The sequence below is a fragment of the Periplaneta americana genome, chromosome 5 (assembly GCF_040183065.1).
Source record: "Periplaneta americana isolate PAMFEO1 chromosome 5, P.americana_PAMFEO1_priV1, whole genome shotgun sequence".
NCBI classification, from domain to species: domain Eukaryota; kingdom Metazoa; phylum Arthropoda; class Insecta; order Blattodea; family Blattidae; genus Periplaneta; species Periplaneta americana.
In genome coordinates, this window is record NC_091121.1 from 86626211 (window position 1) to 86747748 (window position 121538).

Below are 121538 nucleotides of genomic sequence, written 5' to 3' on the forward strand. Positions count from 1 at the left end.
TTGGTCAATGGCTGTTGTCCAGCATATAAATAAATAAATGAATAAATAAATAAATAAATGAATATTGTTATTATTATTATTATTATTATTATTATTATTATTATTATTATTATACAGTAGCTATTGATGCAATACTATCAGTAATGATTTACGTAAAATGGTATTCATGCAAGGAAAAATAATAGTTTATATTTCAAAAGAAACTATAATATATATTATCAATAAGTATACCCATAATAAAATAAATATGTCAGCATGTTTACATACGTAATCAGTGGAATGCGTAACCCTTGAGACAACTCCGCTTACCATAGATTGAATACCAAAAGATGATGCTTGCCGATTGCAGGGGACTTGCTCCTCGTGTTATCTTATCTAAGTAGGTGAGCATTGACTTTCTATTAAATCGATGGAGCAGTGTACCTTTGAAATCGTATTACGAAATTTTAGGCCAGAATCACTGAATATTTTATGTACAGGTAAATAGCGTGATTAATTAAATATATTGGAGATTTCTGTGGGAAAACCACACGTGATATCGAATAAGATTAATAGAACATGACATGTATTTATTTAGTGACGATTATTATGAAGCAAGTTTCTGATTATTTTCAAGTAATAACAGAATTAAACTAACTAAGCTTATAGGCCTAACTGTTTCAATGGAAACATTGTGCTTTCTTCAAGTCGCTATAGTCGTTATCAGACGAGGAATATCTATCAATTTGAATTTAATTCTTACTATTTTTAGTTCAATAGAATTCTGAAAACTTCTCTCAGTATTTCGTAACATAATTGTAGGCCTATATCAATGTGCGTGTTTTCGAAGTTTAGTACTCCTAGACGTCTGGAAACAGTTAAACACAAATAAAATGTCGTGAAAAATTTCACACATTTAAGTGCTGTAAATGACAACAATGCTGGTCATTGACGATAATATGTTGATCTTCTTTCTAATCATATGTTACTTCATAAAAACACATGCTTCATTAGAATGCAACTATAAGCGTCTTGAAGAGCGGTGCAAAATGTTGCTAGGGCGTGTCTTTATTTATTTTGAATCAAACTTTTTCTGTTTTATGTTTAATTTGTTTCTAATGAAAGCGCATGTTGAAACACGATCAACCTGCATTGCGGGTAGGATTTGTAAGTAGCGATAATTACTTCATCTCTTGTTCTGGTCGGAACAGAATAATATTCTTTTAAATTGCGTATTGTAGGCCTAATTCTTCATTGTTTAGTAAATGATTTTTAAAAGAAAGTATATACTTAGGTCTACAATTTGAAAACTTAAGAGGAATAAGCTCAGATTTACTCATTTAAACTGTATAATTTACAGTGCAGCTCATGTATGTAATTTTATAACGTTTCACCGACTGTAAACACTGTTTTGCTCAATTCTTCACAACTTTAAATATACAAATTCAGCTGTATAGGTCTAGTTGAATCACACATAAGCTCAGATTCAGGTTCCAGTCAGTTAAAATTCGTTTTGTTCGGAACAAAAAAATTGTGGGTAAATTTTGTAGGAGTGCTGTCATTTTCTGTCTCATCGTTTCGTTCATAACTAATTCATCCCAGTCATTGCGCTAGGTTTCTTCGGAGTAAGTAGCAGGGAGAATTCCCACAATTCGTGCTAACGCCTTAGTCTTCGAAATTTTATATACAACATATCACAAAACCTTATCCAGTGGTTCAAAAACGGACAAGCAGACAGACGGCATGGAGAAAATTACTCTTTTTGTGTCAGTATGCTGATAACAAGCATCTCCACGACAATCTCGGAATATATTGTATTTTGATTCACAAGTTTTCATTGTTAATATAGGCCTATCACGACTGTCTGTTGGGAATGGTACTTGTGATTTCAATTTTACTGGAACCTACCGGCCAGTCCGCAGGTATGTGTTACCATCTAGTGATCATATCTGAACAGTCTGTAGACATATCCATCACCAGAAATTAGTCAATGAGGGAGAAATGAGGAAAAAGAAGCTAAATGGTGCATGAATGCGCATCCTTGCAATGGCTCTTAGAACTCATCTTAACCTTTATGTGGGCTCCTAGCCACTTATCTCACTTCATTCTCACTGTCCCACTAAGTGACTTGAATAAATTTTGCAGGGGGAAAAGCAGGGAAATAAACCGTAAATTAGAAGAATGTTAAATGACAGGGCAATTAAGCGAGCCGCTAACAGTCATCCGCGACAGCACAGGCAGCAATTATCGCCGCATCTCACAACAGCGCCCTTTCAGTCGAGCTGAGGGAGGAAAGAAGCACCGCCAAAGTCAAATGTTCTATGCCAGCCGAAGATATAAGATGCACAGCCAATGGCAAGACTCAATTGTCAACCGAAGATGAGTTAGCGCTATAATTTGGAAATGCGAAATGTATAGGCTGCTGGTGGGTGATAAATCCATGGCTCATTTATTTCAGGTCTCAACTTAGAAGACCGAGCCAATCGGCTCATCAATATACTCTGATAAAATGAGCACTACGCTGATAGAGAAAGTATTATTAATTAAATGGAAGATATCTGTAACAGTGGTCGCGAAGAAAATTTCGAATTCTGGAGTCCCTATAAACACGTGGAACGTACAGGTCCAGAGTACGACGTCACAAAAACAACATTCCTCCCTTCTCTCACTCACGAAGGCAGACCGTCAGCTGGAGGGCGGGCGGGTGGATGGGCAGGTAGATTACAACGGAACGGAAGTTAGGGAATGTTTGTATGTGACAGTGTCGTGTTCACTTCTTGTGTGACACCAGAAAGGCGAGTGACATATCCACTTCCCATTGACTGAGTAATCCTGGGAGTGGATGGGAGGTAAAAGGTATTAGCTACGGAGCTGTCAAAAGTTGCTTCTTTGCTCGCGGTATCTTCAACATAACCAGGCTTACGATAGGTTTGTAAAGAATGACTATGGGAGAGATGGGGAATGGATATGATTGCTACTCTCGTGCTGACGATTAGTTGCATCAGTCACTGATAGCATAATCCTTAATTTTTTATGTCGGGCGAGCCATGCGCCGAGTTCAGTCTCGTCAATCCCTTCAGTGGGATAACGAGGAAAGAGTCCTTCACCATCAGATCTTGCAAAACAGTATCTGTGTCTATCTTTGTGATGTAAGAGCGAAACAGTCCGACATTTGCCCTTTAGTTTTATAGTTGTTTTATAATCGAGGAAACCATTAAAACCGCGATGAGATTGGTGGGCTCCGAGACTTGAACATGGGATCCCCCGATTGCGAGTCTACTGTCTTACAACTGAACCACCTCGTCTGAAATTGAATTTTTATTAGGTCTAATGGTAATAACTAAGGTTCGGATAAAGTAGCTGTATCAGAATAGGCTGTATAACTGTATAAGACAGGGCCTTGACTTGCTTCAGACTAAGTAAACATTACCCCCTTCCAATAGCTAAAACTCTCTCTTTTGGGAAGAGCGCTTTCCAATCTGTAGCTAAAATATCAGTGAATGGACAGTGCAGTCAATAGGAATTGAATATTCCTCGTCACTACTGTCGGCTGGGGGACACGCGACAAAACAAAACGCACAAACCAAGGATGCCTATATTGATAGAGCTACTTTACCCGAACTTTAGCAATAACATAGGAAGCAAGAAGGTTTCAGAAATGGGAATGTTACATGAAACTGAAAAAATTGGGAGCGTTTTTCAGGTGTACTGTACTAAAAGAAAACGCCTCGGTGCCGAAGCCGATCCTCCACTGAAAAAAGACAAATTAATCATGATCAATTAATACAGAGTACTTATGCTTCGATTTTACGTCCGAGACTTCGCCTTTCTTCTCACGGAATCTGGTTGTAGCTGTCAGACAATTGAAATAAGATAATTGCAGTCCTTTCTAGCGGCCATGAATTCATTTTATGAGATCCGTTCTTCCACATTCTACATTCCAAATTAAGCACTTACTATCAAAGACTAATAACGATGTGCTACAGGGTTGTAAAGAGCAAAGTTGTTACTAGAAATTTTAAAATTAATAAAATAATAGTGATTTACTTAACAAATCTAATGAAATTTCGGCCAGTTTATGATGAATTTGGGAAGCTACGATAGGGCGAAATCCGGTTTCGCGAGCCAGCTATAACGACTGGGGGGATCATCGTGCTAACCATATGATACCTTCATTTTGGTTGCATAATCGTTCACCTTTGCTGAGGCCAGCAGCCAGTTGGTCGGCCAGGGCCCTTCGTAGGCTGTCATGCCTCGAATTCTTTTTATACATCATTTCGCATTAAAGTCTTGTCTGGGATGATAGAATAATTTTTCTCTTGTGACTTTGAACTGTCGTGCCATAGGCTGTATTAAACTGTGGGAACATATTGTTTGGCCTTGCCTTGTCGTTGACATCTGAATTATAATTATTGTTACTCTTAAAATGCATAACTATAAAATTCTTGCCTTCCATATTGCACTGTTTATTTAATTATAATACCTGTGTAGCCTACTTTCTTTGAGTTCTTTGAGATAAAGATTAAAGTTAGTTATGGGAATATGCTGGCAGTTTCCCGAACTGCAGTGCGTATACTAACTGGCTCCGCAGTGAAGCAAGCGGCAGTATTCGACCCGACAGCGATGTAAAGTTGGTACTGTGTAGAGCCTGGTTGGAACACGTAAGAATATTACATCTCCTCTCTCGCTCTCTCCCACCCTCCACCATTCAATGCGGCCAAGGTCATTGACTCTACCTGCACGATACCAACACAACTCCTCGAGTCTCCGCGTTCTGCTTGCCGCTTCTCCTGCGGAGCCAGTTAGTATACGCACTGTATTTCTTATTATGTGTGTGTTCATATAGTATATGAACGTGTACAGAGTAAACCGTAAGCAATATTCTTTGAGATATTTCAAACAAAAATGTTTAATTCAATTTTGCTCGTTTTTGCTTCCTTTTCGAGGTAAACACTCTTTTATATGAACAATTTCGTAGCGTGTTCTGGGAAAGCCATTCATTTAGTTTCCAATATGCTCAGTCAATTTAAGATAGCAGTTTAGGACTATTATGATAATAAATGATTGAAAGAATTTTAGTTTTGTCCTTTAAATATGCAGAAATTTGATCCGAACAAATGTAACATTGTAAAATTCCTTGCAGAGCGGAAAGTTACATTTGTTCGAATCAAATTTCTGCACATTTAAAGGACAAAACTATAATTCTTTCATCAATTTATTGTCAAAATACACTGCTCTCTTAAACTGTCTGAGCGTACTGGAAATTCAATTAATGGCTATCCCAAAACACGCTACGAAATGTTTCATACAAAACAATCTTTATCTCGAAAAGGAAACTAAAACGAACAAAACCATATTAAACAAGTTTTAGTTTGAAATATCTCAAAGACTAACCCCCTGAAATTAATTACATTACTTACATTTCAGCCTGCATACTATAACTATAAATATAACGTATCTAGACTGAAATCTGGAATTGTAATTTTATTGACATGGTATTGGGAGTGATGAAACTGGGTAAGATAACCCTCAAGAGATCCGTGTCCGAAACCCTGCAGCTTTCATTACAGTGTAGATATATTGGCTAACGAAAATCAGTGGGGAAATGCAATGCTCACGTGTATTTCGTGCCAAGACGTAGCTGCAGTGTCATTGAACAAGTCTGGAATGCGCTACAAACCATGTCAGTTCGTTAGTTATGAATATTTCCGACTTCGCTGCAACTTCAGCAGTCGTATAACCTCATAGACCTTTTCACTGTTTCGTTGTATTCACGGAGAAGACATTGTTATTCTTCCAGTAATGGGCACTGCAGATTTTTCACACTTTTACTTTTCTAGATATGGAGAAGGCATTGTTGTACTTCAAGTTATGGTATGGACATTGCAGATTTTTCGCAGTTTTACTTTTTTAGGTACGGAGAAGACATTATCGCCCTTCAAATGATGGGTTCTGTAGAATTTTTTAGTTTTACTTTTTAGGTACGCTTAAGACATTGTTGTCTTTACAATTACGGACACTGAAAAATTTTTGTATGTTTACTTTTTAAGTACGGGTGGGACATTTTTGTCCTTTGAGTCATAAACACTGCAGAATTTTCATACGTTTGCTATCTTAGGCACGGGGAAGACATTGTCCCTCCAGTTATGCATACTGCAGAATTTGTTCATTTTTGCTGTTAGGTACGGAGAAGGCATTATATTTTTTCCGTTACCGGCACTGCAGAATTTTCGCTGCTTTAGGAACCAAGAAGGCATTACCTATCCAGTTATGGGTAGTGCAGAATTTCCGCATTTTTTTCCGTTTTAGGAACGGAAAGGGTATTGTTGTCTTTCCAGTTATGGACACTGTATGATTTTAGCACTTATACTTTTTTTAGGTACCGTAAGAACTAGTTCCAGTTGCAGGCACTGCAGAATTCTCACACTTTTACTCTTCTAGGTAAGAAGAAGACGTTATTGATTGTTGTTTTTCCAGTTAGGATCACTGCAGAATTTCCTGACCTGTACTGTTTTAGATTCGGATAATTCATTAATATCCTCCTAGTTATAGACTCTGCAGGATTTTCGCACTTTTACTTTCTTTTCATACAGAGAAGGAATTGTTGTATTTGCAGTTATAGACACTGGAGAGTTTTCGTACGTCTGCTTAAGTAGGAGAAGTAATTGTCCTTCAAGATATGAGCACAGCAGAATTTTCCACCTTTACTTTTTAAGTACGGAGATTGCATTGTTTTCGCACTTTTTCAGGTACAATAAAAAAGAATGTTTCAGAAAAGGGTTTTAATAATGCAAATCTAGCTTTCAGGTATAGGTCCCTGTAAAGCTGATTTGAATAATTTCAAAGGAAAAATTGTTCCGAGGCCGGGTATATCGAACCCGGGATCTTTGGCTAAACGCACCAACGCTCTTATCAATTGAGCTACCCAGGAACTCTCCCAGACACCGACTCAATTTTTCCCTTTATATCCACTGACCTCAAAGTGGGCTGACAACCGTCAAGCAACCAACATTGAGTGCACACAAACTCTGTGTGACTTGAATTGTGATTTTCTGTTGACGAACAATGACGTGTATTATGAAAATCAAGCTTCAAGGTCGCAGGTTGGTTTTCCTCGGGGTTTTTCCGTTTTCCCATATTAGCATCTACATCATTCTGTCAACATTTCTCAATTTCGCCATGACTCCGTAGCATTTCCCGGATGCCGGCTGGCGACGCACGGAGAGGGCTGGCCTAGGGACGAGTGGGGTAGTTTGCTCGAAACCTGGTACGCAGCGAACCTTAATAGTGTAGTCAGCCGATGTGGTTTGGGAATGCGCCTAGCTTGAGGGTTAATGCAATAGATCGTAAAAGATCGCAATGCTGGATCATATTGCTTCCGAAAATTCCGTTCCTTTCAACGATAGCCACGAAACCAGGTGGCCCGGATTCGATTCCCGGTCGAGGCAAGTTACCTGGTTGAGATTTTTCCGGGGTTTTCTCTCAACCCAATATGCTGGGTAACTTTCGGTGCTTGACCCCGGACTCATTTCACCGGCATTATCACCTTCATCACATTCAGACGCTAAATAACCTTAGATGTTGATAAAGCGTCGCAAAATAACCTACTAAAATAAACTAAAATAAATAAATTCAACGATATGCCATACCGAATTGTTTCCCAGATATACCCATAATATGCATCCCAGCCTCATATCGGCCTACTTTAAGCACTTTTGCTTTAGAATCGCTAAAATAAATAGGTTTGTGCAGGAGAGTCATGTATACTCGACCTAACAGGGGAAGTTACTTGACGGAGATACGCTGGGACTGGCTTCTGACTGGCTGTGTAGTGGGGGGGGAGGGGAGGGGAGGGGAAGACAAACAGACAGCTAGCTGCCCTCCTTCGAAGTTCATCGACGAGCGAATAAGTACCGATTGTAGATACTCTGGCCGAGTAACTAGAATTTCGCAGTCAATTAACATTCAGTGCAGCGATATGTAAAAATAAGGAAGAGCAAGGAAGGTGTTGTGAAGAAGATAAAGGTAGTTACAAAGTGTTATGTGATGTTTGGACCAAATTTGATTTAATCGTGACAGGAGACGAAAACAAACAAGTGAGGTATGTACAATGTACTACATGTTCCACCCTGTTATCCATTTACTTCAGATACAGCTCGTTTAAAGCAGCACCTATGCAAAGTGCCAATCGATCATCCATCCCAATTCGTAGTTTTTGAGACTGATCTGAAACTGTGACTGTGAATATGTAAAGATTAACGTAACTTAGAACATTTTATTTTAGGAATTTCATTTTAATTGTGATACTGTTTAAATTTAATTTTCAGTCGAATATTTGTGTCATATTAAAACTTTGCGAATTATAATACAAACTGTGGGTAAGTTATAGTTTAACAGTGTCCCAAGTTCCTAGAATTCATACTGATAAATTTTAACTACAAAACTGAATAATTTATTGTTGTTTAGTCAACTGTCCGAAGACAGGCCTGAACCTCACAAGTGATACCAAGAAGACACCACTCCACTTATGAGGCAACTATGCTAGGAGATAATGGGATAGGGTGGCCAGTTCCATCCTCCCACTAGCTACATATTAGTATACTAGTCAGACTTCAGATGCAAACAAACAATTATTGTTCTTCCTCTGACACATATCGTCAAGTGAGATGTACTGCCTGATAATAGATGTACATATCAGCCAGAACCTCAATCAGAGGATTTTTATATGCTTATACATATCATACGTAGTCTATTATATCTAAAGTTATTTCAGTATTTGACGTACTGCCTACTTAAGTCTAAAGAAGAGTTTATTGTATTTATTATAAAAGGTCAGTTTATATGCTAGCAACAATTCAGTATTATTTCTGGATTTTCTATAGTACGCGTCACTGAAACTTCCAACTTGAATTTTTTTTTTTTAATTCTCCGATGCGGAAATCTGTGATAGGTTAGATTATTTTAGGCTTTTCGTATGTCTTGTATATATGAATCTGTGATAGGTTAGGTTAGGTTAGGTTAATTTTGGTTTTTTGTATATACGAATCTGTGACAGGTTAGGTTAGTTTAGGCTTTTTGTCTGCCTTTCATATACTAAGTGAAGTGAAATGTGCGCTTCGCGTTATATTTTGAAGTGTTCTACCTCTTTGTTTCTCGTGTTAAATAATCACTTTTAGGTTATCTACACCGATAAATTCTTTCCAATTTTTAACTATTTTCTAATATGTTTTCAAGTCAACTGACGTCTTAAGTGAATTTTTCACATTCCAAACTATCTTTCATCTGAAAATTATGCCATGTTTCCAATTGTTTCGTTAAGAAAGTCTTTAGTGTCTCGTGCTATAGAAAATCTCATTTCCTTTCGATGCGTAATGGGATGTCCTGTTAATCTCCGCATTTGGCGAGGCTGCACCAGGGATTTTTACTCGTTTCAGCTGAGTGCTGAGTGCAGGATATTCGATCGACCTGTCTGAGTATTAACTAGAAAAAAAAATCTACCGAATAACGAACGGTAATCTTATTATTTTTGTACGTCTCTGAAATACAGATTCTCTCTCCTTATTCTTCCTTAATGTTTGTTTAATTGTTACTAAGAATATCTGAAGTTGTTCGGCGATCGTAAAATGGTAGGTCTATTGTTCTACAAAGGAATTTTACAGTGTTACATTTATTCCGAACTAATTTCTGCACATTTAAAGGGCAAAACTAAAATTCCTTCAATAATTTATTATCATAATAGGCTACATTGCTCTCTTAAATTGACTCAGTATATTGGGAATTCAATCAATGGCGTTTCCAAAACACGTTATGAAATGTTTAACATAAAACAACTTTATCTCGAAAAGGAAACAAAAAGGAGAACAATTTTATTAAACGTTTCTGTTTGAAATATCTCAAAGAACAACCCCCTGGAATTAATGACATTACTTAAGGTTCATCCTGTATAACTGCTCAACTATTAATTTATATAAATTAAATAAAAATTTCACTTTGTTAAAATTAAATTATGGTGTTATTTTAGCTCATTGACTAGTTACGATATAATTTCCATCATTCTCTTTATTCGTCATCATCTGAACTTGAATTATAGAATTCAGAGGATGTTGGAAATTTAAACCCCATGTACCCTGGCATTCAAAGATATTTCATCTCAAATTTTGTGATCGTGTAAGCGAACTTTCTAACCGCGAGATAAATCAGAACCAAAGATAGACCTATAAGTCCATACCTGTGGAGTAACGGTTTGCGCGTCTGGTCGCGAAACCAGGTGGTCCGGGTTCAATTCCCGGTCGGGGCAAGTTACCTGGTTGAGATTTTTCCGGGTTTTTCCCTCAACCCAATATGAGCAAATGCTGGGTAACTTTCGGTGCTGGACCCCGGAATCATTTCACCGGAATTATCACCATCTCATTCAGACGCTAAATAACCTGAGATCTTGATAAAGCGTCGTAAAATAAATCACTAAAATAAAAAAAAATAGACTATAAGAAATTGACAAACTTTGAAACTAGGTGACACCATTATTGAGCGATTAAATATGTATTGGGGAAAATGATTTAGATTAAGCATATTCTCATACTTTACAATATAAGCGGTTTCTAACTAAACTCAGTGTTGTTTTACAATGAGCAGAGGGGTATGAAATATTGAATTCTACAATGCAGTGTTTATTTTTGTACTATTGGCAACACTGACTATTAAATTCGCCGTATATTCACAGAAGTAATAACTAAAGAAGCCACACTTACATGAACAAATTATCGATCGCTATCAATTAGTAGGGGTCAGATATCTGAGCGTTTAAGCGAACTTTTTAACCACGGGATACGTCAGAACCAAAGATATAACAAATCGACAAACTTTGAAACAGTTCCGCTTGTTGTCAATAGGTGAAAAAGTGTCTGGGAAAATATTGATGCAGATTAAGTATAAATTATTCTCATAATTCACACAATTCTCATAATTGCCGCTAAATTTAGTGTTTTTTTACAATCATTAGAGGGGGATGAAATTTTTAAATTTTGAATGCGGGTATATTTATGTACTATCGGCGACAGACACTGTTATCTTTGCCATCTACTCTTAGAAATGATAACTAAAGAAGCCACACTTACACGATCAAATAATCAGTCATTATCGATTGTAGAGGCCAGGTAACTATGAATGCCAGTGTACCTATTTGCAGTATCACCGAGAGAGATTCGTATCAAGTTGGCCGACATAGGGAATTGAACCAAATATTCCATTGTAAGACTAAGTACTGTATAATTATTTTATTTTCTCCTGCAGCGGTTAATTTTTATAGGTGATATGTTTACATGGCTATTGTTTTGTAAAACTAAGGGATTTAGAGGAAATGACTCGTTTTAATGTACTTTCCAGGTGTTTGCGTGTTAAGACTGTGTAAAAAAATAAGCGGAAAGCAACAGGCTCGATATCAAATGTAGGATACTGAAATCTAAGCCTTTCGATTACGAAGTCGATCACTGATATGATTAGGACTATTGATATACTTGTGGATATCAAAATCGTTGTTCGTTACTTATATTTGTTCATGCCATATATGTTATATGTCGGTTTTATTTACATGAAAGATTTAAGTAAAATGTGGGCATTTTCTGTTTTTATTTCTCATGCAATATGTCTGCCCCATAACTGCTTTTTATAGTGTTATCGAATCTTACTTAAGTCGGTTATACAATAAACATGAATGTTTGAGCAAGGGAGAAAAATATCATGATTTTAGTGAAAGTAAAATTAAAACATTGAGTAGATTGAATACAATACCTGCTTTTTTTAAAGATGGGACATGACAGGAGCGTTGCGATCGGAAAAACAACTGAATATCACATAGCGTGGTAGGCCTGCTGCTATGGTAACAACGGTTGAGTTGCCAAACACACAGTTCCCACGTGGCGTGTGCTTAATAGTTCTCTTGGCGACACTTATTGTGCACACAATGTTAACATTGGTACGTTTCGTCTTTGATTCTTTGTCGATTGTATCATTTTTTTCCCCTTCACGTCAATTGTTAATGAATGTTTTAACGTCAGCCATCTTAACGTCAACAACTAGCTTCCATCAGTTGGCAGCGTGGTAGTCCATATTGGCAACATAGAGCTGTAGTTCCAGGCTCGGCCGCTTAACTGTCATGTTCCATCTTAAAAAAAAAAAAAAAAAAAAACAGGCATAGGAAGCCAGCAAAAAAAAAAATAGCGCCGATGAGATTATAGTGAAATTAACTCTCAAACAGTGGCGTCTCGTGATAAAATATTACGCGTGTTCACAATTTTGTGTTCCAAAACCGAAGAGAATTTGAAATCATACGTTTAATATGAAATTCCATGAGTCCAATGTTTCACTATCGAAAAAATCATGTATAAGTCCAAAATATATAATAATAATAATAATAATAATAATAATAATAATAATAATAATAATAATAATAATGAAACCCAGTCTTTTTATTTCCAATTTTTCGTAGTAAGTCAGTTTACCCAGTTCTTTATGTTCAAAATTGCTTGAACAGGTTCATTGTTTATGTTTATTAAAAATTAATACATAGCCTACCACAATACCGTTATTTAGAAAAACGTATATACATACATACATACATACATACAGTGGCGGCTCGTGATAAAATATTACGCGTGTTCACAATTTTGTGTTCCAAAACCGAAGAGAATTTGAAATCATACGTTTAATATGAAATGTCATGATTCCAATGTTTCACTATCGAAAAAATCATGTATAAGTTCAAAATATATAATAATAATAATAATAATAATAATAATAATAATAATAATAATAATAATAATGAAACCCAATCTTTTTATTTACAATTTTTCGTAGTATGTCAGTTTACCCAGTTTTTTATGTTCAAAATTGCTTGAACAGGTTCATTGTTTATGTTTGTTAAAAAGTAATACATAGCCTACCACAATACCGTTATTTAGAAAAACGTGTGTTATGTAATATATTTTGGTTCACAACACACTGATACAGTATAGCCTATACCACTACTGTAATCCCATTGTCATAGATTGATTACTATAAATACATGTCAGTAAATATTATATTCTTAATATTATACACCAACATACAGATACTTAAATTCATATTACTATCGCAGTCTGCCAGCACGTGTTTGAAAGCTACACTATGCTGTTATGCTAACACTAAACTATAGTAATTCACAAACTAAACTCTCGTAGCAGCACTGTACACAGACCCACACAAAGTAAACGTTCCAACAGTGAGAAATGCTGACACCTACAGGGCTAAAATACAGACTATTAAATTCCCTGCCTCGAAATATAGCAAGTGAAAGATAGGCATCGATGCACCTGACATCTGTAGGGTAGATTGGATGTTCACTTAACGCTTGTGCTCTTGACGAGTCATAAGCAGCGAGCTAAAGACAAGTTTGTCCCGCGCATGCGTGTAATTCCTGTAACCTTCTTGCAAAGAGCACGGCTTAAAGGTGAACGCACGTTGCCAAGTTTACACAAGTTCATGCAAGATGCGGGAAGTTTAAAATACTCGATTCTGATATTATACATCCCCCCTACGTCAATACGGTATTTAAATAATAAAACTAGTCGTGCTTCAATGGAAACAAGGTGTTCACGTGCTCTTGTGCTCTTATTGACGCACCGCCACTGCTCTCAAATACTTGTAGTGATAGAAGTCAAGGTTGTGAATTCTCCTGTTTTCCGTCTTTCATTTCACTAACGCTATCTACAATACCCCTGTCATTATTAACTCAATTTTAAATAATAGGACACCACTTTTATTTGCGCATGCCGAATCGGTCGTCCTCCGTGGTGAGATTTCCTGCAGTTTTTCGAAAGATTGGTAGATAGAAATGGTAGTACGTTGTAGACGAGTCATAGATCAGTACAATCGGCACGGAATTGATTACGTAACTGATAAATAGAGCTCGGAAGTTGATAACCTAAAAATCACAGAAATATAACCTGTAAAATGATATTAAATTTCTGAAATTACGACATTAAAATTAAAAAGGACCAAGGTTTTAATAATAATAATAATAATAATAATAATAATAATAATAATAATAATAATAATAATAATATATTATTTATTATTATTATTATTATTATTATTATTATTATTATTATTATTATTATTATTATTATTATTATTATTATTATTATTGGATGTCTCCGAAATCAGTCCAATGCACATTTAAATAACAGGAGGAACTGCAATTACCGGACATAGACCTGCCTCTTATTCAGCATTGTAGTAAAGAGAGAGCCATCGTCATTCGTAGAGTCTCGGGTTTGAAGGATCGCCCGTTACTTCACTTTGGACATTTTTACGTCTTCACTTGTGAGATAAAATATGCTGACTGCGGGCACTGTGGCTGCAGTATTTGTTCTTTTGCATGGAATTTTGGGAAGCACGTAACACAAGTGATCAGGTGCTAAGCATAAGGAAAATTCCTGTATGACTCAATAGAATTGCGTAAACAATCTGCAGTACGTTCTCAAATATAAACTACGACTACACCGAAAAGAAATGAGTCCGTTCAAAAGCAGAAAAGAGCAAAAATGCAACAAAAATTATTACATTTCCTTTAAAAAATTACCAATAGATAATAAGAGTTGAAATAATGCAAAATAAAAGTAGGCTGTATTAGTTCGTGCTGAGGAGAAACGAGTTTATATTGCATCCTGCATTGTCTGTGATGTCTCAGAAAAAAGATATTTCATCAACTTCCGTGCCGTACTGATAAACAATAGCATATTTCGGCTGAAGTTCTTAGAAATACACCTTGTCCCTCCCGTTAATAACCATTACTAATACCAATTAACTCTTATTTACTTACTTATGGCTTTTAAGGAACCCGGAGGTTCATTGCCGTCCTCACATAAGTCCGCCATCGGTCCCTATCCTGAGCAAGATTAATCCAGTCCCTACCATCATATCCCACCTCTCTCAAATTTTAATATTATCCTCTCATCTACGTCTCGGCCTCCCCAAAGGTCTTTTTTCCTTCGGCCTCCCAACTAACACTCTATATGCATTTCTTGATTTGCCCATACGTGCTACATGCCCTGCCCATCTCAAACGTCTGGATTTAATGTCCCTAATTTTGTCAGGTGAAGAATAAAATCCACAAGTATGTGTGTGCGTCTTTGTGTGTGTTGAAGGGAACTGACTGGGTAACTAACAAGAAACTGCCTACTGAAGGATGCACTGGAAGGAATGGTGAACGGGACAAGAGTTCGGTGCAGAAGAAGATATCAGATGATAGACACTATTAAGTTACATAGAACGTATTCGAAGATTAAAAGGGAGGCGGAATGTAGTTAAGATTGGAGAATGCTGGGTTTGCAGTGAAAGACCTGTTCGTGGGTAGGAAACTGTGAATGAATGAAAATGTATGTGTTTGGTAATGTGATAAATTTCGAATTTCTTTATTATTATGATAAATAAGTCTCATAACGTAAAAAAGAGGGAAAATTTTGGTATTGCTTTTAATGGAACAAGGTTTTTTATATTGTTTTTCGCTACGACTCGCATATGAGGAAGTGCAGGGGGTGGACTTGTAGAGATAACTCACAATTTTTTTTCATGTGAGGTGAATTTATGTAAATCCTGGTGTGTGTGTGTGTTTCTTTCTTTCATATTCTTCAGGTACTATACATAGTGTTCTAGAATAAAATAACTGCGAAGTATGGAAACACGTGCTGAACGGAATATAAATAAAGGACCTTGGACAGGAGATTTATATCCCTTTAAGAGATTTACTTCTTATCACCTAACCCGACTCTGAACCCCAGGCCAATAGTAACTGTCTGTACCATCTGTCTCAATGAGTAACAACCCCAGGGCGAATTTATAGATTCAAATAGGATTTCCTTCCAGTCGTCGTTCGAGCGATTAAAGCCTCCGCGAGTACGCGCATTTAGATGTTTACTTACTACGCTGTATGGATAACATAACAATCTGTCAAGGCGTCTCTTCATTGCTAGAAAGATGTCTGAATTTAGAAGACACAAATCATTTATCTTCCACAGCGCACAGGTACGAATATAATTATGAACCATGAGATCTCACCCTTGCATAGCACTAAAGAAACTTATAAACATCTTTTCTCTCCCGTACTTCTTTCATGGACGCTTTTCAACCCGTTAATAATAAAGAAATATATAGTTATAAAATAAAAACATAAATTGAAAATTAAAATAAACAGGTTTAGTAAAAAAGAAAAACCTCTTATCTGCTCAATGGTAGCCCTCAGCTTATAACCACCCTATTTATTTTTCTAAGGCCTGGAGAGGACAATTAAATCTCTAATACAGGTCACACACGCAATGGACTTATATTGTGACTTTTCTAGTGAAGCACGTGGAAGATACAAGATCAGAGCGCGACGTTGCAGCTACCGGCATTTCCTTTCCCTTCACTACGGAGGCAGACAACAGACAGACAGAGATGTTGTATTTGTTGCTGTTTTTTTTAGTTATTTAACAACAATATACCAACTACTAGGTTTTTAGTGTTGATGTAATATTTGATAGCGAGATTGTATTTGAAGAGATGAGGCCGAAAATCATCCAGAAATTATCTGACATTCGCCTACAACTCGGGAAAAACCTTTAAAAAACCCAACCAGATAATCATCCTAATCAGGAATCGAACCCACGCCCGAGCGCAGTTCCGGAACATCAGGAAAATTAGCTAATGCCTAAGCTACTCCAGTAGTTTTCATTATTGATAATCTCAAAAGTGTTTACAAAATGATGACAGCTGAGCTAAGGAACTATTAGGCAAAGCTGTGTTAAATTGTCTTATGTAACACCGGAAAAGCGAGTAAGGAATTCAGTTTCTATTGGCTGGGCCAGTAGCGAATAGAAAGAAATTAAAAGAGTAGACGGTATGGAACTGTCAAAAGTCGGTTCTTTCCTAGCGAGAGCTTCAGCTAGTTAACTGTGTTACGTTGTCGTCGTCGTCGTCGCACTGTAAATTGGATACTTAATAGCAGAAAGGTGCAAAGTGCCAAATTTATAAACAGTAACTTTTTCTCCTAAACAATTTTGAGGTTTCATTTTTCAGAAATAAATTAGAGGCACATATAACAACTTTTCAACAATTGTTTGATGATACTATTAAAATTAACACACTGAGATAAAGACAAACTTCACAGTTTGTGAAAGGTGCTAACTCCCGTAAACATTTCGTAGGTCCTGTTTCCTATTTATTACCCACAGATCTGCAAATAGTATTCCTTATTTTCTTACTTGGCATAATATTGAATCATGGCCTTCAAATCTGCGTTTTTTCATCTGACATAGAACTCAGTGAGGAACTAACCTCAAACATTGCCGATCGTATATAATAATAATTTATTTGAACGATTATAATAATGGTACACTTTTGGTTCGCACTCCCGATGAAGCAAAAGCTTGTGGCCGGGAGTGGAGTTTACATCGAATAATGAAAAAGTAATATTACTAGTTTAACCCTACACTAAAATGGTTATTTAATTGTTTAATTTATATAATCAAATATATGTAAGCAAAAGTAAAGTGATGAATATAAAAATAATAATACAAGTAAGAATAATATAAGAAATACAATGAAATTATATCAAATATATGTAAGCAAAAGAAAGTGACTAATATCAAAATAATAATACAATAAATACAATGAAATTATATCAGGTAAAACATAGAAGATTCGGTTAACTAGAAAGTACAAATAATAAAGTGAAATGAAAAATATTAAATAATACAATTGTAAAATAAATGCAAAATATTATGCAATAATATAATGGAGTAATAATTATTATATACATAAATGATACTTTAGTTTTAATTGATTTATTGAATTTTGAAAGATTGAAAGATCCCTAACTTTGAAAAAATATTTCCCCCCCCCCAAAATGTCATGTAAAGAAAAAATGAAAAATAATAAAAGTATATCTTTTAGATGTTTCCTTTTTTTCAGACCTTCATAATGATTATCATACGTTCCATGTCGACGACACTGTAGTGGTATGACAGTAAAGAGACACATCAGAAATGTTGTTATATTGGCAGAGTTAAGGCCACAGGGTATTTTCTTACACTCTATCAGGTCACAAAGTACATGTAGTGTGGCCTGCAAGATCACCTGATACATTTTATGGAGATATCTGAAATTGAGTGTCCTTGCTACGAGACTTGGAGTTTGTACTGGATCTTAGCAAGTTCCATGTTGTAAATGGGGAACATTTGGAATATCTAACTAAATTAATTGAATTTAATGTTTAAACTTAAAGAAAACGATTTATTTTGTAAAATATTCAATTTTATAGAAGTCAGTAAAGTTATACTGAATTTTGTTTGTACTAAATTGTGAAATATCTTGTTCATAAATTCAAGAAATTCTAAGAAATGTCAAATTCAATTAAAAGAGTGAGATGTTCCGTGAAAGTAAATTTAAGAACATGCTCTTTCATGTAATATTAAAAAAAACTATAGTGTGCCATTTAATAATGTTCTCGATGACGTCATACTTTGCACAACAATAGTCGCAAAAATGTTTGTTTCCATACAAATATTCCTTTTTAAATATAAGATTTGACATGTCTGATCTTTTTTTTTTTTTTCGAAATTCCCTCATTCAAATTTAATTTCAATATGTGTTACTTTTAAAGCACTTTGCATGTCTACATAATATAAACGTTTTCAACATTTCGAATGTGAAGATAGTCGTTTTCGGCATGCCGTCTGTCTGTACAGTGATTTCCTCACCTAACTATTGGATTTTGTTCGCCTTTAGTAGAGATGGGACCTCGATACTCGCGATACCTCGATACCTACGTTACTCAGTAGTATCGAAGCATGTCTAATACATCGAGATAAGTCCTCGATATTTTTTCGATACTTTCAATTTCTGCATTTTAAATAATATTCAATCCTAAATACAAGTGATCATGTTAAGATCCTCTCTCCACAAGGCAAAAATCATTTACCTGGCACCCTAGATCATATTAGAAGTGATTACAAAATACGGTTAAGTATATTACTCAGCTCTGTCTGAGTCCCACAAAGTCTTATATCTTAATTTTGGATTGTAATAAATCACATACCGGTACTTGCAATAGAAAAAAAGTTATCTTTTAATTACGTGTAGGCTATAGTGAACGATTTTTTGTACGGTTTTAGTGATATTTCAAGAAAATAAACGATAAGTAAAAACCCTTCACAATATGATAAGAGAACTGAATTGTCCGACACGTGTAAATTTTATAACGAGGTGTAAGCCATCTTTACGATGTCGATCTTTCTTGCAAGTAATGCGGGAATCAACTCGTCTAATAGTATTGAGTGTTATGTGTGGAAATACTGCATATGTTTAATTTATATTATGTAGATTCTCTTAGCACAACAGCAATGACTACTTTGGTTGAACTGGAAAGAAACTTCCCCTAAAACCGTTTCTCTCGCCTATTTCTTAAACAACGATTTCGTGTAGAACTTCATGAGTTCCTTTTCCCCGACATGCAACGTGATATCTGTACAAAATGACGTTGGCTGTCTTTTCCTAGCATTTCAGTGCCTAAAAGTTAGAATTAAAAAAATTACGTCAGAATAATATAATTTTATTTTATTTTTTATTTTTGTCCTGCCAAGTATATTATACAATTTTATATTTCAAATAGTCTAAACTGGAAGTAACGTTTTTTTCAATCTATCCTTAGAAGAATCTGTCTGAAAATGTCATATTATTCCCTACCAATTCAGAAATAGTAGAAGTTATTTATTTTACTTGTTTGAAAATTTGATCTAGCTGAAATACCTGTTCACACTTTGAAATTTATACTTTGTAATAATTTTGAAAGTATTATTTATTTTCATATATAAAAATTCATTGATTCTTTACGGTTCCGAAAGTATAGGTAGTACTTCAAGTCAATACTGTCAAATAAAATTTTAAAAAAGTAGTACCATCAAGTTTAACTTACGAAAAAATTCAAACAATTTCAACACTTCATTTCACTACACCTATCACAAGAAGCACTTGAAAATGTTTTAAATTTACTTTAGAGTCTAGAATGGCCTATGAAATTGAACTTGTTTCAGGAATTACAATCAAATAAAATCTAAATTAACACATTAAATTCGCCCTACTTATTCACGAGTCTACACAGATGAACAAATTTCCAAGTGTATAGTAAGGATTCAAGTATTTTAACGAGATAGCGGTGAAGTTTTTTCAAGGAGGTGTTACAGACTAACAGCACAGAACACACAATAGAATCACTAGCACAGTCACACTCGCGAACACTTGAGAGGCGCTTTGCTTTCTTGATCTGAACACAGAACTCACGTGGCATTCCGCCCCGCGCGCCGGTCCGTCGCGTGACCACGGAAGGGGTGGGCGCGAGAGAAATGACATCTGAGGAAAAGAAAAGCGAATTACTTTTCTTATAATTAAAACGCGATTTCTATTAGTTAATCCTGGAGTGGCAGCTCTCCGTGTTTGAAGTTCTTATGAAAGATGTTCAATACCTTCGCTTCACGCGTCTACATAGAGACCATATGGGCTATTCCATATGAAATCTATCAGTAAAAAACCTCGCATTTTTATACCCTAATTTTTTCCCCTATTTATACAAGGTGCTGAGGAGAGTGCATTTGCAAAAATATACTATCGAAAGTCAAATGGTTTTCGTATTGTTCAGCGACAAATTTAGCGTATTTTAGAAAAACAAGCCTCTTTCAGCGCTCAGAACTCTGGAACCATTTATTGTAGAATATTGAACGAGAGCTCATTTTGAAGCTGACATTTAGTAGGTTATGATAAGAAGTAATCCTTATTTTTATTATGTACTGAGAGAGATAATCTGAATTTACTTACTTTTAGGCTTTTTGCCCATTTGTAAAAATGTAAAAAAATATAGAGGAAAAACCTTGCATTATTAAGAGGGATTCGGCATTGTTTGCTTAGTGTCACGGCAATAAGTTTCGAGGGTATTAAATAAATTATTTTCATACGCCTGGACTTGAACGGCGCAGTACCGCTCGCACTAGCCGAGAGATGAAGATAAGCGAGTGCTGGGCGTCATTTTACTCCCGTGTTTATGAAAACCTGTGATAAAGCTAGCCCGGCTATGCGCTACTAGACGAAACATCACGTGTTTGTCTCCTGGCCTTGCTTTCCTCGGCTGGATCCCGCCTCACAGTCAGCTGGTTAGCTCACGCGCGTACTATTTATTTTCTTTATTTGATATTTTCAATACTTTCTTATCAAAATATGTGTTTATTTGTACTTTCAATGCGGAATTTCAATATTTTTTCGTGGGCAAAGGCTTCTTAATTAAGAAAAATCTAAATTTCTCCATTTCCATAAAAAGTAAGAAAAACTGTTTACATGTCAATATAAACTTTAACTTTTCAGCATCAAAATAAATCATGATTTTGATCATTGGGTGAAAGGGTTTCGGAGCCACAACAGTTTAAAGTTGCTAATTTTAAGAAAATACGATAAATTTAAATATTTTTAATTTAAACATTATGAACTTCTGATACCTCAAACTTTGCACAAAGCATTGTATCACAGTAGTTGTCTACGGACAGAAAAAGTTTCATTGTATTTAAAAATTGCAAGGTAAATTTTCTCTATATTTCGGTCGATTTGAGATGGAATAGCCCATATTCATATCAACTAACAAGGGAACCGTCCAGATCGTGTAGCTTGAATTGAATAAAAATACATATTTAAGCTAATTTTCGTTCATTAAGAAACGTGGTGGTAGTCGTTCGTTTCGCTTTTTCCCCGTTTACGAAATATACTGACTTGAAAATCGTTGCTATTTATATCGCTTCTTCCGTGCACTCGGATCCTCATAGCTCCGCGACACCGTATCACAGCTTTGTTTCTTCCACAACTCCATAACAGTGAGCAAGGAAATGGAAGAGGTTAGGAAGAGAAACAGAAGCTCAAATTTTTTTCTGAAATATAAAAATCTTTGCTAATTTAATTAACAACTAAACATAAAGACATCGTATCATTCCTGTTCCTTCTTCACTCTGTGACATATTGACACACTGTTAAGTCATTTGGGAGAAGTTCATCATTGGTTTCCACAGCAACGTTATGCAAAATAGCTATAACTACAGTTACTGTCAACGTAGTTTGTAGTTCTTTCCGTAATCCCAAGCTAAGAACTGGGAAACGTCTTTTCCAAACTCCGATCATTTTTTTCCCCACACAATTTCGTGTCCTTATGTGAGCTGCATTGTTGTTGTGTTGTGCTCTTGTTTGGGGATGTAAGTATGGTTCAATAAGTATTTCCTTAACGAAAAACCACCATCACCAAGCAAAATTCCTACATGTATTGTGCCTATTTCGAAGTGTGCTCTAATGTGAGAATTTGTGAAGATAGTACTGTCGTGTACAGCTCATGCATTTTGTCAAGACACTCACGATGTGCAGTACGAGAACAATTTTGTCCACACCTGTGGAGTAACGGCTAGCACGTCTGGCCGCGAATCCAGGTGGCCCGGGTTCGATTCCTGGTCGGGACAAGTTACCTGGTTGAGGTTTTTCCGGGGTTTTCCCTCAACCCAATATGAGCACATGCTGGGTAACTTTCGGTGCTGGACCCCGGACTCATTTCACCGCCATTATCACCTTCATCTCATTCAGACGCTAAATAATCTAAGCTGTTGATAAAGCGTCGTAAAATAACCTAGTAAAAAAAAAGAACAATTTTCCGTGCAGGGGGTAGGAGTAGAGGAGAAGGTCGGGCGTGTGTCTACCGAGTGCAAGACAAAAACTAACCCATTCCCCTATAATTCGTTAGTAGACTCATCCGATCTCGTGCGCAGCTCTGTAGGAAGAGCGGGGGAGTGTCTGGACAAAATGCATGAGCTGTACCTTTCCGGTTACGATATATTTCCGCTCTGTTGCCTACAGAGGATTGGATTTTTACATGCATACAACATAGTATACCAAAAACACTAAGAAAATGGTACATTTGTTAGAAGTCAAGAATAGCATGCGGACGTTCTTAAATGGAAGGAAACTTTACATATTATGTTTGTCCCATTGATGCTATAGCTGCAGATACCTTAGAGACAACTCTACTAACATACTCCAATATTGTCTCCAATCGTTATAATATGAAAAGACTCTGTAGCATAATATCTTAATGTTACTAGTGCCTGCAACATAGGAGAGAGAGTTCTGTTTCTCTCCGTTGTTTATTCTAACTTCTCGTGAATTTCGTCGACAATCTTACTGACCACGGCTTTCGACAATCTATACCTCCTTAGAAATTGTTCCTGAGATAGGTTTTTAAAATAATTTATCAAAGGTCTCTCTATGTTAAGTCACAATTTAACACATCTAGCTAGAACAATTCTACATCAAAAAACATTATTTATGGCAGCCATATTGTTTTAGCCCCGAGTTAAACATTTAACCCAACTGAATGTAGGTGTTAACTTAACCCCAAGTTTAACACCGTGTTAAAAGTAACTTATGTTGATGAAACAGAATTTTATCCAAATGTAGAGTTAAAACTGTATAACATGAGGTTAAGTTTTAATCCTTTTTGATGAAACCGGACATAAGTAAACTCCTCTAGGGTGCATAAATGTCTGGAAAGAGAATGAAATTATTCGAATAATGTACGCGTTCCGCTGCCGTCTTCCTCCTGAAGAGGCTGTCAGAACTGACTTTTCCTTCTCGTCATCCTCTGATATTATTTATGATGTATTTCTTAATGTAAACGAAATCATCAGCTCGGTATCATCTACCACCATCTCTCGGCGTGTCAAAAAACAAACAATCCATCAGAAGCAATGACGGCCATGACATGGGTATGACGTGACGTGACGTGGCTTGAATTCAATAGGAAGCCCCGCACTGCTTGCGTCAAAATGTACACATTAAATCTGAATGTGTGGGTGCCTCGCACCTGCTGAGCCTAGCACACACACACTGTCTGCATAGGAATGAAATTTACAGCTATACAGAGCAGTTTTACCGACGCTATAATCGATTTTTCGTTTTATTTTTAAGTAACTGCTAAGTTAAATATCAGGTCTTGGTAGCTCAGTTGGCAGAACACTAGCTTACGATGACTACAGACCCGGGTTCGAATCTCCGATGGAAGAGTCGCATTTTGTGGTGAACAAAGCTAAGATTCGTGACAGTTTTTTTTTAGAGTTCTCCCGTTTCCCTTCATCATTTCATCACGTATCACTCTCCATTTCAATATTAATTATCGCCATTGCAATAGCAGTATCCAAAAGAGCTCTAACGCAATGTAGTAGCTACTATGACGTACAGATGACATTAGCCTGAGGAGGTCGTAGTCCGCTTTCGGCGTGATGGAGTGCATAGCATTGGAACTCTAACGAAATCGTAAAGACGAGCGAGCTGAATCGACAGATGGTACAACACAGTTGAGATACAATTTCTACAAATGCGCGATCGTTCGGACTTCAAACATAATTCATATGATAGGAAAAGTATGACACAATAAATCCATTGCTGTGCTAGCCTTCGGGGCCCTCTTTCGTAACAGAAAATAGTACTGAAATAAGCAGAGAAAAGCTTTAATTTTCAACTTGAAACCGGAAGAAATAATAATAATAATAATAATAATAATAATAATAATAATAATAACAATAATAATAATAACAATAATAATATAACCCGCACTATTTAATTTTTACACTGACGAAATTATTTTAAAATGGAAAGAAAACTTATTCTTAAAATATAATAAACACCAATTATATTAATCTACTTTTTTTCCGACGATCAGGTTATGATTACAGAGACAGAAGATGATCTACAGAGACAAATTCATGAATTCTACTCGTATTTAATAACAAACAAATTACAACCTTCAAAATATCAGTAGATAAGACTAAAAAACAAGCATTCACATCTCTATCATGACAACAAGAAAATAAAATCACATACGATTTGTTATGCACAATAATCTCAGTCAATAACAGTCAGAACCCAAAATATTCTACAAAACAGAATAAATTCATATAATTATTAACATAACATATTTCGTGAGCCAGATCTCTGAACATGTGGATCAAAGCAATCATATCAAGATTCCTCTCAAAGAAATGAAAGTTTTTCAGTAAGAAAACATTACGTTTCAGCTTCAAATGATTATGATTTTGGACACACAGGAATTTAATGAATCGGAATAATGCTCTTATTGTTTTACATGAAGTTAATATCTCCCTGAAAAATTGAGAATGGGATGATGATGATGTTAATAATAATAATAATAATAATAATAATAATAATAATACATTATTTCTCCATTTTAATTGTAGGCTATTACTTATTATACGCTGATTGTCTATTTCTTGAGCCTCCTAAATTCTTATAATTTCTTATAATTTTACTTGTACAAAAATGAATAAAATTACTCAGACACACGAAATAAACTACTACAAAATATATTCCATTATAAAACAAATTACTGCAATACCAAACTGAGTGAGAAGATCAATTCAATGAAATACTTTATAAAAGAATACCATAAGTCTTCTCATATAGTCGCCCTGAGTGGCTCTGGCCTTCTGTGCCCGAGGTTGTGGGTTCGATCCCGGATCAGGTCGATGGCATTTAAGTGTGCTTAAATGCGCACAGGCTCCTGCGGGACAAAATTCCGGCATACCGACGACGCTGATATAACCTCGGTAGTTGCGAGCGTCGTTACATAAACCATGATTTCGATTTTCTTCTCATATAAACAGAGAGAGGAGAGGGGGGGGGGAGCGCGCGCGATGTTCGTTCACGTCAGAAACAGTGAGAACAATATTAGAGAGTTTTTTAATCGTGAAATTATTAATAATAATAACAACAACAACAACGAAGTTTTGACGTATATTATGTCTAGTCTTACAAAATATTTTGTCTAAAAATAGGCCTATAGCAGAACAACATCTATAAAATATATGCTTGAAGCACGCGTTCTGTTCGTGTTCTGTGCCGGTAGGCAATACAAAAAATAAGTTTAAATGTTAGACATCTAAACACACCGAAATTATGAAATGTTGAAACTTCATAAGCATATAGCCTAGTTAGGGTTGGGACAGAGAGAGCTATGCTATAAAAGCATGCAGCTGAAACATCTGACTAACTACAAATATAAGTCTAGGTATGGGTAACTAAAATTATATTGCCTAGCCAACTCATTTTCAGTGCATCTCATCTTACTAAGCAGGTTTTTTTTCAATATCTCTAGATAACGTCTTGAGTATACAATGGAAATATGTCGTACATAAAAAGCAACAATTTTTTTTATCGGAGTCTAATATTTTATTACTGACCAATTTCTGAAGCGCAAAAGTTCTGATATATCGCGAGCTCAGAATGACAATGTTCTATCTGACATTTTTAGTAAAATTGAGATTTTTGTTGCATTGAATTCTGCTACTTTACAGCTATCTACCATATAAATTATATGTTGATATCTCAAATATTGTTCGTGATAAAGTTAGTTAGAAAAGGTTCTTATCTGTATTGATTTTATTAACAACCAAACTTTTAAAACGCTCTCCTGTAAAATTTACTAAACACTAGACAGAACCTTATCATTCTGAACCCTCGATATACCTACTATCGAATGACACTTAACACTTCATTACAGAGTAGTAGTTTGTGAATGGGGTTTTTCTCGATGTGACGCTATAGCGGTTTCAGAATATACGGCCTAAGCGCGGGCGTAATGAAGTTCCTGTCTTATTTCGTTGACAGTTCAGCTCGTGTGACGTCACACGAGGCGTGCTTTTGGTAAACATAGAAGCATGGGAGTATGTATTACGGATCCCGGCCACTTAGTCACTCGTAATGAGTGCACGTCTGCACATTAGTGTGTTGGACATTGTGCCACTGTCACACATCTGTGACACAGTGCATGAGGGTTGGCCACTAAAGGGAAACTAAGAGGTGGAGTTAAACTGAGAGGATTCAATCCGGCATCGGAATTGGAATCCGGTGTGGCTTAGTGGCTAGATTGCCAGCACGTAGAGCTGAAAATCCGGGTTCGAATCCCGGTGCCGGAGAGAATTTTTCTCCGCTCCACCGAACCTTCATATGATAACGCAGAATTCCTGCATGGAAATATCATATGTACTTCGGTACATCGCAATAATAGTAATCAAAAAAATACATTTTAGGTTAGGTCTCATGAATCATAACCTGTTTAATCAAAGCAATGAATTTCATGTTGTCATACAAAATACATATTTTTAAAGTCAAATCATACTAATATACTAATTACGAACATAATATGCGAGAGGTCCAGGAGGAAAATTTACTGCTTCACAAACTATTGAACCATTAAGAAAACTCCTTCCAACATCGAGATGAGATGTGGTAAATACATAAATAAGCAAGACATTGTTATTGTTAATACTATATTATTATTATTATTATTATTATTATTATTATTATTATTTTATTATTTTATTTCAATACATTGCATTGTGATTTTACTCTCTTTGGTGTTATCTGATATTAGTTGGCAACACTGAAGAGATGGTCAAATTGGCGTTTTAGGAACTACTATAAGGTATGTGATCCTCACTATAGGCAACACCGTTTCACTGTCATTGGCTAGTCGACATAGCCCTGTTTCAACTAGGTGCGACATATATGCCTTCTACGCAACACAATTATAAAAGAGCTCTAGACAGGCACACGGTGGGATATTTTAAAAATGGATTCTGCACTGTATGCCGGTTCTGCGCTCAGAATAACGCAGGTCACCACCACATTGATTGTGTACATCCATATCCTACGCAAGGTTTTAGCCGTTGAGTGTCCGCGTTGGGTATATTAGTCTATTTTATGATTTCATTTGAAGTCACAGAGTTTCGTTAAAAATTATTCGTCTAAAAATGGTAAAAGTTTATTATTTAATTGTGTATTCACAGAATGTCAGATGAAAGATTAGTGATTATTTAAATGAAAACCAATAGGAACAAGAACACAAGGAAGACGAAAAATCAGATGGGAGAATAATATATAACAAGCGACATGAAAGAAGTGAAGATTAAAAATTGAAGGGTAAATATACAAGATAGAAAAAATGCCAGAAAATTGTAGAGAAGGCCAAAACGTTCAGCAAATGAAGTTGTAGAGCCGAAGAAGAAGAAGAAGAAGAAGAAGAAGAAGAAGAAGAAGAAGAGAAGAACAAGGCTTTCACGGTGACTGTGATCAAAATTAGGCTCTTGGGTATTCCCGGATTGACTGGGCGAAACGAGCCCAACAGAATAGGCAACCCCTCTGGTCTTACCTATCTGCTCTGTTAATGATGGAACCTGTAAGTAGTTCCGAAACGTTGGAAATGTCAAGTTTCAGGTCACGGTGGAATACCCAAACCCTAATTCTGGTTATTTCTTATTATTTAAAATATTACTGTAGTTACGATGCTTGGCTTTATTTCTATATAAAAACATTCACATTTTCTAAATGCTTATTTTATTTTGTCTTCTCTTCAGGGGTGAACCTTTTTGGCTCGTCAGTCTTCACGGTTGTGGTTATTGTAAACGAACTCTAGAAGTTGAAAATAGCAAAATTTCTCGGCCATGTGGTTAGCATGGTGTAAGATCAGGAAGAACAAATAAAGAATAAAATAAAATAGGTATATACCCATTCATTTGAAAGATAGATTCATTTCCGCAAAGAAAATTTTGAGTTTTTCGACCGTGTATTAGGACTTAATACTCCATACGTTTCAGAATTATTTACACATTTCATCGCCATCATCAGGTTCATCTCACTTAACTTCGGGTCGTCTATACTTTGCTTCATTATACTTTAAAAAAAACGATCACAGTAAACAAAATTGAATAGACGATCCTGATGACACTGCAATGTGCTACGAAACGCCAGAGATATTATACATCGTAACATTTGAGTGAAAACCTAAAATTATTCCTATCTACAAAATCACAATGAAAGTTTTAAATTTCAATCATCTGAACCTGTAGACGGATAAACTACCACTTAATCCACAATTTTTTCAATCCGCGGCCATCTGAAGTTATTTTTGTGGCCTTTCCGAATATGTAACATTGCATGCACATAGACATCGTTCCGAGATAGTTCACAGACTTCTCCATAACTTGCTCAAATGATTCATAAAACACAAAATAAATATTTTCAGTCATTTACTATCTTTCTTTATTTTTCAAACAACGTTCAAGTTGCATTCCACAATAATTATGGTGCCTGCTTGCATATGATTTGATTTTCCCCTAATGGTCTATAAAAAATGATATGTAATTTCTGAAAATACGGTTCACAGATTATAACATAATCACTTGAAAACAATTTTCCCCTGGTAATTAGGGAGTGTGGTCCCTAGACTCGCTCAGTCCATTATGATTTACACTTTATATGATTATGTTTGAGACCTCTAGCATCATATTTTAAGCTTCTTTTCTTCCAAAACAAAGCCAATCCTTATCTAAAAGGTTGTGTTATTGTGCATGTCACTTAAAAACTCGCTCAGTCCGTAGACCGGTGGACAAAAAACTTGCAAAGTCCTTTCATAAAAATGGACTACACGCGTTTTTGGATCACACTCTTCAATTGAAGGGTTCAGAGCCATAGTGGGCCAAGCGCCATTTATTAAAAACAGAGAAAACGAGGGTTAAAGTTAAGTGAATACCAGAATTTAATGACGATTGACATATAATTTACTTTTAATGTGCGCACTTTATATTATTTGCTATATGTTTAATTGAATTATGGTATGTACTTAATTTTAAACCTTGTTTTCTCCGTTCTTAATGTATGGCGCTTGGCCCACTATGGCTCTGACCTCTTCAATTGTATTAATGAAAGAAGAAAAATGTTACACTTATTTATAAATAACTCAGATGAAACATTAAATACCAAATAGCAGACTTAACATAGCTCGGTATTAGCCATGAATGTTAAATTGGCCTGCCTCACGCCAAGAGAAAAGCGTCACAGTCCTTGAGTCGTCCTGCTTAATTACTTACGCGAGCTAGCGAGCGACACAGCAACAAGTCCTCGAGGTCCTCTGTCCGGATGGTGCAGGCTTGGGGCTCTCCCGACCTGCGGTCGGCCTCACCTCCGAGTAATGGCCAGGGCTGCGCGATAACAGAAACGCCAATATCTGGGTCGGCGGTACCGCGTGCTGCTTGAATGACGGGCAATTACGAGGCTTGGCGGCGACGACCCCGGCACTTTGGTCGCCGGAGAGTGTTTACCAACAGCGGGGGGGCGGGGGTGGGCCGCGCCGTCCCTCTGCTCTCTGTTCTAGCCTCTTGATTTTTCTTAAATTGAATCATTACAGCGCAACGTGCATCGACTTTCTGCGTCAAAATTCCGGGTTCTTACTCTAATAAAACCAAAACAGGTTATTAGTCTCCAAGATGCTTGACTTTAATTGCCGAAAAATCACGCAGACTTTATGGTAGAGAAACTGGTTTTAAAACAGGTCTTTTCGGAGTATTTTGGTTCACACAGTTCAAAATAGTCGTACTATTTATAGTGGCATTATAAATAGAACTACAATTTGTATATTGTTTGAAAAATTCTTCTCCAAGTTCAGTTCAGATTCATTGTAAAATTTTCGTTTTTTTTTTTTTTTTTTTTAATTTGTACGGTATTTACATTTTTTGCAGTAGTCAATCAAGGATTAAGACAAGGGTGTATTATACACCAATTTTGTTTAATTTTTATATTGACGAAGCCACTAGAGCGTGGTTGAAAAGCTTTTCTGGTGATGAGATACGGTATATCTTCCCTTGAATTTTCACAAATATTTTTATTGAACACAATGTGTACAACTTTCAGCATTTTTTATTTGTTCTGGAGGCCCGGCCCAGGACCTCGCAGAGTGAAGGTAACTGTGGAGTATTGGTGGAATGGTACTGATAATGGTGAGGGAAGACGAGAGAACCATGAGGAAAACCCTTTGTGTCCACTTTGTCTACAACAGATTTCTTAAAGACCCAGACAGGGTTGGAACCCGTGTCCCTGGTTGGAAGATAGAGAGGCGCGTCGCTCGGCCACGGGACAGTATATTATATTATGTGTATATGTATATACTATATGATATGTATTATTTAATTCAAAAAACTTAATTTTTGGCACTCCAGTGGTAAAGGTTCATTCAGAGCAGAATTTTGTTGGACTTGCAATAAAACAAACTTTAGCAATTAGGCTGTTATTTTGATTCTCGAAACAGGCCTACTAAGATCTCGAGCAGAAGATTAACAAAATTTAGAGAAACTGTGCAACTTAAAGGGACGATCTTATACAAAACCTGCAGAGTAATTGTCAAAATTCCATGAGATACTGGTCGTTGCAACTTTGTTGACGAAGCAGCTGTGTCCAGGAACTGAATGGACTGAGATTAGATTTTTATAAGCTGTATTGGAAAGAAAAGTCTGCAAAATCAAATTTCTAAATGAGTGATAACTAAGATTCGGATAAAGTACCTGTATCAGGATAGGCATCCTTGATCTGTGCGTTTTGTTTACAAACGTTAAATAGTTGTTGTGTGTCCCCCAGTCAATAGTAGTGACGACGTATATTCAGTTCCTATCGGCTGTACTGTCCATTCACTGATGTTTTAGCTAGGGGGTGGGGAGCGCCCTTCCCAGTATGTAGAGTTTTAGTTAGTGGAAGGGGGTAATATTTACTTAGTCTGAACTAAGTCGCCCTATCCTATACAGCTATACAGTCTATCCTGACACAGCTACTTTATCCGAACCTTAGTGATAACAATCCAACAACAATTGTTAGTTTTGTCGAGATATTATGTAACTACAAACGTCACCATTTTTAACGCATAGCCTGCACTTCGGGGGACAGACACCATGCACATTTTCTAGTAGCTATATTCAAAGGATTGCCGTAACCGTGGACGTCTAGATCTGCAATGGAAATTACAGTGAATGAATTTGAAGTCGGATTACAAGTTCATTTATTTCTAATAATTGTATATTTGTATGAATGCGAGCGTGTTAGCGAGCGTGCCGGGTTATTTAATAACCAGTCGTCAAATAAAAAGCAATGTGTCAGGACTGTCACTGAACAGAAACCTGAACACACGTTTCAGCTTCACATTGTTGATGAAGTAAAGATGTTTGTGAGCTCAGTCGGAAAGGACTAACGTAAGAGATGTTAGACTGATAACAATAAATTTAAATATATAATTGTAATTACATATATGTATGTAAGGGGCAATTAATTTCATTTGTATTAGTCGTCATCATCATTAACAATTTCTCCATGGATTATACCGGTTGCCTCGTTCAGTCTTCAGGAATTCGTAACATAGGTTGGTCCTTCCAACGCAATTTGTATAATACTGATTAAGATTTATCTTTTTTTTTTTTCACATTTCTGAGTGACCAGAACTTCGGCAAATTTTCTATCGGCAGGTACACCAACATAAGAAGTGTGAAATCTTACGTCTTCTTCGTGCTCTCGGAGCACACTGTTCCATGACATTGAATATAGAAGTGTTTGCCTTTACGAGCATGCCAGACACAGCAGTGGGGACACGTAAAGGTACAGCAGAGATTTGCTTATCCCGTATTTTGGATTTTGATTACATTTTTTGTTTAAGTGTAGTTGAATAATCAATTTTATTTATTTATTTTTGTTAATCGTTTTAACATATTAAGACGATTTTAATTTGTCACAAATAGTGTAACTTCTATCGAAACTTTTCCATACCCCTGTCAGCGTTTGCTTTTGATCAAAGTAATAACATACAAAGAAACTCCGAAACTCCTGTACTACGACGTCAGCAAGGCGCCTATATACACATAGAACAGCAGAAAATACCACTTTGACAAAAAAATATGTTTTAGGCGAAATTCTAACTTATGGACCATAGTACAACGAATTGCACACCTTAGCTGTTGCTTATCCCTCGGCCGACCTCTTTTATGTTACTATTCTACAGAGTGTCACAAATTGATGTATGCTCATTTTGAAACATTATTTCTCAGGAACGAGATGAGACAGAAATACGATTTTTGCGGTTTTGTATTCCTGAAGCCCGAAATGTTCAAAATGGCCCCCGTCCGTCACAGTACATTCCCAACAACGACGTACCAACTGGAGTGTTGCTAATGGAATATCATTACAGGCATGTTCAATCTGAACTCTCAGTTCCTCCAATGTTTGTGGTTTTGTGGCGTACACTGTATCCTTTAGAGCTCCCCATAGGTAAAAGTCTGGAGGGGTTAAATCCAGAGATCGAGGCGGGAACTCCGCAGCTCATCCTCTTCGACCTATCCATCTTTGGGTCGTCCTCATTTAGTGCGTGGACAAGTCTCGGAAGGTAAGGCTTCCATTTTTGAGCTCACAAATTCGATGAATACTGGATTTGCTGATACCAATCTCACGAGAACATTGCCTCATTGACATCTTTGGGGATTGTGCAAAAGCCTGCATGACTGCATCAACACTCTCGTTATCGGTGGAACTTCTCTTTCTTCCGCACCGCCCTTTCAACACATCTTGCACAGTTCCGTCGACTTCAAACTTGTCTCGAATTCTTGTGATAATTAACCTTGTTGATGGCTGTGTTCCAAATTCAACCCTCCAACGTCGTTGAACCTCAACAACATTCTCCACTTTCCAATAACATTTCAGTATCCACTTATGTTCTTCTTCTTCTTCTCTTCATGGAGTAGGAGAGTCTCCTGTTCCGTCCTCAACTTTCCACCTTGTTCTTGGCCGACCAATATCTCTTCTCCCTTGTGGTTTATAATCCAACACTTATGTTCATCGAACGATAATTGCACGGCCATGTTTGTTTATAAACACATGAACATGTTTTCATGCTTCCCACTGCCTTCTGAATCATAAACCGCAAAAATCGTATTTCTATCTCATTTCTTTGCTGTGAAATAGTACTTCAAAGTGTGTATACATCAATTTGGGACACTTTATATAGTATATCTGTAGCCAAGCCGTAGCATCGTGTTGCCTGTAAGGTATCATACCTGGACTCCGTCACGGAATGAGAAGTTTCGCCCAGTGTATGGGACCGGTGTCCACCTAACATCTCGGTGATTTCTTATAACTACGGTAGGTAGCGAATTCCGATTTCGCGAACCAACTGGGGGGATCAATGTACTAACTATACGATACCTCCTTACTGGTTGGATGGTCGTTCAGCTCTGCTGAGGCATGTGGACTTTAAACCAGCAGTCGGCTGGTTGGACCTCTTCCTCTATGGACTGCCGCGCTTAGAATTATTATTATTATTATTATTATTATTATTATTATTATTATTATTATTATTATTATAGCATCTCACATCTCACAGACTGAATGATCTCACCAGTTTGTTGTTAAAAAAGAACCAGCTAAGCTCGTTTCTTTCGTAAATAGCAACAGACGAGAGCGCTCAGTCCTCTCCATTGATTCTATTCGCTTGGATTCTTTTGGAATCAGTTGCAGTGAAGTCCAAGCTCTATTAATTGTCTAGTGCATCACTACCGAGTTCAGATTTTAGTGTATCCATGATGAATTTGATGTCATCTGAGAATTCTCACAAAGAAAACTGGGTTCAATCTATGAAACTTCATCTAAAATTATGGCCAATTGGAACGTTGTGCTTATTTTCTCTGAGCACTTCTGTTTTCCAGTACTTTTATGCCGAAGATTTTTAATCTTTTGCTAATCTTGATGGAAGTATTATTTATCTGTCTAAAATTTTAATAAAAGCCAGTAATTAAAACAACCTGGTTCAATTTTCCTTATATCGGGAGAAATTTATCCGCTTTAATAAACGTGTTCATTACACCAACCAAAGCGATTTACGATCCACTGGATTCCAGATGCGAAAGTCGTGATAAAGTTCCATGTGGAGGGGGCGGAGGAGTCCTCACGCGAACACACACGCAGGACGGTGACAAGAGCGTTCCCACGCAGCTGTGTCCGCCTTCAGAGTAATGCCTAGACTACATGCACACACAAGTGCTGGAGAAGTTGCCGCATAATCACGGCGCCAAATTATTAAACAATCACTCTTGAAAGAATATTATAGATAATACAAATCCATTTTTTCTCATGAAAGAGAATCACGTCCCATTTCCAGCAACAAATCTTCACTTCAGAGACTGAGCGATTGTTCCTTACGTTGAGATTGTCCTGTGTTTTCTGAAAGGTTGTCTTGTGCCATATTGATACATAACGAGAGAATATCACTACTTCTGAATGTCTTATTGCACTACTGCGCATGATTTGTTATCAGTGGCGGTTCCTCGGGGGAGGGAAGGGAGGAACGTCCTCCTCACATTTTCTTCTTTTGAAAGTAAATACCAAATAAAATATATGCCTTGAAATTCGAGGAAGATTCCATAATTTTTAAGTTCACAGCTATAAGAAAACCTCGGTTGATCGAGTTTTAAACGACGCGCGCTCATGTGCTGCTAGAAAACTGTGAGAAAGTTGCCAGATTTTCTGTGTGGAGGAAAGGCACTCCATTCCTCCTCTACTGCAGTTAACACACATAGACAACAGCGCACTAGCGGCCAGAGAAAGAACCAGAGTTTTAAAGCAAGTAAATGAACGGAGAGGGAGGAGATCCTCCTCTGAATCGGTCATGGGCGGGAAATAGAAACCGACTGGTCGTGCAGCAAGCTCGCTACCGCTGCCATCTAACGATGTTGCATTCAACCAGACTATAACACATCTAGGAGGAGATACAACAAAAACAGTTTTAACGAAACGCTATGAAAGACACCATGTAAACTTTTTTTAAATTATAAATCAAAAATATTATTCATTGCACTTTATATAGACTACTATTCATGGTTTGAAACTTTCGTGGATATTTGAAAGTTAAAGTCGGGTTTATGTAAAACAAGAGGAAGTAGTTCTGCGTAATTGGCCCCTGAAATTCGCTTCTATTCATTGTTTACTAGACAGGGCAAGAGCCAAGTTGCCAGTTTTGTACAAATATATTTGAAACTGAAAGTAGGTACTCCAAACTACATCATTTTTAACATAAAAAATTAATCAGCCACCGGCAGCTTTGAACAATAATGGTAGTATGACTTTACAAGAACTGACATTCTTCAAAAGCATGTGATACTGAACTTGTAAAATGTACATGTGGCAACACAGACCACGTGGGTGGGTGCAGTGTTCTCGCTTTCCTCAGATTATTTCCTATTCCCATTTCCGTAAAACGGTTCCGGTTACGAGTTAGTAGCTAGTCTCTTCCAACACGTGTGATGCTGTAGTGTGCGCGAGAAATGCTACGAGGTTGTGAATTTCCTTGTAATTGTTAATTTGTGCAATTATTCAACAATGAATGGAAGTGAAAACATAATATATTCTGGACAATTTAGGAAACTCAGTTTATAAAAACGGATTATTGCTATACAAAAGAGGAAGCCAACTCCAACACTACCTGGTCTTACATGTGTGCATGTAGGCTAATTTGTAGCATGTTTCATTCAAGAGGGGTTTTCCTCAATCCAATACGAGCAAATGCTGGGTAACTTTCGGTGCTGGACCCCGGACTCATTTCACGGGCATTATCATCTTCATTTCATTCAGACGCTAAATAACCTAGATGTTGATACAGCGTTGTAAAATAACCCAATAAAATAAATTCATTCTAGAAAGTGTCATTTCATGCTGTTATCTTCTTTCCCCCTCTTCAGAAATATGCAGGAGCCGCCACTGTTTGTTATTATTGAAAACTATAATCTTTTCGCTGTAAGAAAAATCCTAATGTAAACAATAGCATGTGACTGAAGTGAGGCTTCATTGGCCGCTGTTTGGCGCCATAGATTCTCAGTATATGTTCCCGCCTACTGTTGTACATTCTGTTTCATGTTAAACATTTCCCGTTACTCGTCAAGTACACCTAACCTCACTACTGTGCTTAGGAAACATTTACTTTATAATTATTGTAATTAAAACTCATTTAACTTATTATATACATTTAGGACTATTTGTTTTTCTCCGCTTTTGAGAGGGTTTCCACACTTATGTTTAATAACCACACACACACCGAAGATGCAGAAGCCATACTTCAGTACCATGTGCTTACGTGAACTACGAGCTCAAGTAACGCCAGCTTGTTACAAGAACAGACTATCTCGGTATTACTGTTGGTATTCATCCGCGTTCATAGTACATAACAAAATATAAAAGTAGCTTTTCTTTTACATAGAGTTATACATATGAGTGAAGTTATATGTTTCATCGTATTTAACAACTAGAATTCAATTTTTTATTTTCAAATAATACAAGATTATGGTTTCCAAATACGAACTATATTTTCCTGCGTCATGTCAGTGTTTCGTCTGGGAGCCAATTACGGGTATGACAGCAACGTGCTTGTGTTTACATTAGGATTTTTCTTACAGCGAAAACAGTATAGTATGTGTCCTTAGTCACTCTTATATACTGATTTCAGAACTATTCTTAGTTACTTTTGTCACGTTCATTTTTTCATGTCAGTTACTTCACAAGACTGGTTGCCGAGAACATTATATTGTCGGCCTGGGTGGCGCAGTCGGTAGGGTGCTGGCTTTCTGTGTTCGAGGTTGCGGGTTCGATCCCGAGATGCTTGAATGCGACAGGCTCATGTCAGTAGATTTACTTGCGTGTATACTTGCCTCGGAAACATGACGGCCTCTCTTCTTGGAATTGGTAATCCCTCATAAACCCCCATCCTCTACTCAACTCATAGCCGCGTGGCAGAAATACAATGGATCCCAGCATTGCCAAATCTAGTAGTCATTGCCTCTACCTGTTGGGTTTCACCCATTCTCAGTGTCTTTGTCGACGTGTTGTTTTATACCGTTGTGCGCTTCAATATGTCTAATTTATTCCGGAATGTTAAAATTGTATCTAACGTTAGAAATTCTATCCATAGAGTAATCGAAAGTTGAGGCAGTTTGATAAGTACAAATCTTAATCACTTAACATCAGACGCAACCGGCGGAGTTAGTAAAAAATATATATATGGGACATAGAAATTAAGAATTACGGTTCACCAACTAAAGAGAAAATAAACTAAAACAGAATTCTTCGAACAGTATGTGAACAGTACGCGAGAGAGATATCGCCAACATCAAATAAAGTTGCGGAAATATTCTGGCCTGATTTGAACATTATGTTTAAGAATGCAGAAAAAATTTCATTCGATTCTATCCAGCACTTTCAGAATTACCAGGAAAAGGGTTTTTAAGGAATATAGTTTGCGAAGAAAAAAAAAGCTCATGCCGTTTTCCACTTAACAGCTATTATAGCCAATGCCGCACTTTACATTAAAAATCATAACTTCAGAACTAATACAGAGCCACTGGCGTAGCTCTGATTGGGGTTTTTCCGAGGTTTTTCTCAACAGTAAGGCGAATGTCAGGTAATCTATAGCGAATCCTCGGCCTCATCTCGCAAAATACCATTTTGCTATTACCAATCCCATCGACACTAAATAACCTAGTAATTGATACAGTGTCGTTAAATAACTAAAAAACTAATATAGGTTCTTTTACCTGAATGAACTTCAATAGTTGGTGTAGAAATTTAAATTTTATATTAGGCCTATATTTCACATAACAGAATTTTAAGGTATAAGAAGTGTACATGCCCCCTTAATTAATTAAATCATATTTCGTATCTTATAATGTTCCTTAGGCCTACAGAAAATTTGCATCGAATCAGCAACTAAACTGGCAGAGAAACAAATATTATATTCTTTTGTGCTTTAATATGATTTTCTTGTTATGAAAAAAATGATGTACTGCCCGTGTCTCACGTCCTGAACCGAGAGCTCCCTAGTGCTTATAACCACGCCTCTTAGGTCTGCTCGGACCGGCACGGCAGTTGCAGCGTGTGGTACGGCAGTATATTACATGTTCTGAAAACATTATCCTATGCCATTGCAGGGGTCTTTACTGTTTATAATACTGGATACTCTTATCGTGGTTACCACTATCACTGTTATCTCTGATGGCGATGGCAATGTAAGTACACACTAGGCCACTCTTCGTTCAGTCTGGACAACTGCTGAATTGCCATAGAGCAGCATTTCTCAAAGTATGTTCCGGGGTTCCGTGAGCCCTATATGATTTTAATTTTATTTTATACTTTTTTTACTTGGTTATTTAACGACATTGTATCAACTACTAGGTTATTTTGCATCAATGGGATTGATGATAGCGAAATGGTATTTGGCGAGATGAGGCCGGGGATTCGCCAAAGATTATATGACATTCGCCTTACGGTTGTAGAAAACCTCGGGGAAAAAATCGAACCAGGTAATCAGCCCAAGAGGGAATCGAACCCGCGTCCGGTGGCTATTTTATACTTAGTGGATACTATAAAAATATATAAATGTTACGAAAATATGAATCAATAATAACATGAAACCACCGATGATGATGATGATGATGATGATGATGATGATGATGATGATGATGATATTCCAAGAATATGAGTAATAATAATATTCTAATAATACGCGTAGTAACAATATGTTTAGGCCTAATAAGCATCTAAAACGAAAAATACCCATAATACTTATCACTTTCATCACTGGATTCTCTGCGTATGTGTCCACTAAAACAAAATACCGAAAAGACAAAATGCAGAAGTATAGCATAAATGAGACTACAACTTTCCGCCATAAAAACAGATTTCAGGCTTAAAAAGCAAATACTTTCGACCCACTGAACAGAATTATTGAGATACTAGCTTTCACTTGTCTGTTAACTATTAAATACTAATAAAATATTACAAGGATTCCGCAGTTACACTTTAGATTAAAAGGGATTTCGCGGTGGAAAAACTTTTGAGGAACACTGCCATAGAGGAAAGAGTTTACGGATGTGTAATCGCCATTAGGTGGATAATATCCAATAGAGACTGTAGTCTACCACTGGTATTAGTGTTTAGTTACAGGAATTGATAAGTAGGACATAATTTATTTTGTGAGGGGACAGCCTATACATTCGCTTGTCCATGGCTGATCTTGCTCCATAGCTAACGAAAGGAATCCTGAAAAGGCCTATGTGTTGAACGTAGGTAGTAGGCACATACGGTACCCAGGACCTCCCACTCACCCCCTCTGCCTCTCATCCCGCAAAGAAACAACTCAGGAAGTGAGGCACGGGCAGTAAAAGGAATACATTTATCCATGACTGGTATCTAAACTGGTCTTTATTTCACCGTCCTTAGCAACCTAAATAATGACATTGTTCACAGCAGTGCTTAAAAGTTTTCTAACTTACAGCAGTGAATTAAATGTTTTTAAATCACTCTCAACATGACAACCAACATATTAGCATTAATTAAAATAAATATATATATGAACTTCTTCGCCAACAACACATTACAAAGAAAAGACCTACAATTTAAAATTAAATTTACATATCAGTAATGAATAAAATATTGTACAGCACACTAGAGTAAACAGATTTTATGCGTTCGTGGAAATTATCACCCAAGGCGAAGCGGATAAAATCTAATTTTACTCTCTTGTACTATAGGCCTAAATTGGTATTCAATGATCACAGTTTCAGAAAATTTTGTCAGCGCAACATCCTTAATTATGTATAAAATTCTGGAACTTCAATAACATGAGAATTTAACACTTATTATAGAAGTCTGCATTTTTTTGTTTATTTAGGCAAAACATGTTAGTGAAAATATAAATATAAAGTGTTTTTAAAATAAGTTTGCTCATTTTTATACCAATTTTGTTTTAGTAATTATAAATTAACGTATATTTACAAAGATAATATAGTCTCGCTGAAAATCGCGGTTTCACGGAATACAGTTTGAAAAACGTTCGCAAATCACAATGACTTCAAGAATTGGCAACTCGGCTAAGGGTTTATCCCTTGCTCGTGCCTGCAGTTAACTGGTGAAGGGGATGAGGGAAGGTCGTCATGTTTTCGTGCGAAGTATAGAAGAACTCCTGCGGGACAAATTACCGACACACCGGCGACGCTGATATAACCTCGGCAGTTGCGAGCGTCGTTAAATAAAATATATATTTTTAACATAATATTGCAGTAGGAATTTTTGCACTATAGGGATTTATACTTTTATCATCATCATCGTCATCGTCATCATCATCATCATCATCATCGTCCTTGCAGATATTAGGCCTAGTGGCCTATTACGGTCTCCGTCCATCTCTTCAGGAGGCGTCCCAAAGATCGTCTTCCATGTGGTATATAGCGGAGAATTTGTCTTGGGAGTCTGGAACGGTCCATCCTATTGACATGGTTAAGCCATTTTTGTCTATAGTGGTTGAGATGTTCATAAATAGGTGTAATTTTCAATTCTTTTGTAATTAATTCATTCCTTTTGTGGTCAAGCAAGCTGTAGCCGGCAGTCCTCCTTAGAAATCTCATTTCCGCAGTTGTTAGGCGTTGAACATCTGAGTTTCGGACAGTCCAGGCCTCTCTACCATACATGAGGACAGGTCTTGCTAGAACTTTATATGCTTTTAACCTGGTATGTTCTTGGGTTTTCGTGGTTGTGAAAACCTGGTTCTTCAGGCTCCATTAAAATGTTGAATATTTTCAGATATATCAATAACAGGTAAATATGTCAAATTATAACCTAAATATTTAAATGAGTTTACCTGTTCTAACGTATGGGTTCCAATGCAGATTTTACTCCTAACTGTCTGTGTACCTTGGAACGCCATAATTTTTGTTTTGTTTGGGGAAATTTTCATATTGAAATTTTGTGCTAATATATTCAGATGATATATTGAGTATTGCAGCTCGTCTTCATTTGTAGCAAAAAGAACCTCATCGTCTGCATATAATAATGTATCTAGAGTACAATTTCGGAAGAGCGGGATGTTTCCATGAATTGTTAGTCGCCAATGTCTGATGATGGAGTTGATGTATATATTGAATAAAAGTGGTAAGAGGGGGCATCCTCGACGAACTCCACAGTTTATCGGTCTCCGTTCGGTATGTTCTGATCCGATAGTAATTTTGATTTTGCTTTTAGGTTGGCATAAATGCTGTTTTTTTTGTGTTATTGTCTGACCTTGGAATTCTTGTGCATCTCAGATATACCGTAGTGTGTTGCGTAGCTGATGTGTGCTTTTTTTATAATGTCATTACAGTTTTAGTTGGCGTGCTACAAAGTCTGTTTGGTTCAATCTTAATGCATTTTGTTACATTTGAAGAAATGATATAGTGCTGAAGAGACATGACAGATTTTGTGAGAAAAGTGCACTATGTTCATTTTGAAGTGAAACTTGGGGACCAAGACAAACCATGAGCACTACATACAGTTTGCCACTCCTATGATGAAGAATTTTGTTGCGGACGAAAAGGATGAAAATGTGCATGTTATTTGGAGTTCCATGATGTGTAGGGGGCCAGCTAACCACCACAATGACTGTTATTTTTGTTTAGTTAATGTTCAGGACACAATACATAGAGTAATAAAGGAATTGTGTATACTAGTATTCCATCAGGTATTAGACCTCGTATTCTGGCTATCAGTTTAGCTTTAGAAAGTCGCCACTCTAGCCGTTTGGCTAACGGTGCACCGTGCTTGTTAATGTTACAAATTCTATTCAGAATGGATGCGAGATGGTAATAATAACGAAATGGTGAGAAAATTCGTAGTCTGAAGGAAACTTGTTCTTACAGCTACTTGCATACCGGTATTATAGTGAGGGTCACTTAAGAACAGTTCCTAAACAGCAAATATTGCCGTCTTGTCAGTGTTGCCAACTGTTACAAGATATCACACGATCCTTCATACTAAATGACTTATTTACTTACCGTACTTTATGTTGGAAAGTTATTCTAAATAATTCAATAATTTGTAACATATTTTCGTAGGTAAACTATAGGAGAAAGGGATCAACATGTCAAATAGTTTGTCTGGCAATACAAAATTCATTGGTTAGACTAAACAATTGACTCACGAGACCTAACCTAAAAAGGTATTTTGTTTGACCACATGAAATTATTAGTACTATCTCCGAAAACTTGCCTGACTATAGTCTTGAATTATAACCACAACGCAACACATAAAATAACTATTATGTATTAATATTAAGTTAATAATGATATTGATTAATTATTAGTATGTTCAAATTTCACTAGTTTCCAGTAATAGGCTCAGAAATCTAGTAAAATTTCAATTTCATGGAACTCCAGTACCGACAAATATTGTCGTTATTTGTCTCAGCTGTCAACATACTAATTACAAAATCACTACCATTTGTAGTATTTGTCAGTATCGAAATTCGAAACGAAGTTTGCAAAAGAAAATTCAACTGCAAACTAGAAAATCACCACAATCCACTAGCATATGTAGTAATGGGGGGGAAAATGGTTAGGTTTCACCCTTAGGATATGAAGTAAGCTGACCTGGACTATACAAGTCTCAACAGGACCTGCAGGGGATCGAAATACGTCCCATTTTCTAAGAAGGCGGCAACTGCATAACTACAAGTAGAATACAGGCAATATAGCTTCTGAGTCTTTGAAGTGGTGGTGTTTATTTCTCATTGTGTACATTTTTACGAACTTTTCTCTTGGACTGTACAAGTGATGTGACCTGCTTTTCATTGTTCTTGAGTGTCATAAACTTGGACTACACAAGAGTGGGCTACAGGTTGTAATCTGTTTTCTTCCGAATGATTTATCACCTAGTCCAACCCCTTTAAAAATCCCCCATCTCCACAGTTAAGCTCAGGGAACTGAAGTCACATCAGTGCTCCTTGTTTTCGTAAGGATCATAATTAAAAGTTACAAGGCTAGTATAGTGAAATATTTTTCATGACAGTTGGTTCTTACTTTGTTCCTTCTAATTTCCTGTTTGAGCATGAATATTTTAATTTGTGATGTTAAAAATACACAACAAAACAGTTGCTAATTGTGCCTGTGTCAAACTTCGATGTCTGTTTTCGCTGTGTTCATGTCATTCTATTGCATGAGATTTCTCCCTTTTCTTTTAGTTTGTGCAAGCTGCAATGCAGAATGGCTTATGTGCTAGTGTTCTTTATCACAAATTTAGCGGATTCGGGTTGCATTCCCGACAGAAGCTTTTACATTTATTTCCAGTTTGTAAGAATTGAAAGTGTGTCCCGAATAGTCTTCCAGTACCTATGCAAACCATATGACCAAGAACTTCGGTTATTTGTCAGTGACTGGTGGTAGTTAATAATAATAATAATAATAATAATAATAATAATAATAATAATAATAATAATAATAATAATAATATCTGACAAAATTGCTCGCAATTACAGTCTTTGCTATTTGAGGTAACACCACAAAACGGTTAATGAAGTATAGAATTTCTTCAAAACAATCAATTAAGATGCACCTTTAAAAGCCCGCCTCTACATAATACATTGAAGAAGTTATTACTACTCGTCGACCGTGGTAGCGTGTTCGTTCCCGAATTCAGCGGGCCGGAGTTCGATTCCCCGCTTGGGACGAGCTGGGTGAGGTTTTTCGGGTTTTTTCCCTCACTCCTATGGATGAATATCAGGTAACTTTATCAGGCGTATGGAACCCCACTCATTCTCGCCACTTCCTTTCCCCCCTCATCATCCTTTCCTTATCATTCCGGTTGTCTTCCTTGGTTTTCAGATCGCATCTGCGGCGGCCCTCCGAAGCTCCTGACGCTCTCGGCCGGCCTCCATGGATATGTCAAAGCATGGTAGCTGGTGACCCAGCAGCGGAACCCACTCCCCTCCCGACGGTAGAGGGGGTCTACACCTCAGATCGTTGAGGAGACGCGAGGAGTGGTTTATACCTCAGACCGTTTGAGGGGGGAATGTGGGGGGTTGCTGGGGTGGAATGGTACGTGGACTTGGAGGGATGACGGGACTGGTCGTTACGGTGTTAGCGTTTAGATCGGTTCGGCGTGGGTGCGGTCGGTGGGCTTGCAACTCATTCCAGGTGCGCACAATAGACCTCAGGCCGCGGTGGAGAGGGATGTTCTCCTCCCGACTCTCACAGAGAGAAATAATAATAGTAATAATAATAATAATAATAATAATAATAATAATAATAATAATAATAATAATAATACTATTCGCATTTCTTGTGTTTGCAAAAGCTAAAGTGCGAATATATAAGATCGAGTGGAGCTCATCGTCGTGGATGAGAATCTCGCGTGGATCGTTGTCAATAAGTACGATTTATAGTGTTTTATTAGATCCAGGTCCTACGTCGTTTTGTCTCCATATCACCGAATTTTCATCGTTAATTCATCTACTTTTCTAGACCGCAAGGATTTAGAATTGACAAGCAAACATTCTGATGAGGGTATATAAAAAAAGTTAATTTTTTCCTTCCACAATGTTAATAATGTCAAAACAAGTGTTTATACAAATTTTGGCCACTCGATCACAATTACAAGGCCGTCCAGAAAGTGATTTTCCCTGTGATCTTTTACAGACAAAAAAGAACAATTGCATGGAAAGATTTATTGAAACAGATATAGCAATTGTTGTGCTATTTGTCAACATATCCCCAACTGGAATAAAGCCATTTTTCATACCATGGGATCGATTTTTGTATCCTTATTTCGTAGAAATTAGCCGTCTAGGACCGGAACCAGCGTTTCATAGCCGTCTGCACCTCTCTGTCGATCCCACGATATGACATAATGTCTCAATTCCGGTGGGGAATATGTTAAAAAATAGCTCAATACTTGCTGTGTCTGTTCCAATCAATTTTCCAATGAAATTGTGTTTTCTTACTGTTAACGGCCAATGGCGAACTTATTTTTTTACTCCCCTCGTAATTGCGGTCGAGTAGCCAAAATTTGTATAAGCACTTCTTTTGACATTGTTCACTTGGTGAAAGAAAAAAATTAACTTTTTTTATCTGCTCCTATCAGAACGTTTGCTTGTGAGAGAGAAACAATATTAAAAACATGGTTATAACATTCGTTCCTCATCGTCCTCCACCGGCTTCATTTATAATCAAGTATGAAACACGCTGCAACCTTGTCTTCTCCTCGTGATCTCTTACCTCTGCTTCCTGAAGTCATGCTTCTGGACTGCAATTCACTACTACATTCTGCAGGTAAAATGTACGCGTGTAATATTTGTAAAGTATTCACAGAAGTTCTTACTTTTATTATTTACCTTTATTATAAATTTATTTTGGTAACACGTACTCGAGAAAAATAAGAATTCTCCTCTTTTTCTGCAAGAATGCAAGATTGTGACAAGAGTTTGACTTTATACGTCATTTAATAGTGCTGTCTATGTTGTGTAATTATTTTAGCCTTGGACATGATTGGCAACCAAAGGAGAAGTGGAAGGAAGTGGTACAGGTTGTATCAGAATATTGTAGAGCGGCGATTCGCAATATGTGGTCCGCGGAACCAAGGTGAATTTTCAAACTGTGTTTTAACTGAGCTTAATGTTATCACTTTCTCTGATTTTTATCAGCGTGCTAGAATTGTTGTTTATTTCAGACTTTCGATAGACAGAATTTAATAGGAATGAGTTCGTCTTCCGTGCCTATCCAATATTTTTAGTTGTTTAAATTCTAATCTTCATGACCCAGCTTTAACTGTGTTCACCGACAGGATAAAACTGAAGCAAAGATAAAGAAGTTCTTGTGCTATCGCTGAATTGTCAATCGAGAATTAAATTCATTTCCCTTTCTCAGTGACTTTCTAACAACACACAATGATCGACTCTCGTCCGATATACGAGTATTTAGGAAGTACTAGTATTGAAAAATGTCTCTAACGGAAAGAGAGCGGGACATGCTGAGAAAGTGTCAACGGAAAATGGAGACGAAGATGCTGAACATCACACTCAGACACAGACTACGTAACGAAGACATAAGGAGCCAAACACATCTCCAAGACGCAGCAGAAACGGCCTACAAACTGAAGAAAAAATGGGCAGGACACGTGATACGACTTAACGCGAATCTGTGGACTTACATCCTTACGACATGGGACCCAAGGATTGGTAAACGCAACGCTGGAAGACAGAAGACAAGGTGGGCGGACGAACTTAGATCAAGATTCGGCCATCTATGGTCAAGAACAGAGAAAGACCGACAGCAATGGAAATTAATTACAAAGTGACTTGCAACCTAAACAGTGACTAGTGAACAGTGGACCCTTCAGATATGACATCACAAAAGTGACCATCATTCCCGAAGTGGCTAACCGGGAACTGTTTGACAAGCCACCCTGCATAGTCAGGAGGCCCTTGCCCTTCATGGGATTTCGTGGCTAATTCGAATTCTAAAAGTATTGAAAAACATATTCATTGATTGGCATTAAAATTAAAATTCTTTCCTGAATTTGGAAAAAACAATTGTATGAAAAAATCTCTTCTTCGTGATCTCTTGTCCGTCAAAAAAGAATTGATTCGAGCTGAAAATTGTTTCATGCAACGTCCCGATGTTTCCCGAATTGCAATATAATATTTAATTCCATTTGCATCAACATACTTTGTGCGAGAGTGCATTTTCTGCTCTAAAAATTCTTGAAGAACAAATCGACGAGCCAGTTTAAATTCTATATTGCAATGAAAAATTCAATTAACATAATTCTAGTTGGAACTTATAGTATGTAAAAAAAACATGTCCACCGCTGTGGAATAATGTTTAGCGCATCTGACCATGAAACGAATTAAGTAGCCTATAGGCTTATTATTTTATTTATTTTACATGATTCTGTAAAATTATTCTTCCCTGTAAATAATATGTTTTCATTATGTGCCTATTAATGTCTGTAAATTTTATGGTTTTAACCACGGTTATAATAATACTAGTATCTACTAAATAATTAGTTTTAATAATTAATGCTGAACTGCTCCCAAATACGAGTTTCGCTTATTTGTGTGGCGCTAGAATACATGTGTTTATATGTAAGTTTTATGTGTTTGTTTGTAAATCTATCTCTATAATATTCCATAATTTCAAATAATCTTCAAATTTATTAAAATTAACGTTAGCCATGTCCGTTGATTAACTGTCACATTCGTCAATAGAAGTGATGTCCAGGACGTGATGAATTTACTTAAAGCATTCCGTGAATCAAGCAATTTTGAGGTCATAAAGTTTTTCTTTTCAACTAACGTCTAAACCCACTTACCCTGTTTATTATTTAAGTAAAATTAACTATTTATGTAATATTTAGAAAACGGCATATCCACAGACGTGATAGAATGATCTTACCAATATCAAAATCTAGTACTTCAATATAAATTACCTCGCAAGTATATTATACACTAACGAAAGCAATATGTTTCCAATACAATACGGCTGGCCGGTAGTAACTCGTCTGTATTATAGCGTTTTTTTATATAAAGTAAATAGATTTGTCCACCGACATGAATGAAATTCTTGTGACAAGCATTTCGTCTGTTTAAAACTCATTATTTTGATATCAGCTATTTACTTCAAGTTTTCAGCCTTTCCTTGATGTTTTTAAATCCCTAATAATGCAGTTTTGGTTTATAACTTAGTTCCGTTTTGATTTATAAACTTTTGTATTAATTTCTTTGAGGATTGTGACTTTGACAACGTTGAATTATAGAAAATAAAATCAATTCATAATCTCAACTGTATTTGTATTTTCACCTAGTTAAATTTTTAATTTTAGTATAAATACTGAGTGCTTAGAGTTATTATTTGCGGAGAAACGTAGTTGTGACAGTAAAATGTACTCTTTCTGGAGAATGCTCTTATGAAATCGAATTTCTACCGCTGGTTTTCTTTTTCTCGAACAATATTCTATTGTGAACATTTACTCGGAAAAGTTACTACATTAATACTCGTTTTCAATAACCTCTTAAAATAAAGAATCCATACTAACATATTACTAACATAAGTATGATTAAATTTAAACTGAAAAATAAAGAAATTATTAAGTGAACTTAGATAATTAATTGGTAAATATTAGTCTTATATTATTATACTTGTGAATATTGGTTATAAATATTTGCAATTGTGATTGTTCTTTATCATACAGGCTCTTGTTTTTGTAAACTGTGCTATTTTATTGCTTATATTAATTTCAGTGGCGTATACTGGTTTAAGGGCCTGGGCTACCACTGACACTATTATTACACAAAATATATTTTAAAGTCCCTATAATAAAATTCCTTACCTATTTATATATGAATTTCAGACGTCTTGATTGGGACGAAAATGCTTTGATGACTCCGTCATTGAAATTACAGTTGGGCCGCTTGCGAAGTTTCTGTAGAAATGACTTTTCAATGGACATCAGTGCCAAGCCGGATAAACGTTCTTGTGTATGAGTTGATCTACTGTAGGATTTTATTCTCTTCAACGCAGAAAATGTTCTTTCTACTGATGCTGAAGTAGCTGGTATTGTCACAATTAATGTTGCCAATTTAAGGACTTCAGGAATAACTTGGTTCAGCTGGTTTTCATATATGGCAGATAATATTTCATGGATAGGTTTGTTCGAAAAATCAAAGACCTCTGCTGAATATATTACACTTAATTCATTTTTCAAACGTACTTGATCAAAGTGACTGTTATAGGACTGAAATAATTTGTTTAGTGCCTCATTCGGGAAGTTTTCTCTATAAGCAGAAAATTTTTGAGAATCTAGAAGATATGTGAACTGAAGCTTTCCATAATCAGAAAATCTGTCAGTAATTTCCATGTGCATACGATCTAGTATCCTGTAGTACAGCTGCCTGTATTTCAATTCATCATCTCCTTTTCTTCGCTTTAATGGTGGTTCCATTGTATTGGCTGAAGAATTTTCATTTTCCATATTACTCCATATGGACGGAAGCCCACTACGTCTGAACTCGAATATAGTATTTTTTTAACTTTGATACCTCTTGCAAGCAGTATGCTATGTCTAGACTTTTTGTCTGAAGAATATTGTAGAGCACATCTGAATGTGCGAACACTCTAGCATAGACTTCAAGAAGAAATATATTCTGAAATTGTGTGAAAAAATACAAATATCCTTGAGCCTACACAATTATATCATCAACCCAGTTTTCTTCAGAGTCATTACAAATGATATTTTCAAAGAAAGCAGTCAGTTGTTCTCTGTATTACTTTACTGTATTTACAAGCCGAGATGTAAAATTGCATCTAGTTGGTGCTACTTTTGGGAGTTTCTTTTTCATAAATTCTTGAGTTTTTCTGATCTTTTAGGAGATGATGAGAAAAATGCAGCTAAACCCGACAGTGTTTTGAAAAAAAAAATGCGGCATTCTGGAATGGATGAAGTAGTTTGTTGCAAAACTAAATTGAGAACATGGCTGTAACAATGGACAAATAGTGCTTGAGGATACTTTTCTTGAACTTTTGTTTTTAAGCCATTAATATTTCCCGCCATAACTGAAGCACCATCGTATGTCTGTGCAATTAACTTATTGCCGACATTGTATTCCGCTATAACACCTTCCACATGCTGAAACCAAGCAGCAGCAGTTTTGCCCGAACTGACATTTGTGAATCCTATAAACCGTTCTTGAACATTGGCAGTACTATTGACGTATCTTAAAACAGTGGACAATTGACTCTGATTAGAGCAGTAACTTCTTTCATCAACAACAATGGCCACAAAAGGTGCTTCTTCTATTTCAGATTTTATGTTCTTTATCATAACCCCACTTATAGCAAATATTAAGTCATTATGAATTGCGGGAGAAGTAGACTACCACGAAATACTGTTGAACTCTCAAGATGATTGGCCAGTAAATGGTCAAATTCACTTAAGGAACTTAAATATTCAATATAATTTCCTCTATTGTCTGATTCCACACTCTCATTATGATCCCGAAAAGCCAATTCTTGTTTTCCTAGAAAGCAGACTGCGTTAATAAGATGCAGTAAAATCTCCCGATTTTTTTTCCACAGGAGCATTGTGTTGGTTGATATGTAGAGCTTTTTGCTTATCTAGCTGTAAATCAATTCTTGTCTTCCCAAAGTTTGCAAAGTTCATGCTACTACAAATATGAGCTTTTGATTTGACGTGTTTTAGGACTGCCGTTCGAAGGGAGTTGATATTAGAAAACCCTCTTTCGACCACACATTAGTTTCGCGGCTAAATAACAAACATGGCCAGCAAAATAGTTTAGACAGTTTAGAACTACCGCACAACCAATTCCACTTACCATATGATGTTGAAGTGAAATGGCGTGTGTACTCACGCTGTTTTTCTTTTACGTCCATGGACAAATTTAACTCAGGAGTTGGTCTTTCCATTTTCACAATTTCAACTTCCTCGTTGTATGTACGACGGTTAAAAGGCACTTTTAATAAACCTTCTATTACACAGTCATTTTCAACACAAACCTCTCCAGAAACTTGTTCTGCCATATTTTTCACAATATCACTTAATTGGGAAATTAAAAACTTAATAATTCACAATTAATATAACTCTTAGACACTCGAACAAATCATAAATTTAAAATACTGCACTGCAAGAACACAATTACATTCATGAGCTAGCGTGCTAAGCGTACTGTTGCTTCGCGCCTGCGAAGAAACCGATCACGAGAGCGGCAACTGACCCGGCCTTACACTGCACGTTGGAAACAGAAGAGAGCGGGGGGATGGGCAGTTGTGCGACCGGACAGCGTGCGCGGTACGGTCACAGGCTACCTCACGTAGCAAGCGGTTTCTCCAGTGATGCCGCCTTGACAACTTGTTTCTTTTCGAGAGCAGAGAGCGCATATAAATCTAACAATTACTTCAATTTTAATTACTGTGGTAAAACTAATAATACAAAATTATTACATTATGTTATATTATAAACTTTTTCTTTTGTAATTTCCTTGGGCTACCGCCGGTAGCCCCGGTAGTCCGCAGAATACGCCCCTGATTAATTTGTTTATTTTGTCTTCTTTCTGCTTATCTACAGGTCAGTTTACTCCCGACCACGAGCATTTGCTTATACGGGGGTAAGTTCCTTAATTTGTATTTCTGTTTTATGTATATAATAGTTTCTTAATGTATCTTTTTAATGTAAATAAATATATTGTTCTTCTTGAAAAAAATTATCCTGATTAATTTTTCAATCATTTGTAAAGAGAAAGAAATTCAGATTACGACTTAGTCTATAGAAAATTAATATTTTGATATAAGAATGAAGTCTGTTTTTACTAATAGCTAGGGCAACATTAATTAAGTCTTCGATAGGTCTATAATCGTGTAAATAATAATAAATTTCTCCTGCTCTTAGATACCGGATGCGAAAAAGAAACCCTTTTAGTGGTTTGTGGGAAATCTTGCATAGACAAATGCCGTATCAAAAAAAATTGTCCGATCGTATTTTTTTCTCAACCGACACTATTGATGCACCATGTAAGTAAATTACACAAAGCTTTGTCTAATTTATATAGATACCCAAAAAATAACATAGTATTCTATCTTGTAGCCTAATATGTGCAGTACGTAATCCTGTACCAACAAGAAACACGTAAATTCTTCCTAAAATTAATAAAAATAACAAATTAATCTTTTATATTCTGTATTAGAAAATAAGGCAGTGCTGTATAGGTATAGTATATATTTACAATACAAAACAAAAGAGGAAAAAGTATGAGCCTGCAAGAAACTGTATGTTACATGATCGCTAGTTATGTATTTTTATAACATAATTTCGGAAATAGAAAAGAACTGGACTCGATTCTATTACATTGTACTTACCAAATTTATAACGTAGAATCTAATATAGGCATACTATTTCAGTACTATCAGAGACATTAAAAATGTGTATTTACATTAGAAAACTTAATGTCAATGATCACCATGATGGTGATGATGATTATGATAAATGATACTTTTAGTCTGTTCCGTTCGGGGAATTTCGTATTTTCAGAGCATTTTGGATCTCTTCAATGTGCTCAGATCCGGATATTTATGGAGATCGCGGTAATCACGAAATGCACAACTGATTTCTATTAATAGGCCTATTCAGGAATTAAGAGGTTATAACTAATAGGCTGTAAATAAAACAACCGCGATAAATTACGAAATGGGATCCTAACAGCGAAACATAAACATAATTGCGAATTGTCACTATGGTCTATTGTGTCGTTTTATAGCGAATTTCAAACTATGAATACTTAAAAAATTTGTACGTTATTCCTGCTACTAGCTAAGTGTTGTTCATTTGGATTTATTTTATCCAGGCTTGCTCTTTCAACAAGTAGCAATCGTAATAAAGTAAAGGAGATACTGGCCCAAATTCTCTTTTTCCGTGGTTGTGAAGATTGTTATGTTACATCTCTAGATAATTTTGAAAAGCCAATTTAAATCTATGGAAGCTTTAAAGCTTCTAAAACTGAAGAACTCAATGTTTGCTAAAATTTCTACATCTTGTCTGCGTGTCAAATTCAGAGTATCGAAGATTTTTTCAAAGTACAATTTGGTTGTAACAAACAGATTCTTCGGAATTATGGAAAAGATTATCAAAACATGTGCAATACTGCAGTTTGGGGATGCTCCGGATTCTTATTAAGAATAAATGAGGTTTCATAATTCTGATTTAAATTAAAATGTAATACTAAACTAATGTTAAAGACCATTCTTTTCCATATGCAAATAGAGATACAGTATTAGTGTAGGATTTATATTTAGAAAAGGAAAACATATTTGACCATAGTACTGGTTTTTCCTTTGATTGAGGTTTTGACTGATATGTACATACGGGTATATTATCAGGCAGTACATCTCAACATCTCACTTGACGATATGTGTCAGAGGAAGAATAATTATACGCATCTGAAATCTGACTAGTGTAATATGTATCTAGTCGGCGATATATGCAATGGAGGGGGAAAGCAACTGGCCACCCTTCCCCATTATCTCCTGGCCTAGTTGCCTAATAAATAGCGACCTGTTGGTAACACTTGTGCGGTTCAGACCTGTCTTCGGACAGTTGACTAAACAACAACAGTACTGGTTTGATGTTCGTCTTAATAGATGCACAGCATGCACCATATGCATTTAAATCTATATTTCATAGAGTCATTAGACTAGACGGCATTTCGGAAGGCGGTCAGCTGCTATATGCGCCGTAGTATTTCTGGTATATGACGTCAGAACCCTGTACAGTAGAACCAATGGGAATCAATCTGTAACAAGTACTTGCCGAGTTCGTTTGTTCAAGTACATTGAATAAGTAAAACTAACATTTACTGTGTGTAAGATAAATCAATAGAAGAAGAGACTGTAAAAAGTCAAGTATTGCACAGGCAGGCACGGAAAATAGTGTTTAAGGTGTATAGGCCTAATTATTTTAAAAACGTTGAAGAGCAGAACGCTGCCGGCCATCTCGATTCCGGCTGCAACGTTGCCAGCGCGCAAGAAACGACTGCAGAAACATGTGGTGTGGGATTGAGAACCGTGCAAAGAATACTGTTAGTGAAGGAAAGAGGGTTTGTTTGGTGTTATGCTTACAGTAATCAACGGCTAAGGTCATTATGGTCTTTTGATAATTTAAATTCTCTCCTGCGCTATTTGTATTGCAATTGCTCGTGAAGTACGGTGTGGCAATGTTGTATGATGCCTTGCTGTCTCTGTCATTCTCGACGCAAACGCTAGCAGACTACCGCCTTCCGAATTACCGTTGACTCTAGCGTTGTTAATGGCTAAATTATGGAATGTACACTAAAAATTTCACTTGGAATCCCATATTTCAATTCGGGACTCCGGCATGGAAAGCAGAGACTTTCGCCACTCGGCTAAGGATGGTCCAATAAAATAATAAATTGCAACATTTATAACAATAAAAAATAAGCATAGTATCCTTACGACTTATTTAGAGTTTATTACATTTTAGTGCTGCGTAATATTGCATAAAATAAAATATCAACATGTTACATTCATTTCCATGTGTTTCGTATTACTGAAATATTGATTTTTGTGTAAATTACAGTTCTTCAGTGTCCATTTCATTACATCATAATAACAAATTAATATGTCTTCACTATTTATATACAAACTTTTCAACGTAGTGCAAATAGAGTATTTTATTTGTGCGTGCTCAATGTTCAGATTTATAGCAGGAATGATTCAAGTAGAACCAATCAGATGCTGTACAAAGTAGAAACCATCTCTTTCAGAATGGGAACTCAGGGTGGTTCTTAATCCTGAAACAAAAACAGTTACAAAACTTTACAAACAAGAGTTATAAAAATATATAAAATGATCCACTCTATCCCCAGCCTTAATATCTTTTACAAGCCAACAAAAGCTTTGCTGATACATTGAGATAATATGAAAATGTAAGACGAAAATTAAATTTTCTACAGGAGAAATCTCGTAATACCTCCGTAACTTTAATCTTTGCATTACGAGCTATGGGGTCATTCTCTGCTATGCACAGTTTAGAATTATTTTCCTATATATATTCCGTGCTTGAGATGTGCTATTACATACTAGTATGCCATTCCGACACTTCTGTCTTTTCTGAATTTAATATCGGCACTTTTAATTCGAGTAAGTAAATATTCATAAGTAAACTATACCAGTGCACATTTTTGTAAATAAAAGATGTATGGCATTGTTAGCAGAAGAGGAAACGATACTAAGGAATATGTTACTGGACCTAAATGACAGCTGTGAGCAGTATGGGATGAAGATAAATGCAAACAAGACGAAGATCATGGTTGTCGGAAGAAAAATAAAGAAGGTAAACTTGCGGATTCTAAATGAGACAATAAAGCAGGTGGACAGCTTCAAATACTTGGAGTGTACTATAAGCAGTAACATGAACTGCTGCCAGTAAGTCAAAAGGAGAATAACAATGGCAAAGGAAACTTTTAATAGAAAAAGGACCATTTACTGCAGACCTCTGGAAAAAGAACTAAGGAAGATACTAGTAAAGTGTTTTATGTGGAGTGTGACATTGCATGGGGCACAAACGTGGACATTACCACGAAATGAAGAAAAACGACTGGAAACATTTGAAATGTGGATATGGAGAAGAGTAGAACGTGTGAAATGGACAGACAGAATAAGAAATTAAGCTGTGTTGGAAAGAGTGGGTGAAGAAAAAATTATGCTGAAACTGATCAGGAGGAGGAAAAGGAAATGGTTGGGTCACTGGAGAAGAAACTACCTACTGAAGAATGCACTGGAAGGAATGGTGAACGGGAAAAACGTTCGGGTTAGAAGAGGATATCAGATGATAGACGACTTAAGATATATAGATATGGATTAAGAGGAAGGCGGAAAATAGGAAAGATTCAGAACGCTGGGTTTGCCGTTGGACAGAAAACTATGAATGAATGCATCGAATCTTTTTACATATAAAGTTATATGCGATTTAAAAGAGAGAAAAACATCTACATTGTGTTTAAAGAACTATAAGTTTTACACTTAATGCCTTACATTACCAATATAATTCACAGCTATTATGTATGGTAGTAAAACAGATGCAATAGTAACACAGTATCACCTCTTCTTCCCATCAGAGGGTCCAAAAGATCTTTTTCCTAAAGGACGATATTGGCAGTTTATTATGTGGTGTGGTATTATTGTAGATGGCATTCTGAGTACATGAGATCTATACTTTTAATTTTCTCTAAAATAGGATTCATTTTTAAATATTTCAAAATGCTGATAACTATGTTTTTTGTCTAATTTAGTCTTTCTTCTTAAAACATGTATTTTTATTGGCAGTAATTCGGTGTCCATCACATTTACGTTGTTCCAAGCTCCACTTTCATACGTGAGAATAGATCTTATGTATGTCTTATAGGTTTTGATTCTTGTATGTTTTTAACAAGAGAAGGTTTGAAAATATTATTAATAATATTCATTGCATATTAAAACAATTCAGCCTTGTAGAGGTAGGCCTAATTTTTTCCTGTTCACAGCTTAAATGATAACCTAAATATTTAAAACATGAGACTGTTCTACAGGTTTATTATAAAGGCAAATTTTGCTGCAGAGATGATTTTTTTTCTGATAAAGCCCATCACTTTAGTCTTACCAACTGAAATTTCCATCCCGTATTCTTCAGAAATGAGTTGTAATAAATTGAAAACAGAACGTTGGAGACCATCTTCAGAATCTGTCAATAATATCACATGACTTGTAAACAATAGTATACCTATATCTCATTTTAAATTTCTATTGATACTCATATTACCATGTTGTGTTCTCTTCCATTTTCTTATCATATGATCCCTACACACGCGCACGCGCATGCACGCACGCACACACATTATTGGCGAACAACTTGACTTACACTTAGTTTCATTGTTTTCTGTACATACTGAAATAACTTTTCCCAGTATAAATTTTAAATTGTATTTATTAATTGGTTTGGACATCGTCATCTTTCAATATATCAAATAATTTTTTCCTATCAACTTTGTCAAACCCTTTTTGAAATCGATAAATTCCAGATGTGTCTCTTTATTAAACTCTGTTTGTTTTTCTATTATTATTATTTTAAAATACCCTTCAGCACATGATCTTTCTTGCGGAATCCATTCTGTTCTTTTATTAATTCGCTTTCATAAAATGTGTATAATTTTATTTTAAAAATGTTGTGTAAATTTTATATCTTGAATTTAAAAGAGTAATACCTTTGTAATTTTCACAGTCACTCCTATCTCCTTTTTAAAAATTGGTATTACCAAAACCTTGTGCCAAATATTAGGAGAGCTTTCTTCATAAAGAATACTGTTACATAATGCCAAAAGTCATGTTTTTAGTTCGTTATTTAACGACGCTGTATCGACTCTAGGTCATTTAGTGTCGATGGGATTGGTGATAGCGAGATGGTATTTGTCGAAATGAGGGCGAGGATTCACGATAGATTACCTCACATTCGCCTTACGGTTGGAGAAAACCCAAGCGGGAATCGAACCCGCGTCCGAGCGCAAGTTAAGATCGGCAGGCAAACGTCTCAGTCCACTGAGATTTGAATTCATTGCTGGCATACTTATGAAGTTCCATATTAATACAGTATTTCTAACGGTAATAATTGACAGTTATCTTTCTTTAATGTAATTTTGACTGCTGAATATCAGTTTGATAGTATATGTGCAAATTTCATTCCGTAATAAATAGCATTTTGTTGCATCTCCTACCTACATTTAAATTATTATTAAAAGTAATATCTAAGAAATTATCTATAAAATGTGTGCTCTTGTATTAAAGTGGCGCTAAATTATAAGTTACAACAATTACCCTTTCATGAATTCGAAGTCAACAATGCGTGCTGCTGGTCCTTGGTCCAGTTTGTCCAAAGAGCTCATGTCCTCACTGTTCAGTTCAAAGTCATGCACCTGAAACGAATAATTAGTTCTAAGTATTTTAACTGATAAAATTGTAAATGGAGGGAAGTGCTTCATATGCTGGGATGTATTGTTATTGCTATTGCTGTAATTATTGTTATTGTTATTGCTGTAAATATTACTCTTGCTGCAATTATTGTTATTGTTATTGCTGTAATTATTGTTATTGCTATTGCTGTAATTATTGTTATTGTTATTGCTGTAGTTATTGTTATTGTTGTAATTATTCTTATTACTATTGCTGTAATTATTCTTATTGCTATTGCTGTAATTATTGTTATTGCTATTACTATAATTATTATTGCTGTAATTATTATTATTGCTGTAATCATTACTATTGCTGTAATTATTGTTATTGCTATTGCTGTAATTATTACTATTATTGTTATTTCTGTTGCTGTAATTATTACTATTGCTGTAATTATTATTATTATTATTATTATTATTATTATCATTATTATTATTATTATTATTATTATTATTATTATTATTATTGCTGTAATTATTGTTATTAGTATTGCTATAATTACTATTGCTGTAATCATTACTATTGCTGTAATTATTACTATTACTGTAATTATTGTTATTGTTATTGCTGTAATTTTTACTATTGCTGTAATAATTGAAGCGTCGGCTGGAACAACGTTGAAAGTTACAAAATTTTCATTCGGCGTATTTCCGTGTAATAATGTTGTATGTCATGTTACCTTGCTATACTCTTTGGCTTGCAACTGTCCATCAATGCAGTACGTGAAATTTGTCCGCTCAAAAGTTTGCTACCCTATAAGAACAACGTTGTACGCGTACACATTTTTGCAGCTCCTGTAAATTTTACCAAATGTAACTTATAACGTTGTTCCAGCCGACGCTTCAATTGTTATTGCTATTGCTGTAATTATTGTTATTGATATTGCTGTAATTATTACTATTACTGTAATTATTGTTATTGTTATTTCTGTAATTATTGTTATTGCTATTGCTGTAATTATTGTTATTGATATTGCTGTAATTATTACTATTACTGTAATTATTGTTATTGTTATTTCTGTAATTATTGTTATTGCTATTGCTGTAATTATTGTTATTGCTATTACTGTAATTATTGCTATTGCTATTTTGTATCCATCTAGAAGAAGAAGAAGAAGAAGAAGAAGAAGAAGAAGAAGAAGAAGAAGAAGAAGAAGAAGAAGAAAGAAGAAGATGAAGAAGAAGGTGATGAGGGAGGAGGAACGACATTATTTTAAAAATAAACAAAATGAGGAAGAGAGATGTAAGAATAAGAGTTAAATAAAAGTGAAAAAGGGAAAAGGAAAATAAAGAGAAGAGGAAAAGAAGAACAAAAATATAGGAATATAGATAAACTGAAGAAAGTTGGAAGTAAGAAGAAAGAGGAAAGGAAGGAAGAGAGAAGAAACAGGAACAAAAGAAGACAGACGAGAAAAAGAGAAGAGACAAACAAAAGAAAGAAGCAAAATCGACAAAAGAAAGGAGATGGAAGGAGAAAGAGTTGAAAGGATTGTGACAGATAATGAAAGAACAAAGAAATAGAGACAATAAGAATAACAATGGACAAGGAACTCAGATGAAAGAAATAGAGGATAAAGACATCAAAACATAAGAAATGAAGAGAAAAATATAGAATATAAAGGAATACATAGAAACAGTAATAAGAAATGAAAAGTACAGAAGAATGAAGAAAAATAGAAGGAAAAAGTGAAAAGAAGATGTAAAATGAAAGAAGAAAAAAAAAAGGCAGTATTGATGATGGTTGTGACTCTGTTACAGTGCTATGATGATCAGAAAGAAGTGAAAGAAGATCACAAGAAAAATAGTCATTTTTTAAAATCATATATTGTGTTCTAATTGATAGGGTCTACCTTCCTCCTCCAAGTATGTTTTGTAAGTTAGTTACAATTAATTATAGTGTATGCCACTAACATTTAGGTTTAGTGCCGCCCCTAGGCAGTGCTAAAATTTGCCGCTTTGCAACTCCCATAAACAGCTTTTTATAAGCAGATATTATATAGGTCATGTTTAGTTTAAATTACGTAGTTTTAAATGAAATGTTACAATTCAGAAAACAATAAATTACTAGAATCAAAATACATGCATCTTACTTGTGAATTATAAAGATTTCCTTCGCACTTTCTGACAGAGAAAGCATTGATGATGTCATCGATGCAAAGAAACATATTCAAACTTATTCACTGTTGAAACAAAATTGATTTGCGAATGGCAGACTGTGGTTTATTTTTAAGCATTGGTTTTGTTAGTGTATAATTATTATGAGTATTTGTTACTTCGATAGGAAGTGTAAAGTAAATTTAAGAATAAACTCCAACTCTTTGCGGAATAAATCTTTATACCGAATTATATAGTGCACATGCTGGAAAGTAATTAAATATTATTGTTGACGATATGTATTGGAAATGTAACTGAGAGTTAGCGATAAATAATAAACACACATCCAATTTGATGTTCAACAATGCATTCTTGTTTATACAAGCAGTTAAATTTAAGCAGTTTCATAGTATAATAACGTGATACCAGCATTACAGTATAATTATGCAGCTACACACTTTCCTTTTACTCTCGCCGCGACCGCGACAATGCTATACCAAAACAATATCCGACTTTCACAAGCTGTTCAAGAACAAACTTCAGAAAAGATATACCAACAAGTGTTTTAAAAACAAATTTCACTCTAAAATGAAAATGAAAAATAAAGTTGAAAAAAAGGAAGAGAAAGAGAAAATGCTGCGCCCCCCCCCCTGAAAATTTCCACCCTAGGCAACTGCTAGGTTGCCTACCAAAAGGAGCGAACAAGATAATTCTTGAACTGATTACATTCAGAATGCCACTGCCACACACGAACTACAAAGTTTCACTATTTTCATCTCACAGTAGCTACGTGTCATTAAAACAGAACAGCAATGAATACTGCAGGTATGGTTCTCACCTGGAAATTCTGACGAATCCTTTCTGGGTTGGTGCTTTTGGGGATGGCTGCTAATCCACGCTGGATGATGTGTCGCAGAAGAATCTGTGCAGGAGTCTTTCCCAGTCGTTTTGCCACTTCTAGTACTGTGGGGTTGTTCATCAGATCGGGCAGCTCCTTGCTGAGGGCATTGTTACAATTTAAGTATACTTTTTTTTTTTACCGCAGGTGATCATAATAATTTACTTACTTTCAGAATAGCGACATTGGAGGCAACTTTTTAAAGTCTTTGTTATGTTGAATCAAGTCTAAACTACGAGTAACTTGAAACTACTATTCCTGTGTTCTACAGATCAAGTATTGCTCCTCAACTTTTATGTTCATATTCACTGAAAATATTATTTAATTATGTCTTCTTTTCCTCTATTAGTTTCCGACTTCTGAGATAAAGACATGAGTTCTACTTCCGTCAGGGGAATGAATATTAAATTTCTGTCAGTATGCAGAGGTGTTTGTTCTTTTTCTAGTGTTTATACTGTGTTGTCTAAAGCAAGTGATCTTGTGCTCACAACATGGCCTAAAAGTCGACCTACTTGTGAATGTCTCCACATGCATGTTCAGTAGCGAAAGGCTGATAAAACCTAAATATAGTAGAAATAAAATTCAATTAATAACTTTACTGTACATTGATTCCATCATAAGTGACATTTCATAACACGTCCTCTGTTAACTACAGAGAATATTTTTTATCAAGTGATTTCTTATAGTATTAGGCTGATGCATAAATTCGTGTTGCATGACCATTTGATGTAGTTTTCCTGGTCATTTTTCTTGAATTGCGGCCTCAAAGCAACAGAGTTGTTGGTAATAAAAATCAGCAGTGATGGTTATACTTCGGAAGAAATTCATAGAAAATAACGCCTTCTTTGTCTCACCAGATGCACAACATTTCCTTACGTGGATGGACACCAATTTTTTTCACTAGGAGTTTTTTTTTTGTTAGGACTCAACCATTTCTTTCTGTTTTTTATATTGGTGTAACGGCACCATTTTCGTTATCAGTAAAAATCTGGGACAAAATTATTTACGACCTAAACGATGACGAGCAAGCAAAGAAATACAAATGGTAAAATGCTAATTTTTTTGTTTTTGCTCAAAACGTACGGTACCCATACACTCATTTTTTAACTTTGCCCATGAAATGTGAATGTCATACAATGAATTATTGGTCCAATTTATCATATTATTCAATTTCCGATCTGTCTTCGTTCAGTTGAAAAAACTACAGTACTACTACTACTGCTAAATACTACTACTAACTACTACTACTACTACTACTACTACTACTTGCTAACTACTACTACCTACTAACTACTACTACTACTACTACTACTACTTGCTAACTACTTCTACCACCTACTAACTACTACTACCTACTAATTACTACTACTACTACTACTACTACCTACTACTTACATACTAATTACTACTACCTACTAACTACTACTACTTACCTACTAATTACTACTACTTACCTACTAATTACTACTACTACCTACTACTACTTACCTACTACCACTACCACCTACTACTACTACTACTACTACTACTACCTACTAACTACTACTACTAACTACTACCACCACCTACTACTACTACTACTACTACTACTACTTGCTAACTGCTACTACCTACTAACTACTACTACTACTACTACTACTTACCTATTAATTACTACTACTACTAGCTACTATCACCACCTAATACTACTACCACCACCTACTACTACACTACTACAACCACTACCACCTACTACTACTACTACTACTACTTGCTAACTACTACTACCTAGTAACTACTACTATTACTACCTACTACCACCTACTACTACTATTACTACTTACTACTACCACCTACTAACTACTACTACTAGCTACTACTACCACCTACTACTACTACCACTACCACCTAATACTACTACTACTACTTGCTAACTAATACTACCTCTAACTACTACTACCACTACCACCTACTACTACTACTACTACTACTACTTGCTAACTACTACTACCTACTAATTATTACTACTACTACTACCACTACTACCTACCTTCCTACCTACTAATTACTACTACCTACTAACTACTTCTACTACTACTACTGCTACCTACTAACTACTACTACCACTACACCTACTACTACTACTACCACCACCACCTACTACTACTACTACTACCTGCTAACTACTACTAATACCTACTACCACTGCTACCTACCTCCCTACCTACTAATTACTACTACCTACTAACTACTTCTACTACTACTACCTACTAACTACTACTACCACTACACCTACTACTACTACCTACTACCACTACCACCATCACTACTACTATATTGTGTTCTACATTCATATGAGTTAAATAGGCAAATACTGTATAAAATTAAATAAGTATACTGGTTTAATCAGCTTCAAATCCTTACGCGTGAAAAGAGTTCCTAAGACATTTGTACCTGACTCCATGCAATTCAAACACCCTCGTCCATCCTTGATCGCTTACATAATACGGGATCATCGATGATATTATGACTTCAGGTGAGAGTGATGTCAAATTATCCCTCTCATGTTGTTTGCATGTCTTTTATTTAACAGTAGAAAGAATGTATCAATGACGAGCAGTGGGTTCTCAATGAGGAACTTAGTCTATTTTTGCTGTGGTGGTCTTAGCCCTTCAAATCCCTTAAGCAGATTTTTTAATGCATTTCTAGCACTTATGGAAAGGTTGATAAAGAGCTGAACTAGAAAAGAGGCTGTCGAATCCCAATTTCTGGAAAAGAATGAATCTCTTCCTCAGGACCTGCTTGTGACACCAGTGTGTTCAGGAACCCACACAAGGTGAATTTTATTATTTCTTGCTATGTCATAGGATTTATTTTACATTACTCAAAGTAGGCTGCTATCAGAGCAAATATATTACATAATACATATTATTTTATGATCTCAGATAAGTATTTGGTATAAGCTGAAAGTATATCCATCTTTGTACTGTTGCATGCAAACAAGGGTCTCATTCCATAGAGTCCTTCTATTTTGGAGTCGTCAGTAATACAAAGCTTGCAGGTGGAAACTGGTCTGTACTCTGTACCATAAACTCTGCAGTCTTTCCTATCAGGATAATACACGTCTGGCACAAACTGTGAGACTATTCGGTCTTGTCTCGTAATTAGAATGTCACCATATTTGGTAGTTATGTGCCATATGCAAAAATGGTGGATTGTGCGGCCAATATAAGACAATTATTGGCAGAGATTCCTGAGAATCAATAGTGAACGCAACACAGAACAAACACGAAACAAATGACAAATATTCAGATCTGAAGTAAGGAGAAATAAATCTGCGCTTCTCTGCAGAAAATCGAACTGGGGACATTTTGGGTTTGTAGCCGATCTCACTGCAGCTTACGTCATATTACTGCAAGGACAAAAACATAGAGCCATGTTAAGAGAATGTTACAGTGTATTAATTGATCCCATACCTCACGCCAACTGCCTGAAACAATTTGGCAGAGCCACGAGAACCGAGTGGCGAGTACGCACAGACCACTATATCGTGCTTTTTGCAGAATTCGACTAGCTCTCGCTGTTGAAAGTATAAATGCAGTTCTACTTGAAGGTTTGCAGGTGGAATTCTGGCAGCCTTCAATATTCGTTCGATCTGCGGAATATTGAAATTAGAAAGTCCAATGGCCTTGGCACGTCCGGCGTCCACTTGTGCTTCCATGGCCTGAAACAATAAAGTTTGACTTTCTTGAGATACGGGCCTTACCAGTCATAACTCTTTTATGCTTAACAAGAACAAAGGAAAGCGGCGTATTTGTTCTTATTGACTCCTTGAAAATATTACATAAATTGAAGAGTTCAGAGCCATAGTGGGCCAAGCGCCATTTATTAAAAACGGAGAAAGTAAGGGTTAAAGGTAAATGAATACCATAGTTTAATGAAGATTGACATATCATTTAGTTTTAATGTGCATACTTTATATTACTTGCTATATGTTTCCATTGAATTATGGTAATAACTTAATTTTAACCCTTGTTTTCTACGTCTTTAATATATGGCGTTTCGCCCACTATGGTTCTGAACACTGAGTGTTTTATAATAAAATTGATTATTTCACGAAATAAACTTAAGGATTTCCATTAATTTCATTCCATCCATACAACGATGATACAGCGTATTGGGAGGATGTGATGTGTTTTAATGTTTACTGAACCTGACACAAACTTCGTAGGTGCTTTGTAATATCTCAAACTACAGTTAATTTTAAACCTTCCTTGGCTCTGTTAATTTCTGCTGTAGGAACAACTGTAAGGCGGAGTACATCACTTCTGTAACAGTTACAATAGTTGCCGTCCTTTGTTCTAAACTGGCGATCGTACTTTCAGTTAAATGCAAAGTTAACTTGTTCAAAGCTAGCAAAGTATATTTAATAAGAATTGTAAAATTCCTAGAATAGCTTCTTTAAAAATAAAGAAAAACTTGCGGTACTGTATATTTACGGCAAACAAATAGTCCTCTTCCTAATTGAGACGATAGGTAAAATGGGGTCTAGGGCATCTCGTAACCGGAAATTTCATCACCGTTATAGTTTGCCCAGTGGCGTATACTCGTTTAAGGGTCTGGGCTACCACTGACCCTATTATTACACAAAATATATTTTAAAAACCCTATAATAAAATTCCTTCCTATTTATATGTGAATTCCAGACGTCTTGATTGGGACGAAAGTACTTTGATGACTTCGTCATTGAAATTACAGTTGGGCCGCTTGCGAAGTTTCTGTAGAAATGACTTTTCAATGGACATCAGTGTCAAGCCGGATAAACGTTCTTGTGTATGAGTTGATCTACAGTAGGATTTTATTCTCTTCAACGCAGAAAATGTTCTTTCTACCGATGCTGACGTAGCTGGTATTGTCACAATTAATGTTGCCAATTTAAGGACTTCAGGAATAACTTGGTTCAGCTGGTTTTCATATATGGCAGATAATATTTCATGGATAGGTTTGTTCAAAAAATCAAAGACTTCTGCTGAATATATTACACTTAATTCATTTTTCAAACGTACTTGATCAAAGTGACTGTTATAGGACTGAAATAATTTGTTTAGTGCCTCAGTCGGAAAGTTTTCTCTATAAGCAGAAAATTTTTTAGAATTTAGAAGATGTGTGAACTGAAGCTTTCCATAATCAGAAAATCTGTCAGTAATTTCCATGTGCATACGATCTAGTATGCTGTAGTACAGCTGCCTGTATTTCAATTCATCATCTCCTTTTCTTCGCTTTAATGGTGGTTCCATTGTATTGACTGAAGAATTTTCATTTTCCATATTACTCCATATGGACGGAAACCCACTACGTCTGAACTCTAATATAGTATTTTTTAACTTTGATACCTCTTGCAAGCAGTATGCTATGTCTAGACTTTTTGTCTGAAGAATATTGTAGAGCACATCTGAATGTGCGAACACTCTAGCATAGACTTCAAGAAGAAATATATTCTGAAATTGTGTGAAAAAATAGAAATATCCTTGAGCCTGCACAATTACATCATCATCCCAGTTTTCTTCAGAGTCATTACAAATGATATTTTCAAAGAAAGCAGTCAGTTGTTCTCTGTATTCCTTTACTGTATTTACATGCCGAGATGTAAAATTGCATCTAGTTGGTGCTACTTTTGGGAGATTCTTTTTCATAAATTCCTTGAGTTTTTCTGATCTTTTAGGAGATGATGAGAAAAATGCAGCTAAACCCGACAGTGTTTTGAAAAAAATGCGGCATTCTGGAATGGATAAAGTAGTTTGTTGCAAAACTAAATTGAGAACATGGCTGTAACAATGGACAAATAGTGCTTGAGGATACTTTTCTTGAACTTTTGTTTTTAAGCCATTAATATTTCCCGTCATAACTGAAGCACCATCGTATGTCTGTGCAATTAACTTATTGCCGACATTGTATTCTGCTATAACACCTTCCACATGCTGAAACAAAGCAGCAGCAGTTTTGCCCGAACTGGCATTTGTGAATCCTATAAACCGTTCTTGAACATTGGCAGTACTATTGACGTATCTTAAAACAGTGGACAATTGACTCTGATTAGAGCAGTCACTTGTTTCATCAACAACAATGGCCACAAAAGGTGCTTCTTCTATTTCAGATTTTATGTTCCTTATCATAACCCCACTTATAGCAAATATTAAGTCATTCTGAATTGCGGGAGAAGTACCACGGAATACTGTTGAACTCTCAAGATGATTGGCCAGTAAATGGTCAAATTCACTTAAGGAACTTAAATATTCAATATAATTTCCTCTATTGTCTGATTCCACACTCTCATTATGACCCCGAAAAGCCAATTCTTGTTTTCCTAGAAAGCAGACTGCGTTAATAAAACGCAGTAAAATCTCCCGATTTTTTTTCACAAGAGCATTGTGTTGGTTGATGTGTAGAACTTTTTGCTTATCTAGCTGTAAATCAATTCTTGTCTTCCCAAAGTTTGCAAAGTTCATGCTACTATAAATATGAGCTTTTGATTTGTCGTGTTTTAGGACTGCCGTTCGAAGGGAGTTCATATTAGAAAACCCCTCTTTTGACCACACATTAGTTTCGCGGCTAAATAACAAACATGGCCAGCAAAATAGTTTAGACAGCTTAGAACTACCACACAACCAATTCCACTTACCATATGATGTTGAAGTGAGACTGTTTTTCTTTTACGTCCATGGACAAATTTAACTCAAGAGTTGGTCTTTCCATTTTCACAATTTCAACTTTCTCGTTGTATGTACGACGGTTAAAAGGCACTTTTAATAAACCTTCTATTACACAGTCATTTTCAACACAAACGTCTCCAGAAACTTGTTCTGCCATATTTTTCACAATATCACTTAATTGGGAAATTAAAAACTTAATAATTCACAATTAATATAACTCTTAGACACTCGAACAAATCACAAATTTAAAATACTGCACTGCAAGAACACAATCACATTAATGAGTTAGCGTACTAAGCATATTATTGCTTCGCGCCTTCCAAGAAACCGATCACGAGAGCGGCAACTCACCCGCCTACACTGCATGAAGGAAACAGAAGAGAGCGGGGGGACGGGGAGTTGTGCGACGTGAGCGGAACGGTCACAGGTTACCCTTCGTAGCAGCGGTTTCTCCAGTGATGCCGCCTTGAGAACTTGTTTCTTTTCGAGAGCAGAGAGCGCATATAAATCTAACAATTACTTTAATTTTAATTACTGTGATAAAACTAATACGGTAATACAAAATTATTACATCATGTTATATTATAAACTTTTTCTTTTGTAATTTCCTTGGGCTACCGCCGGTAGCCCCGGTAGTCCGCAAAATACGCCCCTGAGTTTGCCTATTTTTGGTCATTAGTTTTTTGATCAACAAATACATATTTTCATCATGTTTTTTGTCACCGAGAAGAGTTTGTCACCGAAGATGTCGTCATCATAAACGTACATTTGCGATCATTTTTTATACTGAGGGGATTTCATCACCAAAGTAATAATTGTATGTCGTAAAATAGATGACATACCTTCTGCTGAAGTTCCAGCTTCAGCTTTCATTGCTTCTACACATTCCGCAGCTCCAATTCTACCCCAATTTGCTGAGTGGTTCGAATGTTCTGTAGATTCTTTTATAATTGTTTTCTTATCTGAGGAAATAGTCATCAGTGAATTACAAATGTCGCGCTGATCACACCTCCATACAATCCCGGTCTTTCTTTGTAACTTTGTGCTTAGTATACATATGTCCATTATAGATTAACTTATATCTTGCTCTCTTACTTTTTAACATTCCAAATAATTCCGCCATACCTTAATTTGAAGATTTTGAAACCAATAAATCCTCTAACTTGACGATTTCGAATCCAAAAAAACAATGTATCCTTGGAAACGAAATGAACAATATGAACACAATGAATCCTGTAACATGATTCCGAAACCAAAAACTGAATGTATCCTTGGAAACGAAATGAACAATATGAACACAATGAAGTAGGAGGTTTTATAATCATTTTATATAGGTATCATCAAAGGAAACGATACGAAGCCCCCCCTTCGTATCGTTTGTAGTAGCGAACAGTGATGAGGAAATTAAATTGGTGACGAAATATAGTGATGACAAAAGTGATTTGGTGACAAAATATAGTGGTGACAAAAGTGAATCGGTGACAAAATGTTGCAGCGGCAAAATGTAATATGTGACGAAATCACCTGGTGACGAAAAACCGGTGACAAAAAATTCCGGATCCCTGTAAAATGTATCATCAATTTCTCGCTCCCACTTACATATTACGATATTCTATAACTTTACAGATACCTTCTACCCAAAAATGTAATTCAACACTGCCAGATTAAGTGCCCTGGAAGTCTGCAACGACCATATCTGCAGATGTTAGCGATCAATCAGCAGACCATAGGCGATGATAATTATTATCATGGAGACACAATGTGACATGAAGAGGAAAAGAGCCAAAGAGTTTTATCTTAAGACCAATCACGGACAGAGGTTGTATATACCCCGAACTTTACATCAGTCGTCGGCATTTCTTGACTCGCGAGTCAATCCCTTAACGCACAAGTAGGAGGGAGGGGTAAGGTATGATCTCCCTCTCCTTAGCCATCATTTGTTCATTCAAAGTTAAGCAGGGTCAAGTGAACACGACAGGTTCAGTTGTGGACGGCTTGTTTTTGACATGCGCGGTCAGACAACTTATTTCATTAAAAAAATATGTAGACTCTGATTTACCACAGATGACAGAATTCTTTATCGAATTTAGGGCCAATTTGGAAAATTTATATGATACTTATGCAACTCTTCTGTTTCAGGATACAAACATTCCTGAATTAATGGATGAAAATTGGGTAACAGGTTTGGCGATTCTTACCAATATGTAAGAGCACCTTAAAACTTATCGCCGTTTGCATAAGAATAACGAACTCTTTCGTACGTCTGATAGATATATGGAAAGCAAATTTATCAGAAAAAAAGTTTTTTTGTGTGCAGTCACTCTTGCGACCTCTTGAATGGACTGAAAGTAGACTTTAACAACAAATGATTTAATGATTTTAAAAGCATGGAAATGGATTTTCAATTATACAGAAATCAGTTTAGTGTAGATATAATGAATGTGAGTCCATATCTAGAAGCAGAACTCGGAAGTCTATTAAATTACTCTTACATGAAAAGTTAATGTAAAGAATTGACGGGAATACATTTTTTTCAGAATGCTTAGAAAGTCAAAATGCCCTATTCTTAGATATTTTGCTATCACGACTATTTTTCTTTGTTTTACATAATATGCGTATGTATGAATTTTTTTTTTCTGAAATTAAAGTTGCAAAGTCAAAGAGAATTTCGCATATGACAGACAAACATCTTGTTGGTCAGTTTGATTCCTAATTTTAAAGAATTAATTGCACATCCATAATAATATTTTATCCTTTGATTGAGATTCTGGCTGATATGCACATCTATTATCAGGCAGTACATCTCACTTGACGATGTGTCAGAGGAAGAACAATTGTTTGTATGCATCTGAAGTCTAACTACTGTAATATGTAGCTAGTCGGCGATGTATGCAATGGAAGGGGAAAGTAACTGGCCACCCTACTTCATTATCTTCTGGTCTAGGTGCCTCATAAGTGGTGCCTTCTTGGTATCACTTGTTAGGTTCAAACCTGTCTTCGGACAGTTGACTAAACAACAACATAATGTTTAAATTGTGTGAAAAATAACAGAAAGAAGAACCAAAATCAAACAAAAATGAACGAAATTAGCAAATATACACTGACATAAACTTATTTCAACATCTCCTTAGTTTGGGTGTGTTCACTATCCGTCTCTGCGCACTGAAAACTTGCAATAGTGATAGTGAAGGTGTTCCTCGGCTTCTTTTATCATGCCTTCCGCCTCCTAGTTTCAACTTTGCTGAGTTTTTCGGGCTGTATTTTATATGACCTCATATTTGCCGACCTGTGCTTCACACCATATTTCTATTACAACCGACAGAGTTTCAAGCCACGTCCTACGGCGATTATTGTAATCATTCGAGCCTCAAAATGACTTGAAGCTCTATTTTTTTCCTCCCATTTTTATTGTGGGCTAGAGAACGCTTGCATTTCGGCACTCATTTATTAAATAAACTTTAAGTAAATACTGTAGCTTTGTAGTTAATTTCATCGTCCTTTTAAATGTTCTCTTTCGTTTTACACTAGCGTTATTCAATGTCATGAAATAAGATTTTAGGGATTTCGTACTCAAATAAAGAAATTGAAGGGTTCAGAACCATAGTGGGCCAAGAGACATTTACTGAAGACGTAGAAAACAAGGATTAAAATTATGTTATTACCATAATTGAATGGAAACATACACCAAGTAATATAAAGTATACACTTAAAACTAAATGATATGTCAATCTTCATTAAACTATGGTATTCACTTAACTTTAATCTTCATTAAACTATGGTATTCACTTAACTTTAATTCTTGCTTTCTGCATTTTAATAAATGGCGCTTAGCCCACTATAGCACTCTCACTTTGAGAGAGGAACAGAGATTAAGGGTGTTTGAGAATAAGTTGGTTAGGAAAATATTTGGGGCTAAGAGGGATGAAGTTACAGGAGAATGGTGAAAGTTACACAACACAGAACTGCACGCATTGTTTTCTTCACCTGTATTCTTCACCTGACATAATTAGGAACATTAAATCCAGACGTTTGAGATGGGCAGGGCATGTAGCACGTATGGGCGAATCCAGAAATGCATATAGAATGTTAGTTGGGAGGCCGGAGGGAAAAATACCTTTACGGAGGCCGAGACGTAGATGGGAAGATAATATTAAAATGGATTTGAGGGAGGTGGGATATGATGATAGAGAATGGATTAATCTTGCTCAGGATAGGGACAAATGACGGGCTTATGTGAGAGCGGCAATGAACCTCCGGGTTCTTAAAAGCCAGTAAGTAAGTAAGTAAGCCCACTATGGCTCTGAACCCTTCAATTAATGTGTGAGAGGTCAGTGTTTCTTGGAGCCAGAGAAGGGGTGCTATTTTACGTGTACAATATTTAATTGAAACATTAAATACCGGCAACAGTTGATTATTGTCTCAATCTAGTCGAATTTTGAGAATCACTTGCTAGATTAAATGAACAGTAACGAAAACTACTTGAAAATTTGATTTTCACGCACGAAGCTATTCTACACCAATAAATAAGGTAGTAGTTACAATGATCGCAAAACACGGAGCCCACAACAACCAAATGAGTTCTACGAATAAGCTACATTGGTGATGCTCCGAAAGAAAATTATGTATGGTGCGAATTGGTGCACGATTGTTTGTGACGATCATTCATATATTTGGATATGTGAGGCTATGTAAAGCCGTTGTACATTGTTTCCTCGGAGAAAATCCGTACCCTGCATCACATGAAAGAAACGTTTACAGACGCGTTAGCTAACATTACGTCTGATATAATTCAGCGTACTTTAAGAGAAAACAAGTTTGATGTATGTAAAGCTACGAATGGTGTTTACATTGAGACTTGGTAGGGTATGAAACAAATCTTGCAGAGTTCCTACGCATTAAAACGACTCTTTTGTTTCATTATATTACTGTATGAAATTCCATATTGTATTTTATTGAACGGTCCTACATTAAAAGTTTTCATTCTGACCGTCTTTGTAGAAAATAGTTCGCTCTTAAACGGTGTTTAATCAGTAATTTTTAGTTGGTTATTTTATGACGCTTTTATCAACTGTTAATTATACCTAGTGTCTGAATGAGATGGTGATGCCAGTGAGGTGAGTCCAGGATCCAGCGCCGAAAGTTACTCATCATTTGCTCTTTATTAGTTGAGGGAAACCTCGAAAAAAGTCTCAATCATTCATCTAGTCTCAACCAGGATTTGAGCTCGGGCCCGCTCGTTTCACGGTCCGGGATGTTAACCGTTACTCCACAGCGGTGGATATCAGCGTTTTTAATACAGTGTCTTTTTAAAGATATGTAAACCAGAAATGTGCTAGTTCTGATGGGTAAATTCCCATTTTTTGTTTTTTTTTTTTTAACTACAGGAACTATTACGAGATGATAAAGCTATAAAAATGCAATGTCGATTTAAAAGACGAGAGTCTGCAGTAATTCAATTTGGAATACACTACTCAGTTCAATACGTATTTCATTAACATATCGATTTATCGAGTCAGGCCTAAGTCCATATTTCGGGAAATGTTATTGCTACCAGAACTAGATAATAACATGGTGTCCACGCCTGTGGAGTAACGGTTAGCACGTCTAGCCGCGAAACCAGGTGGCCCGGGTTCGATTCCCGGTCGGGGCAAGTTGCCTGGTTGAGGTTTTTCCGGGGTTTTCCCTCAACCCAATACGAGCAAATGCTGGGTAAATTACGGTGTTGGACCCCGGACTCATTTCACCGGCATTATCACCTTCATCTCATTCAGACGCTAAATAACCAAAGCTGTTGATAAAGTGTCGTAAAATAACCTAATAAAATAAAAAAATAAAAAAACATGGTCATGTTCCCATGAAAAAGGTTGAGTTCCCCACCTACGACATTACACGTTTACACAAGTCAAAATAAACACAAATAAATATCAGTGCTATACCTTCCAAACTTCTATAAGATCGGTAGATGGATCAATAAGCATGCTTCCATCCTCGTTTGCTGGATGAATCTCTTCTCCTCTTTCCAGGAAAGCAAAAGGCACGTGGATAAGATACATATCCACGTAATCCAGACCTAGCTTTTCCAGTGAACGAGACAGGTATTTCTCCACACCAGAAGGTCGGTTGCCAACAGGTGGAAGCTGTAACACACAAATAACTCATAATAATTATGGTTTATTTAGCGACGCTCGCAACTGCAGAGGTTATATCAGTGTCGCCCGTGTGCTGGAATTTTGTCCCGCAGGAGTTTTGTTACATGCCAGTAAATCTACTGGCATGAGCCTGTCGCATTTAAACACACTTAAATGCCATCGACCTCGGCCGGGATCGAACCCGCAACCTCGAGCATAGAAGGCCTGCGGTATAACAACTGCGATACCGAGAGCGACTAAGTTAACTTACTGTTTAGAACTTGACATGAGAAATGAGGATATTTTTCCTTAAAATACGCATCTTCTACTACTTTTCAAATTTTTTCCGTGGCGCCAGAGCCCTTGAAGGACCCAGACCGACCAGCCGGCTGCTGACCTCACGTTCACATGCCGAAGCAGAGGTGGGTGATCATCCAACCAGAGTGGAAGTATCGTGTGGTTAACACGATGATCCCCCAGCCATTATAGCTGACTTTCGCTACCTATCGTAGCTCCCCAAGTGCATCACGATGCTGGGTAGGCACCGGTTCCATACACTGGCCGAAATTCCATGAGAAAATTTTTTCCCCCATGAGCACTCGAGCCAGCGCGCATTCCGTAACACGAATCCTAGGCAGGATGCCTTAGACCACGACGCCACGGCGCGGGACACTCTTCAAATTATACAGAACTAATATAAAATTAAACATTATTTTAGAATACATGTAGGCCTATCTACTCGTAACATTTTTTTTAATTGTGGTAACACAAACAGAAACACCATGTAGTAGTTGAATTAAGCAGAATGAATTATTACAATTGAGATCAAAGATTTTAACATACAATGAAATGAAAATATAGATATTCAAAATAATGCAATGTGTCTCAAATAACTTGATATATTTGTAATAGTTGATTGATTTCATATTCTTCTAGGTAAGATCAAGTACCTTAAAACTTTCCCAGACAATGTGAATATGAGTAAATTTATTTCTGAGCGGATATCCTTTGAGGAAGAATTAATTACTCCAGACCAGGGTTGCAGAACTGGGGAAGAAAGAGGTGGAAGCATGGGAAAAGAGTTCGTTTCCCCATCCACAAGGCCGGAGCCTTCAATGAAATTTCTGTGACGTTTGGCAAACATACCGTTCTCTCTTCTCTTCTCCCCCTACCGTACAATAATGCGAGGTTTGCAGGGAAAGAATGAGTTACATGTTCCGGCTTATGGCGTGTGCTTCAATTGTACCACAGTTTTGCATCCCTGCTCCAGACGAAGACAATGTCTACCACAGTTGAATTTTTACGTATCTAGACGAGAGATGACCGATAGAATAATGTTGCATATAAGACGTGGCATAAATGAAATAATTACAAAACTTGATTCAAATGTTAATTTTAAACGGGAAATGAAATAATTTTATCTCTTTGGAAGAATTATTTTAACAACATCGGTTACCAATATCGAATGTCTCATCTTAAAATTGTGGATTGTTTCTTTCTAAACTTTGGCTGTCGAAATGAAATTCATGTACGTACCAGTACTAATAGAAATTTACAACTGCCCACTTTATATTCTTAAAAATCATTATCTTGACTTGGTTTCTAAGGTACTTTTATTTTGATTCCGGGCCATGTGGAATCAATTGAAAGAAAATTAAAATAAAATATAATTTACCTTCGTAACAATGAACAGGTCTTCCCTCTTGATCTTTCCCGATCCGATCCACTTCTTCAGCACTTTGCCAATGGCTTCTTCATTATTGTACACGTAGGCAGCATCGATGTGTCTGTACCCTACCTCAAGGGCCATTTCTACGGCTGCCTCCAGCTCCTCCACTGTAGCCTGCAGCACAAAATATAACTTCAATTTTCCACTTCAGATATCTTATTGTCTCATTCAATATGTTCACTATTACGAGTATAATAATAATAATAATAATAATAATAATAATAATAATAATAATAATAATAATAATAATAATAATTATTATTATTATTATTATTATTATTATTATTATTAGTGTTAGTATTCATTATTATTATTGTTGTTAGTATTATTATTATTAGTGTTACTATTATTATTATTATTATTATTATTATTATTATTATTATTATTATTATTATTATTATTATTATTATTATTATTATTAGGGTCTACTATCATCATACAAATTTTACATTAGCTATGTAAGCTCGTAGCTGCAGTGATCACAGTGCAATTTCAAGCCAGTTTAATTTAGAAAGTTTTTTAATAATTTCCTCAAATATAGCCTATTGCTATATCTTACTCGGAGTCTACTTAAAATTCTTCTCTTGTTGGAGATTTTTTAAAATAATTTTTCAACTTTTCTTTTTATGTATCTCTGATAAAGTGACTGATTCATCCGTGCCTCTTTTTTAATTTAAAAAACTGTCAGCATTTCGTTCAGCACCGCAGCTCCGTGGTCTAAGGCGTTATGCCTTGGACTTGATATGGAATAAGCACTAGTTCGAGTCCTCGTAGAAGAAGAAATTTCAGGCAATGTATACGACCGGCGCCCACCCAGCATCGTCGAGGCATATGGACGTGAAGCCAGCAGCTGGCTGGTCGGGTTTGGCTCTCCATGGGCTGTCGCACCACGAAATTATTATTATTATTATTATTATTATTATTATTATTATTATTATTATTATTATTATTATTATTATTATTATTATGTTAGTATTTCGATATAGGCTAAATGATAAACTTTGCTATTATTTAATATTCTCCATTCTATTATGATTTTGATTAACATTTATTATATATAAATTAACCTTTCCATATTTAAAATAATTTCTCATCCAGATATTTAGATTTTACCTAACTGATGTAGTTATTCAATAATTAAGTTGCCGAGTGATTAAAATATTTAAGTTAATAACAACGAAGAGGAACTTCCAAGAAAAAGCAAGATTATACTCAAGTTTTATAAAATCCAGTATGCAGATCTCTCAGTTAGGACACGGTACGAGAATTTCTCGAAACGGGCATTTATTCGAATCAATTTCTAGCGGACGGCAGTGCAAGGGATAAAATCTGTGTTTACACTGCTATCCACAAAATATCGAAAATTCCGTACCGTGTGAACGGGCCCTAACATACGTTAGAGACTGTTGTTAAAAATGGCATCTAAGGAAAATTGAAACAAACAAAATAGAATTTCTTAAACTAATTACAATACAGAATCAGTTAGAAAAAGTACATTTTGAATCTCTATATAAGTCGTTTAATGACAGATCCACAACAAAAGAGAACTGTGGGACGTCCGTGGAAATGTTAGAATTGTGAGACATGCAATGATATGCTAGAATGATGTAAGAAGCCATAATCATTTTCAACCTTTGGTGTAACCCATGATGATGATAGTTAGAGGCCGGATTTTAAAGGGAAAATTTTTCATCAAAAAAGGAAAAGAAGGGAAAGTTATAGCCAAAAAAAAAGGACTTGAAAAAGGACTATATTACTCCCCAAAACACACTTCAGCATATTCATGGAAATACATGGCACACACAATCTTACATTTATCTCTTCACAACATAAGGAAAGTGTTGTATTTGATATAGTCAAAAAAGGACTACAAGAAGGACTATATTACTCCTTCAAAAGAGTGCTATTTTAATTGAAAACACACTTCAGCACATTCATGGATACACATAGCACACGCAAGCTTATATTTATCGCTTCACAACATAAGGAAAGTGTTGTATTTGATCACATTCAACATTTCAGTATGTTTCAATATAATTCTGCCTCTTTGAATGCAGAATGTCTTTTATAAACAGAAAATGACCGCTCAACATCAACTGAACCAGAGGTGAAAATTTTCTTTTTATCCTGAACTCTAAATCAGCATACTTTATTAGTTTTTCAATGTCTGGAATCAGAAGAAGAACGATATTTATTTTCGCTTGCTCAGGAAGTTATAGGCCTATCGGAAAAATATAGGAAAATTATCTAAATGTTTGCGACATTCTGTAAAAAAGGACCAAAATAAGAGATGTTTTTAAAAAGGGCAAAAAAAGGAATATGGACTAAAAAAGGGGGGGAAAGGGAAGTCAAAACTACATAATCTGGTCAGTGGAAGATAGTTTTGAACATCGTAATTAATTATTTCATGTTAAAGGGATTCCCTTTAAAATCCGATCTCTGATGATGATGATGATGATGATGATGATGATGATGATGATGATGATGATGATGATGATGATGATGATGATGATGATACAAAGTATGTCGTTATTTCACATCTAGATGGAGTGCATGGATATAATTTTCTAGCTATACTGGGTCATTTTCCATACATCGATCCATCCATCCACCCAGCCACTTCAGTTTGGTTTAGTTCTGATACAAATTAGAGAACGTTATTGATTAAGTCTCATTAAACATGTTATTATTCTTCTGCCCTTTAATTAGGTTAGTAACCTGTTCAAGTAATTATACACAAAAGAGCCGCTCCATTTTTGACAAGGTCTTTTTCCATTTTGCGCTGTCGTCTTCAATAACTTTTCCAAAATTTGTTTTTAGTTATCTTATATAGATGTTCAGTATATTCAGATATTTTTCTAGTAGGCCTCCGTAATCCATTATTCTATTGGTAAAAATTCACACTGTTCTCTAATATCCTATTTTGTAACATAAGTCTAATTCACCCAACTATTTGAATTATTTTGCTTAGAAAGTTAATTTTTAACGTAAGTTCGTTAATTTCTTATACATAATCTTCCCCTTAGACAATAAATAAAAAGTGTTGATCATGTAAGTCAAATAAAATGTCTGCACGAAGACAGTATCAGATTTACGTGACTGAATTTATGAACATGTCGCGACGTATTTAATGTCTGTCAACATTATTCTTTTATATTACTGACTATCATGTCATGATGAACTCTTAAAATTTTATACCATACCATAAAAGCAACAACGTTGAATATCCAACCATACCACTCTATTTTGTGTGTGTGTGTTTGGTTTAATATTTCTCACATAGGCATGTCATGTTCTTTGATCATTAAGTGATATTAAAGCTTAATTACTTTACATAAGAACAAATCCAACATTCTCTTCTTAATTATAATTCACTATTGTTTTAGAAGGTTAACATTATTACTGTGGTTCAAGTTTCATTGTTTCATTACAAGAGAAAGGTTCTAAGATAAACAAACATTTTAAATTGCCTTTATTATTTCTTGACTCGGCAACTCGTGGTAGACCTTGGCGTATTTCACAGTAATTAGTCTTCATTGTTCCCTATCTTTAGCATTTTCACACCTTTTTCGTCTCTTATGATTTACAGGTCGAATTTCTTTTTTGGTGTTCCAATTTTACTTGGCTACGTTAAAACCAGTTTAATTCAAATAGCTGATTAGTGATTAGATACAAAGAAACAAGAGAATATTTTGTCCTTCCTGACATTTCCTCATAGGACAATGGAGTACGTATTAAGTTACAGTATATTCATTCATTCATAGCCCAGGGGAAGTTCTTTCACTGGAAACCCAGCATTCTCCACTGTTTCCTATTTTTAGTCTCCGCATATAACCCATATATTTTAATGTTGTCTATCATCTGATAGCAGCTGGCTACGGACTGGAAGGTCCGGGGTTCGATCCCAGGTGGTGACAGGGTTTTTTCTCGTTGCCAAACTTTCAGAACGGCCCCGAGGTTCACTCAGCCTCCTATAAAATTGAGTACCGGGTTCTTCCCGGGGGTAAAAGGCGGTCAGAGCGTGGTGCCGACCAATCCACCTCATTCTAGTGCCGAGGTCATGGAAAGCATGGTGCTCTACCTCCATGCCCCCCAAGTGCCTTCATGGCATGTTACGGGGATACCTTTACCTTTTACCTATCATCTGATATTTTCTTATATCACGAATTTTTCTCCTGTTCACCATTGCTTCCGGTGCATCCTTCAATAGACAGTTTCTTCTCACCCAGTGACCCAACCAATTCCTTTTTCTCTTCCTGATCAGTTTCAGTATTATTCTTTCTTCACCACTCTTTCTAACACAGCTTAATTTCTTATTATGTTGTCCATTTCACACGCTCCATTCTTCTCCATATCCACATTTCAAATGCTTCTAGTCGTTTCTCTTCACTTCGTCGTAATGTCCATGTTTCTGTCCCATACAATGTCACACTCCACACAAAGCACTTCACTTAGTTCTTTTTCCAGAAATTCGCAGAAGATGCTCCATTTTCTATTAAAAGCTCCCTTTGCCATTTCTATCCTCCTTTTGACTTCTTGGCAGCAACTCTTGTTATTCTTTATAGTACACTCCAAGTGTCTGAAGCTATCTACTTATTTTAGTGCCTCATTTCTAATTCGCAAGTTTACCTTCTTTATTTTTCTTCCAATAACGATGGTTTTCGTTTTGTTTGCATTTACCTTCATCCTGTACTGCTCACAGCTGTCATTTAGCTGCAGTGACATATCCCTTAATATCGTCTCCTCTTCTTCTGCCGACGCCATATCATCAACAAATCTTATGCACTTTATTCGCATTCCTCCTACTACCACCCCTTCCACGTTCTGAAAACAGTTCTTCAGTGAATCCTCCAAGTAAATGTTGAACAGAGTATATGATAAAGAGCATCCTTGTTGTACTCCTCTCCCTATTCTACTTCCCTCTGACATTTCTTCTCCTATCCTGGTTTTGACTCCTTGTTTCATATACTGTTAAAGTTAATTGATGGAATAATGGTGTTAGAAGCTGGGATATGCTGAGACAGTCTGTGGCACACAGTCTGTATTCCAAGTCTCACTCACTGCACTTACAAACATGGCAAACAGGAGTGAAAACCTTCCTCTCATATACGCTAGTATCTTAAAGAAGTTCATTTAATATAAATGGTCATCAGTAATCAGAAGCGTAAGATTGTTGTTGTTGTTTAGTCAACTGTCCGAAGACAGGTCTTGAACCTCAAAAGTGATACCAAACAGTATCACTTATGAGGCAACTAGGCCAGGAGTTAATGGGGGAGGGTGGCCAGTTTCTTTCCCCCTCCATTGCATATGTCGCCGATTAGCTACATATTACACTAATCAGCAGGGACAGGTATTTATGGAGATTAATTTTATCATTTGTCTTTTTTTAATATTGGTGTCGGCGGAGATTATTGGAGATTGATTTGTACTCTTGGCGGAGATTAATGGAAATTTTGGAAAATATAATTATTTTGGAATAGGATTGTTATCTCAGTATGAATATTACTTTCCAAATAATTAACATTAAAGGTTCGTTGGATTCTGGTAAAGGTGCGGTATGGCCAATAGACAATAGTTGTTGGATTGAGACTGTATTTAACACACATTCATTAAAAAAAATTAACACTTTCAAATTATTAGTGAAATGTTGAATTTTCCGTCTTTTGAATAGTCTACTATGTAATGAAATCCGAAAAAAAAAACTCAGACTATGAATGTGTTCATATTTCGCTATTAGAACTCTATTTCACGATTTATCGTGATTATTTTAACCGCATATTATTAATCAGAATCAATTAATTTGTAAAGATTAGTAAAAATCTATTGTATATCTATTATGTCGTGATTTTCGCGATCTCTATAAATACTCTGCTCTGCTAATCAGACTTCAGATGTATACAAACAATTGAAGACCGTTTTTGCAAAATTTGCTAACTGCAAAATTTGCAAAATTGAGATTTTTATGGATACGTTAGCATAAGGCAGCCTCTATATGAAATTCAAAGCGTCTTAGTGAAATTGGGTTATTTCTCTTCATTGTAGTGTGTCAAAGTGTGATCGTTTTTTCAAAACTTGCTTTCTGTAATAAGTGAGACATACAGCAAAACTTGCTTACTGTAGTGTTTTGTCTCTCCTGTAAAATTTAGTTTTTTCAGTTTGCAAGTTTTGCAAAATCGGTCCTCAATTGTTCTTCCTCTGACACATAACGTCAAGTGAGATGTACTGCCTAATAATAGATGTACATATCAGACAGAACCTCAATCAGAGGATAAACGTAAGCTTAAAAATCTATATACAGTATATTTCATGTAGTACTGAAGTGCGCTCGATCTCTAGAATATGGACTCGCAGTCAGTATTAGTGGTTTTCGGTCTTCGCTTTTTTTTTCCGAACTAAAATTGAGAAATCGCCTGATACCTCGTCAAATTCAAATCTCTGCATAACCGTGAAAGGCTTCATTCAACCTTGCCATGGCCTTCACACTTGACTTTGCAACAAGGAAGTCGCGGTGCAGGTAGGCCTACTTGCACAAAAAAGTCTTGCATTAAGAAGGCCATGATAATGCGGATTCGGTGAAATGCTTAGTAGAGCTGTGAGTCCCAGGTTGTGGTCTCTGAGCAACACTTTCACGGCATCTTCATCTGCTCTTCTCCTCCTCCGCCTTTCCCTTCCTTCTTTTCCTTTATGTTTATGTATAAACAAAGTTATCTGTTTGTATAAACGGCTTTCGCATATTCTATGCCCACTATCTAAATCTATTGTTCCTTTAAATCCACGGTTCTCAACCTGGGATAGCTACGCCTCGGGTCACTCAGATGTAAGCCAAAAATGACAGACATTTTACATCTCGTTGCCTCGCGCCATGCAGTACTTGATGATACAAGTAAAAATAATTCTGAAATTGTTTTAAATGTGTTTCGTAATTTAAACTTTTTATTTTGTTGCTACAAAATTTTGTAAAATTTGTATTATTTGATACTGTAACATTATAAACACATATTAATGAAACAATTATCACAGTTATTAGGTTTCATTATAGTAGACTCTCCTAAGTTCGACTGAACAGAATTGAAAAGTTCAGTCCAATAAGGGTAGTGGGTGTGGCAGGTGAAATGAATACAAATTCTTATTGGTTATCCATCAACGAATACAGTACTGTACTTGCATTTCCTGCCCGCCCCGAGACATGTGTATGCGCTTCTAGTATCACAGTGGGTTTCGACAGTTCCCTCTCACAAACGGCACAATTCTCAAATAGAAAAAGAAGAGTTCATTAATTTAAAATCAGTGATTAAATATGGATGTCCTAATCAATAAAATATTCTGTTTTCCTTTAACAAGTATCACTACAAGACACAGAACCAATTCCCATTCAAATGGCAAACCCATTTCTTAGTGCTCGTATAGGGCAGTGTCTAATTCTCCTACTTAAGCAGTCGAACTAAAGGATGTCGAACTTGTTTTCTGTTGAACTTAAGAGCTTCCACTGTATATTATTACTTTCAGAAAATTGTTAAATAAATATTACTTTTGCCAAGTTTGTTTCTATTACTTTAAACTAAAAAAAAAAACAAATCTAGATATATAAAATCGTTTTATTACATCTTATATAAGTAATGTAGTAAAAAATGTGTGGAGAGGAGTTAGGGGTACAGTTTCAGTAAAAGCCTAGTTAAGGGGAGAGGATGGTATTTTTGATTAAATATGACTAAATTAAAAAAAAATTCTTTAAAATACTCTGTGATATGTGTGGATCGCCATTTTTAAACTTCCTGCGTTATGGATTTTTAAATCACTCGCCCACTTTTATTGTTGTTTCCGGTAAATTAAATTTTCAAAAATTTTTTTTTCTTTAAAATACCCTTTGATATGTGTGGAATGCATTGCATAACATTTTGTGGGTATTTGTGCCCTTATCGGATGTTGAGACGTCATTTTTAAACTTCATGCTCTATGGATTTTTAAATCACACGCCAGCTTTTATCGGTTTCCAGTAACTTCACTTTTTTTTGCTACATTGCCAGACAAAATGGATATAATTTCTAAACTATTACAGATACATGCATGAAATTTAGAACACACATTCTTTAGACTATTAGGAAACTTTTCTCTGTAACAGAATTTTGTTAATTGATTTCATTTTAAAAATACGTCCGTTTGTATGACTTGAGGCTTTCCCGGCGTTTGATGTAGAATAACTCTTCTCGGGTTCTCAGCCAGGTGAGTTGGAGATTAGCTTCCAAGCTTTCGTCGGCTAGCTCTGCCATCTTCTTCACTTCGTCCCTGAAGAAGATGGCAGAGCTAGCTAGAAGAAGAGTTATTATACGTCCGTTTGTTTGCAAGAAAGGAAATCAGAAAATTGTTGCTAAAATTTAATTGTTTATTTTACAAACGTAGGGACTAATATCAAACTTCTGTTATAGACAGTTTGTAGAACATACTTTTGCAAATACACTGCAAAAACTGTTTGAATCTATCTTTAAAAACGGTTTAGATATATCGGTTTTAGTACAATCCTGCATTGGGTATATGTTTGAATTTATCTTTAAAAACGGTTTAGATATATCGGTTTTAGTACAATCCTGCATTGGGTATATTTTTTCAAATTTGGGCCCCAAATAATTTTTTTTTCAAAATATTTTTATTTGGTTGAGTTGCCACAGCTATGAGCTCTCTACATACAAAAAAATAATAATTTACACCAAATAGGAAAAAAGTTTTTAAAAATACCATCCTCTCCCCTTAAGGGATACGAAAGACAAAAACAAAAAAAAAAAAAAAACAAAAAAAAAGTTGGGAACTGCTGCTTTAAGTCGATGTCTTCTCGTCTGAACGGAATTCTTTAATATCTATCCTATTTAATTACGTATATTTGCTTTTTTCCCCCATTGTTTTTTATGCTGAAAATGCAATTCATGCGCTTCGTTTGTGGCCGGCCAAATCGTGATGGAATCGTAGACAAAAACAGAGGTTGCAGAGGCTTTTTCTCGACGTACTCCCCTTTAACCTCTATAATTCCAACAACACTCTCCACTTTCCCTTTATTTTATCCATCTGCAATAGTAAAATACTCTGGGATGAAGTCTTGGAGGTAGTACGTGTTTCCGATGCTGATATAAAAAAGGACCTGTGACTCCGGGTCCTGGGACTTACCATGTTCACATATGAGGAAGGCATCTGAGGCAGGATGGCCTGTCAGCATATGATTCACGAATGCCACCCAGGCCACCTGTCGGACTTGGACAACAGTGGCGTATACTGGTTAAAGGGTTTGGGCTACCACTGACCCTATTATTACACAAAATATATTTTAAAATCCCTATAATAAAATTCCTTACATATTTATGTGAATTCCAGACGTCTTGATTGGGACGAAAATACGTTGATGACTTCGTCCTTGAAATTACAGTTGGGCCACTTGCAAAGCTTCTGTAGAAATGACTTTTCAATGGATATTAGTGCCAAGCCGGATAAACGTTCTTGTGTATGAGTTGATCTACAGTAGGATTTTATTCTCTTCAACGCAGAAAATGTTCTTTCTACTGATGCTGACGTAGCTGGTATTGTCACAATTAATGTTGCCAATTTAAGGACTTCAGGAATAACTTGGTTCAGCTGGTTTTCATATATGGCAGATAATATTTCATGGATAGGTTTGTTCGAAAAATCAAAGACTTCTGCTGAATATATTACACTTAATTCATTTTTCAAACGTACTTGATCAAAGTGACTGTTATAGGACTGAAATAATTTGTTTAGTGCCTCATTCGGGAAGTTTTCTCTATAAGCAGAAAATTTTTGAGAATCTAGAAGATGTGTGAACTGAAGCTTTCCATAATCAGAAAATCTGTCAGTAATTTCCATGTGCATACGATCTAGTATGCTGTAGTACAGCTGCCTGTATTTCAATTCATCATCTCCTTTTCTTCGCTTTAATGGTGGTTCCATTGTATTGGCTGAAGAATTTTCATTTTCCATATTACTCCATATGGACGGAAACCCACTACGTCTGAACTCGGATATAGTATTTTTTTTTTAACTTTGATACTTCTTGCAAGTAGTATGCTATGTCTAGACTTTTTGTCTGAAGAATATTGTAGAGCACATCTGTATGTGCGAACACTCTAGCATAGACTTCAAGAAGAAATATATTCTGAAACTGTGTGAAAAAATTCAAATATCCTTGAGCCTGCACATTTACAGCATCATCCCAGTTTTCTTCAGAGTCATTGGAGTTTCTTGTTCATAAATTCCTTGAGTTTTCTGATCTTTTAGGAGATGATGAGAAAAATGCAGCTAAACCCGACAGTGTTTTGAAAAAAAAATGCGGCATTCTGGAATGGATGAAGTAGTTTGTTGCAAAACTAAATTGAGAACATGGCTGTAACAATGGACAAATAGTGCTTGAGGATACTTTTCTTGAACTTTTGTTTTTAAGCCATTAATATTTCTCGCCATTACTGAAGCACCATCGTATGTCTGTGCAATTAACTTATTGCCGACATTGTATTCTGCTATAACACCTTCCACATGCTGAAACAAAGCAGCAGCAGTTTTGTCCGAACTGACATTTGTGAATCCTATAAACCGTTCTTGAACATTGGCAGTACTGTCGACGTATCTTAAAACAGTGGACAATTGACTCTGATTAGAGCAGTAACTTGTTTCATCAACAACAATGGCCACAAAAGGTTTTATGTTCTTTATCATAACCCCTTACTTACTTTTGAGGGCCTCTCCACTTTTCAGTGGTTACCCTTTATTCCCATTTTCCATCTGCGTCTGTCATTCCAATCCTGCTCATTTAGTCCCTTATCATTCATCATCCTCAATATTCCAGCCCTCCATGAATTTCTAGGCCTTCCTCGTTTCTTTCTACCAGCTGGAGACCACTGAAGTAGCACGTTTGGCCACCTCCCCTCATCCATCCTCCTTACATGACCATACCACTGAAGTTGTCTACTCTCTATTCTTGCAATCACCGATTCTTCCATGTTCATTATCCTTCTAACATCCTCGTTTCTTCTCTTTTCCAGCCTGGATATTCTAGCACCTCTCCTTATGCCGTCCATTTCAACTGCCTGTATCTTACTTTTGTGGCCTTCCGATAGACTCCAACCTTCAGCCCCATATGTCAATATACTTTCCACTATAGCCTCAAGAATTCTCTTTTTTGTTTGCATTGTTATTGTCCTGCTCCATAGCACTCCATTCAACATCTTTATTGCTCCTCTACCCTGCATTATCCTATAATCTATATCCGCTTTACAGTTTCCAGTCTCATGCAAAACCGACCCCAAATATTTAAACTCCTTCACTATTTTAATTATTCCTTGGGGCAACTTTATATTTCGTCCATCTCCACCTATCACCAGGTATTCGGTTTTACTCATATTAACTTTCAGTCCCCCTGCTTCAAATGCTTCAAGGAGTTTCCTTACCATAAATTTTGCATCTTCTCGACATTGCGCAATTATCACCTGATCGCCTGCAAATAGCAACGAGTGCACTGTCTCATTTCCAACTGGAATTCCCATTCCTCGACATGAATTATTCCACTGCTTCAGTATCTGTTGGATATATATTTTAAACAAGGTAGGGGATATGCTACAGCCTTGTCTCAAGCCTTTGGTTGTATAGAAGGCAGCTGATAACCTTTTTCCTATCTTAACAGCAGCTTGACAGTCTTTATATAGCCTCTGAATTAACGCTATTAGGGGTAAACTAACACCAATACCTTTTATTTCTTCCCACAACTGCTTTATAGGAACCGAGTCGTATGCTTTCTCTAAGTCAATGAATACTAAATGTGTTTCCTTTCCTTTAGCATACATTTTTTCACTTATCTGTCTCAAATTAAATATATTATCCATACAACTCCTTCCTGTAGTAAAGCCTGCCTGATCTTCCGATATCTTCCCTTCTATTTCTTCCTCTAATCTATTCTTGATGATACTATTAAAAATCCTGCTAATGGAAGGCATGACACTTACTCCCCTGTAGTTGTTGGGATCCTTCTTATCCCCTTTTTTATGGATAGCGGAAATATATGATATTTTCCAGTCTTCTGGAATTTCATCTCCTTCAAGAATTTGGTTGAACATCTTAGTAATAAGCCTTACTAACAGAGGAGGTCCATATTTCCATAACTCTGCTGTAACACCACCAGGTCCACTAGCCTTACCACTCTTGCTTTTCTTCAATGCCTCTCTAACTTCTTCCTCCGAGATCGGCTCCACTCCATTCCTAATAGTTATATCTTGATCACTTTCCTTTTCATTCCTTCTCTCAACTAGCAGATCTTGAAAATAGTTTTCCCACTGATTCATAGTTATGAGCTGTAGTACTGGTGAAGGGTTGTTGGACTTTCTCATTTTACGTAGCAGTCTCAAAGCTTGTGCCGATCTATTATATCCCAATTCATGATCTATTTCACCACATATTCTTTCCCAGGATTCATTCTTACTTGACTTAACCAGTCTGTTAACATTTCTTTTGCATTCCCTATATTGCTCCAAATCCTCATTAGATTTTGTGCTAAGCCATTTATTATACAGAGTTTTCTTATGGTCTATTGTTTCCAGTATTTCCTTGGTTATCCATTCTGTTCTCCCTCCACTTTGTCTCTCCCTTCCTAAAGATTCCTCTGCCACCTCCATTATAGACTTTTTAAGAAATTCATACAGTTCCTTAGCTTCCCAATCTTCATTTATTACCTTCAATTTCAAGGATAATCTACTCTGATATTAAAACCTTATACTTTCGTCCTGCAATAGATTAACTATATATGTCGGTTCTTCTATTACATTCCTTCCATTACCATTTTCCTTCTTTACTTGTTTAAATTTCGCCTTTAATGGGAATGCAACTTTTGCAATAACCGCATGATGGTCTGATCCACATTCTAATCCTCTCTTCACCTTCACGTCCTGTATTTTAATTGTTCGCGTTTTTTTGCAATAATATAGTCTATTATTGACTTCTGGTTTTTTGATGGATTTAACCAAGTAAACTTATGAATGTCTTTATGTTTAAATTTTCCATTCATTATAACGCATTCCTGTTCTTTACAGAAATCAACCAATCTCTGTCCATTATCATTTTCTTTATCCTCTCCCCAAGGTCCCACAGTCTCATCACTGATCCTTCTTCCAACATGTCCATTAAAATCCCCCATAATTAACAATTCATGCCCATCAGGACATTTATCTACAGTTTCTCTTAAATCATCATAGAAATTTATTTTATCAATTACTGGAGCATCATTATTTGGGGCATATGTTCCTATAATATCTAATTTTATGCCATGTATGTCCATTGTTATTTGTATTATCTTATCATTAATTTCTCTCCAGTTTATTATATTCTTCTTCCATTTCTTTTTCAAGAGGACTGCAACCCCTGATTTTGCTCTTGTTGTTTTCGCTACCCCACTCCAGAAAAAGATATAATCATCAATTAGTTCTTGCCCAGTTCCTTTTTTCTTTGTTTCAGTAAGTATCATAATATCAATTTCCAGAGGTTTTATTTCCCTTACTGTTTCGTTGATCTTTCCATTAATACCCTGAACATTCCATGTACCGAAATTCAGTGTCCGTTTACGTAGCAGAGTCTATTCCGTTTAATCCGTCCGGCTGTATCATATTTCATGGGAAACGTAGCGTAAGTTGTTTTCCAGTAGTGGGTTGCTAGCCCTCTGCCTAACCCCCAACCTGGAGGACCAGGTAATTTGTAATCGAGGATGTCTTCCCCTAGCCTTTGGAGAACCAACTCCCATCCTGCAAGGCAGCAGCTCCCTATCCTGAGGTAATCTCTTCTGCCTTCTTCACCGTTGAGAGCTAAACTCTTCATCCGCCTAAGAAGCCATTGGATATCCTCTTCTGGAGTGCTTCTTCGTCTGACCTCTCTCCTTTGACCTGTCCGGCATGGGAGGCCCTACCAGCAGCTACGCTACCGCCGGCATAGCTCTCAGGGTCATCGAGGTACTCAAACCTCACCACCAACTATAAGGTCCTGCACTCCCTAGGTGGGGTATCATAACCCCACTTATAGCAAATATTAAGTCATTCTGAATTGCGAGAGAAGTACCACGAAATACTGTTGAACTCTCAAGATGATTGGCCAGTAAATGGTCAAATTCACTTAAGGAACTTAAATATTCAATATAATTTCCTATATTGTCTGATTCCACACTCTCGTTATGACTCCGAAAAGCCAATTCTTGTTTTCCTAGAAAGCAGACTGCGTTAATAAGATGCAGAAAAATCTCCCGATTTTTTTTTTTCACAAGAGCATTGTGTTGGTTGATGTGTAGAGCTTTTCGCTTATCTAGCTGTAAATCAATTCTTGTCTTCCCAAAGTTTGCAAAGTTCATGCTACTACAAATATGAGCTTTTGATTTGTCGTATTCTAGGACTGCCGTTCGAAGGGAGTTCATATTAGAAAACCCCTCTTTTGACCACACATTAGTTTCGCGGCTAAATAACAAACATGGCCAGCAAAATAGTTTAGACAGTTTAGAAGTACCACACAACCAATTCCACTTACCATATGATGTTGAAGTGAAATGGCGTGTGTACTCTCGCTGTTTTTCTTTTATGTCCATGGACAAATTTAACTCAGGAGTTGGTCTTTCCATTTTCACAATTTCAACTTTCTCGTTATGTACGACGGTTAAAATGCACTTTTAATAAACCTTCTATTACACAGTCATTTTCAACACAAACCTCTCCAGAAACTTGTTCTGCCATATTTTTCACAATATCGCTTAATTGGGAAATTAAAAACTTAATAATTCACAATTAATATAACTCTTAGACACTCGAACAAATCACAGATTTAAAATAATGCACTGCAAGAACACAATCACATTCAATTGCTAGCGTACTAAGCGTATTGCTGCTTCGCGCCTGCGAAGAAACAGATCACGAGAGCGGCAACTCGCCCGCCTACAGTGCACGATGGAAACATAAGGGAGCGTGGGGGACGGGCAGTTGTGCGACAGGACAGCATGAGCGAAACGGTCACAGGCTACCTCACGTAGCAAGCGGTTTCTCCAGCAATGCCGCCTTGACAACATGTTTCTTTTCGAGAACAGAGAGCGCATATAAATCTAACAATTACTTTAATTTTAATTACTATGGTAAAACTAATAATACAAAATTATTACATTATGTTATATTATAAACTTTTTCTTTTGTAATTTCCTTGGGCTACCGCCGGTAGCCCCGGTAGTCCGCAAAATACGCCCCTGTTGGACAATCATCCATAAAGTATAGGTCGCTCAAAGGCCAAAGCAATCCCAAGTTCAAGGACCCCGAAAAGGCAAGCTATGCCAAGTTAACTCCGAGTGGTGGTAGAATTTTTCTTATTGCCAGGCAAAGATAATAAGAGGAAATAGATGGATTTGAAACAAATTATCATCATTTCTAGATGCATGTGTACCAACATTAACATAATCATATGAAAACTATTTTTTTTTTTCATTTGTGGAAAAGGACAGTTTTGTAAATCATCTGCTCATATACGGGGTGAGTAAAAAGTATGGAACAATGCTTGTAAATTTCTTATTTATAATTTTATGAAGAAACTGTTTATACAAAAGTTGTAGGGTATCAAAGAAGGAATATTTTGAACATAGTTTCAAGTACTATGCTTTTCATTTATAAAGGATGTGACATTGAGTCTGTTTTTTATTTCTCCATTTCTGGATTCTCTAGGTCTCAGTACGTACAAAATCATTATATATATATATATATATTTCCATTTATAAACTATTATTTTGTAAAAATTACGTCTTTTGATGACAATAAATGTGTACTGAATAAAAGGAAATTTTACTGTTTCAGTACATCAATTTGAGGAGGCTTTGGATTAAACAATTGCAGACATAAGCTAATAGAAACAAATGAATAAAGCTAATAAAAACAATTGAATAACAATGGTTAAAAATTAAACAATTTCAAAGAGAGATTTATGAATTTTTGGCAGTAAATGGAGGCCATTTTGTGTACATTTTGTGAACTGAAATAACACGTGATACAACAATGCTAATTTTGGTTTTAGTGGGTTTTCTTTCTTTAAAATCAATGTATTGCATTACTATTACAATTAAATTTCAATGGTGCATATCCTACAATTTGTATTTTTTAAATTATAAGTTTAAATAATATTAATATTGGTATTCAATTGTTTTATTAGTTTTTTCACTTCTTTCTATTAGCTTTTGTCTGCAATTGTTTAATCCAAAGCCTCCTCATATTGATGTACTGAAGCATTACAATTTCTCTTTATTCAGTACACACATTGCCATCAAAAGAGGTAATTTTTACAAAAGAATAGTTTATAAATGGCAAAATATTTTGATGGCAGAAGCGAAAAATGGAGAAATAAGTACATGGTGCTATTTAAAAAAAAAAACCCATTGGCACACTCTTTATAAATGAAAATCATAGTATTTGAAAACATGTTCACAATATTCCTTCTTTGATATCCTACAACTTTTGTATAAATAGTTTCTTCATAAAATTAGAAATAAAAAAGTTACAAGCATTGTTTCGTACTTTTTACTCATCCTGTATATGTATAATATGTAATATACTGTACATATTATACTGTATGTAAGAAACAAACAAAGTATGATATCGAGATTTACAACTTCCATAATCGAACTCCCTAACCACCACATTGAACTCCCGCCAGCTTGATAACTTGGAATAACGTCAGGCCTAATTCATTAGCCCGAGACCTAACCTTGGTTTGAGAGTGAACGTGTCATCAGTTTACATTTGCACTTGTGAACAACGGGACAAAGTGTTTACATTGAGGTCAACGAACCGCAAAGTCAAGACTCGAATTTGTGACGTTATCTCCGACTTGTTGAACTGCACGGTTGGCAAGTGCTACCAGACGGCGGAAAACGGATCTCAAGTCTTCCGATTACGAAATTCTGCTGATAACAATGTTACTTTCTGCCGTGTGAAGATGAATGAGGTATCAAACACAGCAAACACCTTTCTTACGTAAGCAGTAAAGTTAATTTCTCACTGGGAATTTTTGACCTCCCAAATATTCTCGGGTATTGTGACAGTCTCTACAAGACAGGTTTCCTTCGAGTACCGATTCTCTCTCCTCGTTTCTGTATCATACTGTCTAATACAGTACTTTTCATTCACGGACCGGCATAACGTATGGAAAAATTCCGCACACCGGTCAGGCAGAAACAAAATATTTTATATATCTTTTTTTTTAATTTAAATTTAATATTCTACAATTATTTAATAGTAGAATCACAGTCTAGTATATACAGTCACGAAGCTTGAGTTGTGAGGGTACTAGGAATAATAGACTGTGCCGGTACTATTTCGCATTGCCTGTAATGAGGCGATATTAGCGATCCTAGTGATTAGCATATTTACTACGTATTGAGCTTCGTGACTGTATATGTCAGACTGTGGTATAATATACGCTTGTTCGAGTCCTCATGAGGAAGGAAATTTTGTCATGAAATTTCAATCAGTGTATGAGACCGGTACCCACTCAGCATCGTTATGAGCAGAGTAGAAAGTTGGTACCAAAATTGTTAAGTTGTGTGAACTTGGACTATATCTCTACCGAATGAAAAGTAATAGCGCATCTCTCAATGTCAGTGAACCAGAACGACAAACATGTACAGCCGGGTGATAACCAAACATGTGCTCCAATCGTCCACAGCTTAGAGCAGAACAAGAAATTAATAAACGAATAATAAAACAATAATTTGTAATTATAAATTTCGTAACTCCCAAACTAAAATAATTTACCCATACATATAATAATAACATACAAAATGCAATTATGTTTCTAGCCTCATTATAACAAATAACAATGAACATTTTAATTTTATTAAAAGAAATACTCCTTTTATGTTCAGAAAAAAAAACAATATTTGTATTCTAAAAATATTTGTTCTACGTCACAAGACGTTACTGGAGCAAGTTTGAAATACGTAAGATACAGTGTATCTTACTATCATCAGGTGAACAACTACTTTGTAAATCTAATAGCGTATCTCGTATGTGGCACATAATATTAAACCCATAATTGTCTCAAGAACATTTTTCATTTCTATTGCAATGACAGCTAGAAACTTCGTATTGTAATTCCGATGTTGAACTTGGACTGCAACGCAACCGAATGCATAGCAGTACGAGACGTCAACATTTAATGAAGAATAATCAGTAAAAAAAATAAAATAAACGTGTCACATACTCTGCATATTTTTTTAATCACAGATCAGTTTACTTTTCTGGAATCATCCATAATATTAACTTTGTTCACAATCTAAATTATTATTATTATTATTATTATTATTATTATTATTATTATTATTATTATTGTATGGCGATATTGAAGAAATCATAGACTTACAATGGATTCATAGCTTCTTTGTTCACTACAAGCCTCACAGAATTAGTCAGGAATCGAACGGCTGGTCTTTTGATATGATGCAGTTACTAATTTCTGTGCAGTTTAGGAAAGGTGATGTTAAATGTGATAGTAAAAATTACTGTCATAGGTGGTAGTGCATCCCTTTGAGAGGAGAAAGTTATGCGTCGCTGGCGTGGGACGTTGGAACTCTATCGCTTTGAGGCAATCTACTCCGAACTGTAGCTGAGTCACTCCTCTGGTTACACGACATTCCTGTCCTGTTTTTTACTCCTCCATTCCTCCAGGCTGTCCTTGAGAAGCCGAGGAGCCACTTAATGGGGTAAAATAGGAATAAAGTATGACGATGCGGGCCTCTATCACAGAGAGTAGTACATTATTAGATCCAGTCTTTGTTTCGGACAGTTTGCATGATGTCATCTACTCACGATTCTATATAAATAAAAAATAAGAAAGTTACAATAAGGCTATGCAGTTGTATCCACTAATCTTTCAAGCATCACGGGTTATTGACCAGTGAGGAGTAATGTGATGTTAACTGGATCAACTGTCAGATAAATTTGCAAAAATACCGAAATATTTCGACAAACTATTACATAGGCTACATAAACTGATATAGGCTACACTGGTAAAAGAATATAATTACTGCAATTATTAAGTTTAAGTTATGGAAACAATTTTAAAATTTATTCTTGACTTTTAACTTAGAAGATTATTTTCGAATGCGAGCGTTGTTTTGTTCTTGGTGGACGTAGGTCAAAGTCGACAACTGGACATTTTCTCGATCTAACTGGACAACGACGATACAATCCTCCAGGCATGAGATCGGAAAGTCTCCAGGCCTCTGTGTAAAAATACAGGACATCACGTAGATAACGGAAAAGTAGCTGATACAGAATGAACCGTAAGTAATGTCATTAATTTCAGGGGGTTATTCTATGAGATACTTCAAACAAAAAAGTTTAATACAACTTTCCTCGTTTTGCTTCATTTTCAAGATAAAAATTGTTTTATGTTAAATATTTACAGCGTGTTTAGAGAAAACCATTGATTTAATTCCCAATATGCTCAGTCAGTTTAAGAGATTGGTGTGTTATGATAATAGACTATTGAAAGAATATTAATTGTGTCCTTTAAATGTGCAGAAATTTGATCATAACAAATGTAACTTGTCGTTCTGCAAAGGAATTTTACAATGTAATGCACTCTGACAACGTTGTGAAGGATATTGCCTGGAGAAGGAGAGATACTGTACGTAGATCTAGATACCCTCTCACAAACGCATACGCGAGCTTCCATTAGAATACTAAGATTTACCAAATTCCCAGTATCTTAAAAAATGTTTAAGAAAAAACGTTTTTGGCAAGATTATTTACTTTAATTCTCGGTTGTATTATTTATTTGATAGTTTTAAATTTTCTCTTCTTTTTCCCTAAAATTTCACTAATGTTAGCTTCACCAAAATGTTTGAACGGAGCCGCCATTTTCAGTCGACTATCTATGCAGGAAACAAATGACGATCACAAAGTATATTTTATAGTACTACCGTAAAGAATTTGCAGTTTGAAATGTTGGTAAATAAAGAAACAAATGCTATGGTAGTGATAAAAACAAACAAATTCTAGGGAAGTGACAAAATTAAACAATACTAGAGAAGTCATAAAATTATGCGATAAGTAGCCATGATTGGTTGAAAGACGTCCTTCCGTACCGTTTTATTCGTCAAAAGTAGTATGACGTAGTAAAAGTGTAAAAAGTCAATAATAAAGGAGATATTTCTATTTATTTACTTCAGTCCCTCTTATAATTCCCCTTTTAAAGAAAGTATTTTGAATGTCATATAGCCTAAAATCTAAGTGGGGCAAATTTTAGTAGAATTCGCTTCAGTCATTATCGCGTAACAAACATAGGCCTACAGACATACAAACAAAAATTTCAAAAATGCGATTTTCGGTCTCAGGACAGTTCACTACACATGCTAACACCAATATTTTTGTAAAAGCGAAAATTAGCAGAAAGAATTAGGTTACAGTTTTATTATTAGGCCTACTATAATATGGCAAGTGTTTTAAAGTGAATCGAAACTAAGAAAAATAATAAATTATTAATTTTTTCTTAATTTGATTTGATTGATCGAATTATTTTCTCCACCATTAAGTTGAAAATTTTTTTAATCCGTGGCGCTACAGCCCGTGAAGGGCCTAGACCGACCAGCCGGCTGCTGGCCTCATGCCCACATGACGAAGCAGAGGTGGAGATCATCCAACCAGAATGGAGGTATCGTGTGGTTAGAGCATTCCGTAACGCGAGTCCTAGGCGGGATGCCTTAGACCGCGAAGCCACGGCGCGGGACTAAGTTGAATAAGACAGGTGAGAATTAGTATCCTTAGTTTAACTCCTGTATTGCATAAAAATTTGACAGGTAAGTTCCCACTGTACTTCATACTTGGCATTGATTATATACATTATTGTTAATTTTTCTGGAATTCCGTATTCTCTCATTCTTATCCATAGGGATTTCTTATTTTTATCAAACTATAATTGTTTCTATAATATCTGACAGGCGACGTAAATATTGTCGGCAGAAAGAGAGAGAAGGATAATATTGCTATTGAACCGATGGCAGAGCTCTCATTCCACGTTTATCTTGAAGTTGAACGGTCTGAACGTTCTACCTCCGCCCAACATCAAGACAAGCATGGAATGAGACCTCTGCCATTGGTTGAAGAGCAATTATACTTCTCTTCTCTTGTGCTTGTAATATTCACATCGCCTGTCAGACATTATGGAACGAAGTATAGTCGCAGATATAGGCTACCATCTGTGACCTAAATCACTCAGCCTGACTAGTAAAATACATGTTACAACTGATAGTCAGGACACCTAACGACGGACCGTTTATAAGGTTACTTTTGGGAATATTATTTGCCGTCTACGCCGATAATTAGTCTATATATATTTTTTAATTATGGTTTATTTAACGACGCTCGCATCTGCAGAGATTATATCAGCGTCGCCGGTTTGCCGGAATTTTGTCCCGCAGGAGTTCTTTTACATGCCAGTAAATCTACTGACATGAGTCTGTCGCATTTAAACACACTTGAATATCATCGACCTAGGTCGGGATCGAACCCGCAACGTTGAGCATAGAAGGCCAGCGCTATACCAACTATGCTACCTATATATATATATATATATATATATATATATATATATATATATATATATATATTAGTTTTGTGGGATTTAATCGATTAATCGATCAATTTCTCTTATAAGATTAATCGATAAAAAATATTTAATCGAATAATCGAGTCGATTAAAATTAATCGGTTGTAGTTGATATTAATTATTATTGTTAATACAAACTCGTACTAAAAATTCCGGCAATATTCGTTCCCCTCATCCTTTATAAAATAGCCATGTCTACTCTATGTGCAAGTGAGAGCGTAACAATCTTCTTCTCTTTCTAAAATCTGGTAATTCGATTACAATAGGAGCCAGTCTTCTGTTTCTACCGCCGTACTTTTGCAGTTGCAGTTTCTGTACTGAGTTTGTATATGAAGGTTGTGTTTAGTTTGATAAAGAAAAAAAATCAGTTTTCTGTGGTCTATGAAAAGTGTAAACTCCATTATGTCATATGAGAGTTTGAGATGTAAACTCGGTGAAAAGTTCGGATTTAAATTGAACTATCGTGGAGAAGTGCTTGACAGAAAAAAAAAGTTTTTTCGTGTTTAGTGATTCAGAAAACATTGTTACGAAACGTAGAGCGGCACTTAATTCGAGCCTGTGAATGCACTCACATGTTTAAAATCATGGCTGAAGCAATATTAACTAGATGAATTTTCATACTTTTTGTTATTTACGTTTGTCTAAAATATTCCCGGAGAAATTAACACAATAAATCATAAGTCTCGAAAATAAATATGTTAGTAAGTAATTAAAATAGTTGTTTTGTAATATAACAATGCAATATATACAACATTTAATACTTAGCAATAATTGTGTATTACAATATATTAAAACATTTTTTCAATTCGATCAAAACTCGATTAATCTATCGATTAAATTCAAATAGTTAATCGATTAAATATTTTGATCGATCAACAGCACTAATATAATAATATAATATTCTAGGTTTGTTGGAATCTATTCTCCAAACCCTACATACAGTAAACTCGTTTCCTTAACATACCGAGTTTCCCGTTGATTAACTCCCATTGATAGTGAGTTCTCTTCCTGCGTGAGTCTTGAACGAACTCTTGATTCTTGTAACTCATAATTCCCACTAATAAATTAAGAATGAAACGTGGTTTTAAAAGATACATCAGCATTCCTCAGACGATGTTACTTCGCCAAAGGCTCTGAATGACACAGACCATGAAAAAGACTTCTGGTAGTAAATAATTACTACTAATGTGAAGTTATATTGTGTCGCATGCTATAAAACATGAGAACTGCAAACAATTTTGATGTCAAGGAACTGCATCTAAACAACATGTTATCGTGACGAGTTATTAACATAATTTTTCTCAGTTTTTATTACACCTACAGCATTCCACACCGGCAACCGTTCCAAAATCCCGATGAACTGAAGTGTAATTTGTGGTATTTCAAAACTACATTGAGGCATATTTGGAAAGGTGTGAGTTCGAAAGAATAGTGGCATGATAAACATAGGTGTTCTGCCCATGGCCAGGTCTTTCACTGCAAACCCAGTATTCTTCAATCTTTCCTATTGCCTGCCTTCCTCTTAGTCTCCTCATATGTTCCACAAATCTTAATGTCGTCTATCATCTGTTATCTTCTTCTGCCCCGAATTCTTCTCTCGTTCTTCATTCCTTATACTGCATCCTTCAGTAGGAAGTTTCTTCTCCAGTAACCCAACCAATTCCTTTTCCTCTTCCTGATCAGTTTCAGCATCATTCTTTCTTCACCCACTCTTTCCAACACAACTTCATTTCTTATTCAGACTGTCCACTTCACACACTCTATTCTTCTCCATATCCACATTTCAAATACGTTTACTTGTTTCTCTTCACTTCGTCATAATGGCCATGTTTCTGTCCCATACAATGTCACATTCCACATAAAGCACTTTACTAGTCTCTTCCTTAGTTCTTTCTCCAGAGGTCTACAGAAATATTCCTTTTTCTATTAAAAGCTTCCTTTGTCATTAGTCCATTACTATCCTCCTTTTCACTTCCTGACAGCAGCTCATGTTACTACTTATAGTACATTCCAAGTATCTGAAGCTGTTCACTTGCTCTACTGCCTCATTTAGAATTTGCAAGTTCACCTTCTTAATTTTTCTTGCGACAACCATAGCCTTCGTCTTGTTTGCATTTATCTTCATCCCATACTGCTCACAGCTGTCATTTAGCTCTAGTAGCATATCTCTTAGTATCGTCTCTCTTCTGCTAACAATGCCATATCAGCAGCAAATCTTATACAGTTTATTCTTCTTCCTCTTACTATTACCCCTCGCATGTTCTGAAAACTGTTCTTCACCAAATTCTCCAAGTAGATGTTGAACAGAGTAGATGATAAAGGGCAACCTTGCCGTACTCCTCTCCCTATTTCACTTCCTTCAGATATTTCTTCTCCTATCCTGACTTTGACTAGTTGTTTCATGTATAGATTACTGAACAGCCTCCTGTCTTTCCAATCAATACTTATTTTCTTCAGAATGCCCATCAGTAATAGTATATAAAAATATAACTCGTAACACAAAAGAAAAAATAATAGGAACACCCGCCAAGAAGAAAATATCTGCCAACATAAAACAACATTTTTACGTAGAGAGAGAAAGCTAACAAGTAGCAATACATTACGCAATTTTCTAAAACCAAAAAGAAAAAGAGAGAGAGAGAGAGAGAGAGAGAGAGCTTGCCAATACAGTCGAACATAGCCGAAAGCAGATGAGACTGGTCATCTGTGAGTAGGATTTCTGAAATTCGCCTCCTCTCGTGGGTTCTACTTAGGTTTAAACATTCATCTAACCAGCTATCTTATTGGTTGAACTGCTTTTGTCATGGTTACTAGGGAGGAGAGTCATATACTTTTCTTCGCATAGACACTGCAGGTTGCTCGATGTCAATTGTACAGGTTACAACGCTGTTGTCGTACAAAATGGTACGAATTTTTGTACGTACTATCTATAGCCAACTGGATGTGGTCGGCTTGACGTCTTATTCGTATTGAATAGTACAATTAATTAAAAGGCAAAAGTCCGTCATTGTTATAATTTTTATGATCTTAATTCAGCTGGAATTAAGACTGTCATATTGTATTTTGGTAAAATATTAGGGGAGACATACTTTCTTTTTTACATTTCGTTCAGAAACTAACGTTGAAAACTTTTCATCGACGTTCAATTGAAATCAATATCGTAGAAAAAGTACGTTCGTTCCAGGGTTGCTTTGCTTGCCGAAGGTCGTGACAACAGACATTTATTCTCATCTCATCACAATAGTGTTGTTACTTGCAGTGACCTACATTTTAAATCGATTGATGCGAGAAGAGAGTTCAATGCTCTTATAGAATAATGTGTGAATATAAACAGAGGACGAAGTGGCGGAGTTTCCGTACCAATCGCCACGTTATGTACTGAGTGGTACGGGGTTTAAGAACAGATGGGCATATAAATCAAATACAGTCAAGGCCTCAATAGAAGGATTTTCCGCGAACTTGATAAATTACATCATTATAATAGGCTTATTAATGCATCGAGAAGTTCTGACATTCCAAGGAATCTCCAAGCGTAATATAGAAAAATTAGAAAAATTCAAAGAGTTATAGGCCGGGGATTCAATTACGTTTTGAAAATAATTTTCGACAATAATTGCTTTGTAAGCAGCTCAAACTACATAAAAATAATGAATGATTCGACTAGGTCCTATATGTATAGGGGCGGCCACGGTGGTCTGGCGGTTAGAGCGCTGGACTTATAATCCGGTGGACCCCGGTTCGATCCCCGGTTTACACTCGATTTGTAACTTGTGTTGGGCAAATCCGTGATCCAGATAACACAGGGTTTCTTTCCGGTTCCCCTGTGGCATCCCAATAAATCTCCATATTCATCTCATCGCGGGTGTAGTGTAGACTAACCTCCTATGACGCACCCTGGGCAACGACTCTTCGGTAAATTGGTCTAAATAACTGGCTTCATATGGGTGAATGATGTAAGCCATGTATAGAAGCTATGTATAGAATAGTAAAAAAAATTGTACCAGGGCGCTTCGCGGAAAGTTTATTATTATTATTATTATTATTATTATTATTATTATTATTATTATTATTATTATTATTATTATTATTATTGCCAGGCAGCTGCAAAGGAATCTGGAACGAATAGGAGGAAATAGGGCCATGGCGGAAGATAAAGAAGCATGGAGGAAAATTGTGATTGAGGCCAAAATCCTTCTGAGGTTTGATGTGCCACAGTGATTATGGTTGATGTTGTTATAATAATAATAATAATAATAATAATAATAATAATAATAATATTGTTGTTGTTGTTGTTGCTGTTATAAAACCCCGGCAACACGTACTTCAAGGAACAGAGTGTAAACAGCGTATTTATCGGGACTACATAGCCTATTCTAATGTTGAATTATATACGAGTATGGGACTATGGGTACAACATCTATTATCATTTTCTTTTTAAATTACATCATTCATATACAGAAGTATAATATTACCCCATTATGTAATACATCGAAGACATTACATTATCGGTACGTAGGCCTACTTAATTTTTTCGGAAAGGAAAAGGTCATTTAGGTCTATAGTTGTTTGCCTGGTATGTCAACCCATACAATGAATAATCACATTTTCAGCACGATTTAAATATGAATTTACAATGAATCATCAGAACAAGAGATTTTTCGTTCAATAGAATCAGAATGTCACTCAGACATTTCAATACGTCAAAGACAATAAACTGACTAGCAACAATTTCCAGATTTACGGCTGATTTGAGGAATGTTGTTTGAGAAGGTGTATATGTAGGCTTAAACACGCAAGTAATGGTCGAAAAAAGGGTTGAGTATTGTATATTGATTTAAGTGTGCAGGTAAATACTGTACAGTATTATCACAGTCTACTATATACAGTCACGAAGCTTGGGATGATTTTTTGCAAATCTCGCGATAGTTGCTAGCCGCTTGGAGCGCTGTGAGTACTAGAAACCACACGTAGACAATCAAAATAGTTCATTACAACATGTGTCCGGAAATGCTTCATTTCCGAGTTATGGCCTTCACAACATTGAAATTCACCGGAACGTTTTTCTTTCAGCAGGTCGTTGTCATTACAGAAGATGTTCAAAATGTCCACCTCCTGCTTCAATACAGACCTCACATCGATGTCTCATTGACCTGCAAACACGATCCCAAACTCCAGGAGTATTGCTTATGTCCTCAGAACATGCCACAATTCGATTCCGAAGGGATTCCAAATCAGGCACCGGAGACGAATAAACTAATGATTTTAAATGGCCCCACAAGTAGAAATCGAGAGGGTTCAGATCAGGTGAGCGTGGAGGCCAAGCAATTGGGCCACCTCTACCTATCCATCGATCAGGAAACCTTCGATCCAAGTACCGGCGAGCCGTATGACTGAAGTGTGCAGGAGCGCCATCATGCAAGAAGTGAATGTGTTGACGATTGATCAGTGGAGTGTCTTCTAAAACATGAGGTATGGTGTTTTCCAGGAAGTTTGTGTACGCCTGCCCCGTAAGTCTGTTTACAAGTACATGGGGTCCAACTAATCGATCACCAATGATACAGGCCCACATGTTGAGGAGAACCGCACCTGGTGATGAGATGGAACAGTTGCACGTGGGTTTTCATACGCCCATACATGCTGATTGTGGAAATTTGTTATGCCATCTCGTGTGAACTGTGCTTCTTCTGTAAATAATACTAAGGCAGGAAAGTTCGGATTTACACCACACTGATGCAAGAACCACTGACAGAACCTAACTCGTGCAGGGTAATCTGCTGGTGACAGGGCCTGTACACGTTGCAAATGATAAGGATACAATTGATACTCTTTCAACAGTCTCCAGACAGTCGTATGAGGAACATTGACTTGCAACGCTACCCTTCGTGTGCTGATAGAAGGAGTCATGTTCACAGCCTCCAGAATCTCCTCCTGTACTTCTGGAGTTGTAGATCTGGGTCGTCCCCTTCCCAAACCAGGAGAGTTAAATTTTCCATACTCGCACAGACGGTAATGGAGACGTACAAATGTCTTCCGATCTGGACATTGTCGCTGTGGGTACCTCTCCTGGTACAAACGACGAGCCAGCGCAGCATTGCCGTCCGCCTTACCGTACATGAAGTGTATCTCTGCCAGCTCTTGATTTGAATACATGTCGCATAGTCTAACGCCTACACAACACTGAATGTAACCTTCGCCTCGGAATGAACTGTCAGAGTGCCCTCTTAATGTCTCCTTTGACGGCAACGACCTGCGGAAAGAAAAACGTTCCGGTGAATTTCAATGTTGTGAAGGCCATAACTCGGAAATAAAGTATTTCCGGACACATGTTCTAATGAACTATTTTGATTGTCTACATGTGGGAAATACATACCTGAAATTATGCCCCGTATTTTTTAAACACCCTGTATATTGCCGTGAAAAGATAGGCCTATGGGTTTTCTTATTGTGTCTTTTTTTGTTTTAATGCTGCATAGGGGTTAGTTTTGTGAATCTGTTTTCTTTGGCTTTAAGCTTATTTTTACGTTTTCTTATCATATTGATTACAAGTTTTTTACTAAAATCATTTTCTATTGCTATGCGTTTTACTTCTCTATTGTAGTCAGCTTTGCTTGAAGGTACTGTAAGTTTAACATTCTATTAATTAGAAATCTGAAATTGCTAGCTTTATGTGTGAAAGGATGGTTGATGATTCGTGTATAGAATGGTTTGTTACTGTTGGTTTCCTGTATATATTGAATTGTAATGACTGGCCTTTTGCAGTGAAATTGATAGATTTATTATTGTCTTTCTCCAAGGTGAACTTTAAATTATTATGTAAGCTATTGAAATCATATGAGAATTTGTGCATGTATATGACGTTTGTGATTGTGTATAACCAACGTATCATCAGCATATCTAGTATATAATATTGTATGTTGTATTTAGTTTTTAGATTATGTGTGTGTTGATTTTCGAGATTATGTAGAAAAACTTCAGCTAGGAGTCCAGAAAGCAGATCTCCCATTGCAACACCTTTACTTTGTTGAAAAATTCTATTATTGAAGGAAAAATTATTTTTCTTCAGGGAAATTGTTAATAAATCTAGATCGGTTTTGTTAAAATGTTCCTTTATTTGTTGTTGCTGTAACCTCTTCTTAATGATTTCAAGTGTTTCATCTAATGAGATGTTTGTCTAGAGGTTTTCTATGTCCAACGGAAACATATCCAGACTCTTGCTGTTAGGAACTAATTTTAACGTATTAATGAGCTTGGTAGTGTTTGTTAATGTATAAGTATTTTCAAGTTTTCACATTATTTTCAATTAGGTATGAAGAAAATTATTAATTTTATGATTAGGGGAGGTCGTGCTGTTTACTACGGGTCGCATAGAAAGAACTTTCTTGTGTGTTTTAGGCAAAGTTTTTAATATTGGAACGCTCGGGTTTTGTGTGATATATTTAGTGATGTAAAAAAACTGTTTTAATCCGTTTAAATCCATAAACATAGGTTTTTATGGGTTTAAAACCCTGTTTATTAGGATTAATTGAATTTATTGAATGCAACCCGAACATAATATATGTCATCCATTTTGCATATGCATCCGGGCGTTTTACTTCTGTATGCTAGGCGCTAGGGTTGCTAGTGTATGCTGTCGGTCGCTAGATATCTTGTTTGTACACAAATACATAATACAGTTAGTTCAGTGCGGAGCTTGTAGTCCGTAACCAGTCGTGTCGTGATTAAAATGAGACCTTTTCAAGCATTTGGAGTCACTTTGAAACGGCAGTCCGTAGCGCTACTGCTCCCGCGTTCTTAATACCGCATCGCGATAGTTCACATTACGCCCGCGGCTCCACACGCCTTGGTCGAGTAATAAAAGCGATATGTAAATATTGCAGGAAAGAATACCAATACGCAATGGCATCTCGTTCACAGCAGCATATCCTCAGTTGTGGTCTTTGTCCACAGTCCGTGAAAAGGGAAGCTGAAAATGTGAGTAAAACATCAACCATGCGTACGAATTCCCTTCATGAAATCGTTCTTCCTTCAGATCCATTATCGTCAGCCTCATTATCTACTTCTGCAATTCCGCCAATGCCTTCTACTTCGTTCTCAGCAATACTTGTTTCATCTACATCTGAGACTTTATCTTCACATTCGCTGTCGCCACAAAACAGACATCATCACAGCAACACGTAATAAGCGACATTGAATTAGACGAACTCATTGCTAGAGCAATATATGCCTCATGAATGCCTTTATGTATAATGGAGTCTCAATACTGAAAAAATGTTTTCCATCAACTTCGATCCGGATATGAACCTCCTAGTCGTCAAGTTATTGGTGGGAATCTACTTGAAGCTGAATACAATCGTTTCAAAGGAGTTGCTCTAAAAAAATACAAGAAGCTCATTCCCTCGCTTTAATATGTGATGGTTGGATTGATGCAACAACACGTAAAGTTATGAACTTTATTGTAATAACACCAGAACCAGTATTTTTAAAAGGTGAACAGAAGGAAACCGGTGCGTTTATCGCTGAAAATATGGTTACTGTGATAAATGAGTTAGATAGCCATAAATTTGTTTCAGTTATAACAGATAATGCCAAAAACATGCAGGTTGCATGGACATAGTTCAGCAACAGTACCCCCATTTTGTCCTTACGGATCCATGGCTCATGCATTTAATTTATTGATGAAATATGTAATGGCATTTCAACCAATGGATGACCTTTATTCACTAGCCAAAAGAATTGTAAAATATTTCAAGTTCAGCCACATTCCACATACAACGCTGGAAACTAATTAAAAGGAGAAATATGGACGACATACATTTCCATTAAAACTTCCGTCTCCTACAAGATGGGAGAGCTCTCTCATCTGCTTTGAAAATTTAGTGCGAAACAAAGAAACAGTACTGGAAACTATTGTGTGTTCTCTTCTAACTACTGAAAATCTCTGAAGACTTCTATGCCGTCAGATGAGACATGGAAGCACTTAGAACAAGAAGTTGAAGTATTGAAACCAATTTCAGACGCTATAACAAAGATTGAAGCAGATATTGCTGTTTTATCCGATGTCTATGGGCTGTTTGCAAGAAATATCAGCCAATTAAATGTAGCAATCTAGGTGAGTTCAATGTCCTCTTTTGATGAAGAGGAAACTGTAATGAAGGCCATTCGAGACAGAAAAGTGAAGACATTAAGAACATCCATTCTACTGCAAATCTACTGGACCGACGCTTTAAAGGCTTTATATTATGCGAAGAAGGCGTTGGTAATGGTATAGACTACATCACTAAGCTAAGCAATGAAGTTGGTTTAAACAGTGCAGCAATCAAAGCTAACTTGGCAGAGTTTCGGGCTTCTACAGAATTCTTTACAAGAAGTTCGTTATGGGATGCTGCAAACCATGTAACACCTTTCACTTGCTTGAAAGGCTTATGTTCTGGACAGGCCTTATATTCAATTGTTTCGCGAATATTAAATGTTCCATCTTCTTCGGCTGCAGCGAAAGAAATTGGTCCTCTCATGTCAACATTCACAGAAAACTCAGAAATGGGCTGTCTCCTGAAAGGTTGGAGAAACTCTGCATGCGAAAGAAATTGGTCCGCTCATGGCAACATTCACAGAAAACTCAGAAATGGGCTGTCTCCTGAAAGGTTGGAGAAACTCTGCATGCGAAAGAAATTGGTCCGCTCATGGCAACATTCACAGAAAACTCAGATATGGGCTTTCTCCTGAAAGGTTGGAGAAACTCTGCATGCGAAAGAAATTGGTCCGCTCATGGCAACATTCACAGAAAACTCAGAAATGGGCTGTCTCCTGAAAGGTTGGAGAAACTCTGCATGCGGAAGAAATTGGTCCGCTCATGGCAACATTCACAGAAAACTCAGAAATGGGCTGTCTCCTGAAAGGTTGGAGAAACTCTGCATGCGAAAGAAATTGGTCCTCTCATGGCAACATTCACAGAAAACTCAGAAATGGGCTGTCTCCTGAAAGGTTGGAGAAACTCTGCATGCGAAAGAAATTGGTCCGCTCATGGCAACATTCACAGAAAACTCAGAAATGGGCTGTCTCCTGAAAGGTTGGAGAAACTCTGCATGCGAAAGAAATTGGTCCGCTCATGGTAACATTCACAGAAAACTCAGAAATGGGCTGTCTCCTGAAAGGTTGGAGAAACTCTGCATGCGAAAGAAATTGGTCCGCTCATGGTAACATTCACAGAAAACTCAGAAATGGGCTGTCTCCTGAAAGGTTGGAGAAACTCTGCATGCGAAAGAAATTGGTCCGCTCATGGCAACATTCACAGAAAACTCAAAAATAGGCTATCTTCTGAAAGGATGGAGAAACTTGTAATGGTAAGTTCACTAGATCTGAACCAGCGAATCCAGAACCTACAATTTCTGATGAAGCAACTAGTGACGAAGATTAGTGTAGCAACAAGAAATGAGGAAGGTATTATTGTTTTCTAATTTAACTAACTGTGGTATTTTTCAAAATGACAAGAGAAAAGGTGTTTATTATTTTTAAGTTTTATTCCTCTTATTTATTAGTGTTGCTATATTAAATTTTTAACATGTATTGTGGAGAAAATTGACTTTCAGTTTTACAAGCTTAAAAGTATTTAATTTTGAAAAGACGAAAACTATGATATGTTACTGTTATTATTATTATTATTATTATTATTATTATTATTATTATTATTATTATTATTATTATTATTATTATTATCTGTTTGTATTCTCATTTTTATTGTTGTATGTCAAGAATCTTTTTCATTTGATATATAATAAAACCAATTAATCTAATAAAACGTGATAAAAAAACATTTTAAACAGCATTCTGGTTTTAAACCAATAAAACCGAGCCCGTTTAAAAATTACCGACATCACTAGCTACAACGTAAAATGTAATATGACACGATTTTTGGGGGACGACGTAGCCAACCTCCACGTGGTGTCTCCTGGATAACACTAATAGACTGCGCTATCGTTGTGTATTTTCTAATAATTGTAGTACGCAGTTGTATCTATATTTCATTCGTAGTCGTCATTTACGCGCAATCGTAACTCAACGGTCCGCGAAATGGAACCTAGCTCTATCAGGAGCTAAGGCGAGATGGCCACCTGTCAGCGTCGGATTCACGAATGCACCCACGCCACTTGTCGGACTTACGTCGCAAATATAGGGCGCACAATGGACCAAAGCGTGCCTAACTGTATGGACCCGTCCCTGGTGCAGCCTCGTAAAGCCAGTCAGCCAGCCAGGAGTGATCTTACTGTAATTTATTTATTAAACACAAATGCATACGACTTTCAGCCATCTTTTACATTTTGTTTTGTATGCCTAACTCAGAACCTCGCAGAGTGAGGGTGATTGTGGATTATTGATGGAATGATAATGATAATGGGGGGAGGAAACGGGAGAAGACCTAGAAAAACTTCTCACACACACTATGTCCACCACAAATTCCTTCATAACGCGGGTCGCCACGGTGGAAGGCAGAGAGATTAACCATTCGGCCACAAGCGAGGTCTTGTAACGCGTACTACTAATAACATTTTAAGGATTTGTTATGTGGAGAAACGTTTAATGATAGTGTATTTAGATTTAAATATTAACATCTCCCGCTATGGATTAACGGATAGCCAATGTGATTCTCAGCCAAGGAGTCCATGGGTGCACGGGCCGAAATTACCTCCATTCCACGGAACTGGTTGTTTGTTCCTTGTCTTGTACTTGTTGCCAGACGTCTCTGCATCGTGCTGACTACACGATCAAGGACGTCCGCATTGTGAGAAAGTTTAGTGTTGGTCCACCGCAATAAATTATTGCATGTCGGTATACAGGAGGAAGTTAAATATCAAGACATACAAGAAGTATTAAGGTATTTGTAAGATTAAATTTATATTTGAAATGCAATATTGATTCGGACTCTCAAGAAATAAAGATGATCGTGGACAGTATCACAAACAATAAGATAGTTTTACGTGTGTGGACGATTTCAAAACCCCAAAGCGAAACAATGTTATAGTCTTGATTATAAATATCGGTTACAAAGTTAGTGATCAAGGAAAAATACAACAAATTTTTGTAAACTATTTTTTTTGACCGACTGTTCTCCGAACTGAGACTTTTCGTGGGTTGAGAGACTTGTGATCGACTTCTTCGATATATTTTCTGGTTATTCATGTATATGATATAGGCCTGTGACCTCAAGACTTTTTTATTTGAAAACATTATTAAACAAAACAATGAATGAATTATAAACTTCATATTTCTCAGTTTTTCATTACAGTACGCACCCTTACTTCATCACAAACCAAGTTACACCTGGTCCTGTCGTCTTGTCATGGTCCTTATCGTGATCCTAGTTGTCATTATCGTGATCCTTATCGTGGACCTTATCATTATCCTTATCGTAGTCCTTGTTGTCTTTATCGTGCTCCTTATCGTGGTCCTTATCATGATTCTTATCGTGGTCCTTGTTGTCTTTGTCGTGCTCCTTATCGTGGTCCTTATCACGATTTTTATCGTGGTCCTTGTTGTCTTTGTCGTGCTCCTTATCGTGGCAGCATTTAATGGTCGTATAGTTAACTTCGTTCCTATATGTTTTTCCGCAGGATCCCGTTTCATCAACACAGGTTACAAATGCACTAACACGTTGTTTGTTAACGCATGTTAAAAAGCGTAATTTATACCAGTCATATTTCAGAGTTTAGAAATGTTGTTAGGATTTTAACACAAGAAATTCTTATGTTAATTTAACAAACAGTTTAACAGATTGTCAATCTAGCTTTCAGGTATAGCTCCCTGTGAAGTTTATTTGAATAATTTCAAGGGGAAATTTGTTCAGGGGCCGAGTATCGAACTCGGAACCTTGGCTAAGTGCACCAACGCTCTACCGACTGAACAACCCAGGAATTCTACCAGAAACCGACTCAGTTTTTCCCTTGAAATTATTTAAATCAGCTTTACACGTGAAAGTTGAAAGCTAGATTTGCATAATACTCGTCACTGTTCGTTAACAGAAAACCACAATTAAAGTCACACAGAGTTAGTGTGCACTCAATGTTGAATGTTTGACGGTTTGTCAGCCCACTTTGAGTATGTGGATATAAAGGGAAACTTTGAGTGGGTGTTTGGTAGAGTTCTTGGGTAGCTCAGCCGGTAGAGCGTTGGTGCGCTTAGCCAAAGGTCCCGGGTTCGATACCCTGCCCCGGAACAATGTTTCCCTTGAAATTGTTCAGTGTAACAGATTGTTAAAGTTAACAACTGTTCAAGAATGAATTTCTGTTTTAAATTTATTGTTAAATTAGTACCAATGTAATAATTTAAGTTTTAATATCTGTTGATGAAACCGGCCCTAAGGACAGATACTAATTTCGTTACATTAGATTAGATTAGGTCAGTGATTATCTTATACTTTGACAGTTTCTATTTGAGCTTAGCAATCTTTCCTCGTATATTTGTACATTGGGTAATTATGTAGTAAACATCGATCGGTAGTGCACAGCGCACCTCTACGCATCCGAGAGAGGGAAGGTTAAATGTATGCACTATACATATATTTTAATTAAATTTTCAACGCGTTCTTATGAGTGACATATTCGCAGCCTCTTTACACTCTGACAGGAAAGTGTGTTCCCTGGACCTCTGTTGCGGGATGATTACGGCCTGGCCGATGCTTACTACATAATTACAGTACAGTACGTTGTTTACGAACACATATTCTCATACTTGACGCAGTGTTCCGCTTCGCTCATTCTGGCATCGGAAGTGCGCGTGAATGGTTGCGTAATTAGTTGCGTGCAATAGTGTGATGGAAAGTCGTTTCGATTATGAGAATCTCTTCTCAATTAACTGTAGTCCGCGGTTTGAAACCCCGTAATTCAAAGCACTGACATTCTGTCATCTGTCACATAGCCTTCGAAAGGCAGTGGCGAATTAAAAGCGACTGTTCAAGATCACAAATTAATGTTACTATTCACCGGTCACGTAAACGCTTTGACTCACCTGCCATGTTCCAAACCCGATGGCAGGCATGTTGGCCCCAGTGTTCAGCTTCAGAAGAGGCGCCATGGTGCTCAGCGTTCCGCGTTCTGGTAGACACTGCACTGGAATCGCCCACCACGCCGTTATATCCCCACCACCGCCATTTCCAACCTTCGCTCCTTCCGCCTTTCACGTCTGACAGTTCCCTGACAACTCTGCCGGCTATTCCACGAGGACAGACAAACAGTAACAATAGAAGATTTAGGATTTAGGCCTACTAATCCACGATGTTTACGACACTTGAAGTGCGTGGGCGAAGTTCATCATCATCATCATCATCATCATCATCATCATCATCATCATCATCATCATCATCATCATCATCATCATCATCGTCGTCGTCGTCAGGAATTGCACCTTCTAGTCCATTTTAAACCCATATTAGAAGTATGAACTAACATGATGACTGTTTAAGACAAAAACAAGACGAAAGATAACAAACTCCATTCTCTATTTCGTGTTCCGCAACCGGTGTGCCTTCACAAGGTGGAAGGTGTCGCGAACACCTATTATTGTAAGAAATTAATAAAATTAATTAAATTAAATTCCTCTCTTTGCTGACACAATTAGCCGCCGAGTTAGTGACATGTCCAGTGACATCCAAGACATTATGAATGAGAAAATAAAGAGCATTCACAAGTTCTGACTTCAGATCGACAAGTCCACCTGTATTAGCGGTCACGCACAACTTTTTTCCTACATTCAGTACATTCATGGGAATGTAATTGCATTTTTTTGTGTGTGCAAAGAAATGCCCGAGCGAGCACCGGTGAAGAAATATTTCGTACAACTAATGAATATGTGGTCCGTAATGAATTAACATGGGAGGATTGCGCTAGCGTTTTACAGATGGAGCTGCTTCTATGAAAGGATACGTGGCTAAAGTACGTGAAGTAGCCTATATCCTAACATACGGAGTGACCATTGTCTCATTCACCGCGAAACCATTGTTGCTAGGTCTTTGCCATCTCCTCTGAAAATTGTGATGCACGAAGTAGTAAAAGTTAATATGTTATTGTCATTTTCAATTATGTATATGTGTGAATTGGGCTTCTCGTCGTTAACTGAAATTAAAACATTTAAGAGGGAGAGACTCAAATCCATCAATGAAGAAATTAGGCTTGCACTGTCAACAATTCTACCGCGGATCAGCCATCTGTGTGCAGCTAAGCAGATTCAAGTATCACATTGAAAGTATGAGTAGAGTTATTTACTTTAATATTGGTAATAGAAATATGTACTTTCTACAGTGAATTAAAGTTCATAAATTGTTAATAAATATAAGAGTCTAGTTTCAGTTTACAAATTTGATTCAGTTTGTGATATTTTCATTAGCCTGTATTATTACAAGATCATCTGAAAAAGTAAGCCTATTTAATTGTAGCATTGTTTATTTTTATTCCTGAGATTAGATTTCAGTCTTCCATTGTTTTATAATAATGATCGAATGAGAGAGACAGCGAGTGAGTGGGAAAGAGACGGAATACCGATCGCTGAGAGGGTTGCACTCGTACAAGAGGCAGAATGAGCCAATGAGGTACATAATTATATGGATGGTACATTTTATGATACATAGGAAGAATTCAAGAATTACAACAATTTGTCATTACAAAATAATACAACAAAATAAAATTGTTATTTTTTTCTGTAGTTAAGCAAGACAAATGACATTTCTTTGATTTCTTTCCCTTTCAGCTATATCAGGGAAAATTGTTTGAATAGAATGAATGCGCAACACTGCTTCCAACCCAACATCGAACAAACATGACCTAATTTTACTCTTATTCAGGTTCATGACTGAGAATATGTGTTCGCAAAGGTATGTACAGCTAAACATAACAATTAACTTGCATGTCAATGCGTGGATAAGTGGAAACTCTTTTTGTTCCTAGTTCTTATAAAATTCAACGAGGCCGCCTGGAATATTGTAATATCTATCTTTCAAAATTGTATGACACTGAAGCCTTATCAGTTTTCTTTGGAATTGCCTGGAATCTGCTCAACATTTACAGAAAAGGGCGTCATGAAAATGTTCACAAAGTTTCTACACGCGGCGACAGATTGTTTGTGGAGAGAGGCTAATTGACTCAAATAACGTCGCCAGGAAAGGACACAACATCTCTCAAATTGAAATCATGCACTCCTTTACAAACATTTATTTCATTTCTGCTTTTGGCGATATTTAGGGCAACAATATAGCTTGCATGGACATCTCTTTCGGAGCTTCCCTCAATGTGCTGCGAAAGAAAGGGAAAATGAATTTTAATGGCATTGTCACTATACAAAAAAAAATACATACATAGTTAAACGAACAGAAAATCCTTTAACATTTTAACAAACGTTTTTATAATAATTCTCATATATTGTTGACAACTGTTCAAAGTAAACTTAATATAACCTAACCATTAATTTAATTATATTGCCCTTTTGAAATTATATTTACTTCGTCGTAAGAAGACTGCATTTCGACCTTTAGTTTCGTTATTAATGCCTTCCTCTCTTCGCCGATAATATGAGCGTAGGTATCAGAATGTTTAACTTCAAAGTGGCGCTTAATGTTGTACGTTATTGCCCGTACATTAATATGACATATTAAACTTTTAACATTGTTGTCGTCAGATTAGACAAGATACAAGCCCTCCCAAGAGGGGTTAAATCCTGAACCGACTGTCGACGCACTTCTCTTCATTCTTATTCAAATCAGTTAAGCACAAATGATAGTACACCATATGGATGAATGAATGAATGAATGAATGAATGAATGAATGAACGCATAATCCAGCAATGCCTGCAGAATAACATGGAACAGACGTGAAGAGTTAATGATTGTACGCATTGTATGCATTCATACACCACTACAGCCACAGCGACAGAAAGGAGTGGGAGTCCGCCCTGGGCAGACACAGGTCAGAGTTCGGGCGCCCTACTCCTCAGACGCTGTGTTGGAATAGTCTTTCGTAGAGAAGCAGCACACAAGACTCCATTAACTGTAGCCTAGTCGATTAATTCCGCAACTTAAAAAAAAAAACACACAAAAAATGGGAAGTGCCGCCTCACCAAAAAGTATATTGCTTAAAGACAAAATATACAGTATATTCATTCATTCATTCGTTCATTCACTCATATGAAATAAGACAAAGTTTGTAATGGCTTGGTTGCCTCTCTCATGTTCGAATACTGCAGGACACTAATAGAAATAACTATAGTAACACAACCATTGCCGATCCCCAGCTCGGATCAGAGAAGAGGGAGTACACACGACTACTGCGTGTTCAGTTCAAAGTGTGTCATGGCTCGCTGTATGCCGTCATGTGGCTAGCCGATGAGCCTAGAGAATTCAATCTTCCTTCATTTCCGCAGAGGCATATTACCTATGTACCAGAGAAGTTGCCTAGCAAGTACGGCGTTCATTCTGAAGAGTAGACTACTTACCGGTATATATGGTAACGCCGGTAGTGGCAGGAATGTGAACTGTTCGGAAACACGTACTGAGATGAGTTTTTTCCTTACTATCGGGATATGGAAAGGGTTAAGACGGTTACTTACGTATTTGTTGACATTAACTTCGACGGTCAACATGGACACGGAGCATTTGATTTGTGTTGTGGAATGTTGCCGTACGCAACCGTTGATAACAAATATCCTGCGTACGACTTGCCCGCGCTAAACACAATTCGAAAGAGGTTATGGTAGCACACAGACCGTACAGACCGCCATCGGTTGCTACGACGTTCAAATTATAAAGTACACATTCTCAAGTTCAGATTGAACGCCTTGATTAATAGGCAACTTCTCTGACATAAAAGCTGAAACTTGCTTCAAATCGCTGACTCACAACAGTGACGTCATGACACCAGGGGCGTATTTTGCGGACTACCGGGGCTACCGGCGGTAGCCCAAGGAAATTACAGAAGAAAAAGTTTATAATATAACATAATGTAATAATTTTGTATTATTAGTTTTACCATAGTAATTAAAATTAAAGTAATTGTTAGATTTATATGCGCTCTCTGCTCTCGAAAAGAAACAAGTTGTCAAGGCGGCATCGCTGGAGAAACAGCTTGCTACGTGAGGTAGCCTGTGACCGTTCCGCGCACGCTGTCCTGTCTCACAACTGCCCGTCCCCCCCGCTCCCTTCTGTTTCCATCGTGCAATGTAGGGACGGGCGAGTTGCCGCTCTCGTGATCGGTTTCTTCGCAGGCGCGAAGCAGCAATACGCTTAGTACGCTAGCAATTGAATGTGATTGTGTTCTTGCACTGCATTATTTTAAATCTGTGATTTGTTCGAGTGTCTAAGAGTTATATTAATTGTGAATTATTAAGTTTTTAATTTCCCAATTAAGTGATATTGTGAAAAATATGGCAGAACAAGTTTCTGGAGAGGTTTGTGTTGAAAATGACTGTGTAATAGAAGGTTTATTAAAAGTGCCTTTTAACCGTCGTACATAACAACGAGAAAGTTGAAATTGTGAAAATGGAAAGCCCAACTCCTGAGTTAAATTTGTCCATGGACGTAAAAGAAAAACAGCGAGAGTACACACGCCATTTCACTTCAACATCATATGGTAAGTGGAATTGGTTGTGTGGTAGTTCTAAACTGTCTAAACTATTTTGCTGGCCATATTTGTTATTTAGCCGCGAAACTAATGTGTGGTCAAAAGAGGGGTTTTCTAATATGAACTCCCTTCGAACGGCAGTCCTAGAATACGACAAATCAAAAGCTCATATTTGTAGTAGCATGAACTTTGCAAACTTTGGGAAGACAAGAATTGATTTACAGCTAGATAAGCAAAAAGCTCTACACATCAACCAACACAATGCTCTTGTGAAAAAAAAAAAATCGGGAGATTTTACTGCATCTTATTAACGCAGTCTGCTTTCTAGGAAAACAAGAATTGGCTTTTCGGGGTCATAACGAGAGTGTGGAATCAGACAATATAGGAAATTATATTGAATATTTAAGTTCCTTAAGTGAATTTGACCATTTACTGGCCAATCATCTTGAGAGTTGAACAGTATTTCGTGGTACTTCTCTCGCAATTCAGAATGGCTTAATATTTGCTATAAGTGGGGTTATGATAAAGAACATAAAACCTTTTGTGGCCATTGTTGTTGATGAAACAAGTTACTGCTCTAATCAGAGTCAATTGTCCACTGTTTTAAGATACGTCGACAGTACTGCCAATGTTCAAGAACGGTTTATAGGATTCACAAATGTCAGTTCGGACAAAACTGTTGCTGCTTTGTTTCAGCATGTGGAAGGTGTTATAGCAGAATACAATGTCGGAAATAAGTTAATTGCACAGACATACGATAGTGCTTCAGTTATGGCGGGAAATATTAATGGCTTAAAAACAAAAGTTCAAGAAAAGTATCCTCAAGCACTATTTGTCCATTGTTACAGCCATGTTCTCAATTTAGTTTTGCAACAAACTACTTCATCCATTCCAGAATGCCGCATTTTTTTTCAAAACACTGTCGGGTTTAGCTGCATTTTTCTCATCATCTCCTAAAAGATCAGAAAACTCAAGGAATTTTAAAACAAGAAACTCCCAAAAGTAACACCAACTAGATGCAATTTTACATCTCGGCTTGTAAACACAGTAAAGTAATACAGAGAAAAACGGACTGCTTTCTTTAAAAATATCATTTGTAATGACTCTGAAGAAAACTGGGATGATGCTGTAAATGTGCAGGCTCAAGGATATTTGAATTTTTTCACACAGTTTCAGAATATATTTCTTCTTGAAGTCTATGCTAGAGTGTTCGCACATTCAGATGTGCTGTACAATATTCTTCAGACAAAAAGTCTAGACATAGCATACCTCTTGCAAGAGGTATCAAAGTAAAAAAAAATACTATATTCGAGTTCAGACGTAGTGGGTTTCCGTCCATATGGAGTAATATGGAAAATGAAAATTCTTCAGCCAATACAATGGAACCACCATTAAAGCGAAGAAAAGGAGATGATGAATTGAAATACAGGCAGCTGTACTACAGCATACTAGATCGTATACACAAGGAAATTACTGACAGATTTTCTGATTATGGAAAGCTTCAGTTCACATATCTTCTAGATTCTCAAAAATTTTCTGCTTATAGAGAAAACTTCCGGAATGAGGCACTAAACAAATTATTTCAGTCCTACAACAGTCACTTTGATCAAGTACGTTTGAAAAATGAATTAAGTGTAATATATTCAGCAGAAGTCTTTGATTTTTCGAACAAACCTATCCATGAAATATTATCTACCATATATGAAAACCAGCTGAACCAAGTTATTCCTGTAGTCCTTAAATTGGCAACATTAATTGTGACAATACCAGCTACGTCAGCATCGGTAGAAAGAACATTTTCTTTGTTGAAGAGAATAAAATCCTACTGTAGATCAACTCATACACAAGAACGTTTATCCGGCTTGGCACTAATATCCATTGAAAAGTCATTTCTACAGAAGCTTTGCAAGTGGCCCAACTGTAATTTCAAGGACGAAGTCATCAACGTATTTTCGTCCCAATCAAGACGTCTGGAATTCACATAAATATGTGAGGAATTTTATTATAGGGATTTCAAAATATATTTTGTGTAATGATAAGGTCAGTGGTAGCCCAAACCCTTTAACCAGTATACGCCACTGCATGACACACTTTGAAATGAACACCCAGTATATTTAAGGTTCGTTCCAACAAGCGGTTCATGGATCAGTTCATGTACGGTTCCTGTACCATGTTATGCGCATGCGCTAGTTGAGCATCTGCTACGGGATTGAAACTGGACTGGAAGCTGTTGGAACCCTTTCGCGGACCGTTATGTACTAAATCCAGAGATGCTATAACTGTGATCATCTTTGCTAAGAACGAGATGCTTAATTATTATCGTTTCGCAGCTAATTCTAATTGCAGAAAATAGAATTTCGATCATTTTCTATAAAAAGATGACAAAAAATATGGAAGGCAAGAATTCCGTTAATTCAATGTCGTGTACTGGGGGATTCTCATCTAAAAATAGTTCTATTTTTAATTATTTATGTACGTTATTTATTATACTTTTAATCAAAGCTGCATGTTGAGATTGTAATTAACTATTTCAATACCCAAACAATTTCTATTCCCTTTCTTTTTGGCGAAAATTTAAATTAAATCTCTAGTTTATTATTCGTCTGTACTGTCACTTTTCATCTTAACCTCATTGATGTGAACAGCCAATCATGTCTTTCTTCAGAATCCAGGAGACGTTGGTGAGCTTATGCGCATGCGCGTCTCGCGTACTCTTCCGTACATGCCTCAATCCGCTGACTACTTCTGACTGTTCCGAACCCGTGTCAAAAGTTTGTTGGAACGCCCGACTGCAGTACATAGGTTCGTTCCAACAAGCGATTCATGGATCAGTTCATGTACGGTTCCTGTACCATCTTATGCACATGCGCTAGTTGAGCATCTGCTGTGGGATTGAAACTGGACTGGACGCTGTTGGAACGCTTTCGCGGATCGTTATGTACTAAATCCAGAGATGCTGTAACTGTGATCATCTTTGCTAAGAACGGGATGCTTATTATTATTATCGTTTCGCAGCTAATTCTAATTGAAGAAAATAGAATTTGGATTACAAAAAAATATGGAAGGCAAGAATTCCGCTAATTCATTGTCGTGTAATGGGGGACTCTCGTCTAAAAATAGTTCTTTTTTTATTATTAATGTATGTACGTTATTTATTATACTTTTAATCAAAGCTGCATGTTGAAATTGTAATTAACTATTTCAATACGCAAATAATTTCCACTCCTTTCTTTTTGGCGAAAATTTAAATTAAATCTCTAGTTTTATTATTCGTCTGTACTGTCACTTTTCATCTTTAACCTCATTGATGTGAACAGTCGATCATGTTATCTGAAAGGTCTGTGATTTTTTTCTCTACCTGATCTAGCTTTTTCTTTAATGACTGGATTTCCATCCTGCTATTCATCAGCTGTTCCTTCAGAGTGCTATTTTCTGCCAAAAGTTTATTATATTTTTCCTGTAAAATATCAAAATCTTTTTTTTCACCATCGTTTCTGGAACATTTGACTCCATCACATTAATAGCGTCTGTGTTATTTGAATCTTCCTCCAACAGGTTGTTAACAGTTTCTTTCTGTGCCCTTTCATGCATTCTTTTGTTGCGACTTGATGGGCCCTCGTCACAAGTGTCAGCTGTCAAATGCAGTGTTGGCACAGCTACAGGAACCCAATAATAATTGTAATTATTAATTAATTTTGTACCTTGTCAATAAATTGAAACTTAAACTCTCTCAAATTAATGTTAGATCTATATACAGTAGAACACGTGATAGGCCTATTTGTGAATAGGCAATTTGTAAATAAAAATAGCACTTACCTGTTGGTTTTAGAATCCTTGGTCTCTTTACTGGAATATCCAATAATTGTGCTCTGAAATCTAATTCGAAATCGTCACTTTTGAAATGCCGCGAACAAATTCTGCTTGTATTGGGGTTAAATTTATCAGCTCTTCTACACGCGACAATCCATTGGTTCCGAATTGTATTTTTTTCGGAAAACAAAAGAAAGAAAGATTTCCAGAACCGGAACTATTATAAAAATCATTATTACAGGTTGCCACAGCACACATCTGACCTGGCATCTATACTAATAATAAATCTGTAGCCGAAATTTTTCTGGTAATTTTCGATTTTCCAAAAATAATTGGTCCTAACATATATAATTAATCACCCTGAAACCGAAAATCGATTTTTTGACATTTTTGTTTGTATGTCTGTCTGTCTGTCTGTATGTTTGTTACCTTTTCACGCGATAATGGCTGAACGGATTTCGATGAAAATTGGAATATAAATTAAGTTCGTTGTAACTTAGATTTTAGGCTATATGGCATTCAAAATACATTATTTAAAAGGGGGGTTATAAGGGGGCCTGAATTAAATAAATCGAAATATCTCGCTTATTATTGATTTTTGTGAAAAATGTTACATAACAAAAGTTTCTTTAAAAATAATTTCCGATAAGTTTTTTTCCTTGAAAAATTTTGATAGGACTGATATTTAATGAGATAAATGAGTTTTAAAATTAAAATAACTGTCATCTAAGGCCGTGTAATGAATTAAAAAACAAATGACTTCGTCTATAAGGGGCCTTGGACAGCAACAATCGAAAGCAATGAAAGATAGCCTACAGAGAATGTTTCTGTGTTTGTATGTAGTAATATCGGAAGCTAAATTAACCGATTTGTATAATTAATTATTAATTCACCATTGGAAAGTGTAGTTTCTCTAGATGGACATAATGCTATAATGTTATTACAGTAACTTCTGAGTGAATCGAGGACAGGTAAGATTAAAATAGTTTCTTATGCACAGAAAACTTGATAGGCTATTCTGTACATTCGTTTCCTGTATTTCCTAAAATAATTTTTATGACCAAATGAGTGGTCTCTGAATCAAAATGATCGCATTTTAATTATGCAAATACAATTTAAATTAAGTAACATAATAAACGATTTATCCTTCTATCAAACACGAATGTTCCCTGGATCAAATGTCCTATTTTAATTATGTAATTACTTTATATTTATTTCTAACGGGTGCAGCGGAGCGCACGTGTACGGCTAGTTATTAAATAATATTAAACAGCTCTCCCTTCTCGTCTGAAATGTCGATAATAAAGCAACCTGTCCTGTATACCAGCCTTGGTTTTCTTCAATATCCAGATCCAGGAGACGTTGGTGAGCTTATTCGCATGCGCGTCTCGCGTACTCTTCCGTACATGCCTCAATCCGCGGACTATTTCTGACCGTTCCGAACCCATGTCAAAAGCTTGTTGGAACGCCCGACTGCGGTACATGTTTCCGGTTCAGGACTGGTTCGGATTGTGTTGGAACGCTTTTTCTGTACTGCGCAGACTCACGATAGTTACGGACTGTTCCTGACTTGTTGGAACGAACCTTTAAATACTTACTTATTACAGGTTAAGACATACTACGAAATTATGTTCTTCTCTTAAAAG

The 121538-nt window shown here is 36.3% G+C and overlaps 1 protein-coding gene across 1 annotated transcript; it reads right to left on the bottom strand.

Moving 5' to 3' along the window:
- Positions 1-54881: 54881 nt before the first annotated feature.
- On the bottom strand, positions 54882-111645 carry LOC138699955 (aldo-keto reductase family 1 member A1-like). Its single transcript, XM_069826188.1, has 7 exons — positions 111488-111645; positions 75779-75946; positions 73912-74112; positions 64742-64989; positions 61227-61386; positions 58161-58258; positions 54882-55105 (listed from the first exon to the last, which is right to left on the bottom strand). Exons 1-7 carry the CDS (start codon positions 111551-111553, stop codon positions 55075-55077), a joined length of 972 nt encoding a protein of 323 aa, XP_069682289.1. The 5' UTR covers positions 111554-111645; the 3' UTR covers positions 54882-55074.
- Between the last annotated feature and the right edge of the window lie 9893 nt (positions 111646-121538).

Bases quoted from the DNA above. Each gene is read 5' to 3' on its own strand.
- LOC138699955 (XM_069826188.1), bottom strand. From the start codon at position 111,553: ATGGCGCCTCTTCTGAAGCTGAACACTGGGGCCAACATGCCTGCCATC. The intron at 74,113-75,778 runs GTAAATTATATT...TGTGTGTTACAG, and splicing joins ACCTGTTCATTGTTACGAAG to CTTCCACCTGTTGGCAACCG. The intron at 58,259-61,226 runs GTGAGAACCATA...TATTCGTTTCAG, and splicing joins GGATTCGTCAGAATTTCCAG to GTGCATGACTTTGAACTGAA.